The 144,179-nt window shown below is 37.3% G+C and overlaps 3 protein-coding genes across 4 annotated transcripts in view; 1 reads left to right on the top strand and 2 right to left on the bottom strand.

Annotated features, from left to right (window-relative positions):
• LOC139127598 (uncharacterized) overlaps window positions 1-1,800 on the bottom strand; it is a 3,985-nt gene extending 2,185 nt beyond the window's left edge. The window contains exons 1-4 of the mRNA XM_070693510.1: window positions 1,618-1,800; window positions 1,346-1,395; window positions 980-1,083; window positions 710-807 (exon numbers count right to left, since the gene is read on the bottom strand). Of these exons, the coding sequence (XP_070549611.1) occupies window positions 710-807; window positions 980-1,052 (171 nt within the window). The 5' untranslated portion in view covers window positions 1,053-1,083; window positions 1,346-1,395; window positions 1,618-1,800. The remainder of the gene's footprint in view (window positions 1-709; window positions 808-979; window positions 1,084-1,345; window positions 1,396-1,617) is intronic.
• A 4,989-nt stretch (window positions 1,801-6,789) lies between these two features.
• On the top strand, window positions 6,790-18,600 carry LOC139127570 (uncharacterized). Its single transcript, XM_070693476.1, has 4 exons — window positions 6,790-7,410; window positions 10,780-10,968; window positions 11,716-11,927; window positions 18,124-18,600. Exons 1-2 carry the CDS (start codon window positions 6,799-6,801, stop codon window positions 10,819-10,821), a joined length of 654 nt encoding a protein of 217 aa, XP_070549577.1. The 5' UTR covers window positions 6,790-6,798; the 3' UTR covers window positions 10,822-10,968; window positions 11,716-11,927; window positions 18,124-18,600.
• Window positions 18,601-44,630: 26,030 nt separating this feature from the next.
• LOC139127569 (uncharacterized) lies at window positions 44,631-143,655 on the bottom strand. Of its 2 annotated transcripts, XM_070693474.1 has the most exons (7): window positions 143,515-143,655; window positions 130,666-130,845; window positions 88,382-88,574; window positions 81,351-81,648; window positions 80,802-80,958; window positions 49,412-49,864; window positions 44,631-47,013 (listed from the first exon to the last, which is right to left on the bottom strand). In XM_070693474.1, the coding sequence occupies exons 2-6, from the start codon at window positions 130,672-130,674 to the stop codon at window positions 49,730-49,732; spliced, it is 792 nt and encodes a 263-aa protein (XP_070549575.1). In that variant the 5' UTR covers window positions 130,675-130,845; window positions 143,515-143,655; the 3' UTR covers window positions 44,631-47,013; window positions 49,412-49,729. The 2 variants fall into 2 exon arrangements, with proteins under 2 accessions (XP_070549575.1, XP_070549576.1); XM_070693475.1 differs by lacking the exon at window positions 88,382-88,574 and having other exon boundaries at window positions 46,336-47,013.
• Window positions 143,656-144,179: the final 524 nt, after the last annotated feature.

The following is a 144,179-nucleotide window of genomic DNA, read 5'->3' as shown; positions in this document are numbered from 1 at the left end:
TTTCGCCCAGTTAGGAGATATATTCATTGCTGATAAAGTTTGCGTGCGATGTGCTATATTGAGTAAATGAGTGGCGAGTGCTTCATGAATTCTACAGCGTGTTTGGAGGGATCGCAGTCTGAAAAATTATAACAGCTTGTCTCCGTTATTAAACCACTCTTTTGAGGGGGGGGGGGGGCGATCGGTTTTGAGTGCGATGTCTTATCAAGGTTGACGGTGCCATGCCTGCCGTGCGTTGTGGTTCGAATCCGATCGGAAATCTACTGAATTTTACCGTGAGCATGCAAGCTGATGGTATCTTGTTATTACCATCACATTGGCATTGTAAACGTCAATGATAGACCCAGAAGTGAAGAGCTATGCCAAGAATTGCCGTCGCCAGCAACGACATCTAAGCTTAAATGTTTAAATCTAGCGAAGTCTGTCAAACAATTTTTTATTGATGATGACAACAAATTCGGTTTCAGATTTCGAGTTTTGAAGACGGAAGGGTTGTCGACAATGTATGTAATAGCTAATACTCCTGTGGAAAGATAAATGAGTACGCCATCAGAAATGCCGGGATGGACATAGCAAAGAGGATACGGCCGACGGTAGCATGGCGTGTTTTGCTTCACGAAGGAGGCTCTTGTCCCTCGTTGCTTGAACAGGGTCTCTCGCGTTCAATGACCTTGTTGCGATTTCAAAGATCAGTGGCCTAGCAACTTACCCTGTCCTTTCTCGAATACACTCGCTGTCTCTTTATAGTTTTCTTGCTTAGCCCATCTTTTGTTTTCTTTTTGGATCGAAAATGACTCTTAACAGCTCCTGCAATAAATTTAGAGAAATTGTTTACACAAATGTATGCCTTGAATTATATGTTGATTATATTCAGTACTCATAGTTATATGTTCTCGATTGATATTTTCTGCACTATTGGTTAAGAATGTCACAATTAATGATGTTATGTATGAAATAATGAAATGCCAGTCCTACTTACGCAGAGCTGTCCTTCTGTCGCAATTTATTCCCCTTGCTTGACACGAAGATAGAACCTCATCAGTCGCAAGCATTATGTTCCTTCAATTTCTGTCACCGTCGACCCTTCGGTGAGGAAAAATGTCATGAAATTACTGATTGTGCTTTCAATAGTAGCTTTCACTTGTTGGTTTTCGACCAAATGTGAGTGCGATGGGTGACTGACTCAATTTTAGGTGTTCATGTTGCCCGTGTACAAGCTCCAAGCTAGTCGCTGGAGGGTGTCTTTGTCGGAATAACGAAACATATGCAAACACACAAGGGCAGACAGTCTAAAAAACACGGGTGCATAATGTAAAAAGTGTCAAACGAACTATTGTATGCTTACCGTTCATCAAAGTCGAACTGAATCTCTTCAAAAACGTTTCTTGTGGATTCCTGTGAAAAATTACATAGCCATTTTACTCATACATGTAATGGAATGCCATCTGATAAACGTGTAACATGTTGTCCTATCCCTTGAGAGAATTTCCAGGTGGATAGATGGATGGATCGATGCCATTGAAGAGTAGGTAAATGGGGAAAAGGAATATAGTCAATGCAATAATAAACGAACGCTGGTAAGCTTCTATCAGAGTTGTGATGGCAATATATTCATACCAAAACTTCCCGGGGTATTTTTCCAAGAACCGTCCGTTCTCCTGTGTTTTCCAGAGACTGTTCTCTTGAGTTGATCGACGACAACGTTACTTCCATTCGTTTCACTACATCGGTCAACGAAGTGATGGCCTGGAAAAGCGAATGTGAGATGGATCTTACATAACAAATGTCATTGACCGATATAGTAACATTTAATGACACTTTGTAAATATTCCATATAGTAATAGAGGCAGCATTTGTTGAGACAAAACGCAGTGACAGTATTCAAATCTCTATTACTACCGCACATTTTAACTTCTACTCTTTGTGACACTGTTTGAGCTATTTTACCCTGTTTTCAAAGAAATGTTATGATGTAACAATCGCAGCATTCAAGACAAGTTAGCCATGTTTTATCATAAACACGATTGGAACCAATTTGGCATAATTGGATTTTCATATTTTTCAAATTTCTCAAAAGTGTTAGGTGCCCTATAGCTGAATGTTGCAATATTACAAATTACTCATAAAAACAAGTGTGCAATGTAAAAAGAAAAGCAGATGAGATTACATTTGTAGATTAAATCGGCATTACTTCACCATCCAATTATCCCAATTTAGTTCCAATCGTGTTCATACTGATTGTAATTTTTAGTTTCTTGACTGCCAAAATGACCTGCCCCCTATTCAGCACAATACATGCTGTGTGTACTCTACTTCAATTTATCACAGAGATCTTAGAATCAGAAGGTGTGACACTACATTTTCAGAGAAGACCTGCAGTAACATTCAAGCAAAATCCTAAATGAAAAACAACAAAACATTTAAATGAAATTAAGAAAATTCTAGTTCAACGTGTGTTAACTGAGAATGGGGACAGTTCGTATTATATCGTTCCATGTTTTTTTATATTCATTTTGTTTTTGCTTGCTCATTGTAACTGTTCTCCATCGATCCTCCAGTAATTCTATGAATATGCCTGCAAAACGCTGTGTACAATCTTCTTCACGTTCACATTACATAAATCTAGTAACGTAGCTGAACTTACCTCTCTATTCGCTTTGACATCAAGTGATATTTGGCGCAAAAGGGTACTCAATAGTGAGTTTTGATGTTGTTGTTGCGCCATATCTAGTGATAGATTTCTCAGACGAAAAAATAAGAGAACTTTTTGTCTGCGTGATTTTCTATGGGTTTGGCGCGCAAATTCTGAAGAAATTGGAGCACCTAAGTTTGAGTATTGAGCTTATTTAGTATGGCAGTCTGCTCTACAGTTTTCCCGTCACGCTATACTCTCTGTAAAGTAATTCGAGTTGGTTTTTTTCACTTACCTGGGGGAACCTTTCTATTTCAGGAGAATTTGGCGGGCATTTTTTAAGCAATCTTAAACCTGTCATGAATCCGAGTTGTTCATGAACATGGCGTTTACTTTTAAAGATTACTTTATCAATGCCAATCGTGTATAAGTTACGGTTAGGTCATTATAAATAGAGTAATATTAAACATCTACAATAACATAGCCGACTTGTGGTGGGGTATGTGTTTAGATTTCTTCTTTTGAATATTAAAATTGAGTGGCCATGTCTATATACGTCACATTCCAGGATTTATAATTGTTCAGTTTCGTGTCAGTCAGTCACCCATTTTGCACTGCTCTTCTCATCTGATAGAAACCATGTCTTCCATAAATAAGACAACTCCTCTTCACCACAGAAAAAGTCGTCGAAGAGTTCGGAATTCAAGATGGTGTGGTCATTGCCTAAACTTTGTGCCGTACTCGACTTTTATCTACCACAAGTCGAGATACTTTGATGTTCGGTCGAAAAAGTGGAAACGAGAGAATTGTCATGTAGACACGAACATGCAACAAGAACGTATTGCTCCCCGTTATACTGAAAGAGAATGGCAGAGTTTTCTCTCAACTCTCGATGACGCCGACCTCATGTATTTTGATAGAGAAGTTGACGACGTGGACGATGAGAATGGTGGTATCAGTGATAGCGACGTTGAAGTTTGGAATGAAAATGGTAACGACCTTGATAAATCAACAACTTCCGCATCGGCAGAACAGTTGCGTGATTGTGATATGTCAAATTTCTTTAAGTGTTGTGCCTTGTTTGTAATGACTTGGAAAGTCGTATTTAATATCACGGACATAGCTGTCGTGAGCGTGCTCAAGTTCCTGAAATCTCTGATTGCGGTACTGGGGCACTTGACAAACAACACGAAGCTGAAGACTTTTTCGATTGAATTTCCAGACTCTCTTCATTCTCTATCAAAAGTATTAGGCAAGAAACAGGAGTATATAGTGTACGCGATGTGCCCTGCTTGTGGAAAATTGTATTCGAAAGACAAGTGGTCTCTACAATCTGTGATTTTGTCCCATGGCCCAATCACTGTCAGAGAAGAGGGCGTCAACCGTGTGGAGCAACGCTGATGAAACAAGTTCGCGCGAAAAATGGGAACACGTTCTGGTATCCACGGAAAGTTTACAGCTACTTTAGTGTCACTAGGGCCATAGTGAAACTATTGAGTGTCGATTCAGTAACGAGTTTGTGTGAAAAATGGCGTTCTCGTGCCATACCAAATGAGTATTTAGCAGACATTTACGATGGAAAGGTGTGGAAGAATTTCACGGATAATTATGGACGTCGACGGTCATTTTTTTCCGAGCAGGGTAACTACGGTCTAATACTGAACGTAGACTGGTTTAGACCTCACAAATATTCTCCTAAAAGTGTCGGAGCTATATATTGCGTTATGGCAAATTTACCGAGACAGGAGCGATACAAACGCGAAAACGTTCTTTTACTCGGGTTGATGGATGGGGAACCACGTCATGACCTTAATTTTGTCATTGAACCTATTGTAAACGAACTTCTTGACCTTTGGAAAGGGCAATGGTTAAGGATTAGAGGGTCATATCAATTCATCAGAGCGGCATTAATTTGTGTAGCCTGTGATATTCCCGCTGCAAGGAAGATAGGGGGCTTTTTAGGACATTCGGCGAAAAAAGGGTGTTCTAAATGCCTGAAAGAATTTAAAAGCGGGCAATTTGGAGAAGGATTAGATTATTCTGGATTTGATCGAGAGCCATTACGAACTGATTCTTTCCACAGAGAGTGTGCCAGAAAAACAACATTCGCTATCTCTGAATCAGAACGAACACGTCTAGAAAAAGAGTTCGGGGCTAAGTGGTCTGTTTTATATAATTTACCCTATTACAACGCAGTCGACTTTTTAGTGGTAGACCCAATGCATAACATATGTTTGGGCACAGCAAAACATTGCTACAAAATATGGCGGAAATTCAATCTCTTAAACGATGAACATCTAGTAAATATACAGAAGATAATAGATGAGATGATTGTCCCGCCTGACATTGGGAAAATACCACGAAAAGTTGAGTGTGGCTTTTCAGATTTAACGGCCGAACAATGGCTCATATGGGTTGTTGTCTATTCCTCCGTAGCTTTGCATGACATTTTACCAAAGGTACACATGGATTGCTGGTTGATGTTCGTTGAGGCGAGCAGAATTCTTTGCTGCAAATGTGTAAAACATGACGATATCGATAGAGCCGATAATTTATTGATGGAGTTTTGCAAACGGTTTGAAACTCTATACGGAAAATATTCTTGCACTCCAAATATTCACATGCACTTACACTTAGCTGACTGTGTGAGACATTACGGTCCAGTTTACGCATTTTGGTGTTTCAGTTTTGAAAGATATAATGGTATATTAGGCAATTGTCACACCAATAATCGTAATCTTCCAACGCAGCTGATGGAAGAATTTCTATGTCACAGCAGTACGGGCGCAAATACATTTCCAGCTTTCGACGATTTCTTTCACGATTGCATGCCAACCTCTCCGGTAGAGTTTCTCACAGCACGTGGTAGGCAAAATCATGAGACGCTAGATACTGGAGAAAAGTTGCTTCTTATGATCGGTGCAACAACATGTGATCCCAGAAAAAGTCTGTGGTCTGATACAGGTATGATAAACTTGCTACCACCTTTAAAATCAAAAATGCTGGATGCTGATGATCACAAGGATTTAACAGATATGTATCAGAGTCTGTACGGATCACGTTTTCGAGCAATACACGTACCAAAAGCTTATCTTCAAATTCAAAGCATAGAAACGTGTGGTTTATTGTTTGAGGGAACACTTTCAAAACAGTTTAATCAAAGATGCTGCTACATACTCGCGAGGTGGCATACTCATATCGGGGGCAGTATAGATATGTCATCTTCTGATGAACGACCAGGTGTGATAAGATACTTTTTGCGACATGTAATCAAAGTAATTGACGACAACAACAAAAGTATCCATCTTCCTCACATATTGGCATGTGTGTCTTGGTACCAGCCCCATCCAAATAGGAATCATTTTGGTGCAAAATGGCTGGAAGTTTGCTGCAGAAATGTATTTGAACTAGATTCACAGTCGTCATATATTCCAGTCAGCAGGATAAATGGAAGATTTGCGGCCATGGAAAAGAAGGTTGATTTCGGACGAAATTTCGCTGAAACTGTCCTTGTTGTAAACAAACTTGACAGGCAGTTTACTGTGTAACCAGTACTTAGAACTATCTATTTACGAAATAAATCATCACCTGCGGATGATTAATGATGCAAAACTTGTTGGAGTTCAAAAGCTACATTAGAGCCCTAAATTGTAACACTCTATCTTTTCCTCATTTCAAGAAAAAACATACACCACACTAAATACATATGTTTATTCCTTGGAATTTATCAAGTACTGCAAACAATCACAGTCCCTGTGGAAGGACTTTGTGTTTCAAAATGTCTTATTTTACCAAAACTTGACCATTTAGCCTGGTTGCCCACAAAGACAAGTATAACATTTTCACAATAGTTTTCAAAAATGTACCCCATTAAAAATCCTGAAGATCATATATTTATGAGAGTAAACTTTCCTGAATATGATTTCATCAATTTACATACTGCCACACAAGTGTTTTGATAGAGGTTGTGGCAGGAGTTGTGCCAACCCTTAGTTTTGCAAGGTTGTATTGTTGTGGGTACTGTACTTAAAGGTTGCATTGGTCCATACTGGCTCACTTGCTCTTGATGTAAGATACACAAGGCAGGGTTTGTTGTGAGATGGCAGTTTTAGGAGAACTCTCTTTGTAATAATATTTCTGTTGATCTGTTGCAGAATGATACTGATATGGATACAATTTTACATCTAGCGAAGCAACCTGAGACTGTCGCAGTGAAACTCGATGAAATCTTTGAAAACAAGGAGAGAGGAGTACTGGCTGGTCAAAAAGTGACAAAGAAAAATTTGATGGCAAAGCCAGACATCCCAGTGTATTTGTTCAGCAACCTGGTCCATTTAAATGAAGACTCCATCTGTGAATATCTTCAGGAGGTCCTTGATGGTGACAACAGTTTGCAAAAAATGAACAGTGAGGCCAAGGAGGTGCGGAAAATGAGAGTTGTTCAGGAAAGCTTCGTGAAGGAATTGGGAATGCCTTGGAATGTCTTAGAAGAGAAGTTACCATCTTATGCAGACAGGGAATACCTATGCAGGTTTAAAGATCTTAAGTTCAGCAGAGGAACGCCACTAGAGCTTAAGCAAGAGTGTAAAAAGATTCGAGACATGTTGGACTCAGGTGAACTTCCATTAGAATCAACCACACTGAACATTTTCACAGCAGAAAACAACACAAGAGGATGTGTGCTTGATGTAAATATCACTTCCCTAACATTGGAAACAATAAGGGACACCTGTCCAGAATTCAACGGTGCCGAACTCAGCCTTATAAGTATTCCTGAGGTGAGTGTCTATATATGTGGCATATAAAGTAATTTAGCAGGTAACACAAGCGATAGTGGTAAAATGTGGTCCAAGTGATGCTCTCTTCATTTTGTGTTCAAAGCTTAAAAAAAAATTACTGACTAAGCTGATCTCATCATGTTTTTGGAAACGGGTTAGCCAATAGAAATAATTTTCACCAAGCTTAGTGGTGTGATTTTTTACCTTCTCGTGTCTATTTAATAGACAGAGAAGGTATTAGAGTTGAAAACCAGTATGCTGCTGTCAATTACTTCCGTCTGTCAAGACTTCCGTCTGTCAAGATCCGTTGACGTCATGCCATTGTGGGTCATATCATAAACTGGTGGGGGTGTTCATGGCTCAGGTTGAGGTGTGGGAGAACGATTTTGAGCTGTAACAAAAATCAAAGGGACTTAGTGGTATAGCCACAGTGTTAAGCCTTTCTCCAAGGTTTCTTAGTTGACTACAATCTATTACAGACTACTGAGCTGAAGTTAGGGTAGGGTACTCACTTTGTGTTTGCTCACTCTGTAAGCACTAGTGTTTGGTACTGAGTTGCGTGGATATCCCCTTATGGCCTCACGTGATATGGGCCTGTTGCATAATCTGCAGAGATGATCGTATGCCTCTGAGTCTGAAAACGGTCATTGTGTAAGCCTGTCGGCATTTTCCTTGCATTTTTTCTCATTTAATTTTGCAAAATATCGGCGAGTACCTCAATATTTCAAGATAACCCTTTCTTCCCAATCGTTTCCTGGAGTTTCAGAGTCATATGAACGAAAATGAGTGAAAATTTTAGACAGGGAAATCGGACGTCGGCCATGTTTAATGTTTACAGTACAATGAGAAGTTTATGTGGAGGAATTAACCAACAAACACTGTTCATGATGCCCGCCCTCTAGAGGCAGACTTCCTATATGAAGTACCACATTTGATGCTTGTGGAAAGCTTGACCACACCATAGACCGTTTTTAAAGTCTATGACCACACAATGGAGCATTTAAACTTTTAGAAAATGACAAACTGAATAAGAAGGTATTCTGAAAATGTCAAATACTGAGAAGAAATGCGCAAATATTCAAAATAAGCAGGTTAACTGACTGGTCAGCTATAAAAAACAATGAAAATGTTTATGATCAAAAGTTTTTGAGATGCGCACATTTTAACAAATACAGAAATTATTAACATCATAAATATAAGACCAAACTATTTTTTCAGGGATGGGACAGGTTGGAAATGAGGGGTGAGAGACAAAGGCACTCCTATTGCTGCATGTGGATGCAGCCACACCATTTCATTTACAGCATACTTATTCACTGTGTTGTGTTCAAGTTCCATATTGTACTGACTGTCATACAAGGATAACATAAGCAAATCAAATCAAATTAGAAAAGGATCAATGCTGTTGTGTGGATTTTGCTGAACATGGCTGATTTTAATATTTCGCCCTGTATATTTGGTATCCAGCAAAGGCATATTTTGATGTAAAGTCAAAATTAACACTACATTGCTGACAATATATGTTACCGTGAACTTTTTTTTATAAATTATAGTATAGTAGTACTTCGAACAGATTAACATTATCGTAATGTCAACCCATAATTTTACATCACAAAGACTGTAATTCTGCCAATTTTTTTTTTGTTTTTCAGTCATTTTATAAATTTTGCACTGCACAAGATGATTGAACAAATTGCAATGTTTGAATTTGTAAACTCAAAGAATAAAAATCCTTTGGTCACAGATCAAATTATTTTTGAAAAGAAATTTACTCTTAAACACTTTTAGCATATATTCTTTACGTGGTCATGTATTTCAAGGAAAATATGCCTATTAAAAACAGTAATTTCTTCACTTTCAATTTTTTCAATACTATGACAATTATCAGCCATGAGGTTATACAAACACAAGACCAGATAAGCGTTTTTCATCATTTCCACATGACTCTTTGGAAAATCCATTAAAAACAGTTAAAAGTGACTTAAAATGATCACTTGGTTACAGATGCCAGGTTGTGTATTTCACATGCACTCAGGTCAGTAGGGAAGTGCGTCATTACTATTTTGGACTGTTAATTCTTATTTCTGAATTATTTAACTTTTTTCCACATTGAACTATCTTTAGGCAGTTTATACTGTAGCTTAGAATGTTTTTGATTGATGTATTTAATCATCTTTTGGGTTCTTTGGGTCCATATCCCACCTCATGCCCCTACATTGTCAACTATTTACCAACAACTCCATGCCAACAACCAATTACCTGACCTGGCCACACATTAGAGAAGGTACAGCGTCATTGACGGTATTTTCAAAAACAAGTGTGTTGCATAGCCTCTGAAGTCCAAACCAGGAGATACAACCGATGTGGCATTGAAATGATGTATATTGACACCTTTGCCTTACAAAACTCTCTTTTGTTTTACACACTGTGGTTACATGTATGGGTTATGATCAAAATAGCTTTGGTGACCCAATTTGATCAGTACCGGTATACACATATTTGAGAGTGACTAGCACACAAATACATGGTTCACTCAGTCCATGTTTTAGGATTCTATCTCTACACACAGTATAGAAAGGTGTTTGATTTGGAGAATACTGAGATCAGATTCAATAGTCTTTACACTTAACAATATAACATGCACAGATTTATTGAAAAAAGAGCCTGTTCATGTCACAAACAGATCACATTTGTGCCAGCACGTCAATGAAAAACAACAATCCAATCACTGAAACAAGCCCATTGTTTCCAGACTGTTTAGAACTTCATATTTTGGGCCTTTGTTAAAACTTGAAAATGAACAAGTAGGAGGAAATGGCCACAAGAAATGAACGTGTACGCATGAGAAACTTAAAGCCCCAGTGCTGCTAACTTTCGATGGTTTTTTTCATTATTTTTATTTTATAAATCAATTGCAACTTCTTATTCTATTCCCCAAAGAATGTTGAAACACCCACTATTTAGCTTGTCAACTTAGCATCTGAATGTGTAAAATGCATGGTTATTAATTACATGTGAATTCTAGTCCGGACCAGAAGTCAGTTTTTAACAATAACAATGCACTTTACAACCATAGGGGCTGAGTTGACAAGCTGGATACTGTGTATATCAACATTCTTTGGAGAAGAACAAGGAATTATGGTTCACATTAAAAATAAAAATGGTGAAATTATCATCAAAAGTTAGCAGCACTGGGGCTTTAATTTGTTTGTGTTTAAAAATTTTCCTGATGATTTTAGAAAGAAACAATTTAAGTGCCTGCATTGTTGATTGATTAGATATAGTTGACTGCTTTTTTGGTCTCCAGATTTGTTGTTCAGTGTAACCATGTGAATGAAAAAACTGATGTTCTATGTTATCTGTTAACAGGACTGGAGTGAAGACTGTTTCACTGAACAAGTCAACAAGTAAAGTCACTGAACCTGGACTGCAACATTCCATATTTCAATATTGTTGCCCTATGTGATGTAGAATCCATTAGCAGTGTGAAGAAGATTCTGGGACAAACATGTTGCAGGGTGGAAGAAGGCTATTATTTCCTGCAGTTTAACAAATCTTGTAAGTGCTGGTATTTTATGTGATTTTTTATCCTTTTAATCTATTTTACATACAGAATCAACCAAATACTATAATATTTGAAGTTATTTTCACATGAGGTTGTTTCTACTGAAATGACACATGTATAGCAGGTGATTAGAGCCATTCTTCTCTGACCCTGGGATTCATTATTCACTGCCTATTCAGTACATTAAACCTTTAATTTCGAATCCCATGGACAGCTTTGGGTCACATGGTCTACATATGTCTATTGCCAAAGGTTTGATTATTTTGTCCGTATACTACAACTGAATTTGCATGTATGTTACTGAACAGCATTCGACTGATATTCATGGGTTCATAACACATGGAAACTTGTCGTACATATTTCTTTGTCAGTGCTGCTGGTGCAGTTTTCAAAAGCTCTTCCAGGATGTTAACCTTTTCTATCTAAATAAGATATCAGCTGTGATTCACCTTTTATAATCAAGGCCCAGGTTTGACAAAGAAATGATCAAAAACAAATTGAGTTTTCTGCCACGGTCAGTGCACTCACTGTCACTCACATGGTCAATTCTGTTGTTTCTTACAAAGAATTGCAGTATCTTATTCGTTTCAGATCATGTTGTTGTTTGGTTTCCTGGCTATCTTTTGCCATCCATTGAATCTATATAAACTGGAAGTCAGATATCACTCTTAGAAATACAGATACATATAGATACATATACATTTTTAAGATTGTTTGTGTCTCATTTTCTTAACTTACAGCTTCAAAGACTTTGTGGAAGTCTGTGAAGGGTCTGGTTGTAGGCTACTGGTCTGAGACTGCGGTCAATGCAGTCCAAGTGAATTTTGGAAATGCCCCCATCACAATCTGTGGATTGTGGAAGATGTGGAACAGATAAGTGATTTTTTGTCGAAAACCATAACCATGTTCTGTGCTGAGGGAAGATGGATACTAGATGCAACAAGGAAGCAAGGTAATTTTATACCGTAAAAACCCGATCAATTCGACCACCCTATTAATTCGACCACCCTATTTTTTTCACAAAACATAATTTTATTGGGCCCTTTCAAATCGACCACCGACTAAAATTGGGACTTTCTCGATCTCTATTAATTCGACCGAATTACATACCCTTCAAAAACTTCCTTCATTTGGTGAATGAACGATATTTCAAGACATCGAAAACCACCGTTACGAATACGATGAACAACGGGTCAGACAAAAAGGCAGAAATGAGAACAACAAAGGGCTTTGTAAACGGCTTTCAGATTGGTTTTCATTGGGTCACATGATTATTTTCGCTGAGTGGGAAACCTCAGTGATTTAGTGAGCTGGATCTCAGTTGCGCGCTTTCGAAACATGCGTGAAGTTTCAGCGTGTGTGAAGTACCAACCCTCTGGTCTCTGGTTTTGTAACTATTTTCTCACCTTAATATCGAAGAAAGTAAGAATAAATTTACCTACTTTCTCCCTTTCTCATCGTCTTTTCCGAATTCTTACCATCCCGTGTCGATTGAAATTTACAGACTCTTTCTGTGTGTGAATCAATATCCCTTCCTAATTTGACAGATAATTTGTTCTGAACCACATGTTGCTTGTTCCTAAAACACATAGACAGATGTGCCCCGTGCACTAAAAGTACGAGTTTGCGAAATCTTTTGCGAACGCTGAAAAAATTGCTGAGGAAAAATCGATGTTACATGTCGGTAAATACAGCCGCCGTCGCCGCGCCGTGTGCGTTCTTCAAGTTACCGACTGGGAACAGACTAATATTTTCAAACGCAAATGTCAAGGAAAGAGTAAGACGACGACTTATTTTTTCAAGCTGAAGAAAATGTTCTTTCTGGCTGTTTTAATGACTCAATCGAATATTTTTGTACCCAATTAATAAATCATTGACAATCTCAATTCTCTGTTTTGTGGCAAGTTTTGTCGACCAATAAAAGTCTTTTCATCTTCAATATTCCATTCTAATTTCACCTATATAATATCCTAACCTCCTGTGACTTTCCTTCTAAACGTTGATTTGCCTTGTGCACCAAAAGAGATGCTGTATTTTATGCCAAACGATATAAAGATAGCTGAAGAAATAACCATGTATCAGTCAGTACGCCGACGGCAGGCGAAACCCGGACGGCCATTTCGATTGGGGACAGAGCAAAGTAGATCAAAACGCAAACGGTGTGTTATTATAGGAAAGGCGGTGACTTATTTTAAAGCTGAATAAAATGCTGTCTCTGGTTGTGTAAGTCTGTCGATCGAAATATATATTTGTTCCCAGTTGATTAATCATGGGGGATGGCAGTCTCGATCTCCCCTTTATGGTTCGATATTTACTGACTCGTTCCTTCTCATATTTGTCAATCGATGAAAGCATTTTCGTCTGGCTTCCTTATTCAATCTTACTTTGACCGATGTTATATCCTGACCTACAGTGTCATTAGTTTTGACCATAGACTCTCTCGAGAGTCTATGTTTTGACCAACGTACAAAGACGTTGCCCATGCGCCCGGTTGACGAGATATTTTGCAAAAAGGTGAAGAAATATTATTTATTTATAAGCCGTGTTCACAATAATGACACTGGCTCAGAAAGAAAGAGAAGGACAGAAAATGTATAACACTGAAATATTTGAACACGTACGGCCATACTGTATGCATGGGGGCCCGGGAGACATCGATGTTAGTCTTTCCGGACTGTTTACATGTAGCTTAGGGGATATCAAAGGAGATGAATCAGTTGGTTGAAGAAAACAAAGTTTTGGGACATATTTTATGTCAATGTTGTCAATGTCGGACTTTTGATTCGATTGAGAAACCAGAATCACATACAGAGATGTCTGTATTAAACAAGGACGCACAATTCGGAATAGTTAATTGTTGTGCTACTGCCGGTCTCCAGTCGTGGTGTCTCTCCCATAAAATTTCGAAGCTATCGGCCTACACTTGTCGTTTCGATTCACAGGTAGCGGTACACCGATGACCAGATATTGTATGTTCTTAAAACTAGTCTAAGCAATTTTACGACACTGCACTCTTTGCCATCGTGTCTCCCCGTGAACGTCCTTGAACCTATGGACGTGACCATTGTTTTACAGCGCTCATTAGCGTGTAAACCCCTGCTCGTTCCCAGCAGAGTACTTTTTTAAAGTTCTGTACATCAGTGTACACTGTGTGTATAAGCCCTAAACCTAGTTTAATTCAATTATGGAAAGGTATTAATAAAGAATAAAGGGTCGTATTGCGAGAAAAACGGCACGTTTTTCCAGTACTTTTACAGTTCTGTGCTTTCCATTCCCGTTACTCAAATAGAATAGTCCTATTCACAAGCGCTATTGTTTTAAATCACGTCAAGGATGTGCTGTAGATTTTCATTCTTTCATGCAATTTCATTCGTTTGAAGCAATTATCCTTTCATTTGACTGCTCTGTGGACTCTTCTGGATATGTGTTTGGATAAAAAGAACTCTACAGTGAAAGACATAAACTTCGACGGTGATAGGTATACAATATCGGCTCGATGTGCGAAGATATACAGATTACAAGTTATTTTAGAAGTTCTCAAAACCAGTAAAAATAACGTAGACGTACATCGCCTGCTTTCTTACAACGAACGAGCCGTCGGTTTCCATAGCTACTACGTTAAATCCGGCCTCACCGATGTCCCTGTCCTGATTCGGAGAACAACTTTCAAGCTGCGAGTTGAGGTTCAGATGTCCGATTTTTTCATATTCAAAGACTTATTGATTCACAGAGAACGCTCGTCTTGTATTTAGCACATGAGGGCAATTGAAAATTCAAAGCAAAATAGCCAGTGGGAAAAAATTCGACTGGACGACTCGCTCTCACCAGCGATCGCAATGAAAAAAATCGAAGTCTCTGAAGTTGGTATCATTGTCCGTCATCGATGGTGATAAACTTTCTCCAGGCCGCGACATGTCACCAGTTACGAACTTTTCCGGTTTTCTTATCAGCATTGTTCACGTTGTGTTTTGAGTCTGATATCGAATATAACAGGAAAAAACTAACGATTTGAGTGACGATATAGACCATGCCCGATACGGAAAATTGACATCAACTACTTGCATTGAGCAGTGACCTGAAACTTCAGACTTATATATAAATGTCGACAATATAAAATATCGAAATGCCGGAGAGAGAGAGAGAGAGAGAGAGAGAGAGGTTTACGCTGTCGCGATCTGATTATACTGTTTCGGATATGACTTCGGTATAGACGATACACAGACATCGAAAATGTACACCTACTTTCCAGAAATTCGACTAATCTTATTAGTCCCCACGGACACCGTCCGGGGGGACTTATAGGTTTGGTCATGTCCGTGCGTCCGTGCGTCCGTCCGTGCGTCCGTCCGTCCGTCCGTCCGTCCGTTCACGCAGATATCTCAGAGACACCTGGAGTGATTTCGTTCAAACTTGGTACAAGGATAGTACCATACCTCATACAGATGCACGTCGATTTGTTTCACAATGCGATCAAATTTGGCCGTGTTAGAGGACTTTTTAGTTTTCACCTCCATAGACTCCCATGTATAAGGCAGACCATAGACTCTCATGTATAAGGCAGACCATAGACTCCATGTATAAGGCAGACCATAGACTCCCATGTATAAGGCAGACCATAGACTCCCATGTATAAGGCAGTCCATAGACTCCCATGTATAAGGCAGACCATAGACTCCCATGTATAAGGCAGTCCATAGACTCCCATGTATAAGGCAGTCCATAGACTCCCATGTATAAGGAAGTCCAAAGACTCCCATGTATAAGGCAGTCCATAGACTCCCATGTATAAGGCAGTACATAGGCTCCCAAGATAATTAAAAATTTAGTTTCTCATCGTATTCATATTGCAAAAAGGATGCAGTGACACAGTTTTTAGTCCCCACAGATAAAGTCCAGGGGGCTCATAGATTGGGTCATGTCAGTCCGTGAGTCCATCCGTTCACGCAGATATCTCAGACACTTTGACAAAATGTCATGTGACCTTGTGACCTTTGACCTCGAATATACATATTTGTCCACAACTCAGTAACCACAAGTGGTAAACCTTTCATATATGGTATGATGGGACACCCTATGACGCCACATATTGTACTTCATTAATTATGTGCATATCTAATTTTGAGCGAGCCAATAGAGCTAGAGGTCAGATTTTTGGTATATATGGATAACTTAGCAATACAATTTTTTTGACAAAATGTCACGTGACCTTGGTGACCTTTAACCTCAAATATACATATTTGTCCATAACTCAGTAATCACTAATGCTACACCCTTCATATTTGGTATGATGGGACACCTTATGACGCCACATATTGTACCTCATTAATTATGTGCATATCTAATTTTGAGCGAGCCAATAGAGCTAGAGGTCTGATTTTTGGTATATAGGGATAACTTAGCAATACAATTTTTTTGACAAAATGTCAAGTGATGTCAATGACCTTTGACCTCAAATATACATATTTGTGCATAACTCAGGAACCACAAGTGCTACACCCTTCATATTCGTATGATGGGACACCTTATGACGCCACATATTGTACCTCATTAATTATGCACATATCTAATTTTGAGTGAGCGAATAGAGCTAGAGGTCTGATTTTTGGTATATAGGGATACCTTAGCAATACAATTTTTTGACAAAATGTCACGTGACCTTGGCTCGTTAATTATGCCCATATATAATTGTGGGCAAGCCAATAGAGCTAGAGGTCTGAATTTTGGCATATATAGATTAATTAGCAATACAATGTTTTTTTCAAAATGTCACGTGACCTTGATGACCTTTGACCTTGAATATGCATATATATGCATAACTCAGTAATCACAAGTTCTTTACGCTTCAATTTTGATAGGATAATAGACCTTAAGATGTCACATCTTGTACCTCATTATTATGTATTTCTTGGCTGGCCAATACAGCTAGAGGTTTGATCTTTTTTCCCGATTTAGAACCATAACTTAGACAGCCTCTTGTTTCAAATTGGGAACAATGACATAGACCTATGTGTCCATAGATCTGAAGATATACACTTTAGTGATACTTCTTAATGACCTCATTTCCCTGCCCCCTCAAGACTAATACTCCTATTACAAGTGGGGACTATGTCATTGTCAATGACTTGTAATAAGAGTAGAATAAATATAAAGTGTCGGTTGAAGTAAATCTTCAGATGTTGTTTTTCCAAAGTTAGATAATACTTACAGAAATATGGTCGTCATAGTCTTCTCTTAAAAAATATTATCTTCAACACCACGTTTCTTATGATCGGTGATGTCATTTTTTATTATTTTTACAAACTTTCAATGCATCAAACGCCATTAGACTATCTCATCTGCCTGTCAGGGAGCTACAATATATTTCCAAGGGCTGGCACACGATGTCAACTTACGCGTCGTCCGTCGAGCGGCCGGTGGCAGTGTCACAGATCGCTCCGTCTGTAATCGCGGCCACTTTGATTTTGATGTGACACCCAGGTGCGTTTGAGGTTTTTTGTTACCTAATTTGTCGACCTCACAACATTTCACAGTCCATGCTTTGAATCAGTCTCAACATGGCAAACATGTCTCGCGAAAATTTCATCCTCGTCGTTCCAATTAATGCGACCACTAAATTATTTCGGCAGTTTTAATTTCCTATTAAATCGACGATTTTGAAATCGTAATTATTTTTTTCTGGTCGAATTGATCGGGTTTTTACGGTAGCTCACATTTGGTTATGCCAATGTGAGTTTATTTAAATATTGTTTTTTGTAATGTTTAATTTTTTTGTAGAGCTTCAAAATTGATTGCAAGGAAATATATCTTGTTATAGCATAATTGTCTTGCCATGTATGTGTATTATGTCTCTGAAGGGTTTTAACAAAAAAGGTCTGAAAAAACCACTTATAAAGAGACATTTTTCTCTGTGATTAAATTGCATAGAAAATCTTTTTAACACAGGAAATGCTCTGATTGTTCACTAGCAACATTGTAAAGCTAGAAACGCTTTGTAATTAAAATCTTATATGAGCAATGACTAAAAGTCATGTAATGTAAGGTAAAGATTAACATCCTCTTTAATTTAAAGAGAATATACTTTTCTATGTGTAGTGTGTTTAACACAGTTCACAGCATTGTTCACTCAGTATTTTCATTTGTGTTTGCAGGTAGCGTTTTCACCACAGCTCTGCAGTTGGGACGACCCTGTGTTTGCCTGGAGGCAGAAGCGGACCAACTGGAATGTATATATTCATCAGCAACACAAAAATTAAGTTGGAGTGGGGCTTCTGAAATGGAAGAGTTATCAGTTCCCGCCCAGGACTAAGTTAGGTGGGGACTGATAGATTAGGTCCCATCCATCCAACCATGCATCCATCACCAGCCTTTTCTAAGACACCTGCGAAGCAGCTTTAAAAACTTTGTATAGGTATAGTGACCTATAGTCCCTTGATACACAACAATATCTTTCACAAAGCAATCAAAATTGGCCCCAAGGATTCACCTTTTTTTTGATATCAGAGCTGCTTCCCCCGAATCTGAATCCAAAATTATCCCTGGTGTCTGGTATTCAGACTCGTATTGTCTGAATCTGAACCTTAATTCGTGTCCATCCATGCATCTGTCACCACCAATTTTATCAGTCATTTTAGGCAATTTGTAAAAAACTTTGCTTAAGTACAGTATCCTATGGCCTCCTGATGTATGCCATTTGATTTCACAAAACAATCAAAGTTGGCCCCCACAGATTCTCTTTATTTTGGATATTAAGAGGTACATGCCATGAAGCTTAATCCAAAATTACCTGGGTGTCTGGTATCCAGACTCTTATTGTCTGAATCTGAATCCTATATTATCTTTGTATTTTCCCAGTGTAAATGTTTGGGACAATTGAATCATTTGTGATTTCTCGTCGAGTACTCACTCAAATCTCATGATACTTGGTAGAATGTTGATATATCAGAGCTGTAATAGTGTGCAGAGACATTTAGCTGTATCATTTCACTTATTGATGATTTGCATTTTTAATGAAATTTTATAATTAAGGTGATATGTCTAAAAATGATGCAGCAAAGTCAACAAAACTTGGTACAAATTTTAAACACTCAGTACTTTGATAGTGTGCAAAGCCATTGAGTAGTAGTACCATGTCAATCAAATGAAAATTTGTATGTTTGATATGTCTAGAAAGACTGCATAAACTTTTGTGAAACATGGTACAAATGTCGATTTCGCAGTATTGTAACTGCATGCAAAGACATTTAGCAATTTGAAGTCAATTGACTGCTGACTACATGTTTTTAATGAACTTTCTTCTTTAGTGATCTATCCAGAATTATATAATACCAGAATATTGATGGCGCAAATCAGCAATCTGATTGGTAAATTGTGAAAAGAATCTTGGTATATTGGCAATATGGCTGGCATACGCATAAGTTCTCAGCTAGGGCAAAAATCCGTTTTTGACGTTTCACGCCAGAATTTCAATATACTGTTATGATATAATAGCAATAAATCACACCCAGCAAACAGCATACCACTCAATTTTGACCAGTTCACCTCATATATGCACTCACTATCGCTCGTGCATATATGTCATGAACTGGTCAAAATCTCATGGTGTACTGTGGTTGAGTCTGCCCTATTACTTAAATAGTGCCTCAAATTTGATGAAAATTGGTAAATATGTTAATCTGACAGTGTTGTAATTGAATGCAATAATATAACTCTATGAAATAACCTAATGCCATTCATACCAATGTCTGATTGTTTACAGTTCAATCCAATATGTGCATCAGTTGCAGATAGGTCAACTGTACTCTCATTCATGCTCGGATCATATTATTTGGCTGTGATACAATGTAACTCAAAGCAGCGGTATAGAAGGAATGTAATATGAGTCTGTGTCATGTGAAGAGCAGTTCAAAGTGTACTCCCAGGTGTGTGTTTATTACGGGTCCATAAAAGCACTTTGGTTTTCACACAGTTACAAGTCAGTGCAATTTTTAGAACATGCATCACAGTGACCCTTCTATTTTTTAACCAAGTGTAACTCTCATCTGTTAAGTTTGTACGACAGCAATTTTGTACTTTTCTGTTTTGCAATTTCAAAATAAAGTCTTTTTGAAAAGGAAAATTTAGTGTTCATTTTTATTTCTACAACATTTCCCAGGTTGGCGTGAATTTCACTTTGCATTTTAATCCTTGTAGATGCAAAATTGCATATTGCAGGATATAGATTTCCTAGCTGCATTTGTTATATAACCATAAAGGAATAAAGAAATATTTTCCCACACTTCTTGCCTCCTTTTTTCTCCCTTCCTAAGAATGCCGGCAACAAATTCTGTGCTCCAATTTTCTCCCCTCCTAAGAATGCAGGTAAAACATTTTTTGCCCTCATTTATCCCATCCGATAAATGATGGCAACAAATTCTTTGCCCCATTTCTCTTTTCAAAAGAAGGCGGCAAATTCTTTGCCCTCATTTCTCCCCTTCAACAAATGACGGAAACAAATTCTTTGCCCCCATTTCTCTTTTCAAAAGAAGGCAACAAATTCTTTGCTCTCATTTCTCCCCTTCAACAAATGACGGCAACAAATTCTTTGCCCCCATTTCTCTTTTCAAAAGAAGGCAACAAATTCTTTGCCCTCATTTCTCCCTTCAACAAATGACAGCAACAATTCTTTGCCCCCATTTCTCTTTTCAAAAGAAGGCAACAAATTCTTTGCCCTTATTTCTCCCCTTCAACAAATGACGGCAACAAATTCTTTGGCCCAATTTCTCTTTTAAAAAGAAGGCAACAAATTCTTCGCCCTCATTTCTCCCTTCAACGAATGACGGCAACGTATTCTTTGCCTCCATTTCTCTTTTCAAAAGAATGCAGGCAACAAATTCTTTGCCCTCATTTCTCCCCTTCAACAAATGACGGCAACAAATTCTTTGCCCCCATTTTTCTTTTCAAAAGAAGGCAACAAATTCTTTGCCCTCATTTCTCCCCTTCAACAAATGACTGCAACAAATTCTTTGCCCCATTTCTCTTTTCAAAAAAATTTAGGCAACAAATTCTTTGTCTTCATTTCTTCCCTTCTAAAGATGGTGGTAATAAAGTCTTTCCCCTTGTTTCTCCCAAATTCAGTATGCTGGTATTTCAAAACTTTGGGCAAAGAAAAGCTGAATGTACGAGACCGTACAGGAATATGCTAAATTCAAGAATAAAAATTGTAGCATTTTGATTTCTATGACTAGTTGGTGGAGACAACAGATATTTTGTGGAATAAAATTGGCAAATTAAGATATCCCATTGATTTTTGCTCTTTCTTATGGACATAATTAAAAAATCAGTAATCTCATTTTACAAAAATACATCTCACGGTGTTTAGATATATATATAAACCTGAACCTGAAGACACCCATCTACCGCTGTACATTATTTGTTTTCTTGCTACTGTGAGATTTTAAGTCATTTCTTATTATAGCTTGGGTGTGCTAAAGGCTGTTTATAATTAATTCTTTTCATATTTGATAAAAAAAAAATTGGCAGGGTAATGCTATCTGTCACGTGGATGTCTTTAAATATCATTTTCAGTCATGTTGAAACTCACAACCATTGAAGAACTATGAATGTTTCTTGCATCTCTTACTCCCTTATAGTTTCGCATTTTATACTTTCTGTCATATGGATGTCCTTAGGGAGGTGATTTTTGTCATGTTTAGACTTTCAAGTTGAAAAATTGTTTATTTGCAGTTTTTCCCTCTAAGTCAGAAGTTTCTGATATTTCGGAAAAAATAAATATGGCCACTCAAACTTACAATGCTGTTCACAAATACCTCATGACTGAAAACGTATCAGTCATTAAAGAATCGACATTCATGGTTTGAGTTAATCTAACTCTAGCCAGGTTCGCACGGCACCTGCTGTAGATTATACTAAATGACAATCATTAAAGAATATGCTAATTATGAATTCCTTAAGTGTCAAATAGTAAAAAACTCCCCATAGGGACCAACTGAACATACGTATATAACAGATGCTACTAAAATGTTTAACAAAGTCGACAATACTGGGAGGTTAAAATGATAATAAAAATAAACACTTTAATCTCTGGGTTTTGGGTGTTGTACTTGCCAATTTATTCAAATAAATAATTCCATTTAGTCACTCTTTCTTTTTTTAGATTGGAGTCTTTAATGTTAAGAGTTTTACTTGTGTCTAATTGTACACGAGAATGTGAAATTTTCATTCACGGCATGAACTTGAAATTAATGGTTTTATGTAATGACTTTAAGTGATTTTCGTGAAAACAGTAATTTTTCATTGTTTGAATCGAAGAAAATTAAGCACAATGACCCGACCGTTTTTCCTTAATATTTGCTAGTGTTAATATGCAAGATTTCAAAAATCAGTGATAACTGCCAAGTCTTCCTGTCTTCCATGTGTTGATCTGTGACTTTTTCTGTGTACAAGTATAATTCACTGTAATGAGCGTCATTTGACCAAAACTCTTCTTCAACTACATCAGGGTCAGAGCTATCACTGTCACTGCCGGTATGCAGTGACAGAGACACTGCCAGTAGGCAACAGCAGGGCAGTAGCTGCAGTAACTTTGACAATTGTGACAATATTTTGTTCAGCTAATGGCACCGCGTTCTTGCTGTTCTTCTCAATACCGCATGTTGTAGAGAGAGAGCAAGAAACTGCATTTGATAAATATCGCATAGAAATATTTCAAAAACAACAAACAGTTGCAGCTTTTGCCCTGTTACCAAGCCTACTTGGTTTTATTTCCCTAAAATTTGTGGCATTCGTTAGAACCGTTGGATAACTTAAAAGGTATTTATTTTTTATTAAATTGCCAAGCTATCAGGCCTTTGATTCAATAAATGTAAAATGTGAAAGGGACCAACACATTTTCAGCTCCTCCTGCACATATAACAGAGCAATACCTTCATGATTCGCTTCTACTATCACCCCCCCCCCCCGAATTTTGGAAAATTCCCCTCCCCCACTGTTGTTGCAAACGCAGCCAAGTGAACCGAATCGAAAGCTATAGTTTAGGATATAATCCCAACGGAATATGGGCGAGGAATAGATCAACAGGGGATACAAACTAAACTGCACCAGCAATGAATCTACTTGAGGCATTGCCGATTATAATCAACACTATCCCGAGTGCCACGCTGAGCTAATATGTCACACTAAGCTAGTGTAGGACTTGCTTATAGCCTGGCTGCGCGCCAGCTACGCATTGTGACTGGTGTAGCCTTCTTCTCTACGAAATTGTGCAGACTGCTATGCTTGCTTCAGAAACGCGAGGCATCATCAACTCAGCTAACCAGACCATACAAACGCCAAGGCAGTTAGGTGCTTTGAAAGAATCTCAGCTGCTGTGTTGGCAATACAAGCGGCAACACTATATAACAGACACTGAGGTCGCAAGACCCATGTATATTGCAGTAGCGGCAAACAGGTCATCTCTGCCAAAAAAACAAGCCTAGTTGTGTTCACTATTTTGAGTGTAACGTTCTGTATGTTAATCCAATTGCGACTATGAGTACATTTAGAAAGTTACTATACATTTTCAAAAAGGAGGATATATACCAAATTTCCGAGTCCATATAATATATATATATATATATATATATATATATATATATATATATATATAATATCTATATATCATTATGTAAATTATTTAACAAGTTGTTACCCTGTATCAAGAATGAGTGTACATTTAAAATTTTCAAGCTGTATCAAAATTGAGGCTATAAATGAAAGTTCCTCGGTGTATCGAGATCGAGGCTGTATGCTAAATATTCCAGCTGTATCCAAACTGAGTTAGTATGTAAAATGTTCAGCTGTATCTAAATTAAAGCTGTATATGACATTTTCCAGCTGTACCACAACTGATTTTGTATGTTAAAGTTCTAATTTGTATCGAAAACGATTGTACAATGTATATTTTCCGACCCTGTTTTATCGCAATCGAGTCCATATCTTGAACGTCGTGACTCTGCACATATGTATGTATGTATGTATGTATGGATGGATGGATGTATGGATGTATGGATGTATGTATGTATGTATGTATGTATGTATGTATGTATGTATGCGTGCGTGCGTGCGTGCGTGCATGCATGCATGTATGTATGTATGTATGTATGTATGTATGTATGTATGTATGTATGTATGTATGTATGTATGTATGTATGTATGTATGTATGTATGTATGCGTGCGTGCGTGCGTGCGTGCATGCATGCTTGCATGTATGTATGTATGTATGTATGTAGTATGTATTTACGTATGTATGTATGTATGTATGTATGTATGTATGTATTTATGTATGTATGTATGTATGTATGTATGTATGTATGTATGTATGTATGTATGTATGTATGTACGTATTTACGTACGTACATATGTACGTACGTGTACGTACGCGCTCTGTACGTACGCGTGTAGTACGCATGTAGTAGGCGTGTACGTACGTATTTACATGGATACAATGAGGTAATTACTTACGTACGTACGTATGTATTTGACTGACCACCGGGAGGTAAGCACTCAAAACACAGCAGTTTAAAATGGAGAGAATAAAATACTGTGACTATGTATAGTGTTTTATACTTTATTATACATCTACCATCGAGAACAATAGAATAGAACAATATAATTTTGCGTGCACTGAAAAGCCCTACGGAATGCCCGTTCCGTAGCACGTACAGTTCCAACCAACCATCCATCCATCCATCCATCTACCTATCTAACAAGCTATCTATGTATAACGTTTATAAAAAAGAAAATTTCTTTACTGATTTACAGATTTGTCGAAGTTACCATAAAAGCCATTGATGGGAAGCATCTTACGGACTTCAACTAAAAGGTGGTGATCCATAATGAAAGTCTCACAACGTTTCTTTTTCTACCTGCTTGCATGCTCATCGTTAACACTGCTGTGCATGTTCACGGTTTGCAGGGGCGTGACAAGCGGGCAACCTGCATGTAACGGTGGTGCTTCAACCCGAGAAATGACATCAAAGCCAACAGAAATCCTAGGAAATAGCCAGAAAACAGAAGTTCTCAGCCTTGCTCCAGATATCTCGATTTGTATGTTCAAGCAGCGAAGCCTAAAAACTGTTCTATTCTCATGGATTATTTATATGGATGTCTGAATTTTTCAAATCGCGGAAGAGAACCTCTACCAAATTTTTCTTGACTCATAACAAGACCTCAGCTGATGCTCTGAGTGATTACAGAAAGGCTAATGTGGCGTTTGTTCATCTGCCTAAAGTCGGCGGAACATCAGTTGAAAGAGTTTTGTCCAAGATACCCGCTATCAGAAAAACACCTGTATCTCACTGCTCATCCCTTTATCAACAGGCAATAGATTTAAGAAAGAACAAAAACCAAAATCTTTTCTATTCCAAACGTACTTTCGGTCTCCATAAGTTCGCATATCCGCATCGGCCCTTTGCTTATGTCACGTGGTTTAGGGAGCCTATCGCCAGGATGATATCAACTTACTATTACGCAAAGAAAAAGAAGTGCGCCGGCTTTCACAAAGTATGTATTCGGTACGTTGTTGAGTCTACAAATTGACTAATTACTTGCTAAAAACCCAAGACGTACATTTCCAAGATATGGATAATTTCTACATCAGACTCTTACAGTTTGACGATTTTCCAGAGATTGACACAACATTTGAAGATGGCGCTGGAGGAGTGGATCTCAAGAGGCTAAAATGATTCCAAAAATAGAAGAAAAACACTACTTAGTCGCGCGGAACAACTTTCTCACGAAGATGGCGTTCGTCGGCCTGACAGAAGACTTTAAGATTTCACAAGACATGTTGAGCTTTATATTTGGAATACCAGCATCTAAAAATGCGACGCATGTGAATGCCAATCCTCACAGTAACAATATAACTGAGTATGAGCTGGAAGAGCTGACTCGGAGAAATATTTGGGATTTAAAACTGTATGAAGAGTCTAAGCAGATATACTATCGACAGAAAGAAAAGTACCATGGGATGAAAAGAACATTTAGAGAGACATAGATTTTTCATCAACTTTGCAATCAGTTGCCGTACCACGTCAGGATTGACTCATATTAATATTGTTTTAAATATGACTAAACTTTGACCCCAATTGTACTTTTGTGAAGGTCAGATTTTAAGCAATAGCAGGGCCACAATCGCTGTCCGTTCTCTTTCGTAAAACTGATCCACACACAAGCATGAAGCTTTTATATAAGTATTTCGCATCTTTGAACGATGACTAACCTATTTTCTTTTCGTTTGTTTTGATTTATCACTGGTGCAACATATAAGAGGTAATGATGAATTTTTCAATGAACTCATGAATGAATATCGTAAAATAGGATATATGCTAGTACGGAGTATTATTTTCAAATTTATAATTTTTGTGGTCTGCTACTTTAAATAAAAAAATATCCAATTGCAGAAAAGTTGCAAACCTATGCTAACACTTTCATACTGAAACTTTTCGGCATTCATAAATCCAGAATACAAACCGGGAATTCCTTGTAATTTTATGTTAGAGAAACGAACTCGTGAATATACCAACATCTTCTATTCAAATTTGTGGCTAAGCTTGTATATCGGTTTTCATATACCGAAACTTCATCATTGAACTAGTGAAAACAAGTATCACACTGGAAAACGTATTGTGAAATTTTAACGAGCCTGAAAATCTTACGCCAATACACGTCCCTTTAATAAAGATATAGATGAGGATTTAATCGGTGAAATGTATCAACTTAGCATTCGTCAAGAAGAATGAAAAGAAATGGTGTAACATGTAGTTGGTAAATTAAAAACGCCACTTCATTTGCAAAGTGTACAAGAATTCATGTCAATACCTGATATATTTAAAGTGTCGCCATTCTATTCAGAGTTCTCACACGGCAAACGATAGAATAATATATTCTGCATACAAAATGATCGTAGTTCTCGCGGTAAAACCAAGCATCGTGGACGTAATTAGGTCAATTATGCCACATCAGAGGCTCAAGTAATCACTCTCGTGAAATATAGATATCATACTGGTTCATGACCTCGAGTAGCATAAACCCTTCATAGGGTCAATTTATATATAGTTATATAAGTTATCTTTAACCTAACCCTTGTGTTTTAGAGGTCAGACATGAGCTTCGTGATGTTTCAAAAGAGTGTTTGAACACGGTCTTCTGTAGACACAACGGTTATTACACCAACTAATCTATACTGCTTTTATCAGGCTGTTTAGGCTGCGTTCATAAACACTTTTGGAGGGGGTGGGGAATCTTAAAAAATATTGTAAAGTTTTTAGTATTCCCCTAGCACAACTACTACTGGCATTGTGTTTCCTACTGGTACGAAAATGCTTTCTAATTCGAACGTATCTCTGGTAGGTTGACACACTGCAAATTTTTGCTAGAAGCCTGTTCACACTCCATGTTGCATGAAATGTGGTGCGATAACAGTATCTTGAGTAAGCAATATCACTTGGATACAGCTACTCTGTTGAGTAAAGTAAGCGACTGGAAAGAAATTACAGTGGGAGCGAGCCGGTATTTTTGGGGTTGGTCGCTATTTTTCGCAAAAGCATTTTTGAATGAAGGGTCATGAAAGTCCACACATACCTTTTGGGGAGGGTCATCAGTTTTTGCGTAACTATCGCAACTGTAAGAAGGCAAGATATGGCCAATACAGTGTTTCACCGAAAATAAAAAAAACTATTAAGAATTTTCCTGCAAGACAAGGTGTATCTGTGATTTTACATATGATTGATGTGAATGTACTTTGCTTGAAGTGGTAGGTTAAAAATGCAAGTATGAACATGAAATTTGACTTTTTTGTTCCATCAATTATTGATTCACTATACATTGTAGTCTACAAACTACTACGATTTTCTTCCGATATAAATCTGGCAATAACTGTGCATTCATAAACGTTTGATAATATAAATAACTGTACTTGATTTGACAAGGTCGCTTTAAGTGCATATTTTTAAGGGCATATGTGTACTGAATTGGAAATTTTCAACGGGATGTTGATTCACTGTATATTGTAGTGTGTAAGGAAACTAAATAATTAGCTCATTATGTGTACGTATAGACGTTTTATAACTTATATTTATGTAAATATAAGTATAGTGGGGGTTATATTTTTCTGTTGTTCAGTGTAGCCACTGTGCGTTTGTAGAGTGCATGGTTACAATATACGTGTGTTCAATGTACACCTACCGGAGTGCTAGAGAGGCCTTTCCTACCCGCTGCGTGGTTTTTAAATTGCCAAAACCTGATATTTATTTATTATTTATTTATTTATTTATTTATTTATTATTTATTTATTCGGAGACCAACAGGAATAAAATCCCAATTACAGGCTCCGCTCGACATAAAAAGAAATACAAAGCACAATCACACAAAATAAACAATAAAAACAATATATACAATAAAAACAGACAATTGCGATTCACAAACGAGATCATGTATAAAAATAATTCTTTACACTATTTTTAAAAAGGCTAAATTTGTCAAAAATATCAATATTTGGATTATATTTTGCAATTTCGTTAAAAGTGGACAGAGCACGTGGAATGAAAGAGTACTTGCGAACATTAATTCTGGTTGCTGGTACCCGAAACGGACAGTTAAACCTTAAAGTTCGTTGAACATTCAGTGGGATTTGTGTTAAATAAGAACTGTTAACCACAGAATGAATACATTTGTATAAAAAACAGAGATCAGAAACTTTTCTACGATTAAAAAGGGAGGTAGTTTGAAAAATGTGCACAATTTTCTATACTCTGAAGAACAGTAAGGTATGTTTTGTTTAAAGCATAAGTATCTGATAAATTTCTTTTGAACACGTTCAACTTTATCAACTGGGTTCTTTGCCATGGATTCCATATAACAGAACAGAAATCAAGGCAGCTCCGTACCAAAGAAATGTACAAGGCCTTCACCGACTTTACATTATGGAAATCTTGACAATTGCGTTTTAAGAAACCTAGATTGAGCATTGCTTTCTTGACGACAGTATCAATGTGCTGGGAAAAATCCATGGAGCCACAAAGTATGACACCAAGGTCCTTGATTGACGTAAAACGTGTGATTGGAGTTGTATTAATTGAGTAATTAAAAAGAATCATCTTAGTCTTATTAGTGAAACTAATGAAGGGCATGTGTATGCAAGACATTTAATTTTATAGTTTCACTAAAATGTTGATATATTATAAACATTTAGTCTATGAGGAAACAATGACAGTAAAACGAAACTCGCTAAATCTGTGTATTTATAAACATTTGACAATTGATATTAATGTCCTTGATTAGGCTAGGGTAGTTACAAGTGCATATGTGGACAAAAATTGATTTTGGAATTTTACTGAAATGTTGATTCGCTGTTCGTTGTTGTCTATAAGGAAGCTAAATCATCTTTTAAAAAAGCGAAAATAGCTTAATGTGTGTGCATAGACGTTGATAATTGATGTAAGTGTACTTAATTGAATTTGAATAGAGTTGTTATAACTGAATATGCATGCAAGAAATGTGATTTTGGAATTTACCAAAATGTTGATACATTATACATATTAATCTATGAGAAAATTATGACCACTATTTTATAATACAAAACTCGCAAAATATGTTTATTTATAGACATTTGATAATAGATATCAATTTACTTAATTAGGCTAGGGTGGTTACAAGTGCATATGCAAGCAAGAATAACTTTTGCAGTCTAAGGAAACTATAAATATTTACGATGCAAATTAGCTATGTCTCCGATTTAATTACGTTTGACAATTGATATGAATGTACTTGGTTAGACTAGCGTTGTTACAACTGCATGTGTGTGCAAGAAATTAATTTGATTTTGGAACTTCACTGAAAATGTTAATTAACTATAAATTGTGGTCTGTGAGGAAACTACAAATATTTTTGTGATAAAGCTGTCGAAATCTATGCCTTTATAAATGTTTGATTAGTATTCGTGTTGAGAACAACTTGTTTTAAAGAATAGAAGAATAGATTTGATTAACAAATATGATATTGGAATTTCACCCAAGCAATTATTTTTGTAGATTAAAAGTACCTGATTAAACTTCAAAGTCAAATGAGAAATTGTATGTCAATTATGACGTCAATGTCATCCGTGAAAATATCAACGACAGCTTGCCCAAACAGAACTCCCGTGTCGTTAGTGAAGCCAGAAAAATTGTCAAAGCGAACAAATGGTTCCGAGCATACTCCAGAAATAGGATCGCGTGCGTCATGAAAATACGGCTAGTTTTCGATCGGGTTCGAACCCACAACATACGGCATCAGTCGCCTAGCGGAGAGGCCACAGAGAGAACCGCTCGGCTAAATCTCCACTCCCAAAAAGAGTGGTTCAATAGCCGGCTAAGTTGTTACATTTTTCTGACTGAGACCGCTCCACACGTTGTAGAGTTCGTGAAGCACTCACGCACGCACGCTCACTATCACACATCGCACATACAAACTTTATCGAACCGAAGCAACGAATACATCGCTTTAACTGGGCGAACGATAACCTCTGGAGCAATTCTGTCCACCAGAGGAGCTACCAACCCAAGGTAGAAAATACAAGCAAGGAAACCAAAAATATTCTGTATACAGACTGTGCATCACCCTCATTCCCATGGCCAGTCGACATGTCTCAAAGATGCTCTGGTGTTTCTCTTCCTTTACTAGCTTTTTGAAGTCTTTTTCTCTTTTTTTTGTAGAACGTCAGTCGGTGGTTTATTCTTTTTCCTGCTGTTATGCGCTATTCGATGTTTTGGGTCTGCTGCCCTTGCCAACCGCTTGAAATAGTTTTACTAAGTATTGTAAGTAGGGATCAAAGGGGATTCTTGAAAGGCTCTTTCATCTGTTAAACACTAATACACGATATGCTGGTCCATACTAAATCTCACAAAATGTTATTTGAACTTGAACATCACGAAAACAAAAGAACTGGTCATTGATTTCAGGAGATGTGGACACAGGAGGGAGAAGACCATTATACTTAACGAAGAAGTGGAAATTGTATCAACTTACGCTTATGTAGGTTCTGTTATTCTTCTCATCCTTCAGTCACTCCCATCATTTCTGTTGCCGTTTCCCCTTGCCCTCAGAATAGACACTGCCTATTCAAATCTTAACCTATGACCTTTAATCTAATATTAATGAGTACTCCCTATGTATACCATATACAAAGCCAGTTCACCATCTTTTCTGTTTGGCTTTAGCCAGAGTAGACGTGGTGATTTGGCTCCATTTATCAACTGGAGTGTCGGTAAGTTTGTTTGCAAGGTGAGTGCCAAAGGAACATTTTCTGTACTTCCGCCTTTTGCTTGTTCGCCTTTTTATAGTTTTCTACTTTCATGAGTCTGTTTTTTATGGAGCACTAGTGCTTTCGATGGTATGTATTTTTTTAACCCATGTGTTTGAATTTTTCAACCAGCAGTTACCCTTGTTAGCTAGCATGACTGTGCATATTTTTGAGGGTGTGCATTGGTTCCTGGAGTATATTGTGTTTCTGTTTCCTTAATTTTTCACAGGAAAATGGCAGATACAGGTTGTACAATTGAAGGAAGTGGCAATGCTTCAAATATGCCCGCAGGTCAACATGATGTTGTACCTTCTCAGCAGACTCCATCATCACAAGTCCTCATGGAAATGGTTACAGTACTTGCACAGTCGGTTCAACGTTTAATTGAGAACCAGGCGAGGTGGTTAGCTGGTACTGGTAGTGATAATCGGTCTGGTGAAGCTAATGAAGTCCATCGAGATAATGGCATTCACGTTGACAATGTGGAAGCAGGTCCCTCAAGTACACACGAGGTGTGTCTTCTGTTGAGTGACCGTACCATTGGCCATGGCCCTTATGTGGCCTCTCAGTCTATTGAAGACTCAAGTGTCCGATGTCAAGGATTCCTCTGATAACATGTCTGAGTCTGGTCGTCGGTCACCCAAACACAAGTGTAAGAAGTTGAGTGACCGGGAAGGTAAGAAGAAAAGCCGAAAGCCAAAATCTTCTTCAGTATCTTCTAAAGAGTTTTCTATTTCTGATGAGTCAAATTGTGGGTTTGATAACACACGTAACAAGAATACAGGAGTATATTTCTCCAGGTCTGTTCATGTATGGTTTAAGCAACAGCGTACTAACATCGTGTTGGCAGAAGATAAAAAGGAATTCAAGGAGCGTCATGAAGTATGTAAAAGCCATGAGAACTTTTTTAACTTCCTGAACATTTAGCCATTCATTGGAGAAGCAAGCCTTTACCAGCCCTTGGTTTGCAGGATCAGATAATTCGTAAAAGCCTCTGAGCAATTGTAGAGTTCAACACAATGTGCTAGGCTGCGTTTTTCAGATTAATACAAAGCTCGCATTTCTCTCTCAGTGCCAGAGGACCATTTCGCGTCCACCATTGTGAATCTCGGTCGATAGCAAGTAACACGGCCTAGAATGGGATGTGCAGTAGTGAAATGAAATTCAGAATCGAATGTGGACTTGCCAAATGAAATTCAGAATAGCATACAGAATCATGGAATAGAAAACGGAATAGCATACAGAGTTGTGGAATAGAACATGGAATAGCATACAGAGTTGTGAAATGAAATTCATATTCGAATAGTTGTGGAATAGAAAACGGACTGGCATACAGAGTTATGAATAAAAAAACGGAATAGCATACAGAGTTGTGGAATAGGATACGGAGTAGTGGAATAGCATGTGGGTAGTTGACTTGAAAATGGAGTTGCATGTCAAGTTGTAAACTCAAAGTAGTAATGTTGGCATAGATTTAACACCATACATACAACGCTCATTCACTGAGGTTGCTGCAGTCAGCTGCGCAACCAACATTTACGGTCTACAGAATTAAGAGAATAAAGACAAAAATTCAATACTGACATCTTGGTGCAATAAACCCGTGCACAATGATCGATCAAGGTCAATTTGTGTAAAATACATCAACTCTTGGTATAGGTTTTCCTCGGTGCATTCGGGGCACGGGGCATGGAGGTACACAATTTCAATTTCTTATCGAGCTAATTATTAACAAACAAAGTATCAAACAATTTGCTTAGCAACACATCAACTATAATGGTTTTGTTACTAACAATAACTGACACCTCCGCTACTTTGGTATTCAAGTAACCGAACAGCTGATGTTGCATATCACTAAATTGTCGATAAAATTATTGTAAAAGATGTTGAAAATTGGCTTATAAATTGCATCAAGCAACCTTTTTGGAACTTTGCAAACTACTTCTTTTATACCCTACCCTTACAAGGTCGTACTGTTAAAACACGCACCAGACTGAGGTTTACTCCTAGTTAGCACCTGTGTACAATCAATGATTTCCGCTGTCTCTCTTACCTCACTCAAGAGATACTCGATGGCTGAAAGTTCGAATATTGTACTTTGTAAACCTCGATTTTTGTCCTTTCCGAGGTTCATCCGATCTTTAAATATGTATACAAATGAATTGTTCTTCACACCTTCGTAAAGTTCCCGGATATTAACAGTACTTTCGTTTGTGATAGGATTGTAAGCAGGTTAAGAGTGAAAACATGCCAGTTTCCCAAACGGAGAGACGTTTTGAACTCGATGGTTTCCTAAACACGGACTGTGCAGCCACAAAGTTTCACCATTCGATCTACTGTGTTACGAATCAATCATAGGTCAAGAAGCTTTTCCTTTGACACAGCTCGTTTAGAAGCTGCCAAAAAGCGTCAAACCACATAGAACAATATTTTTATTGTTATTCAGACGATGTTTGTTTCCACAGTTGATAGCCTGCTAACAAAGAGATGTTTGCAAGGATTGCACTTCGACTCGGAAAAGTATGAGTAAAACCTTGTCTTCCTTCAAAGAAAGAACGTGGCTTTAGAATTTTTATAAAGTTGTACTCCTCTCTTTTATCACTATATCAATTAGGAAGTTTTCAACGCCAGATACAGAAGTGACATTGCACGATTAATGAGCAAGGTTTTTTGGTATTTCAGTCGTATCATATTTCCCCTACAAGTACTCTGACCCAAAATTTATCCATATAAATCTCGCCAACTTCGAATAATTGAAATAGCATGAATCTCGAAATTGAATGACTTAAAATTTTATTAAAAAGATCTGAGCCGTTCCAGGGGTCACAGTGAAACATGACAGCCCTGCGCCCACACTGAACTTGACGGGGTACAAATCGTCGATTTGGCCTGAAACGACATTGTGCATCCCGTCTATTAGTTATGCATAGTTACTTTACTAATTTAATGGAAGATGCGCTTGGCAACTTTCGATCGTCTGAGAAAGCGATCGGCCTTTCCAATTATATGCTTTCTACCAGACTAGAATTTATCAACAGCACCTTGAAGCAAAGAAACAAAACACATTAGTGAAGGTAAAATTTGACAAACAATCGAACAAAAACGACGCTTATCAGCGTCTTCTACACAACATGACAGCCCTGCGCCCACACAGACTTTGACGGGGTGCAAACCATCGATCTGGCGCGAGACGACGTTCTGTACCCAGTCTTTTAGTAATGCATAGTTTCCTTTACTAATTTAATAGAAGATACGCTTAGCTTGGCACCTTTTCAATGTTTTAGCAACCGATCGGCTGTTCCAATTATACGGTTTCCAACCGACTAGAATTTACCAAGCGCATGACGCAAAGAAACAAATCACATTAGTGAAGGAAAGACCTGACAAACAACCGAAGAGAAACGACGTTTTATCAGCGTCTTCCACTCAAGATTGAATCATAAACGGGGCTGGAATGAAGAAGATCCACGGACAACTCCACAGTAAGTGAGGCTACCCACAATTCTCCATGATCTGTACACACGGAGATCACTCATTGAACTGAAACAAATTCCTTCTGTACACAGAACAACTCGGTCCATATTTCAAAATTCTGGCAACATCATGATTTTCTGATTTGTGATAATATGAAGATAAACCCATTTTCCGCGGAGGAGATAGCAATTTTATAATTTTGTCGACATAGATTCTTGACAGCCATACACAATATTTTCAAGGAAACTAGGGCAATAAAGTTGCATTTGTGTTGGCAGAAGAAAGAGTATTGATCTTTTTTAATGTTCGTAACAAAGGAAATTTGCATGTCTCAAACGTGGTATGATGAGATCATCTTGGCTGCTGATAACTTTATCTTGACAAGTGTGCAATTTTTACCACCTCCAAATATCAACTTCTCATTCAATTTACTCTTGAATTTAAACATAATCAAAAATTTTGGAACATAGTTAAACAAATAATCCTGAACTTAAATTATAAGTTAATAATTGTTAAGAAATTGATAAAATTGAAAAAGCCTTTAGCAAAAAATGCCTGAGTGAACAAATCGAGGGGAATTGTGGGTAGCCTCACTTACTGTGAACTCCAATGATGCAGTGACAATGTCTTAAACACATTTTAATCTTAACACAACATGTTAGAAGAGCACAGCATCTAACATTAAGCTAGAACCACATAAAGTCAAGCTATTGATAGCCAACATATCTTGATGAAAAAAACACGGATTCTAAGATTACAAAAGTCAATCAATGAGAAGAAACAGCAACATAAAAGGTACCCTGGTGAAGGCAAGATTTCACAAAGAAACAAAAGAACACAGAGGACGCGATGACAGAGTCTTCAACACAAGCAACAAAAATTTGAAACAAAAAAAGACATTTGATTTTTATTTTTCAAATAAACGTTTATTACTAAAAATAGTCTCCTGTACAGACAAGTACATATCAAAACAATTCAAATTTTGAGACAAAAAGCAAAAATGAAATCTGACAAATGCTTTATAGCAAATGATGGTCAATTACTGAAAACACTAAACAAAATTGGACTGTAAAAAAAAATCAGCAAAACTGCAAAATGGCTATGATACTGAAGCTGGAGCGAGACGGAGAGAACTGGTGAAAAGGCAAACAGGTAGCTATATCACTTGCAACATGGGGAGGAAACCAATTAAATCTGAAAAAAAGCACAATTTTGTTAATGACAAAAGGCAAGATGCGAGGTGCATGAAAAATCTCCACTGAATAGGAGAAAGCGAAACAAACATCCGAAACAAGAAAAAGTGACAGAAATTTGCGAGGAAATAGGACAGGAACACCTTACATCTTGCAGAAAAAAGCCACCTAACCGCCAATGAGAAGGGGTATATTGAGAAAACTTTTCGTTGGCATGTACATGCTTACGAAGAATCCTCCCAACTGACCACCCCCTTCCATTCCGTGAGGAGTACGGTGCCCAGGACGAGATAGGATATGGCAAAAGGGAAAGTGTGCTTAGAGGTGAAAGCATTTTCTTTACAACAAAACTGAATCAATAGTAAAAGTTCCATCAATGTCTACAGAAGCAATGACGTTTTTGAAAGCACTTATGTTTGAATTGAGCGTGAAGTAATTATATTCTTCTAAAATGCGAGCACAAACTCGCCTTTTAAAAACAGAAACAAGCATATTACTGATTGAGGGATCATGACCATTAATTGCATTTCGTCTTGTTACATGAATTGCAATTTTAGCTGTCGTAAAAAGAAAATTTAAAAGCGCAAAAGTTTTCTTGTCCATGTATGATTTATCAAAGGGTGGGCCTAAAACAAACCACCAGAAACACGATTGGAACTATTTTGGGGAAAATTGGATGAGAGTCATTATTAGGAAAATGTAACGAAATCGAAATTTTACAGCCGAAATTTTACAAAATGATAGAATAGTGTAAAATTTGAAATATTGTTCTCATCTAAAAAACAACGAAAACACAATGATTATTGCATACCTCTTTCATCGGATTCATTTTTATGAAAACATGTTGATTTTTGTGTAAATGTACCGAAGAAACGAGACAAAATGCTTAAACTTCCTCTCATTGACGACCTTTGAGACAGGGCACTTTTGAAATGCCCCTGACTTTTTCGTGAATTTAAGGCTTCATAAACATTAAATTGAGTCAGGGCACATTTTAAATGACCCTGACTGACTTAACTGTAAATCAATCAAAAACTTCATTTTGGTCGAGGAAAAGTGACAAACTGAGATTAGTACTAGTATTTCAGTAATGAAGAAACCATAGACAAGCTCACACATTTTCATTCAAATATAAATATTGTTCCTATGTTTTGAACAATATTGCATTAGATACTATCATGCGCTGATTCTTACCAATAACATTTCAACATCATCATAAATTTTGAATAAAATTTAAAGATGATAAGCAAATATGGGGTAATATTAGACAAATTTCTAAAATTCTTGAGAAATTGCGCCCATCCAATTATCCCAAATTAGTTCCAATCGTGTTCAGAATAAAATCTTGCATTCCTGACCAAGAAAAAGGTGACAGAGTTTACGAAGGAGAATGAACAAGGGAGAAAGACGAGGGCATTCTAAAAATATGTGTAAAAGGTCATCTCTGGCACTACAGAAAATACAATCAGAGGATGAGCTATAGCCAGAATGGAACATAAACGAGCCAGTTGCGTACGCACCGTGGAGAAGACGCCATTGAAGATCTCCTTCTTTTTGGGAATTGGACTGAGATAACAAGAAGTGAAAAAAGGTTTGATATTTTCCGTAAGTGAAAGCAGATCTCTCCAAACTGTATCTTGACGTTTATTGTTCCTATGAAAATTTGACATAATCAAGAATTTATAAATGCTACCCTATTCAAATTTATACAAGGGACAATTCAAAATAATATGGTCATCAGTGCCTTTACAAATAAGTTCGAAAGAGCACGAAGGACGATGACAAGAATGAACGTCATCCAAATCAACTTCCTCTTCAAAATAACTGTGGATTTTGTTTTTCCAATCACAGGGAATAGAATCAACCAACGTCTTGACAGCATTTGTTAAAATTTTATCCGAATGAATAAAAACAATGTTTGAAAATTGCTTGGGGAGCACCACATTATTGGAAATGTTCAAAGAATCTCCAAATTTTGTAATGCCAGCACTAATTACGTGATTAACAAGAGTACTATCAAGAGGATTTGTAAAACTAACACAATCGTTGAAAAAAAGGGGCTTCATGGAAGATATCTTTGATTGAAAGGGGTCCACCTTTCTCAGGAAAATACATGACTTCCAGACTCTCAAAAGTTCAAGATAAAAATTAGGAAGATAATCTGGAACAGACTGATAATTCACTGTAAAAAGTTGAGAGGTGTACTTGAGATTACCAACATTCCGAAAATAAAAATCAGCAAACAAAAATGAAGGATGATCCAGACCTGAATACAAGTATCTTTGAAGATAATTTAATCTGAAAGCTTTCACACGTGAAGAGAGATCGATGAGATTTTGCCCTCCTAACTTCAATGGAGCAAAAATTGTACGACTTGGCAACCAATGTTTTCCTTGCCAGAAGAAATCAAGAAATTTGTGCTGAATTTCATCAATGATAAAAGCAGGAGGACAGAGGCAAATTAAACGGTGAAAGAGTTTAGTAGCAGCAAGTTGATTAATAACGATAACACGGCCTTGGAATGACATAGCAGGAGCATATCTATTCCACCAAGATAACTTATTGTCAATCTTTGTAACACACTCACTCCAGTTTTTTGAAAAATACTCGTTACTGTTACCTAAATAAGTACCAAGGACTTTGAGACCTATACTATTCCAAAGAATTTCAAGCGGATGATCAGCACGCCCACGCCATGAGCCAACCAAAGACCCTGGGACTTACGATAGTTAATTTTTGCATTACTGGCATGCTCATAGACAGAAAACCAATATTTAAACCTCAAAAATCAGTATCACAAGTTACAAGAGTATTAACGTCATCAGCATAAGCTGAAAGTTTACATTTACGATCACTTGAATTTGGAATCATAACACCTTGAATACTGTCGTCTTGTCTTATTCTGTGTAAAAGAGGTTCAATAACAATTGCATACAGCTGCCCCGATAATGAGCAACCTTGCCTTATACCACGTGAAAACTGAACTGGAGCAGTAAGGGAACTGTTAACACGAACAAGACTATCAGTTTGAGTATACAGAAGTTTAATAAAATTGATGAAATTTTCACCAAACCCGAACGCATGCAGAGTTTGAAAAAGATAATGATGACTAACACGATCAAAAGCTTTTTCCTGATCTAAAGAAAGAATACCAAGAGGAAGATTCATGTCATTATGAAAATGAATGCAATCCCTAATTAAATGAATATTGTCAAAAATCTGTCTGCCTGGAACAGTATAACTTTGATCTACATGAATGATATCTGACAAAACCTGCTTTAAGCGAAGCGATAAAGCTTTAGTGAAAATTTTATAATCAGAGCAAAGCAAACTGATAGGTCTCCAGTTCTTAAGAAGGGAGTTATCACCTTGTTTCGGAAGGAGTGTGATAACAGCTCTACGACAGGACGTTGGAAGAAGGCCATCGGAAATTGACTTTTGAAAAACCTGGTGAAAATCGTTCCCCAATAGAGACCAGAATTTTTTATAAAATTCACAAGGAATGCCATCAACACCAGGTGTTTTACCATTCGCAATGTTCTTGAGTGCAAAGGTGTACTCGTCAAGACTAATGGGTTCATCAAGTTGCGTAACTTTGTCAGCAGGTAATTGAGGGAGATCATGAAGCAAAGTATTTTGTGCTTCGGGCGAAACAGGCTCAGCAGTAAACAGGTTTTGATAAAACTGACGAGTAACTTGACGAATTTCTCTCTGATTTTCAGTTATTGTATGATCTTCACGTTGGAGATGAGTAATTGATTTACGACAGCCTTTGTATTTTTCAAGAGAAAAGAAAAACTGTGAATTAGTATCAGAATCATTGAGCTGTTGAAAACGAGAACGAATAACTGCACCTCTGGTGTCAAGTTTCTGAAAACTGTCTAACAGGTCTTTTTGCTGATGATATCTTGTTTCCAGAGAAGGCTGAGTATGAATCAATGTTTCCAAAGTACGAATTTCCTCAATAAGCTTTTGTTTTGAACGTTTAAAGTGATGAACTCGTTCAGCGCTGTACTGCTGACTCAATTCTTTAATCTTTTGTTTTCCTATATCCCACCAAGACTGAAGAGAAGAAAACCTATCCTTCTCATTACGCCAACCTTCCCAGAATTCCTTAATTAAAGTACAGTAATTTTCATCGTTAAGGAGACTAGTATTGAGACACCAAACTGGATTTTTGTTGACACTCGAATTCATAGTTAAAACAAGAGAAACAAGAGAGTGATCAGATAAATCAGTAGGAGAGTCAATAGACACAGATTTAATTTTCGAAGTCAACCTCTTGTTGATGAAGAAAGTATCAATGCGACTTTTTTGCTCTCCTCTCTGCCACGTAAAATTTTGAGCCTGCTTATGAAAATAACGCCAGGCATCAGAAAGCTTACAGCGATGAACAAGAGAAGAAAAAACTTGCGAAAGACTTTAAATGTGGTTCAATATGAGACGACCTATCTAAATCAGGAACAAGAGTACAATTAAAGTCGCCCCCTATGACAATATTTTCATTATCAAGATCAAAATCAAGGAGAAATTTACGAAGACTTTCAAAGAAAATACAACGATCATCTCCACTTGAAGGAGCATAAATATTAAGCAAATGAAAGGAAGTGTCATCCATTTTAATATGCAAATGAAGTAGACGACCCTGGACGACACTTTTACAGAAACAACATCAATATTTTTGTTGCGTGGAAACAGCACTGCAACCCCAGCAGAATTACTAGTACCATGTGAGAAATAAATAGGCGCGCGCCAAACTACTTGCCACTGCGCCTGATTAGCCACTGTAGAATGGGTTTCTTGTAAAAAATAAAAATCAGCAAAATGATTGGACTTCAACGAAGACAAAATGTTATACCGTTTCAAAGAATCACGGCAACCATTTACGTTCCAAGAAATGAAACTTGCCATCACTAGACAAGCAAAAACAAGAACGATTTTACTTCCCATGTTTCGTAATAGCCAAGCTTTTACATTGTCTAACATGTTGTTGTAACTTTGCCACAAGTTTATGGATACGAACTTTTTGTTGACTAGTGACAATATCTGACCTGCGTAAGTTAGCAAATGACTTTATGAGAACCTTAAAATCTGAGCAGTAATCTTTACATTTTTCTATCATATTTTTAGAGCCTTTAATGTCTTCTAAAAACTCAAGCAAATTAGACGGCTTGATTTGTAGCTTTCTTGAAATTCTGATAAGTCAGACATTTCAGACGCAACAGACTCATTGTCATGATCAGACATTTCGCTGAGAACATCAAAGGAGTTTGATGTTTTCACTCCTGACCAAATAAGCTGATTTTGAGAAGCTTTTCTTGGAGACTGTGACTGAGAAATAAACAAATCCTGAGACTCATTAACATTGATATCTGAAAAAGGAGTCTCGGGAAACTCAAGTGATTGAGACTCAATAAGTGAAGATGATGACGAAGAAGGGGGGTCGAATGATAAAACGGGAGTAGAGGGGAGCGGAGAATACGAAGGCGAAGCAGGGGTTCGTACCCTGTCTTCATCGGCATGGACGTTAACATTTTTGTCTTTCTTTTGAGCGTCAGTGGGTTGACTGTTTTTACTGGTGAGAGGTCTTTGATCAACAGAATTTTCATCAACAGATGTGACTTTGTGAGCGGACTCTGATTGTGCCTCATTGTTTTCGACAAAGCGAGTTGACGTTGAGGCGTTACTTGAAGTTGAGGTGTTAATTTCTGTAGTATTGATATGCTGATTGACACCTTCATTTGCATTTGCTTCACTTTCGACAACATCCATTAAACCTGAGTTTTCATCCACACCATTATTGTCTTTTTGAACATTTTCAGTGTCATTATCGTTGTTTTCTGAAGATCTATAGTTTGGACAACGTTTACGGATATGACCTTTTAGTCCACAATGAAAACAACGCAGTTCATCAATAGAAACGTAAACGGAATAAAAACGATCATCATATTTGATTTGAATTACACCACTGATGTTCTCATTGTGTAACAAAACATGAACTTGTCGTCTAAACGACTTCACATGCTTCAGCGAAGCATTTTTACAACCAAGAGGGATTGCTCTTAGGTGACCAACAACTCTACCAAGTTTCCATAAATGTTCCTCCAAAACTTCATCAGGAATGAACGGAGGAACATTTGACAGAATTAATTTTGAGGCCGGTTTCACCATGTGTTCCACATCGACTAATTCATCAAACAAAGCAAACTTGGACTCAACAATACTTTCAACATTACCGAGTGTTGCTAAGAACACAACCACGGACTTATTCATTCTAGATGCAGCAATAACATTTTCACTTCCGACTTTCTTTGCAATCTCTTCAACATAGCTTTCAACAGGGACACCTTCAATATTAGTACACCTGACAGCATGCTTGCGTGTCAGATTCCGAAATGGCTTGTCCTCCCGGGCGGCCATATTGCCGACCACGGGTTAACAAATGACAAAAAATAAAATCGAAGGAAATCCACCTAATCGAAGATGAAACCGGACCGGAGACAAGACCCAAAAGAACTTAACACTACTCACAACATAAACTGATGACAATTGACGAAGGATGGCACTTCTCACAGGTAGAAAAACAAAACAAGTAGGAGCCCTTCTTCTGTACGTCTATCCAATATGGCGGAAGACATTTGAACAATGCTGTTACAAATGTAAAAAATTAAACACGAACAAAAACTCCAAGTATAGTCAAGCAACTGATGAGAAACACTGTAGGGGCCGAAACGAAAGCATCAAAGGATCACCTTCTCACAGACATAAACGATCCGGTTTCGCCTCGCAGTGCTACACTCTTTACATTAACTGCCAAACACTATATACAATATAACACATATAAACAAGCAATCAATCAACATGAAATAGCACAGAAAAGGATAAACGTCAAACACTCAACAACAAACCAAACACACTATGCACTGAACACAATCTAGTAGTTTATGTGTTTAGCCACTTTCCCTTTATTTCGCTTTTCCCATCATTTTACTAAGCTGAGACTTTATTACAAGGAAAATGAAGATTTAACACCATCCATACATCCATACAAAATCATCGGAAGAGCCCTTTATACCAACCAAGTACAAGTTTCCTGAAATGTGTCAAGTACATCGAACTAACCAAATATTTGCGGAAAAAACATAGGGAACAATAAAATTAGTTGACGGGCCAAAATCCCACATTGGTCAATTACGTGTGGGCGCAGGGTTTGAATGAGGAAAAGATCTGTTAAAATTTGAGTATAAATCAGTCCAAGAGGCTCATTCTACCTTAAGGCTATTGTCTGGGCTATTTTAAAACACTAACCGTGTAGTACCTTGTTTTCAGAGTTTGTCATCTTTTTGTTGCAGTAGATGGTAAAATGCAGTGCAGGGGGAAAACCGGATATTCGGTTGCCGTGGTGACAATTTCAGGGTTAAAAATATGAGGAAATTTGTGGCAAAGATATCTATTGAACGAAAAGTCATACAACAACCGAATTTTTTCTGTAGCATTCAGATGTATATGTATTACAATGTGAACCTAAATCTATGACTGTTTAAGATGTCAATATAAATTAAATCATAGTCATCTCGGTAAGATTGAAAAATTAATAAATTTCACAACTTTCCGTCAAGTTTCTACTATGACATGATTGGATGACCTTGTTTTTTGAAGTTATTTTGTAAAGTATTTAATTTCACATATGTTGGCTGATTTTCATTGCATTCCAACCATTCTTTCAAGAGTTATTACTGCCACAAGAAACGAATGCAGTACAAAACACAATTGTTAGGAGTATTGGATTGAAATGTTTACAACATAAAGGTGATACTCATACTTCATGCAAAGTTACGACCTCAAAATAGGGTATTGGACAAGTTTAAATTTCAGTTAGAATTCTATTTACAAAAGCCTGGTTGTAATTGCTTTCTAAGTGAAAAATGAACTGTTAATTATCAAAAAAACATTGATTTTATAATCAGCATGATAATGAAATTCATGTTAGATTCTTTACTTGTTATGTATATGGACACCATAACGTCTAATATGGTTTGTTTTCTGGTTTAATTGCTATACCGAATGAAAATCTTCATATGCCTTACAGTATAATATCCACACAAAATATAAAACAGAATCATTTGTTGCAAATTTCTTCCCGATTACTCATTGATCTGGCTTTTTTAGACTGCAATTAGTCTCAAACTCGCAATTTCCACAACGCCATATTTTTACCTCTGAAAAAGCTGCTTCAATAAGCAAGCAAATGGTCACTACTTCATACATGATGCCATAACTCAACAAAGTTTTTAGGCAACCAAAAATAGCGATTTACCTGTTTTGAATATATAATTAGACTAAATAAAATTTGACCAGGGGTAACTTGGAAAAAAACGCGATTTTTCTCGATTTTAGTTAACATTTTTTGAAGAATGATATAGCTTATTTGAAAGTATACATGTCGAGGGTGACAATGAAGGAAAAAAATAAAATTAGATTTTTTGAGCATTTTGACCGACATTAGCCCGACGATGGCCTTAAAGTGTATCATTTCAGCGTGTTTTGGTGTATTTTAAACAAATACAGACATACGCATCCACACTAAACTTGTCAATATGGTTGAAATTATTGTGAATATCAAAGTTATATTTCGACAAGCAAATAAAAAGGAAGATAGCGGGAAAATTATTTGACCAATTGGAATCACACATTTATTTCTGAACAAACAATTACATATCGAAATGTCAATAGCAAAAGACAAAAGTAAAACATAATTATTTGAAAGTATAATGTGTTATCGATCTTGCTCTATATACTGATTCTAAATTATCCTTATTGTAATATTCGTATTTGAATCGCTATTTACAGCATCAGCAAAGGTTATACCAACGTTAAGATTATTAGTGCCGTATTATGAATATGGGGCGCCTTGTAAATTTGGTTTAAGACAATCAAGTGGTGGACAGAAAATGCCGCCAATAAAAACACAAACCATATTTAAGAACAACAATTACGAATATTTCAGAATATTTATATTGAAGGCAAGTAATGTTATAAACACTGCATAGTATAGTACGTAGAGAAATCAATAGTACATCTATCAGCTTGATCTGGACCTGTGAATGCTTGGTTACAGCCTGAAGCTTATTTCAAAGTAACGGCCACCGCGGCGACCACCTGTAAAATTCATGTCACACGAAAAACGACGTAACATAAATGACTTTTTTTACGGTTTACAATGACAAACAAGGTAACAGTGCAGGATTAATTCATAAAATAATGAATCGTTGTCTTTTCAATAACAATAAATTCACATTGTGACATGTTGCATGAAGACAGTTATTTCCAAGAGATATCCTAAAATCCATTCCGTGTAAGCTGCAGTGAACGCACAATACATCAACCTTCCTGCTAATATCACTATTTAGTAGACCAAATAATCCCCCGCTTTTGAAAGTAAGCTCGCTCCTTGGCAAATTATTATGCTATATCGAACGGCATAATTGAACATCGTCGAAAATTACAAAATACAGTCCACTACCGTTGGAGTGACATTATTAGTTGAATATATATTTAAGGCTAACACTCCAAGCAATGGCATTGCTCTTAGCAATACTCACAACATCGGTGCCTCATCACGATACATTGTTTTCGATCAGGTGAGGTGTTCTCATGTCAGAGGAAAGTTGACACTTTTTTGCCTTGAATAATATATCAAGTGAAGGGACGATAGCTAACAGCAAGTTTTGATACCATTTATATTACATTTGATTTTCAAAATAGATGTACTTTGCCCTGTCAGTTTATTTGAAATTTAAAAACGAAGTAGCATTGTGAACAGTCTGCATTTTGTAAAATATGTGATGTTGTGCTTTGTAGTTGAACGAAGGAATATGTACACCATAGTTACAACAAGAATGCCTATTAAGGTGGAGCTGTGTGTTGCCAACACAGATTTTTTCAAAGCAATATTTCTCATCAAAGATGACAAGGAAACCCCCTCATACTATATATTTTCAAAAGCAGAGACTCTAAGGTAGCAGTAGTTTACTCAAACGATGAGTGGGTGTATATTTGGGGTAAAAAAACCTTAATTTTGGTATTAATGGTAAAAATTAATTAAGTAAAAAACTTGACGTTATTTTCTGAAATGTACTATTTCACTTGAATGAAGAGTACATGTAGAAAAAAACGACTATTTTATTTGGCATTATCTATCTCATTCTAAAATGGCATGGGTTTAAAGACTTTCACTCAAAAATTGATTAAAATACGAAAAATTATAATGCCTCTTATTCAAAATGAAAGAACTTTATTGCCAAACAAAATGGTCGTTTTGTTAAATAGCATTTAAAGAACATAATGTGAAAATTTCAGAAAATTTGGTCCAGCCCGAGTGGAGTTAAATTCTTTGGAAATTTCAAAATTGGGAGGAAAAGAAGCCAGGAAATCGGGTGATTTGCATACATTTACATAAATTAACACTTCTTTATCACGCAACTTTCGACTGCTTAACAAGCTACAAGGTGAACCCAACCAATATTTTAACCTTCCGTTAAAAAATTAATTAAAATTGAATAAATATTTGCAAAACAGTGATTTTCGAGCAAAATATGCTGTGTTGGATGCAGCGCCCCCTTAAGCAAGGAGAAACACATACAGGAAAGTAAAACAAATGTCCAAATTGCCAAATATACCATAAAAAGGGCTACTGATTACGTTAGAATGAAAGGCAAAACACTCAAAAACATAATTCATGAGAGACGCAAAGTATCAAGCTCAATAAAGTTCATTAACACATTAAGCATGTAAGATAAAACTCCTCGTAGCCTGTGAATAAACACTGCCGCGCTATCGAATACAATTAGATACATCAACAATTTTATGTCCCGGTGTCTGGTAAAGATAATCTAACAAGAATACTGATATCATGTAATTGTCGGCGAAATCAGAGTCTAAACTTAAAATTCCCCTGACATGGCTAATCCATCGTGGATCATTTTCAAAGCCTCTGGAGTTTTCTCGTCATCTCGGAACTTGTAGTAGTTTTCTAATGAAAGATTGTTCCTTTTACCTGGAAAAACGAAAAATATAGAGAGTCAGTATTAGTTGTCGGATGTAATGATTCTAAACGTATCGATGAAAATTTATTAATTAAGTTATGCAAATGTATTTATTAATAATGTAATAATATGAAAATATACACATATTAATGTGTGTGTGTTTGTATATATATATATATATATATATATATATATATATATATGTGTGTGTGTGTGTGTGTGTGTGTGTGTGTGTGTGTGTGTATTTATTGCAGTTAAATTACTCAAAGATCAGGTATTTTTCAGAGATCCCTGGGTAAAACATGAGCGGTTCTGTCTGTGGCCTCTCAGCTAAGCGACTGATGCCGTATGTTGTGGGTTCGAATCCGATTGAAAACTAGCCGTATGATCTGGTGCCTGTGGTAAAGATATTCCGAGGAATAACTGGACAACATTGACAGTAACCCTGAATGGTTTGACTTTACTATCAAAATTCTCACATGCATTTTAATTTTAATTTAATTTTATGCGTGTTTTTTAAGAGGATTGTTCATTTAGAGTGCCTAAGGTTTAAGGAACGCGACGGTAAATAACCTAAGGGGACACAGTCAGTTAAAAATACCGCAATTATACGGTGTCGCTCAAACTTGATCAGAAGTGGTACATAACAAAGATCAACAATAAGTGTTGTTTCTATCTGTTCAGTGCAGGAAAATTCTACGTTGATGTTATGACAATTTTTGCACAGTACAACAAGAAAAAACAACAAGAAATATTTAAACCAGAAAAACAAGAATGACAAAAGTAAATAAGGTCTGAAACTTTAGGTACTGAAGGTCAACTTTAGCAACATGCATAGCAGAGAATCTTTCAACAATGGATGTACAAAAATAGACATCCATGGTTTCAGCAGGTCTGTTAATATGTCACAGTTCATAAACAATGACAGGAAATGACCAATTAGCTGTTTCGGTTTCTGCTACCACTCCCAAACATAATAGGTACCCTACAAATACAAATATGTTAAAGGTCAAAATCCTCTTATTCAGATGTGTGGGCTGATTCAGTTACTGCAACCACTCATGCACATTTGCAGGATTCCCTTTTCTTACCTCATTTGCACATTTTTGACACTAATGTGTTCATTTAAACAAATTCACATCTCAACCCCTGCATCTACCTTTACACTAAATACTGAGATGGTACCTTTGGCGGTATGGGAGCCTTTGTGTGTGACGGACATACATCCGCACATACATACGTACATAAATACATACAGACATATAGACGCCATCGACTCACCATATAAGCTCTTTTTGGTATTTATACACATACCAAATATGAGCTAAAAATACAAATTTGTATATTTCAGGACAACTTCCACATATCTATCTATTGTCATCCCTGGACGTCTATACACCAAATATATAAGCTGTCTGTCCAGGGGCTTTTAAAAGAAAATATTTTTTATGATTTTTTGACCAAAAATGACAAAAATTGTCCCAAAACAGTAATTTTTCCAATTTTGTCATAATTCCTACAATGAGACGGGTAACACCCTTGCAAACATCCAATCCAAATTTGAGAGCAATTGGGCTAGCAGTTTCAGAGAGAAGACATTTTACTTAAAATGAGAAAAATAACCAAAAAAACTCAGCAAAATTACAAAATTCGAGATATCTTCACAATATTCATAAAACTCATTTCGATCAACCTGAGGAACCTGTATACGAAATATCAAAGCTATCAGATTAGTAGTTTTAAAATAAAAACAATTTTTGACCAAAAATTCGGAAAATTGCCCCAAAATTGCAAATATAAAAATTTTAATTCAATTTGTATAAACTTGACTTAGGTCATCCTTAGGACCATGTATACAACTTTCAAAGCAATCAGATGAGTGGTTTCAGAGAAAAACATTTTCTGACTAAAAACTGAAAAAAATTACCCCAAAATAGAAAGATGCAAATTTCATCCAAATTTTAAAGACCTTATTTAGAATACCTTAAGAAACCTGCACACAAAGTTTTAACCTAATCTAACCAACGGTTGCAGAGTTTGAGCAATTTGCAGTATTGTTTCTTTTTTACCCTCATTTGCATATTTTTGACACTGGCAAGTTCATTTGAACAAATTCACATCTCCATCCCTAGGTGCACCTGTACACCAAATACTAAGACAGTAGGTGCTGCGGTTTAGGTGTTTTTGATGTGGACGGACATACATACATACATACATACATACATACATACATACATACATACATACATACATACATACATACATACATACATACATACATACAGACATGCAAATCCAATGCAAATAAACTGATTCAGCTTATGCGATAACCTCACATTGGTATACCAAATGTGAGCTAAAATGGGCGTTCTTGTCATTATCAGCTGAGTTTTACGATTAACAATTTACCTTGTGGCGGGAATGTAGTCATGGGTTGTATCAATCGCAATTTTCTCTTCGTAACAACGTCAGAAACCACTTCGTTGACACCCGGTGGAAGAATAAAGCGAGCTTGGAGACCAATGTCAGACAATCTCCTCTCGGCGTTGACGATTGAAAGTCTTATGGCATTTGAGTTCTGTATTTCCCAGTGACCAGGCGACATCGGTCCATCACATCGAATTCCGATTTCATATTTTGTACTCCACTTTTTAACAAGATCCGGGAATTCCTCTGCAAAGTCACCGTATACAAACAAAGTCAATGGCACATCAATAGTGTATGTTTTTATTTCGCGATTAGTTTTCGAGCTCTTTTTGCATTCATTCCAACTTCTATAACGAGGGAAACGACAGTTTTCTCATCGATGACGTCACAGCTGTTGATCGTTTGCCCTTCTGAACCAGGCGTATCATCGGAAATCTGTGAAAAAGACAATCCACAAGAGCTGTTACTCACACACCAGGACATGAAATATTTTTGTTTTTTCTTGACTCAACGACTTGAAATGGAACAAACCATTTAGTGTAGGTTCTTACCTTGCAGAGATAGTCCAGTCAAATAGGGTTAGACCCACCATAAATCGCAACAGAATTTTTTTCTTCAGAATGCATTTCAGAGAGGTACCCAGAACAACATATTAAAAGTTTAGTCGAATCCATCTTGGGGAAATATGTCTAATTTGCATAAATCAAATATGGCGGCCAACCATCCAACAAATAACATGATTTGCCATATATCATATGTTAAACAAGCTATTTCAGTGATTTCAAAGTCTGACACTAGTTTATAGGCTCAGGGAATCATTTTGGAAGTATAATGTTTCATATAGGCACTTCATTAATTTGCATAATTCCAATATGGCGGCCAACATTCCTACAAAAGACATTTTCGGTCATATACCACGTATTAAACAAGCTATTTCAGTGATTTTAAAGTTAAAAAGTATATTTCTTTGGCATGGACAAACGATTTTCGAGATGCAATGATTTGCATAGGTAATTTGTTAATTTGCATAAATCCAATATGGTGGCCAACATTCCTAAAAAGGACATTGTTGTCCGTATACCACGCATTATACAAGCTATTTCAGTGATTTTAAACTTTTAATATTTTTCTTGGGTATGAAGAAACACTTTTAGTGGTTCAATTTTTACAAAGAACCTTTGATAATTTGCATAAATTAAATATGGCTGCCATATTAATGCCCCATGGCTTAATAGCTTCTAATATAAATAAGGGTTTGGTATAGTGTTTAGCACTAGGAAACTATCAAGAAGAAACTGTTAAGTCCTTCGACATTCATTTTTAGCTCATATTTGGTATTGATATAAATACCAAAAAGAGCTATATGGCGAGTGTATGGCGTCTGTATGTCTGTATGTATGTATGTATGTAGGTATATATGTGTGAATGTATGTCCGTCACACGCGAAGGCTCCCATACCGCCAAAGCTACCATCTCAGTATTTGTGTATAGGTAGATGCAGGGGTTGAGATGTGACGTTGTTTCAGTGTCAAAAATATGCAAATGAGGTAAGAAAAAGGGGAAATCCTGCAAATGTGTAGAAGTGGTGGCAATAACTGAAACAGCGCACACATCTGAGTAAGAGGTTTTTGACCTTTAACCTATTTGTATGCAGGGTACCTATTATGTGCGGGAGTGGTGGCAGTAACTGAAACAGCTCATTATTCATTTCTGTGATTGTTTATGAACTGTGACATATTAACAGACCTGCTGAAACCATGGATGTCTATTTTTGTACATCCATGGTTGAAACATTCTCTGCTATGCATGTTGCTACAGTTGACCTCCAGTACCTAAAGTTTCAGACCTTATTTACTTTTGTCATTATGTTTTTCTGGTTTAAATATTTCTTGTTGTTTTTCTGGTTGTGCAGAAATCATTGTCATAACATCAACGTAGAATTTTCCTGTACTGAACAGATAGAAACAACACTTATTGTTGATATTTGGTATGTACCAATTCTGATCAAATTTGAGCGACACCGTATAATTGTGGTATTTTTAAAATTTTAATTTTTCCATAAATGACGTCTGTTAATGTTTGTTAGTCTTCTGAATAATATATTCCCTTTCTGAATATAACATTGATTCATCTGTGTACGGCATTTTCGTAATTTGTATGGGTGTTTAACACTGTACAGTGTCAAAACATGTAATCTGTAATGTTTACTGTTAAAAAAGACGTGTTCAAAATCTTTAGTTTTTAATTTAGACTGAACCCCATTCTTATGGATGGTGCATCTTTATAAGATCCCCTAGATGACAGGCAAGAAGTCATCACACATAACAGCAAAAATACAATAAACACAACAAAGCTAAAAAACAGAAAAAAATGATATGACCAAAATAAAAAATGCCATAATACACACAAATTGAAACTTAGCACTATTGCAAACAGTGTCAGATTCATAAAAACTTTATGGTCACACAGACTCAAAAATCTGAAAACTGCATGCTTTAGCAAAGGCTTACAATTAATCCTAAAACAGAATCCAACTATTACACAATACAAACAAGTACATCTTGAGTCATTTTTCCAAGTTACATTTTTCAAGATGTACATGCTTGTATCGTGTAACAGTTGGATTCTGTTGGGCTGATGAGTTGTTTGAATTAATTTTAAGCCTTCTTTAAGCATGCTATTTTCAATTTTTTGTGAGTTTATGTGTTGATCAAGTTTTTAAGAGTCTGACATTTTTTGCATCAGAATTTTATTGCAAAACAAAATAGTTGTTTTGTTATATAGCATTTAAAAAACAATGTGAAAATTTCAGAAAATTCGACCAAACCAGACTAGAGTTATATTCTTTGCAAATCTTGAAATTCGGATAAAAGGGAAGCAGAAAATCGGGTGATTTGCATACATTTGCATAAATACCCCTTCTTTATCATGCAACTTACGACTGCTTGCCAAGCTAAAAGGTGAGTCTAACCAATTTTTTAATCGTGGGTTAACAAATTAATCAAATTGGATGAATATTTGCAAAAACAATTATTTTGAGCAAAATACGCTGCATTGGGTGCAGTGCCCTCTTAACAGTTTTTTCTTGATATTCCGGATGGTAAAATCTTTACAGACTGAACCTTATTTATATAAGAAGCTATTTGGTCATTAATTTGGCAGCCATATTTAATTTCTGAAACTTAACAAAGTGTCTTTTAAAAACATTGAACCGCAAAAGGTGTTTCTTCATGCTCAAGATTGCATACAGAGTGACTGTACAGGAATTGGTACTTGTATTCTGCTGCTGCACTCCCCGACTTCACTATGTCATAAATGCTGTGCTGCCAGAATTAAAATAAGCGTTAGAATGTTTGTCAAGTCTACAAAAGAGATTGAAATTAATAAAGCTGCAAGCAGCGTTGGCAGGGCTCAAGCGGTTACATGGTTCTTGCATTGATGATATATGTGCAAAATTTGAGCTTTGAAAAGTCTTGTGGTTCCTGTAAAGAAGCAATATGAACATGATCTCATAGTTACTGTAGGTTTCGCTAGTAGTATAAGTTTTACGCAAAATCCAATAGGGCGACCAAACAACTTGACCGATCTAAATGCCTTTCAATAATTTTAAAGTGCTCACATTTAGGAAGATATGAGTAAAATTTCAGTTTAATTGGTGAGTTGGTTCTGTAGAGAAAGATTTGTAAAGATAGCAAAATCAAATATGGCCGTCAAACTTCATGACCGATCAAAATGCCTTTTGTAAACTTGAAAGTTCTCACTCTAAGGATAATACAAGTAAAATTTCAGCTCATTTGTTGTTTTGGATCTGGAGAAGACGATTTTTAGTGATTAAATTGCGATTGTCGCAAAATCCGATATGGCGGCCAAATTACGTAACAGATTCAAATGCCTATTGCAAACTGGAAAGAGATCACTCAAAGGATTACAGGAGTAGGGTTTCAGCTAAATCGATGTGTTGGTTCTGGAGAAGAAGATTTTTAATGATTAAGTTATGATTATTGCAGAATCCAATATGGCTGCCAAATCACGTGACCAATCCAAGTGCTGTTTGCAAACTTGTAAGAGATCACATAAGAGATGACATGAGGAAAATTTATGCTCAATCGGTGTGTTAGTTCTGGAGGAGAAGATTTTTAAGATTAAATTGTGATATCTGCAAAATCCAATATGGCGGCCAAATCACGTGACCGATCCAATTGCCGTTTGCAAACTTGAAAGAGATCACTTTAGAGATGAATTGACCGATGACATGAGTAAAATGTCAGCTGACCCTAACCGTATGTTGGTTCTGGGGAATAAGAATTTAGGAGATTAAATTTGAATTTTTGGTAAGTCCAAGATAGTGGCCAACCCCCGTGAATGATCCAAATGCATTTGGCAAACTTGGAAGAGATCACATTAAGGATGATATGAGTAAAATTTCAGCTAAATCAGAGCGTTGGTTCTTGAGAAGAAGATTTTAAAGATTAAATTGGTATTTTTCGAAAATCCAATATTGCGGCCAAAGTCATGTGACCCCACGCGATTTCATTTCTAAAATCTGAAGACTTTAGGTCATGCTTACCTATAAAAATGTAAAATCTACTAGACCCTAGGTTTCTGGAGAAGCCATTTTTTAGGTTTTCGGAGAATCCAATATGGCCACCAGGTTACGTGACCAATCTAAATTTGTATACTCATATGCACGAGTACTCATTGGTACCTATAACCCCTGCAAGTCTGAGAACTTTACGGTGAGCGGTGTTTGAGTTCTAGGTCTACAAAGAAGTGGCGGAAGACAAATAATATTGAAACCCTGTAAAGAAAATAGGGGCCAAAGCCTTGCGGCTTGGGCCAATAATAAATAAATCTCATTATGAAGGGATATTTTATTACTTTATTAATAGATATATGTCTCTTAAAGTTTATCATTTTGTCTTCAGTCGCATTTGTCGACATTGCCTTGGAAGTGTACTTTCAAAAATGATTTGAAATGTCGATGATAGTATTTGTATATTTCCGATAGGATCAAAATAAACGACATTTTATGTTACTGTATTAAGGTTAAGCCTAATTCACGTGCCACGTGCCGCGTGCCGCGCGCCGCGTGCCAGGGACTCATGAGAAATTATAGGGAGGAAGGGCCTAATTAAAAAGACTATACAGAATCTAGGAATTGCGTTAGTTTATACATGCCCAGAGTATATGAGGCAACACCACAATACCCATCTCAACACTACCTTTGTTTCGCCAAACTGACATGAGTCGGGGATTGAAATTAATTAGATGGAATAAAACCTTTAGGGTTTAACCAATTTCGACACCTATACATACAGAGAGGCCAACTTTGTCTCGGAGCCGAGTTAAGTGTGAGCGGAGAAGTTTGCCTAGGGCCGTGTTCTCATTGTATTCAAACTTATTGACATGTAAAGACTGGTACTATTGTGCATTTTGTCGCAAGACCTTTACGATCTTTGTGACAAACTGATGGTGAATCACAGTGATATTTAGGAAAGGGTGTCAGTAATTGTTTTCATTACCAGAAAGTAAATGAAGTAATGCGGAACAACAAATGTTACTGTAATAACACAGCGTTTAGGTAGAAAAGTTGGCTACAGATTGAGACATACGGGATACGCTATCCGTTCACGTGATCGCTAGGTCGAAAGCAATTCACACTCAAAGACGATGCCGAAAAGACAAAGTAAAATACTATTGGTTGATAATTTTATTTTTTCTCTATTTTCTCGCCTTTGACGCAATGTTGCGAGTTGCGTCACAAAACGCTGCATATTCTGTGGAACCATCAGCATGGCTTTTTTGAAGCCATGGATTTTCTGTCAGAAACACTAATCTTACCAGCCATGCTAAAATTTAAAACACAAAATAGTCTACTCGAGACAAAAGTAGAGTAGAAATATTTCCAGCCTCACAAACTAGAGATACTGAAAATCGTATTCCATAGCGTGCAATGGACTGAAAGGGAAGAGAGCAGCAAGTAGTATATATAATGTGTATGACTGAGATAATTTTTTTTTATTTATTCGAAAATAACTACAGGGAGGGGGAATTTCCTTCCCTCTTACGCGTTTGCCTATTGTGCATGCGTGTAAGAGGGAATTCCCCACTGAGTCAGATATAGGTCACTCACGTTCCGAATGGGACTTGCGCAATGCGCTAGCTATGACTCACTGGGTAATCCACTATCAGAACGTGACTGTCGGAACGGCATTCTATTATTGGATGGAAGGGAGATCATTTGTTAGATAGATTCTGACTGTGATGTAAGTAAAAAATTCTGCTCTTCCGCTCCGATGGCAACAGGGGACCGTTCCAATAGGGCTGTTGCGCAATACCTTTCCAGCAGGGGCTTTCCGGTAGGACTTTCCCATTCCGATAGGCTTCGAGTGTTGCTTAGCAGCCTGTGATGTCATAACTGAGATGTGACATTCTACAGTTTTCATGAAAATTTTCTGCGGAACCGTTCCGGTAGGATTTTTTGAACTCGGGAGTTAACTTGCTCACGCGATAGATAAAATTTTAGAAATTTCCTCTGAACTTAAAATGTGTCGGAAGACCATTACTTCAAATAAAATGAGACGTTTTAGATAAATGGTACTGATATCTAAAGTGTAAGTAGTTGTATCTTTTTTAACAAATGAAATGAGGCCGGAATGACTTTCTTCCGGAGTACGAGTAAAAATATCTAAATCTTTTTTATCTTTATCAATAGTTATGATAATAGTGCAAGGTGTTCTTGAATCTGTTTTTATAGCAATATTTCCAACTAAATCATCAAACTCGTCTCCTGTACCTAATTTTATACATTTGATAATAACTGTACCATGCTCAATTATTTTCATATTATCAGTCATCTGTTGATTTGTTGTCTGTAAAGTTAATTCAGCTGCCTCCTCACCGTCACTTTTTAAGCCCAGTTTCTGCAAAGTTGTGTCCCAAAATAATCTTACTACCCCTCTAGCATTGTATGAGCAATAATTCTCCCCCTCGTTTATCCACCTTCGCAGTGTATTATCTGATGACATTATTGTTGAAAGAGGTTTGATCTTGAGGTGAATCGGTATACCGAGTAGTGTAATGTATGGATTCTTAGGAGTAAGCCAACGACGAAAATCTAGCAACTTGTACTTGTTAACATTACTATCGAAATAAATAACATTTGGAGTCCCCGGTGGTTCATCAACCCCACCTGCAATTTCACTATCTAATATATCTAAGATGTTACGCGGTACATTATAAGGCCTGAATTTCTGACTATCCCCATCCCATGTCAGAGCAAAAGGAGTAGGATCATTTGCAGCCTTTGTAGCGTCTATTGTGATTTCATCGACATCTTTCAGTTCGGAAAACTCTACAGCGTGTTCGTGGCTTTGTACAGCGGCAGAGGCTAAAACGAAATATTTTTTCACGGTCCTTGTATCGAAGGACGTAATCCTTATTATGATTACCAGCTATCTTAGTATTATTGTTAATTTTAACATCACTCAGATCTTCGAGCTCGAGATTTTGTCCGTGAATTGCACCTAGACCGTAGTTACTTGGGCCAGACATAATTATCGTATATACAGTGAAAATTAAAATAATACCTAGTAATAATATACAACCATGGCTTCAGCTATAGGAATGACAGTTCTCGGTGCTGTATTAAATGCAACGGCATTCACAGGAGGAAATATTATTGGTCAAAAGCTTAGCGGGAATAGTGGGGCTCTGCAAGCAGAGAAAGTCCGACATGATAAGGCATTAGAAAAATTTGAACATGATCGTGCCGTCTGGTCAGAAAAACGATTACTCCAGGCTGATGGGAAAGAGAAAATCAGGCTAAAGATATTCATGCTGCGGCTGAATTAAGAGATACAGATGCAGAAATAGTTGAAGAGGCAGTGGCAACTAAGCCAGAGCAACAGCGCAAGCATCAGCACAATTCTCAGATTATTATCAGCCTAGTCCTGAGCAAAAGAAATATGAAATGATTTATATTGCTGGAGGATTAGTCGTGGGATGGTTTATGCTGCGTTAGCTATAGCATTCAATACAAAAATTAGTCGGCCAGTTATTGAAATTGACTGTTTCCATCCTGATCTGTTATCCAAATATGCATTGAATTCATATAATCTGAACCCTTTCTCAATGGCATGGCAATTGAGCCCCCTTTTTAAGTCATAGTGACCTTTTCACTTATTTGTTTTGTATCCCGGATGGGAAGTATTGTAAACAATCCGATACTTTCCCCTGTATGTATCCTCCAGCACTGGAGTCAAATGAAACATAATTTCCAGTAACATCAACGACATCTGAATGAACTATGTATTTAGTGACTGTTAAAAAATCTGCTCGACCTGGACTCATAGTATTTTTTGTTACGGGGTTGTCATCTGGCCTATCTGAAAAGCCTACGAGGTTAGCAAAGCTACCTGTGGCATTAAAATAAACTTTAACATTTTTAGCCAAAGTTAGATAAACTTTGCTTGTGGGTAGATGTTTTTCGAAATTAATTTTCTGCTGCAACCCGATTGCTTTGTTGAGTGTATCGATATTGTAGTGACCTGGACGTATTGATTTTGTCGTCTTATTTTTTGGGTCGTTGCCTTCTTGATATTTTATTACATTATTCGTCGATGTTATGTTATGCCATGAATTATATAGTCCACACTCTAGCAGTCTTATTTTAGTAAACTGTGATATGTCAATGCAAGGGTTAAAATTAACAGTAACAGGTTCACCCATTTTGCTTTCAATCCAAATGATCATCTCTGCGTTGTATATACATTACAAAGTATAAGGTTCTGCAGGAATAATATTTTTCTGTTCAAGGAGATCTTTAGTCGCAACCGCGGCAGCAGTCGCACCGCCTAATTTTGCCAATCGAGTTAAATTTGGTCGACTTGGATCGCCAATATCCATTTTCAGAAATTTGCTGGAGATCATTAGATATCCCATCGTAAGTCCAGCGATTACAATACCATCGTACATTGTGTTTACAACTGTTTTAGTATCCATGATTGCTGACAAGTATATAAAATAGAAAAATAAAATAATTATGGAATTCCTTACGGAGTTAATCCATCTCATACAATGTAGAGGGACCGGGACTTGGTTGCGTTCCGGAGGGGGAAAACTTCCTTTCCGTCACATTCTCTGTTTTTGTCGCTTTCTGAAGCGGCTCATCTTTCCGGAGGGGACAATTATGCCAAGCACGCCCAAAATATAGCCCTAATGCAGTCAATGAAACTCCTATAACACCTAAAACAAGATAACATTTATTATACCAGCTATCACACTGTTTTGGCGGAAGGCTTATACAGTTTTTCACGCTTTGTCTCTATTATGGATTGAGCGTCCGACGCTGCGGTTGGTAGCGCCCCTTCGGAATGCGCTGTCGTATTTGCTGCTGCCAATGACTTTATTAAATTCTCCATTGTTTGCAGTATGTTATCTATTCTTAGTAAAAAAAATAAAAAATCCTTCGGAAAATATGATCAAATGTATATAATATATTATCTACTCTTAGTAAAAAAATAAATACACGTTTAAACCTGAATCCGAAATATAGTATTAACATAGTCTGGAATATGACAAGAAAATATGGTAGTAGATTATGAATATGAAAATTCTCCTCCATTAAAATCTATCTGTATATAGAAACACGTATTGTAATCATGAGTACAGAAGCATTCCCAGTTGCTTTTCAATTGAATAAACGCTTGCTCGATAGCGACATTACCGACAGTACAGCATGCTGATATTCCCCCTAAACCGAACGACATAAAACATGTTCTCATGGACTTAGAAATATATGTAACGCCGACAGATAAATTTACTTTTCATCCGCGGGATGTGTTCAAAGATAACGTAATCACTCATCGATCAGCTAAAGAAAGTAATATGTGGTAATATAGTATATGAAATACTGGGACCAGCAATTAAATTTTGCTGTATGGTGCAGCACTACTGGTTGTGGTATATCATTCGCCCATCTCTTTGATAAGAAATTTCCGCCGCAAATACAATCATTCTGCCGTTTTCATGTATATTTTACAATACGTCGTATCCTTCATGAAATGGGCGTTGCACTTCCAGACGATACTGTCTTCAAAGCCGGCGACAATCCATACAATCTCATCGAATACGAACTTCTATGTACAGGTCTTGGTTATGGTTATGAATACTATAGTAATCGTGGGCCCGTCTGTCAGCCAAAAGCAATATACAATGGACATGACTTTTTCCTCTCCGCCGACGGAGGCGTTTTCTATACACATATAATTTTTGGAAAGAAAAAAAACATGTACTGCCCAACAAAGACCGACCACACTATATTTCTTCCGAAATGATGGCACGGATGGGCAATACAATAGTTTCATCCTCTGAAGGGAGACTCGGGACTAACAAAGGCCGGTCTCGCCCGCCTCAATGAAAGCCTTGAAGCCTATGTATATTGCATACTTGGTGCACAAGCGAATATTCGCAGTACCATTGTGGGCGATACTGGTAGCCAAAGCAAGTCCGAAAAGAATTCGGCGTTCTCCTCGAAGATGAAATTCGTAATACCGACAAAGTAATCAGTTATAGGCGATATCAAGACACAATAACGAATACTGGTGTCAAACTTGATATGGCCGTTTCACCCAATTTACTTCTCTTGCCGTCTGAGATGGTTATTCTTTCGGGCCCGTATGGTATTGTTCATTCTTTCGGGCCCGCAATCTCAGGTTATAATAATGAATTGCAATACGCAACAGAATCTATGGTCTTCGGGGTGAATTCGATATAAACACGGAAATTCGAGAAAGCGCTAACATGAGATGGATGGGGACAAGGATGCTGTGAAGTAGCAGGATGAGCCTCCCGAGGGCCATCTAATACGGCAGACGCTGCTAACACGAGTCGGATTCCCCTATCGGAACAGAAGGCAGCAGATACAGTCGCCGCTGGCGAGGATCCTATTCATGAATACGGCAAAATTGGTTTGTTATCTTTAGCCATGTTCATTACGTTTATGTACAGTATATAGATCAGATGTATGCAACCCGCCATTCAACATGATTATAACTGGACCGACAAATTCTCGCAAGACGGAATACGTGATGGATCTCCTCACCGGTCCGTACCAAGGAAAATTTTAATATATAGTTTTCATTTGTCCGAAATTCATGAACAATAAAACGTATAATAAAGATTCATTTTCACCGATGATAATGTGTTTATATTTCCTGACGGACTCGATGCTGTGGATGATACACTGGCCTACGTACATGAGGAATGGGCCGGCACGAACACTTTAATAATCATAACCTGCGCCTCATCCAAAGATATGAAGAAGGGCAGTGACTTTTTAGTCAAACTTGGTTTCAGCGCAAGACACGATGGATTATCTGTCTGGGTTCTGACTCGACAATATACTAGTATTAGTAAACCATTTAGGGAAAACATACAGATGTTAGTACTTTTTTACACACCGAGCAAGACAGACAACAAGACTATTATAAAAGAATATGGAATGGAGGTGTCAGAAGTGAAGCCACTTCCCTAGTCAGACAATTTCATTTACGGCATCCGTACGACATACAATTTTTCGTATAATATAGCTAATCATGGCTTCGCATGAAGGCTCTACCGATAGGAATCCCGAAGGTTCTACTGAAGGTACTCTGAGAGAATTATATTACAACCCAAAAACTGGTTTTGGAGGTGTACAAAAATTATATGACTCAGCACGCGCCAGCGGACTAAAAGTTACTAAGAAAGAGGTGCAGGAGTGGTTAAAAACTCAGCTAACTTATAATTTACATATACACTGTGGGCAAAATGGCCTCTATATTGTTCACTCAAAGTGTGACAATTTTTTGCCGCACATACGCTGAATGAGCGTAAAGAGAGCCAAATCAAGCTTCCGCGTAATGTTGAAAACTTCGCCGAATTTCCTAGCCGCACAGCTAAATATTCAGGAAAGAGATGCAGATTCCATTTCCTCATATGTTCCTCTGTCCATTATGATATTTCGGCAATAATTTCATGAAGGAATTCTTAAAATACCGAAGGGAAAATACTCTATGTAAAAATAGGCGAAAACACGGCCAACAGCACAAACGATCGTAAACTCGTCATTTCAGAAAAATAAGAGGGAAATTCAAAAATCGAAAACCAAAGAGTTTTAGTGAACCTTCATGAGATGCTCAATCTCAAATATTGTGAGAAATAACAGCGAAATGAAAAAGTTGCTCCGGCGGGTTTTTTCAGATGTATTTTTCATTTTACGATGTGCCGAATTATCTCGATTCCCATAGAAAACAATGGCGTTTATGCGCGTCCGATCGACCGAACACATTGCAAACTTCTCGCCGGTTCAAATTTTTCAATTCTGAACCAATGATAACGAAATTGGTACAATGACCCTCTGACTAATAAGCAAAAATCGTATCGTTTTAGATTTTTGAATTTCTTCGTTAATTTTTTTTTATTGCCATTCTATTTATTCTGATCACTGAAATATACTGTTGCCGTCAACAATATGGCGATCTGACGGCGATTACATGTGCAGAACAAGGGTCTGAAATTGACGCAAAATAATCAGCAAGTGTGTCCTAAATTGTACAGATCAAATACCTGTCAGGTTGTTGTCTTTTATACAAAATTTGGGTGAATATGAACCATGAATATCGCAGTAAATTGGTAAAAATAACACGAAACGAAAGCGAACTGGTGTAGAGTCTCCACTGTGAACGTGTAGTGAACGTTATCGATCGATATTCTTTTGTTGCGAATTGTTACAATGTCGTGTTGCATATCCGCGGGTCGCATGGCGCCAAACTTGTCCAAAGAGCGCCAAAATATGCTGAGACATAAAAGTATCACCAAAACTAAACAAATTGTCTTCGATTCAATTTGAGTGGAAGAAAACAACCGATACGTTGATTTTATGGTACATAAGTCAATGTATACGGCTGTCATGGAAAAAGTCATGGCGTAACCTGAAAATACGAGCGACAGGCGAGCAAATTTCGATCGATATTTTATTGAAATGAAATTGATACAATGTTCGCTGTCGTCACTAGCAACCAGCCCAAAGCGTTGTCCGGCGGGGGCGCTGTACCCCGCTGTACTGAACAATTTAGGGTCCTTTTTGCCCATAGTGATACCGGTACCTCGTACTCGAGGTGTTACGGGTGGGAGGCGCGTTTTTGTAACATCGATAGGAATTCCCTTCACCATTCGCAAAGGGAATAAAAACATTCGATACATGCTAACAGTAATCGATGTGCTCAGTAAATATGCATGGGCCAGGCCGATACAGTCAAAAACGGCTGATGATACTCTGAAGGCGCTACAAGACATAATTAAGAAATCCGGGAGGCAACCCGACAAACTTCAGACAGATGAGGGGCGGGAATTTACTAACAGAAAAATGCAGAAATGGTTGGAGGAGTCGGGAATTCACTGGTTTCACACCTACAGTGACAAAAAAGCTAGTGTCGTGGAACATTTTAATCGGTCTCTTAAAACGATGATGTGGAAATACTTCACATACAGACAGACACATGAATGGCTCCCCATTCTACCACAACTTCTCGAGAATTACAATAACACCGTACACACAAGTATCAAAATGAAACCCGTCGACGTAACAGAGGACAACGATTGGCAGGCATTTTATACACTTTACAGTCCTGAGTTGGCGGCTGGAGCTACCCCTGAATTCAAGCCAGGAGAACGGGTCCGAATTACAAAATACAAGACCACTTTCAGGAAAGGATATTTACCAAATTGGACAGAGGAGATTTTCATAGTTTCAAAAGTGGTGTACGCAGCTGGACTGGGAACGCCGCCAGTTTATAAGATAAAAGATCTGAATGGAGAGGAAATACTCGGCACTTTCTATTCCAATGAACTTCAGAGTGCCCTTTCGGAACGTGCTGGCACCGACGAGCTGTACAGAGTAGAACGAATTTTGAAGACGAAAAAAATTAGAGGAAAGAAATATTATCTGATAAAATGGAAAGGTTATCCAGAAAGTTTCAATAGTTGGGAGCCAGAGGAAAATGTTATTAGAACTTCGTAGCCCTACGGAACGGTTCCAAAGGAGTGTACTTATGTAGTTCCTGTGGCTGGTACTTGTCAAGTACTAACGTAAATAATTACGAAAGTTATTCAATAAGTACCATGGAGCAAGCCCGAATTTCTTGAAAGCCGAAAGCCAACCACCTGGCCAAGTATTTATCATGTATTGTCGTAAGTAATGTTCACTTATTGCATCTTTGCAGGCTGTATGTGGATGAGGTGGTACTCCAGATGTACATATTAAGTTTGCAAGATCTTCAAAGCGACTTCTCATATTGTTATGAGCTGTTCTTTCGAGTCCCCCTTTTTCAGCTTTATCTATAAGTTCTGGCTGAAGTATAATGTACACAACTGACATGAGCCATAGACAAGTAACTTCAAAGTCTTGTCTCCCTTCGGAACCGTAGGGCTCCTTCGGCATCATATCAAGTGCCTGTAAGTCAAACGGAGCATTGTAAGCATGCACAGATTCACAAGCATTAAGAAGTTTGTGTAGGTTCTTGAGTGAGACTCGAGGTTGTTCTAGTTGTTCTTGATTAGGTGGATAATAAGCTTTTTCAAGTTCCTCCTCGCCGAAACCCTCTATTAAAAATCCCTGGCTGCCGCTATCGCGTGAGCCCCATGCAATTCCAAAGTCAAAAGCTCGTGGAAAATCTACTGGCCCGACTGTCTCGGTATCAATTGTTGGATTAAGTATATTCTTGAGAACTTCAGGCGTAAGAGGTTGACTAATTAACAAACATGGAAGTCTGTAGTCGTTGCAAATTTCTAAGAAAGTCTGTTTGAACTGCTTATGAATGTTTTCTAATTCTTTTAAGGTAGCTATTTCATAGTCTTAGTCTTCATATGTCTGGCTCGAGTCAGAATATTCCGCCTGCAATAATCAAAAGGCATATCTTTGAATATGATAATGAAACTGTGTAAATCGTCAAATGCCTTTGAAACAATCTTTTTTTCTTCTGACGCCACAGAAACGCCTCGGATTCGAGAAAAAGTCAGATGTTGAATTATACTTGAGTCACAAATAATGTGGTCGGTGGCGCCCACCAAATTTACTGCATCGTAACTCTTACCACTTCCAGTTGGCCCATTTATGAATATGTATGACATTTTTGTGATCTATATCATAGAAAAAATTTTTTAAATTATTTTTCGTAAAGATATATTACGATAAGACAATGGCAATCCTTTCTATTTCAGATGCAATAAAAATACTTGAAAGTGGAGAAAACAATACCCAAATCAGTGACGGCAAACTCATATTTGGTGAATATGTAGATCCTATTATATATGTAGACAGCGAGCTAGAAATGGTTTTCCCCATCAGGCCTAAATATGGTTCAAAAGATCCTGCTACATGCGATGAAATGTGTGTCAGTTGGCAACAAAGTCTTAAAAAGTTTACCGATTTAATAGTATCCCTTACTTTAGGTGAAAGTTTTGATGCAAGCACTGCTAAAAGCTATGCTGCAAGCCCTGCCGCTCACTCCAAGAATCCTATCGGAACGGCTCCGCAGGTATTATTTTACAATCCATCTAAAGTGTATCAGAAGTGAGGGAGCGACAAACAGACAAAGTATTTTAAATTTTGGTTTAAAGAGGAGACGATTTTGCTACATGTATTGATATAGTTCAAGAAACCGACTGTGGTTTTAAAGCAGTGAGCCGAGTGCCAGCCAGAGAAAACCCTGCTCTTGTGCCTCGTAATATCCGAAAAGGTAGTAAGATAGAATTCTGGCATTTAAACCGCGCTTATTTAAGCGTAATCACTTTCTTTCACTATAGAGAGGTTATTTTGTGTCATGCCTTATAAACCAGAAATTCAAGACGTGGAAGAACTAGTCGACTTAGTAAGATTAGGTGAGATATATAAACAAATAAATGCTGACAAAAATATTATAGTGGATTTTGATGACCTATCATAGAATAATTATTTTTTCTTTTTTAAAAATTGTTAGGATAGTATATATTATAAAGATTATTATGGAAGAGAATATTGACGTTAGGCGCCGCTACGAAAAGCATTCGACGGGGCAGTTTTACGAAAAGAATTTCCTGAAGTCAAGCGAGTCGAGGATATCGAAACGATCGATATCGAAGGTATGACCAAAATAAGAAAGATGTACTCTGTTTATGAAGTAATTCTAGTAGAAGTTTTACTCGGGGCCGGCGCCCCTACGGGAACGGAACGAGTCCAACTTCCCGGATGGTTAAAAAATAAGCATTGTGTGAGCGATCTTATTCTTCCTTTCGGCAGCGAGAATTGTTTTCAGTATGCCGTCATTTCAAGTTTAAAGTTGGGCGACGAAGCGTTTTGCAAAAAGAAATGTGGTCAGGTAAGGAGGAACTGGAAGACGTATGACAAATTTATGGCCGATTACTCTTTTGATGGAATACCATTTCCTACGCCCGCCGATGAGACTGTATTCAAGCACTTCGAGCTGCAAAATCCAGAGGTTAGACTTCAAGTATTTCAGATCTACGAAAATGATCCCGATCCGTCCGGCATAACTGTGTTATATAGTGGCTATGGAGCTCGTTCCGAAGGCGATAGGGATCAAATAGCAAATATCTTACTGATAGTCGGCAAAGACGGCAGCCACTATGTACCAATTACTAAATTAAATCGCCTTCTTAATTCTAACAGTAATCGAAAGAATGAGCGCAGACGGAAGTGTATTTGTATGGTTTGTAAGCGGGGTTTTAAGTCAACAAAAGAATTAGAAATACATCAGGTGTACTGTGGGACAGACACTGCTCAGCCAGTTTTTCCTAAGGAAGTGTGTCAATTCGAAGGCCATCGGAAAAAGGTTCCCTGTCCCTACATCGTGTATGCAGATACTGAGGCAATTATTGAGCGGGGCACCGGCCGACACATTCCAATTTGTATTTCGTATGTTATGATTGAACGATGGCCAGGCCGTTCCGATAGGGGGCCGAAAGTTTTTAGTAAAAGAATATTCACAGGTACAGATTGTGTTACAGAATTTCTAAAGGATATGAAGAAAAGGGCTGAGAATTATTCGAAATCGTATTATTGGAAAATAAAACCGATGAAAGATAGATCTAATTACAACAATCCAGACTGTATTGCATGTGGAGATCAAGCCGGATACCGAATAGTGAAGGATAAAGATACTTTTTATTGTGAAAAGTGCCACCCATCAAGAACCATTCCTATATACTTTCACAACCTCAAGGGATACGATGGTTCTTTTATTTTACAAAAAATACATGAAATCAGGGATGTTGACGAACCAGAGCCAAATATCATAGCTAAGACGGGCAATGGTGGAAATATGTGTCTTATGAAAACATTTATTTTTAGTGCCTCAATTGTTGTCGATGGGGAGAGGGAGAAAAAGAAATGTTTCTTTTCTATAAAGTTTATGGACAGTGCTCAGTTGATGTCTGGGTCGCTCGCGAAGTTGGCAAAGACTGTGCCAGAGGATGGATGGACGGCAGTACCACTTTTGTACCGGACATTCAGCGGGCGAAAGGTTTCTTCCCGTATGAATATTTAGATTCTCCCGAGCGATTGGAAGAAGTGGATCTCCCACCGAGACACAAATTTTATAGCGAATTAACGGAAGAGGGGATTTCTGAGTCTGATCACGAACATGCATTGCGAGTATGGGACGAAGTTGAATGTCGGACGATTCGTGATTATATGGAATTCTATTGCCAGACTGATGTTCTCCTTCTTGCGAATATATTCGAAAATTTCCGTGACACATGTTTAGAAGCATATAAGTTAGACCCAGCTCACTATATGTCAGCGCCCGGCTTGACATGGGATGCTATGTTACTTTACACAGGTAATAAATTTAAACTCATTCAAGATGCTGAGCAGATGAATTTCATTCAGAGGGGAATTCGAGGTGGTATCAGTCAGTGTAATATTCATTATTTACAGACAAATCATCCGGCTTATGCCACAGAAGAGCCTGGCGGAGCTGGCGGGAATTATGATCCGGAGAAACCGTTAACCGAAATAAAATATCTCGATGCTAACAATCTTTACGGATGGGCAATGAGTCAACCAATGCCAATGGGGGGACTTCATTGGATGACGATGGAAGAATTGTTAGAATGGTCTGCTCAGAATGGTGGAGCAGGCTTGGATTGGGGACCCCGCGCTAGACGCTAGATTTCCACCAAGTTTTCTAGAAGTAGACTTAGAATACCCTACCGAATTACATGAAGAACATTCTGATCTACCTCTCGCGCCCCATCACTACGAATTTCCGAGGCAGGGCAGTCGACTGATTACAAGTCTAATGGACAGAGAGAGATACGTCTTACATTATAAGTTGCTTGAATTCTATCTTCGGATGGGAATGCGACTGAAAAAGATTCATCGGGCGCTTGCCTTCGAAGAGGCACCGTGTCTCGCGGAATATATTGACTTTAACACTAAAATGAGGGCAAAGGGAAAGACAGATTTTGAAAAGAATTTCTATAAGCTGATGAATAATGCAATGTTCGGCAAGACAATAGAAGACGTTCGAAAGTACAGAGACTTTAAATTTGTTTCGGGCCGTAGTACCGAGAGTGGTCGTAAAAAGGTTCAGAAGTATAATCCAAAGATGAAACATATAACTAACGTAACTAGTAAAGAGTATGGCGATTCCTGCGACAGTGCCCTACTGGAACTGAAAAGGGATCAATATGAATATAAAAAGCCAGTTTTCATTGGCGCGGCAGTGCTTGAACTTTCTAAGCTGCTTATGTATGAGACGCATTACAATTACTTTCGAAAGCAGTTCCCTGGAATACGATTAGCCTACATAGATACTGATAGTTTTATTTACAGTGTACCTCTTCCTTCTCCTGATATAACTTTCAATGACATTGTTCGGAAAGATGTAGAACAGAATGGTGAGAAGTTGATATATGATACTAGTGGTATGAAAGACGGGATGGGAGTTCCAAAGATTAATAAAAAGGTGATAGGTAAATTTAAAGATGAGTTGAATGGTGAACCTATTCTTGATTTTGTCGGCATATGCTCGAAAGTGTATGCTTTTCGGACTCCAACTTCGGAGACGAAAAAAAAATAAAGGGATAAAAGATGTTTGTGTTAGAAAACATTTGAACTTTGAAGACTATAAGGATCTGTTTGAAACTGGGAAATTCCGAAGGAAGGAGACCGAGTCGGCACATTTTGTACAGTTTGTACGGAAATGCCCCGGAGAAATCCATAGTATAAAGCGTAGTAAAATCATGATGGCGCCAAATGATATCAAACGTGTACAGTTATACAATCCAGACACGGGCGAATGGCTGGCAGAAACATGGCCGATAGGACGGAGTTCCCCTTCGGAACCGTTCCGATAGGGCTAACGGAGTCAACTTTCATATCCATTTAATCTGTAATATCGCATGTATCTTTCTAGCGGTGGACTAAATCCTTCTTGTTTTTGTATTTCTAGTGCCTGATGAAATATGTTTTGAATAAGTTCTGAGGCCACAGTTTTCTTTGTTGCGCCTTTTTCTTGTATTTGTGTAAGCAGCTGTTTATATTGAACGTAATAATGTTTATATTTCTCTCGCCTTTTTGATACTCCTGTTTTTCCTTGTATTACATCAATAATAACACCTGGTATAGGAGTTAAAGCTAAAAGAACTGGAACTGTCGGAATTGCTGCTATGACAGCTGAACTTACAAGAATTCCCTTAGTCACATTAAGAGCCATATCAATTCGGCCCATTAATTTATAACTGCGACGATATGCAGCGCTAGTTCTTTCTATATAGTCAGCTAACTGTTCAACACTTTCAACAACTGAGATGTGCATTTTTTTTACTGTATATGTAAGGAATGATAAAAAATAATTGTAGTAATATAGAGAGACAATATGGCAACAGGAGAAGAAAATATAGAACTCCAGGATTTCGATGATGCAAATTTGAATGATGATGATGCTGATATTACTGAAACATCCTTTATAGACGATGATAATGCCCTTGCAGAAGCTGATCCTTTCCAGGCCAGCTCAAGCGATAGCCCGCAGGTGAGTCGTTTGACTGAACTTAGAGTAGATAAAAAATTAAGTATGGTTAATCAATTCTTAGACTATAATGAAATTACTGATCCGGATGCACTAAATGTATTGGCTACGGAATCTGAGATTAGGGATGGAAAGCTGTATTATAAAAACCTCAAGCTGTCTAAAGATAGAGGAGGTGGATTTTATAAGCTCACCACATTAATGAGAGTAAAAGGAGGACATGAATTTATGAGAGAAATATTCGGGGGTCGCTCTAGCGCAGAGCCTGAATATGTGAGACGTACATTGCATTCTGAAGATGTGAAAAACAATAAAATACCGGCTGAGAAGATGACACCAGACGACATGGGTATATACAAAGATGAACTGACATTCTTACGGCAAGATGCTAGCGGCAATGCACATAAAATACAAGCTTTTGAAAATAAAATCGAAAAATGGAATGATCTAAACCCTGAATATAGAGCTATTAATGATGAATTAAGGATTGCGAATATGCGTCTTGGCGAGCTTAACAATGAAAAAGTTAAAATAAGGCTAGAGAAAAGAGAAGTTGAAAAACAGTTAAAGGAAATTCCTGTAGAACACACCCAAGCAAAAGAAAAAGCCGAAAAACTACTAGCTGAACTCATAACAAGAGAAGCTAAAATTGTTGATCGAATTGAATATGAACATGGTAAGATCAGTGAGGCACGTGAAAGTCTGGCTACGACTAGGTCTCTTCGTGATGTAATTTCCGATCCAGAATTGTCACTCAGGCTGAAGCTGACAGAATTATTTAAACGAAATGGTATTACAATCGCTGCAATACTGACTGCCCTTGGAATGACAATATCAACAATTGCCCTAGCTGTGACTAAAGGAGGACGGGCAGCAGGAACTGGAGCAAACAATGGTTCAGGTCCGCCCAAAGTATACACAAAAGCGAAAGAAATTGTAAAGCAATTTGGTGAATGGTTAAAAACCTTGGCCGCAAAAAGTGCTGCTGCAATACCAGGTTTAATCGGTTCCTTGTTAGTTTTCTATTAAAAACAGCAGGATCAGTTGTCGGATTTGTTGGAGAACAGCTATGGATATTTTTGACAGGTTTAACATTAGTCATAATAAATAAAATTATGTATTAATATATGACCAAGCATGTTTGGTGAAAAGAATATTACAAAGTTTCTTTCTAAAAATAAAGACCTGTTTGGTTTCTCTGTTGAATTGGAATGGTGTAAACTCCGACGAGTAAATCGACATATCCTTCGAGCAAATCCAGGTGTCCGCCTCAAAGATGATAATCTATATCATAACATATTAGCTTTCGTGAAGGAATGTCAAAAGACTAACTTCTTTAAGCGACTAGAATTCATAAACGTATTCCAAGAGATTGATAATGATGACCAGGAGGTTACGTATATACAAGAATATTAGGTTCTGCGATTGATTCGCGACACAGGTAATCGATTTATCTTTCAGTCAGATGAAATATTTATGTGAAGATGTGATTTTTTCTTCTGAGTTACTATATACAATACATGAAGTGAAGATGTGATTTATTTTTGAATTTTTCTTCTGAGTTACTATATACATTACACAAAGTGAAAAGATGTGATTCATTTTCTTTTTAACTGTAATTTTTTTCTTCTTAGTTACTATATACATTACACGAAAATGGGATACGATAGATCATTATTACCGAATTTCAGCAACCGAATACCGCAGGGAACGAAGTCAGAAAGAACTCATCATGTGGTTGCTCATAATCCAAGTGAGGCAGATCCAGGCCAGACACTTATCATACGATGTCCGAAGTTAGAAAGCGGAGTAGTACTAGTTCCATATACCTTCGACCTGGTTTTTGATGAGTGTTAATGCAACTCCAAACATAGTGAAAAGGGACACAACACAGCCAGAAGATATTGATAAAATTCACATCTATACTTACATCCAGAAGACGAGAATCGCCTTTGGAACGGTCCCCTGTTGCCATCGGAGCGGAAGAGCAGAATTTTTTACTTACATCACAGTCAGAATCTATCTAACAAATGATCTCCCTTCCATCCAATAATAGAATGCCGTTCCGACAGTCACGTTCTGATAGTGGATTACCCAGTGAGTCATAGCTAGCGCATTGCGCAAGTCCCATTCGGAACGTGAGTGACCTATATCTGACTCAGTGGGGAATTCCCTCTTACACGCATGCACAATAGGCAAACGCGTAAGAGGGAAGGAAATTCCCCCTCCCTGTAGTTATTTTCGAATAAATAAAAAAATTATCTCAGTCATACACATTATATATACTACTGCAGCATTCATGTAGGAAGACCGCTTTGGTTGTTATCAACATTCCCCTGTAATTACCGTGATCACACTGAGAGCTGGGTACCTAATTTGCATGCAATATGAGGATTTTGCTTCAAACCAACACGCACACCCAGCGCTCACAAGTGACTGTTGGTCGGTTTTCTCCGTAGTGGGAAAATACAGATTTTCGTTAAAGCGCTCCATCGATTTTCAAGTTATCCGTTCTATGCATTCCTAACAAGTGTTATCATAGTCTGGAGGGAAAAAATTAACTTCTGTGGAGTAGTTTTGCGTGAATCCGCGATGTTATTTTGACCGCGGCCAGTGCAAGGTCCTGTTAAAAATTGCGTCGTTTTCGTTAACAAGTCTTTGACGATCCCAATTGGGTATTTTCTCCAAGACGAGACCTGTATTTCTTTGTGTAACCAATTATTTTTGGTGTCCAAGGTCTAGTTACTGAAAAATCGCCGTCGAAACTTTGCTCTAAATCTGACTTCACCACTCCCTATCATACTTAGATGGCCGCCAATTTACAAGCACGTACATACTGACTGTGGACGTACCACTTCAGTAACAGGGTACGTGGGTATCTGTACGTAATGTCCCTCCATGCACAGTATCACGCGTGTCTGTGCAGCATCTGTGGCTTCGCCGACACACGTGGACCGTGTAGTTATGTATATGGCAAAACAACGTCCGGGTTTACACGTCATTTTTAATCGACAATTAACCCTAACAATTTCAAAATAAATGTATACAGAATCTTTATACACGAGATAATTAACAGTAACTTTATGAAAGCATTAAACATCTTACACCAGGTATCAAATACGTGGAGATAGCGAACGCTGGGGTGAGGTCATCGCATAGTTACAAGTGCGTCGTTCGCGTTAACATGGTCCTGCACTCTTCCCATTCATATAGAACGCGGGAAAACCAATCATGGATATGTATACAGAGTTTGAATTGGGTTCACAGCCTTTTACCCTTGTTTCTTAGCCAATCCATCTACAGATGCGTATCCCCCTATGTTTACGACGTTGCTATGGACCAGGCAACAAAGCTACAGGGAAAATAAAATGTCCGTTTCGCTCACTTCATTGCTATAAAACTGCACAAACAAGTAGTCCAGTCAATTTAGGGTTTAACCTAGGACTAATTGCAACAGAAATTATTTCTTCACCATGACCTTTGGAAAGGTCTCACTAATGAGATACTAAAAGTATAGGAAAATCTAAGGGGTGCAAATTGGTTAAATTTGCATATATTCAAATTAGCTATATATTGCCTGTAAAATGACTGCTATACTCACATTTTGGGCATGTAAACTGAATTCAAGTGACTTTTTTCATTGCAACACAATTTAGTAAGGTTCAACAAATTATTTTCTAAATGTCCCTAACAATAAATATCATGCAAATTACCTAATTTGCATATATTCGCAGTTTTTCCATTAAATTTTCCATTAAAATTAATGTTTAGGCTCATATATAAACTAATTTTTTCTCTATGAAATTGTTAAGGTTTTGCAAGAATTATCAATTCCATACCAAAAAAATATGAGATTGACCTTATTTGCATGCTAATTATTTTAATACAAAATGCCTAATTTGCATAATTGAATACAATATGACTACAATAGCTTCCATTGACATTTTCTGGTCTTTCTAAAATGCAATGAATAAAGAAGAGTTTCAGAGCATTACTGTTTAAATAAAGGTAATCAGAATATTTTCTTTGGATATTCTTCTTTCTTTTAGGACGTTAAGGTTATTCATGAAAAATCATTGGACGTGTTCAATTTTTTTGACATCCATTGTCAATAGTTCAGTCATTTTCTCCTACAACATGTTCGATTGCAGTAAAATTTTTGATGGAATTTGTCATGCTTTTGGTCACTATTTTCAATGACGATGGAAATATTCAGTTACTAATAAATGGTTCGCCACACTTAAAAGTTGTGCCTGTGAATCATCTTTCTCATTATTGAATATTGATTAGTATAAATACGAACATCATTTGAATCACCATGATGGTGATGGTGATGACAATTGTTATGATGGTCATTATCATATCATAAATTTCTTCCTTTTTCTCCCTGTTCACATCTTCCTGTAGGTTTGTTCCTTTGTTTACAGCCTGAATCCTTTCGTTGACAACAGAAAGTCTAGATTTTGTTTTCTTCCGGGGTTATTGAGGCTACTGCAGTTCATTGTAGCACCCATAAAATGGGGGAAGGGCAACTCAATGAAAAGATGTGAAGCCAGGGATGATATAATTGTACAGTGTATCATATCAGATCTTAGATGTGCAAGTATCACTCATGGGGCTGTTTATGTAATGCACTTTCCATTTGCAGATTATTAGACTTTTGTATCATTACCAATAAGATCGATCATTGAAGGAATTGACAGTCTGGCCAATCTGAGGTGAGACTTCCAAAAGTTTGAAAATACAGGATGACCAATTATATGATATTTTGATGTAAAAAATTTGATATTTTAATTGATAAACTCGTAACGGCAGCTTCTGTGATGCAAATCCCTTCCATTTTGGTTTTCTTGTTTCACGGTTATAAAAATTACAATAAGCAGCTAGACCATGTAAAATTATGAAAGGTATCTAGATTTGCTTTTACAAGACTGATTTAGATTATCATGTTTCAGTTAACAGATTTTTTTTGGTTTTTCCTTTAATGCTTTGGCTGTTTACTGTAAGAACAGACGGGAAATCTCGCTCTATAGTCCATTATATGACTTTATACTGTTTTCAATTGTCGTCTTCAAGAATTTAAAATTTTGAGAAATGCAGTGTCTTTTGATTATCGTAATGTCTTTCAGTTGTTTAAGGAACAGCTTTGCTCATTACATATTTCATAATTGGCAGTATAGTATAATAATTGTACCTCTATATCATCATGATCATTATAATTGTATTTCTATATCATTATTATCCTAAATTTCTGTACGTGGCATTAACAGGCAAGTTGCACACAGTCAAACTAATATCTGATTTACCAGTGACCACATAACCTGGTCTTTAATTACATTTTCCCAACATTTAAAGTAATACCGGTAAGGGTGAACATAGAAGAAACATTAGAGCTGAAACACAAATTTTCTTCAGCCCCCCATAGTACAAAGCTTTTGCATTTGGACTAGCATTTTGGTATGTATTAAGATAATCAAAATCCGCCAGAAAGTTCCACATATCATTGAAACGAACTATACGAATCAATCATCGTTTAGTTTCACAGGGCTTTTCATTCTGTATGCCCTATTAGTATATAATCATTACAATGAGTTAAAATACACAGAAAATAGATAATTATGTCAATTTTTTGTAATGAGCAAAATGTTCATTCAAGTTGTAAAATGATCATCTTTCGACAGGAAGTACTTAAAGTAATTATAACTTAAATAAGTAGTGTCTCTTAATGTTACTTCTTATTTTACTGATAATATAATTAATTAAAATAAGTTGACGTCAATTTGAAAAATTAGAGCAAATTATTTTAATCATCATATAGAATTTATGCATACGAGGAATCGTTCAAAACTAGGTAAAAAATATTAAGCAATTTTAGTAAAAAATTCCAATCTCTCTTTACGATATTGTATAACATTTCAAGTTTCAAGTATTACATGTAGAAGAATGTAGGCATTTCCTATAAAATATTTTACAATTAGCCCTGTTGCACAATGTAGATTGTATTAAATTTTGAATATACCTTTCCTTGGACTTTTTAATGTTCCAATTAGAAAAAGGAAATGACATGGTTGATTTAATAGGCTAATGCAAATAAGAACTTTTTTATTGCTGTAAGATATATTTGAAAACATTGCCTAAACTAAAAACACATAAATGATCTTACATAGCCTCTTAAATCACTTTCGTAAATATATTATCAACAACAGATTTGTATAGCATCTATGACCCATTTACCATTTGGGTAAATTAGCTGTCTTATGCACAACTTCATTAAACTTGGGATATGTAATTTCCATGACCCTACTAAAATTTACAATAAAGAAATAGTTTTAATGATCTTGCTTGTTTTTTAACATTATATATAGTCATTTATAGGTCAAAGAAAGGGAAACGTAAAGTGGTAGAAGGGGCACATTGCAGTTATGTAATATGAGGAATCTTAAATGATATGATTCATTGCCTACACACAAAAAATACATTAAGTCATCCAATTGCTTGAATAAAATGTCATTTTGCTCAATATATTTTTAAGAAATCCATTAATAGCAACGATTTTGTTCTCATGACTGAGTGTAACATTTATTCAGATAATGCACTCTCTCACCTCTTTCTCTTAGAATTTACTAGTCATTTTGTTTGTCGTTCTGGGACACTCCTGAAATACACAGTGAAAACATACGGTTTACTACTTTTTGTGTAGATTAAATTTAATTTTTTAAGTGAAATCCAGTGAAAAGTGAAACACAGTTGCAGCCATACTTGATTTATGCAAATTAGAAATATTTCTCGGGCGATAAACATATTCAAAAATATTGCGTGGACAAAAATAAGATAAATGCATACATTACTCGAACATAATGTCGCGGTTTTTTTTTCAATTCAATATGCATATTTCTTTTATCAGTGAATGTATTGCACCCATTATCCGTTTATATCTATACAAATTAGGTAATGTTATACCTCTTAGATTGTATTGGACTTTTAGTATGTCATTCTAGGACCTCTCTAAAATACACAGAGAAAAAATAATTCTATTGCTGTCAGAAGTAGCTTAAAATAGTTATTAATTAGGGATATGCAAAGAAAAGCTAAGTGTTGTGGCGGCCATATTGGATTTTTGCAAATGAGGAATGTATTTCTATGGCGACAAAATATTTGCATCAACATTGCCTAAACCAAAAACAAGGCAAATAAGCCAAAAACCTGCATAAATCATGTTTAGCCAAATATTTAAGTAGAAAAATTCTTTCAGCACCAAGTTGTAACCATAATCTTTTTACATTTATGCAAATTAGGCATTGTTTACATTTCTAGATTTTACTAGGCTTTTAGTATACCTTTGTAGGACCTCTTTGAAATACATAGTGAATAAATTATTCTATAGCTGTCAGAAGTAGCTTAAAAATAGTTATTAATTAGAGAAAAACAAAGAAAAGTGAAGTGTTGTGGCGGCCATATTGGATTTATGCAAATGAGGAATATTTCTATGGCGACGAAATATTATATCAACATTGCCTAGACCAATAACAAGGCAAATAAGCCAAAAACCTGCATAACATATCATGTTTAGCCAATTATTTTTAGCAGAAATATTCTATCAGCACCAAGTTTGTAACCATAATCTTTTTACATCTATTCAAATTAGGCACTGTTTACAATTCTAGATTGTACTAGGCTCTCAGTATGTTATTCTAGGACTTCTCTACAATACAAATTGAAAACATTTTTCTATTGCTATCAGTAGTAGCTTAAAAATAGTTATTAATTAGAGAAAAACAAAGAAAAGTGAAGTGTTGTGGCGGCCATATTGGATTTATGCAAATGAGGAATATTTCTATGGCGACAAAATATTTCCATCAACATTGCCTAGACCGAAAACGAGGCAAATAAGCCAAAAAACCTGTATCAAAACCATGTTTAGCCACATATTCATCTATCAGCGACAATTTTATACCCATGAGCCCCCTTTACATTTATGCAAATTAGGCACTGTTGCACCCCTTAGATTTTATTATACTTTTAGTATGTTATTTCTAGGACCTTTCCAAAATGCATGGTGAAGAAATAATTTCTGTTGCAATTAGTCCTAGGTTGACCCCTTTTTTGGCTTAGATTGACTGGACTAAAGGAGCATGGTGGTTCATTACTCTTCAAAATGCTTATACATGATTTTTGTTTGTTTGAAAAGGAACGATTACAGATTAATAGAGCAAGAAATTTCAGGTGATCCTGATCCTATGGGCGGCAGGGCTGCCATGATGCTTCTCAAGGCTGCATCTCAAAGAGAGGCTGTCCCTCATTATAATACCATTTGCATGCCTTGAATTTATGCAAATCTGGTACCCAGCTCTCAGCATGTGATAACTGAAGTTAACGGTACGCACTCTATCTTTGTTTACTTAATCCAGTTGGAATTGCAACAACAGTATTCCCCCGAGATCTGATAAGTGACATGTCTGGAGTGGGGAAAAGTCACTACGGGAATGTCCATATGACATTTCTAATTTTAGTGGCTTTTTATTGCAACACGTGCTGATTTCTGCCCTTAACGAATAGTATCGCCCTATGCGTTGAAACGCCACTGCACTGAAAATCGGCTGAGGCAGAGTCCTGATCCTGCAAAATGCATCTAATCGACAGGCTGTTATCACTGTTATGCAAAAGTAGGCCCTTAGGCACATGTACGTTTGTGCACGGACGGTGGTTCCAGCCTGAAATTCGTTGAACAAGAAAGGAAAGTCTCTGGTTAGCTTCACAGTGGTTAACTGGAATGCATTTTTTTACGCATGGAGGTATAAAGAGAGAGTCGTCTTTTGCCCGTGATTAGGACACCAAGACTTGCCAAGACTGTATTGTGTTTCGAAATCAATGTTGACCTGGCCTGACACGAGTATGCCTATCGCTTTCATGGTAGGCCTGCCCGCAGCCTATGTGTTATGGTGGGACTGTGGTTTACTCGCACGCGTGCCAAATACAGCGTTTTGGTAACATTTTGATTGATACAAGTTGGCAGGATTGTGGACTTGCCTACAAAATAAACCTGTTTGCAACATTTTGATTGATACCTGTCGATAGGCTTACGTCCATACCAGTAACAGTTTGATAGTCACGATAGACCTAGATATTTGCAATATAGCAATCTTAACATTTTGGTACAAAATCAATGTACAGAATTTTGATTGATTAATTTTTAATGTTACAAATTTACGTGCAGTGTGATTTTGAAAAATACTGGCCCTCCCTCCCCATAATTTCTCTAGAGTCCCTTTCTGCATATGCACAGAATTCGCTGGTCATTCGCTGGTCCCAGTTCATGCATTTACAAGGCGGCGTTGAAGCCTGGATGTTGATCTATTCATGAAAATGAATCAATGAATCAAATTGGAGTGAAAATGCACCTACATCTTGCTCGCGGCACGTGGCACGTGAATAAGGCTTACCCTTATATTAAAATAAATGCTCCGTAAAAAGTATCAAAGATAATTAAGGGTTTTACACGATTGTGATTCAATGATTTTGTATTATGAAAAAAAATTGTTTTGACTCTACTAGTGAAAAAATTGCTTTGAAGCAACCTCTTAGGAAAAAGTTGCTACCAGGATGGATAAAAATTGTCACCATGCCCATTTCCTCCAGCCCACCGACATTAAATGGGTCATCCCTACAATCTATAGCACATTCAGCGTGAATACGCTAGGACAACAGTTCAGACATTATCATTGGCTCACGGAAAAATGGTTGACAACACAGATTTTTACAGTCTAATCTGCCTATGTAGTTTGCGAGATTGGCCGCAGATAGTCATTGATAAAGGGCACAGAGGTGAATTTATTCATACATTGACATACATATATTTGATGAAAGTGAGAGCTTGACAAGGGTTGGTGTCGTAAAAAACTGAAAAGAATGCCTATGGGTTGGCTCGAAGCGAGTCTATGGCGTTGACCCTCACTGGCTGGGGCGCGATCGATGTGCGGCCGCACAGCAATCGAGTTTCAAATCGTACATAGAATTTAGTTGTACGGAAAATCGAGAGAAATGTTGAGCCGTAAAATGGAATGGATTCATGAAAGACTCCGTATACAACAGCCGATAGAGGCCGCTGTAATAGTGAAAATTCCAATTTTCAAGAACATTTCATTTTCTATTTAGAACGGAATGTTGAGTTGAAAAATTGAAATTTAAATTGAATTCAGAACAGTAACTAAGAAAGCTGTAATTTTGGCATGGATTAGAAACAATAATCAGTATTCCTGATTCCATCGGTACAAAACGGTCTGGTCAGTTTCTTCGGCGGGGGGTGGGGGGGGTGGGGGTGGATTATCTTTAGCCCCCTATTCCAAATTTTGAAAACAGGGTGACCCCCCCGCGCGCGACAACGGTAAAACAAATGGTGGACATAAATTTCATATATATGTATATATATATATATATATATATATATATATATATATATATATATATATATATATATATATATATATATACAAAATGTATACAATGTGCCCTCCCGGTTATCACCATCATGGCTTTATGGCAACCTCTGAACTTGGGCACAGAGAGTATGGTATATATATATATATATATATACATATTTTACATATATTTATATTCTAAGCAGTCATTCTGTGTTTTAATGAAATTTTTGACATGTCAGTTGTAAGATAGGAATTTCAAAGTGTCAATCTTAAAGTTGGAATACAGTACATTTTGAATGAGCTGTGAACGTATTTCACACTTTCTGTTCACAACCAGATACCCAGACCTGTTGTGTATAAATTGATGTCAATCATTATTATCAAAGAAGAAAAAGCGGTAAATCTAAAACTTTAATGGGTGTTAAGACTCGCTAGCCATCACATTAAATCTCCTGAGAAGCCATAGAGAGGCATTTTACCAAATCTGATGTGTGCAGTGTCTGAGTCTGATGTGAGCAGTGTCTGAGAGGACCTTTTCTTTTAACACTGAAACCATAAAAGCAAAGCTAATAACGATAAAAACTGCCCTTTTTTAACTGTTATTTTGTTCATAAAAAGCATGGCCTTCTTTTCTGAAAAATTGACAGGAATGGCGATGAATTTGTGATATAACACACATTTTTGTCACCAAAACGATGCTGAATGTTATCATTTTATAAGGTATATTATATGGCATTTTCGGCCCTGATAAGGCTTTTGCGTACGGCATACGGGCGTCGCACGCTCGGACCCTTCCGCCGTACGACCTTAGTCCGCAAAATCCATGGAAGTATTGTATAGATTACTTTGAAATGAAAATAGAGAACTTCTACTACTTACCGTTGGTAAGTTAACCACGTCAAAGTCTTCGAATTGCTTTGTCTCTCCTGACCATGTGAAAATGTCTGTTAATTCCTTTGCTAAAGCGTTCATGATTTTTTTCTTTTCTTCAGAAATTTCACCTAATGGCTGCCAAGCATGATGTTTCCAATAAAATCTGACACAGGATAAAGATATGTACACAATGTTACGATATCAATTATTTAGCGAAAGACGCCTGGCATTTTTAACTTTAATTGCTTTCAAAAATGGCAGCCGTTAGACTGGTCGTTATTACAAATTTCTTGTTACTTTGGTCGGCTCAAAGTACAGTTTGATATACATTAGCATACTATAAGTTTGTTACATTTTACTACTCTGTCTGAGAGAAAGACTGGAAGGCAGAGAGAGCGAGAAAGGCAGGTATAACGGAGACAGACCGACATACAGCTACAGGGCCACAGACAGACTAATTTACAGTGACACAAAGACAGGCAGACAATTGATATAGGCAATAAAATACTGTGTGCCGATGACACAGGCAATGGACTTTGATAAAACAATGCCTACTTATCAATCCGTGCAAATGTACCATCTCTTAGCATTTTCCGCACAATGCCATAATCTGCGCCCTCAACGTCCAGTTTTAAAATCACATAGTCTTCTTTGTTGGTGTTTCGTTGAATCCACTCTGACAGGTCAACTGTAGGAATGACGTCATGTCTAGACAATGTCCCTCCACTGCCGTCTTGTTTATCAACGCCTTCTTTTCCACTCACTAATAGATTTCCACCTACCCACTCCATATCCCGTCCGACGTTTACTTTCCCTGGAAACCACACTCCCGCGTTATACGCAGTCATATTTCCTGTAATGAATTATATAATAAATATATTTAGATAAATATAACTGCAAGCAGCAATGTCGGGGCTCAAGCAATCTAAGTGTGTGAAAGAAATCTGACATTATTAGATAGAGCGTGCGACTTTAAAGGTCATCCTAATTCCTTTGACATTATAACAAAATAATTTGCTTCCATACTTACCCCTGGGTACCAAAACTCAGACCTCTAGCTCAATTTGCAAGTGCAGAATAAGATATATGAAAATTATTGAGGCATATGATGTGGCATCATAAGCTGTACTAACGAATCCATTATGAAGGGCATACCACTTGTGGTTACTGATTTACAATCTTATTTGTGAAATCAATGTCAAAGGTTACCCTGGTCACTGGACATTTTGTCAAAAAACTTTGCTTCAATACTTGTCCCTATGAACTCTAGCTCTGATGGCTAGCCCAGAATGAGATATTCACATAATTAACGAGGCACAGGATGTTACACCATAAGGTCTACCATACTACCAAATATGATGATATAGCCCTTCCGGGTACCTATAAATGCGCATACAAGTATAGCTGAGGTCAAAGGCTATTGAGGTCAAGTAACATTTTGTAAAAATAATTACTCCCACTATTATCTCTGTGTATCTAAAATCAGACGTGTAGCTCTATATGCCAGCCCAAAATTAGATATGTACATAATCAATGAGGCATATTATTTGCTACCAGAAAGTCAACCATCCTACCAAATATGAACGGTATGGCCCTTCTGGTTATCGATAAATAGGCATATAAGTATATTTGAGGTCAAAGCCTATTCAGGTCACTTCATATTTTTTGCAAAACATTGGGTCCCGTAGTTATATCTGTATATCAACAATCATACATCTAGCAGTATTGGCTATCTTAGAATGAGATGTGGAGAAATGTTTGCAATTTTAATCATGAAATCCAAAATGGCTGACAGGTCATGTGACACATTATTATAATCACGTCATCAGAAGGTTCTGGTGAATCAGATACATTTCATTTATGTGCCAAATTGTAAGCCATTCGGTGCGAATATATTAAAATAGTTGCTGAAAAACATAAAAGAAGGTCAAAACTCAGTTAGGTCACCCAAATTTTGAGGAAAAATTTTAGTTCGTATGTACCACTATCCAAAAGGAACGAAACCTATCGTTGCTGAAATATATTGATTGTGCATAATTAATGAGGTATACAAAAAAATCAATTAATTCACTTAAGGAATATTCTCAAAATGACAAGGTCAGTGACATTGAAATTTGGTATGTGACATCTACAAAGTATGGCCTGAAAAGTTTGTGAAAACATTTCTGATTGGTCAAGTGTAATGCGCATGAGATGGAATACAATATTTGAATACAAAATGGCAGCCAGCTCACATGACCCACTGAAATTTCAAGGATTGTGTGCACTAAAACTCTATAGTCCCAAGAAGCCTTGCAAGTTTGAAAACGCTGCGCGCATTGGTTTTGGAGATCTGCCTCGGCAAAAAAATGACGGATGAAGAAGAAAGAAGAAGCAGAAGAAAGTTTAACTCCAGTACATACTACAAAAGCAAATAAGGTCTGCAACTTAGGTACTGGAGGTCGTCTTTGGGAACATGCATATCAACTTCTATAGCAATGGGACAAGCAGATCCTACATACATAAAGCAAATGTCAACAAAAAAATTAGCCAGAGAAGCTTGACAAAAAGAAAAGGTGGGAGAGTGGGGAAAAAATAAGGAGTGGGAAAAATGTACAAGGGATCTGGTAAAAAGTAATGCTACCTCATCAATCTTCTAGCCCCTACCCCCTCCTGAATATCAAATGTTCCACCCCTTACATAAAACCAGCTGGCAGGAAATGTATTTACAACCTTGGGGATGTTTTAATTAATGCTATGAGTGCTATCATTCGAATGTAAACAACACTTAAATCAGTTACAGATAGTGAAATGCCTTCCACTGTTGGGAGGGGGGATTACAACATCTGGAATTATCCTGGATCCTAATTTCTCATCAGTTCTTATGTGTCTTACATGCAAAAGTTTGCAAAAATTGGTTCGCAATGAAAAAATTTACCTCAACTTTGTTTTCTGGATCAAATTTTACTACAAATTTGTATTAAATATGACAAAATTATGTTCACAGCCTCCGAAACTCTCTCACAACATATCCTGGGTTGGTGTAGGTCATTTAAGGTCACAAACTGAGAAAATTTCCTAAAATATAATAATTGGGGGTTTCCAAACACTTTGAGCAGAAAATTTGTCTAATAACATCCTCGGGACTTTTGTACCAAATTACAAAGCTATCACACAAGTAATCTTGGAACAAGTTGTCTGTCCAGGAGCTTTAAAAACTTTTTAAAAGATTTTTTGACCATAAATGACAAAAATTCCCCAAAACAGTAATATTTCCAAATTTGTCGTAATTTCAACAATTAGAAGGGTAACACCCTGGTAAACATCCAATCCAAATTTGAAAGCAATTGGGCTAGCGGTTTCTGAAAAGAAGAATTTTACTTAAAATGAGAAAAATAACCAAAACATTCAAGCAAAAATAGAAAATTGGAGATATCTTCAAAATATTCATAAAACTGATTTTCATCAACCTGTATATCAAATATCAAAGCTATTAGATTAGTAGTTTTTGAATTAAAAAAAAATGACCAAAAATTCGGAATATTGCCCCAAAATTACAAATATGCAAATTTCAATTCAATTTGTATAAACTTGACTAAGGTCATCCTCAGCAACATGTATACCAACTTTCAAATAATCAGATGATTTGTTTCAGAAAGAACATTTTTTTGACTAAAAACTGAAAAAATTACCCCAAAAATAGAAACATGCAAATTTCATCGCAAATTTTGAAGACCTAATTTAGAATACCTGAAGGAAACTGCACACCAAGTTTCAACCCAATCTAACCTATGGTTACAGAGTTTTAGCAATTTGCAGTGGTTTTTTTTCTCCATCCTAGGTGCACCTGTACACTAAATACTAAGACAGTTGGTGCTGTGGTTTAGATGTGTTTGATGTGTACGTACGTACGTACATACGTACGTACGTACGTACATACATACATACATACATACATACATACATACATACATACATACATACATACATACATACAGACAGACAGACAGACAGACAGACAGACATACATACATACATACATACATACATACATACATACATACATACATACATACATACATACATACATACATACAAATCGGATGCAAATGAACTGATTTAGCTTAAACGATAACCTTACATTGGTATACCAAATGTGAGCAAAAAGAAATATTGGGACCATGTCGATAACGTTGAGTCAGGATCTAGGACGCTTAGTACCAAAATGTATTGTTTCTTGGACAATTAATGAAGTAACTCATCTGCCATGATGAGGCGTTAGATCCCTCTTAAGTTGACATAAATGATCTTCCAACGATATCAAAAATTGGGCAAAAAGTAAAGACATTTGCCCCATCTTTCAAAATTAACACTCTCATTATTTTTCTTGTTTGTCCTTTTTACCCAAATGATGTTTTTCTTGCAACAAATTCTACAGAAGGCCAGGAGCCAGTACGTCAACTGTTTGTGGCTGAGCCAGCCAACAAATGGTATAAGTGATCGTTGGAAGATTCATTACGCAAACTGGTATGGTGTCCAAATTCATGCCAAAATTACAACATTCTATTTTACTGTTCTGAATTCAATTTTGCAATTTAACTTTCTATATTACTTTTTTATAAAAATGTATGATTTGAAAGAGACAGAGATGTTGAGTTGTAAAAATAGAATCCTGAACTGAATGTTGAGTAATATTTCACCCTTTATTTTTCACACTTGGTAGCTTTTAGATGTGAAGGTTACGCACATAGTTCAGTACGGTCGAGATGCTGATCGCCACAACTGGTTAGTACATCGCAAATTACTTCATTGGATGGTTTTCCTGGATAGGTAACACCCCTAAAAATATGGATTTGACCCTTGCAAATTTACAGGAAGTTATCTGTCGCCAATGATTGCCTATTTTGGCCAAAGTTTAATTTGACCTTACCACCTCTAGTATGGAGAATTTTTCAGCTTTGCAACGATGAGTCAGCTGTTTTTGTCGGCCATCGGATCACGATGGAGCATCTTTTTCCAATCACCATGCATTTCCTGGTACGATTGATCCTTCGCGCGCAAAAAAAAACAAAAAACAAAAAAACAAAAAAAAAACACACACTGGATCAAATCGCAGAAAAGTTAACCAAAAGCAGGAAAAGAGAACCACAAGCGTCAACTAACTCTTTGTTGAACATGGTCAAGGGGAAAGAAACTCACGAAACTATTCCCGAAGAAGTCATTAAAAACACGGTAGAACGTCACAAAACAACTCTGGCTGAAACACTTCCAGTAAGCTAACAGTGGCGCTTGATTGCTGGATCTGTCAGCTCAGAACGCGATCTAAGCTTAACATGATTTCAAAGCGTATCAACATAAGCTTTAACCCCAATTACATATTCAGTACACGATTGGTTCTTATGTTAACCCTCATTACACACACGGTACACTTTTGGCTCTTCCCTTCTACCCTCTATTTAGACAGAACCCGGACTGATAATAATGGGTTCATAGTACAGCAGTCATGCACTACTGCTTGTCACTCACATTACCCCCCTGGTCGTTTTGGCTATATCACAAAGCTATGACCTGAAAGATTTCTCGGAGTAGATGCCTTCACAAATCTTTGCTTTTCCATAACATCGCCATTTCAAACCACCTGCACATTATGTACGTGTCGCACACTCAATGACGGTATTACAGACCTGAAATTCGTATACCGTCAAACAAGTAATCCGTCTACATAGATATCATTGACATTAGGAAAGCGGTCATATTAAAGGTACAATTTACATCGGGTGGAACGAGTAATCGAGGTGGACAGTTTATCAGGGAAAGCTTGGACACTGACTTGCAAACATACTGATTAAAGAAATGGGTGTCTAGATTTCACTTGCAGGGCGCGGGAAGGGTTAAGGGGCATCAATTTACTAAAGGAGAGATTAGAAGGGGTCACAAGGGACATAACGGTCTCTAAGGGGCGAAGAAAACGCAAATTATTTTAAAACTAAACGACCTGTGATACTGCCACTTCATATTGAAATTGTCTTCGTAAAGTTTCTGTCATTATTACCGCATTAACATTTGCTTTCTGGGTACAGTAATTACTTTTAATGCTGCTATCATTTTAAAAATTCCTAACACACCCTCATCAGGGTAACCACTGTCCATTTCTTACATGACTATGATTTCAGTGGAGAAACCAGATCAGCAACAAGCGGATTTACCCACCTTGACAGTGAATCTGTAGATGAGTGGCGCTGTTGTCTTTACACTAAAGGAAAATTATTGCCAATTGAAAATACTACAAGCTTGACACGGAAGCCCCCTTTGATGAAAATGGTTAGGGTATTGTGGAAAACGGAATTACGGTTTGACTGCCTTGTGTCCATTACCAGAAAATACTGGTAATTAGATTTCATTCTGTCATAAAAAATACCAATCGCGGACTGGTAGAATAACAGTTTTCATTATGAGTTATATTACACATCTGCCTATCAAAGGGCAAAATATACAGTTTCAAAGTCCAAAATGAATGCCAAGTCATCAAATTGTATAGAACGCATTCATAATTATGCACGGAAGGCTCAACCACTGAACAAGATTTATAGGAACACAAGTTGAGACAAATATGCTTCGAAAGCGTAACCACTGAACCGAGACCCTAGCCAGATTAAAAGACGAAAACTGCGCGTCTTTGAAAACGATGACCCCAGCCCTTTGTAAGCTTCAGTCTCTAAGGCTACCTACTTAAGTCAAAGGTTATTTGCTGTTGTAACTCGAGACGACCAGTGATCCACTGAAAAATAGCCATTTTCCCTATCCCATCAACAATTTGTACAAAAAAGGCTAGATTGGCCACTATAACCGGTCATTTGCCCACTACCACTTGAAGAAAATAACCCTGAACATCTGAGAAACAATATGAGATTAGTACCCCTAATTTTGACTGTTGGAATTGAAAATTGCCATTTTAGCTGCACAGGCACGAACTCTGTATAACCGCTTGACTGAATGAGATTGGTCGTTTAGAATGTAGATTGCTGTTTATTAGGTTTTTACTCAAATACTACGCGACAGGTCAAGGCCAGGTAGCTATGGCACTTAATAATATACTCCCAGTACCTTTATTTTACATGTCGACATCGCCTAACACCTTCCCTAAAAACCTATAAGTTAAGTCATAACAAACCTCGTACACGCCCATGGTTCGCTGTAATTGATCACATTTAAATTATTACTTTCCTGACCTGTATTCAACTCATAGCACTATAAATTCAGTCAACAAACTTATAGGCCGTTTTTACAAGCTGAATACTGTGTATGTAAATATGCTCTGGGGAGTAAAAATACTATACTTAAGTCGAAATCATAATTGTCAAAGAAGCATAAAAGTACAGCTACTGCCCCGAACAGTGCGACTTTAAGACAATATGCTTTCCTACAGTACGTCGACTTTATACATTAATCAAAAGGGGATTATGTCAAGGTATCTATTAGTGCCTATGTAGTTTAAAACCGTCATAGAGAACTTTTTAATCATTTCTTGAAATCTGTTGGAAATGTTTGGGCATGTAATCCTAAGTTGAGTAAAAGCATGCACGTGCAAGAAAAGTGTATAGCCTTACCGTCCATGTCAGCAACACCGACAGGGCAGTGGAGTGTGTGACCTTTGTCCTGATAATATGCAAAATATGGTCTCAGTCCTGCATCAATCTCAAATGAGTGAATGATGTAATCTTTTGCATCGGGGTACGTTTCCCTGAAAAGATTTACTGTTGAGGCTACGTTGGCACCGCAGTTTAAAAAAATTTCCTTGGTCTAAATCAATGAGAGAGAGAGAGAGAGAGAGAGAGAGAGAGAGAAGAGAGAGAGAGAGAGAGAGAGAGAGAGAGAGAGAGAGAGAGGAATATAATTTCATTATGTAAAATATCATTAAATACTTTTAATCGTATTTTGTCGTTCGTCAAGCCATATTGTAGTTATAGCGTGCTGTGTACAGTATTTTTACGTTGTTATAGGACCCCTTTGAAGATGACGGTCCTACTGGCAAGGTTTTACACAGTATGTTTTTGTAAATAAGTTATAATTAATTGCTTATAAATTTTATATATATATATATATATATATTATATATATATATATATATATATATATATATATATATATATATATATATGTATATATATATTAAAAATTCCTCTCTATATATATTTTCCATCTGTTCAATTTCTAAAATAAGCGTGATTGTGTTAATTATTTTTTTTTTACATTTGGCGCCTCTTAATTTTCAATTTCAATCATTGGTAAATGTTAAGACATTTATTTTGTACCAATCGTTGCACAGGAACCCCTATTTTTTTATGTGTGTCTGGTAAGACAATGGTTGAAGATTTCCTTGAGTGTAGTTTGAGCAAAATACTAAATCTTCACTTCCGAGGCACAGACAACCTTAATCGCACCAAACCAAGCCCTTTGTTAACAGAATTACGCGGCAACACCACCTACTGTTTATCATAGATTCCGGTCAGTGTCGCTTTTTATGTTGGAAAAACGTACGAAGGCAAAATATCTGAAACACGGGACAATCCAAGTCTATGTTTCCGAGCTATGCATTCACATAATATTGAGCACGTTAGAGCGGTACGTGAACATTCAAGTCGCATACATACATACATACATACATACATACATACATACATACATACATACATATATACATACATACTTGGATAAAGGTCGAAATGTTACACTGAGCCTCGCTTTCGAGATTTACATTCAACCTCGTTTTCATGCAGCTGCAAAATTTTATATGTATACATATATGTCATATATATATATATATATATATATATATATATATATATATATATATAATATATATATATATATATATAATATATATATATATATATATATATATATATATATATATATATGTATATGTATATAGGGGGCCCAGTGGATTATTGTTTGCCCATGTCAAAAAGTAGCTGACCCCCCCCCCCCCATTCCAAATGTTGAAAACAGGCTGACGTCACTCATTCCAAATATCGAAAACACGGTGACCCCCCAAGCGCACGACAACTGTAAAACAAAAGGTTGACATAAATTATATATATATATATATATATATATATATATATATATATATATATATATATATATATATATATATATATATATACACACAAAATGTATAAATCCGTGGCAAAACGCGTCCAACAATAATTCCTTTTTGATACAAAGAAAGAAAAACAAGAAAACGGCTATCATATACTGTTTTTAAGCTTGTGTTGAAGAAGTGAAAAGTACATGTAAGTTCCTTTTTCATGTTTTTGCTTTTCTCTCCTGTATACGTATAAACGAAACAGGGAGCCCTACTTTCTACAGAGTGGTCTAAGTGCGTCCATTCATTTTACGAATTTTACAACAAAACGCAAAATTGACAGATGCAGGGATATTTTAGCTTCTTTTTTATAACGCGCGTTCTCATGGGGGCGTATTTATCAACTCAAGAGTTCGTTGTATAACATGGACCAGTTTGTTATTTTTTATAGTTGGAAGGTTTGTGCATAATTATTTATAGTTTCGATGAATTTCTTTTATAATCATGTCGAATTGCTATGGCAACCTTTCTTGGAAGCTCTGATTCAGTTATCGTATACGGCTACCTTCGCAGCAAATGCTTATACCACGTTGTCACACTCGACAGTAGTGCAAACAATGAAATGTAGCTACTTTAAGTATCAATCAGTAAAATACAAATGAAATATCGTTTCCTTGCTCTAGAATCATATTCTATTGGCCGTAATTCCTGTAACTCAGAGCGAATTGCTTTCTGTACAATATTTCGACTGAATCAGTGGACCTGTTAAATCATCGCACTTTTCACAATGACACAACAGCTGATGAAGGCTGACTTATTCAGTCGAAATATTCGTCCTAAACCAATACACCCTTCCTGAGATACAATAAAGCGAGCGGTTGCGTCGTCTGAGGGCGCTTTGTGACGTCACAATCTGGTCAACGCATCTGCTTGGGTGGGATCAAAGCCACGCCAAAACTGTAGCCCTTCCGCTCGCGAAGCAAGACGTACCGCTATAAGATTTCCTTCGTTTTGGCTAAGTTTTGCATTATTTTTGAAAGCTGTTTAGTGCAAGACGGGCTTAAAATGGTTAATTGGTTTTGTGCGGCGCCTGAGTGCACAAATAGTCTGCGTAAAAAGAAAAACGTCGCCAAATACCCAGGCTTGAGCGACGTGACCTTTCATGCCTTTCCTACCAGGAAACACCCTCGACTTCGCCAGCAGTGGATTGCTATGCTTCGCCGTCAGGACGATTGGACTCCCAATAATTACTCTCGCGTTTGTTCAAGACATTTCCCCAGTAACAAAGGACCAACCGAAGAGTATCCTGTACCCATTCTTTTTCGCCTATAATAACTGGAGACGGCCAACCACCCCTCGCTCCTCAAGTGCTATACGGAAGCTGGCACAACGTCGTGATGCCGTGCGGGACGAGCTTCCTGTGTCCGAAGATGTCCAGATCGTTGAGTACCAGAGCGATGACCAAGTTGTGCAAGTAGACATGATCGCCGAAAATCGCTACGCTGGTGTTGGATTGGAAGTTGAGTTAGGTGTGGAAGAACCACCTTCTAGTAAGTTTAGATAAATCTGTACTTACTGTGTATGTGTACTGGAAAAATGGCCATTCACTTTTTGTTCGTTCTATAAATGTGAAAGCTGTAAATTTTTCAAGTTAGAAAAATATTTTTCGGCGTACACGGGAAAGCACAAGTGCAAGTACATTTTATTTTCTTATACTAAGCCTACATGCAACGAATCAGAGGCAGACCATTGCATGACATTACAAAGAAAGTTCATGTAAGGACAGTATCTTGTTTTTGGTTTTTAAATTGCCTTGCACTATTTTTGTAATTACAGAAATGTATAGATCATTGAAGAGTGGTACTGTGAGCAAGTCCCCACACGACCATGACTACATTTGTATTGGGACCAAGGTGAAGAAGCATGTGAAGTCGACTCTAACAGGATTGCAAAGATTCGTGTGACGACCTTATCCAAGGCCGGAGAAGCCAACAAACGAAATGTTCCACACCGTACTAATGTTTCACAAGCAGAAATGCCCAATCATAAAATGACTTCAACCCGTGAAATTGCAACGCAGACAGACCTAACAGGCGAAGAAATCACTAGGAAGTTCAAAGTTGCGAGCAAATTTGATGATAAGGACGTATTACGTCGCGAGTTACTACTTGAGAAAGTACTTGAATCTGACAAATCGGTTCAACAGTATACCGGCTTTCCTAGCCTCGATTCATTGAACTGTTTCTTTGATTGCGTATGTGATGCTGAAACATTATTGAAGTACTGGAGCGGCAGTGGCAGCTTGAGTGACAAAAGGTATCAAAAACGGGGCAAAAAACCAGGACCGAAACGCAAGTTGACAAAATATCAAGAATACTTGCTTACTTTAATTCGATTTCGCCTTGGACTGTTGTCTTTTTTTGTCGGCGATCTATTTGGTGTCTCCACAACTCGTGTGTCTCAAATATTCATAACTTGGATAAATTTGATTGGGAATTTTTTTTCACGCACACTCTGGCTAAGTAAACAGCAAGTTGACGAGGGAACACCTACATCTTTCAAGAAACATTTCCCTCGAACCAGAGTCGTCATAGATTGTACGGAATTTTTCATCGAGAAACCAAGAACACCCACCGCCCAAAGTACAACTTACAGTTCGTATAAATCACACAATACGTACAAGTGCCTTGTTGGGGTAGCTCCTGATGGAACTTTCAATTTTATATCCAAGCTGTGGGGTGGGAATGTTTCTGATAAATTTATAACGGCACAGAGTGGTCTTATAGACTTACTTGAACCAGGTGATAGAGTGATGGCTGACAGGGGTTTTAATATTCAGGACCTGCTTCTACCTAAACGAGTGAAATTAAGCATACCTGCATTTACTCGTAAGGGTCCAGGAGGAAAGGGAAAGCGTCTGAATGCAAAAGAGCTTGTTGAATCAAGGAGAATAGCTAGATTAAGAATTCATGTGGAGAGGGCAATAGGTAGAATGAAAAACTTCCGTATGCTCTCACAAGTACTGCCAATAGCTATGAAAAAATATCAGTCATCAAATGGTTGTAGTTGCTGCCGGCATATGTAATTTTCAGGATCCACTTTTGCAAAAAAAAAGTGAACAAATACGCAGAATGTACGCATGAACACACTATCATTCACCAGCACACTATCACTAGTAGCAATTAAAGTTAAAAGCAGTGTACATGCACAATATTGATGTCAGCTTTGTCTAAGTTCTAAATAAAGGTATATTTATTCAATAACAGTAGTCGCCTCTGTACTTTATGAAGCCATGTGAAATAAAGAAGTGATTACAATAACTGTAATTAAACAACCCCGGTATTACATTTTATTTAATCTTCTTGAGATTTCTCAGCAACAACTTTTGGTACGATGAACCTTCATAAAACAAATCAAGTTTGCCTTCAATGTTTTTCCAGAATTCTTCATCAAAATAGATACGCTCTACTGATGTGTCTTTTCTCGTGAATAGTACAAAATCGCACCACTGTAGTTGACACGTAGCAAGTTGCATTTGTATTTGGGTGTACCATTTTGATGTTTTTTTCAGGCAGAGTGTACCTGTTTCATCCATGTACACGTGGTATGTGGGATCTACAGTAGGTATTTCACAGGGATTACATCGCGATGTTTACTTGAACACTTTATTTCACAAAGGCCAACACCACAGCTGGCACATGACACTCTACCATCAGGGCTAGAGGCAAGGTACGGTTTATCCATACTGATCATCAAACCAACATCTTCAAACTTAAATTTCTTATGTGCTTTTTTTGTCTTCTGACAATAAAGATGTTTGGCTACTGGTTCATTTTTTACACCGAATTGTACATGCGCAGATTGAATTTCTAGTGGTTTACCATCCATTATTTTTCTGACAATATAGTTATTATCATCACTGGTTTCTCTCATATGAGCTATGTCATGTGCGATGCTAGCAGTGATTCGACCTTGCCTATACTTAAACCAATCCTCACTATCACGTTGCTCACATGTCATTAATGCTACTTTATCTGCATCCTGTGTTGTTATGGCTCCCTTAATAAAGCTAATGAAATCACCATCACTTTGAGAACTATACGATTGGCCCAGTTCAATGATCGTTTTGGGATTTTCTTCTTCATCACTTCGCGATGGTGGACCAAGTGCTATATTCCAACACGACCCCTTGGGAGCCGCTTTATATATTCCCTGTCGAATAAAATCTGTTAAACGTTTGTCTGCTTCTTCATCACGGATGGCACCTGGATAATATGCTGACATGATCGGCCGAGGTTTAGCTGGTTTAGACTTGTCCTTTCTCATATCAATATCATCAATGTCCATCGGAGTTGAAACCTTGCGGGGTTTATCCCATTTACAGGTAACGTCTGTCGCCACTTCTGTACTTCTGTCTTTGTGACGTCCATCGAAGTCGTGCAAGCTGAATAACAGTGCAACACAATGTTTACAAGTTCCATGTTCACTGTTAAGAATAAATGTTGGTATCGTCAAATATTTCACAAAATAATAGGTTCAACATAGCATACAATACGGACTAGTGTTTGGGGGGCCCGGGGGTTGATGGTAGTTTCAACCAGATCAAGCGAGCTCCGTTACTCAGCAAAAATAGCAAAATAAATGACATGACAATAACATAAAAATACTGAAATTCACTTACGCAACACAATTGCAGCCTCCCGATATGATTTCAGAATTCGTTTTCAGAAGAAACCATGTACGGTATGGTTTTCCCGCTGTGAGGTCTCCCGGACACACTCAGACATGACGTACATGTAATCAGAGTTTGGAGCTCGGTGGAGCTTGACATCGATGATATGTCCATCAGCGAAGAGAAGATGACCATTATCCTTACGATATTGAGCCATTCTTTCTCTTGTCCACTGACAAACATCCCATAGGTATATCATTACATCAGTGATGACTATCGGTGGGAGGGAACAAAGGTTACTATCCCAGTTTCTTATCTGGGCTGGGTCTGGCAAAGTTATCGGACGATTTCGAGCGTCGACCACAGTGCGTCTCTTTTACTGGAAATCTCACGATCGTCCGGCTCGATCGGTCGAATGTCCAACTCGATCGCCAACTCCACTAACTGTACAAGCTTGTCCTTCCTTGCATTGTTACATGTAATCCCTCTCGATGCCAAAAAGTCTCGCAGTTCAGGAACTCGCATTGTTCTTATATTGTCCATTGTGCTCGCCATTGTCCGGAATGCAGTAGATGGGCCCCACCCCATAACCGGAAGTGCGTTATCCCATGCATACGCCCTCGCGCGGCAAAATTGCTTAACCTTTTGTTACATGTTGGAATCTCAGGAAGGGTGTATTCGCCAAGAGTTACAGGAATTATGGCAAATAGAATCAGTAAAATGATTTACGTTTGTGTTGATACCTCCCCGTTTATGTTGACTGCGGCCCTTTCCTTTATCTGACTTAAACTAAGTTACATGTTGCTAGATGGAAGAACTCGCGCAAACTTTCCTACCAACAGCGATGCAGACAATCATAGGAAGTAGTGATTTTATTCAACAATGAACTTAGATTCGGTTTCAGATTCGGTTGTGAGTTCGAGGGACTGATCGTAACTTTAAAGTTCCTCTTACATTTTCTACTATTTCGAGTCAATTAATGCCATTTTTGTCATTATAGGTAACATTTGGAATGGTCATGAGAAATATTACATAATTAGGTACCAGTCTGAGAGCGCCCTCTTCTGGCCATGCTCTGTACATTGTAGTGTTCAATCTATATGCTTGGGGCCTGCATGTAACCTCTTGCTCTATCTCCGCTGTAACTTTCCCTCCCACCTACCCCAACTTAGCTTAGTTAACTTTATTTTACAAGTTTCTAAGCCTTGTATTTATCACTTACTTGACAATGACTGTATTACAGTTCAATTTTGCAATATTCATTGTAGTGTTTGATTGGACTCACTTAGAGCAGTTTACTTGTTCAAGTTGAGCTGGGCAAGCAAGAGCCTCGCTATCACTTTATTAAACACGGGCTCTTGCCCTAAAACTGCCAAACATCGTCCTTGTGTGTTTTGTCATGTGTTCAGTGAGTTTAGACTAATTAAATATGATTAAACTTTACAGGGTGGCTATATATTAAGTATGTATTATAAAGTTTAAATATTGCCCGTATATCTTCATGAAAATGAAATTTTTCGGACAAATTAGAAAAAAGGGCATTTTCCTATAATTTCTTTAAGAGGGCGCTTTGCTTCGGCATAACATAATCAGAGCTTCCAAGAAAGGTTGCCATGGCAATTCGACATAATTATAAAATTCTTTGAAACTATAAAAAATTATGTACAAACCTTCCAACCATGAACAATAACAATAACTGGTCCACGTTATACAACAAACTCTTGAGTTGATAAATACGCCGCCATGAGAACGCGCGTTATAAAAAGAAGCTAAAATTTCCTGCAACTGTCATTTTTTCGTTTTGTTGTAAAATTCGTAAAATTAATGGACGCACTTAGACCACTCTGTGGAAAGTAGGGCTCCCTGTTTCGTTTATACGTATACAGGAGAGAAAAGCAAAAACATGAAAAAGGAACTTACATGTACTTTTCACTTCTTCAACAAAAGCTTAAAAACAGTATATGCTAGCCGTTTTCTTGTTTTTCTTTCTTTGTATCAAAAAGGAATAACTGTTGGACGCGTTTTGCCACGGATTCCTCCCGGTTATCACCATAATATATATGTATTATATTTTTTATATATTTATATTTTAAACAGTCATTCTGGTTTTTAATGAAATTGTTGACATGTCAGGTGTAAGATAGGAATTTCAAGTGTCAATCTTAAAGTTTGAATACAGTACATTTTGAATAAGCTGTGAATCCATTTCCTACTTTCTATGCATAACCAGATGTCCTGAACTGTTGTACAGAAATGGATGTTAATCATTAATATCAAAGAGGAAAAAGCAGTAAATCAAAAATTTTGGGTGTTAAGACTTGCAAGCCATCCAATTACATTTCCTGAGGAGCCATAGAGAGGCAGTTTAGCCAAATTTGATTCGTGCAGTGTCTGAGAGGACCTTTTCTTTCAACACTGAAATCATAAAAGCACAGTTTATGATGACAAAATCTGCCTTTTAACTGTTTTTTTTTTGTTATAAAAAGCATCATTCTACAGAAAACCTGAGACACAAAAGAAAACAGTTGCATCAATGAGAACGAAAGATATCTTGCCATTTTTTCTATCTCTTAAATAAGTCACTGTATCAAATATATAGTGATATATAAATATTTTGTGCATGTTGCTTTCTTACACTGAATGCTCATCGAGAGAACAGAAAAGTATCAGGAATTTGTCATGCCTTCCACATAAAATGCAGATTTCATAACAGTACACTTTCACTTAGCAAACATCAAAATATGTCTGGCATATATCGCTGATTTATTAAATTATGGCGCCCGAAGGGCGCGGAGAAAAATATGGAATATCCTGATATCCCTGATATACATGTCTTGTATAGTAAAGTCATGCACCGGAAGGGCGTGCTGAAAAATGTTGATATATTAAAGTTATGTGCTCGAAGAGCACACTGAAAAATATTGAACATACAGATATCTGTGACATATGTATGCCTGATATGTTAAAGTTGGGGCTGCTGAAAAATATATCTGATTACAGTTACGCGCCCGAAGGGTGCGCCGAAAAATGCAACTGAATGATGAAATTTGTGGCTGACACTATGCATTTTAGGCAATGATGAGCCTGTGTCGAAATTCGAAAATACACTGACACCCCCCCCCCCATTCGGCATTTCAAAAACATGGTGACCCTCCCCATGAATCCACCGCCCCCAGGCCGAAGAAACTGACCAGTCCCTAAGAATGACCCAGGCTAGGTGCAATTATTTTAGCAAACGGGCCGTGCGCCGGCTTTTCTGACGTGTTTGTTTTTCAGCGCCCGGCTGCGCACAACACGTTAGAAAAAGACCGCGCACGACCGACGGTGAGCTGCCATTTTTGTAGCTAGACCCTGGCAAGACTAACGCTAACACACGCATAGTGCTGGCGCTTATGGTATTCAAGTCCATTTGAACTTTCCAGTTTATTTTGTGCTATTAAGCTAGCCACAACAATGATTGTGGTATTGCTATCAGGTGAGATCACCACTGATCAGGGCTGCTCGTAGCCTGGCAGGCGTCTACCATACAACGCTCGTTCACTGACGCCGCTGCAGTCAGTCAGCTGTACAACCAACTTTCGTTTGTGGTCTACAGAGTTAAAAGAATAAAGACAAAAATTTAATACTGAAATCTTGGTGCAATAAACCCATGCACAATGATGGATGAAAGAAAATTGAGTAAAAAGACAGCAATTCTTGATCTTGGACTTTCCTCGGGGCATTCGGCCACAGGCGCTCCACAGCTGGGTAGTCTGCTAGGTAGATCGATTTTCGGCTCGATATATCGATCCCGTAGTCGATATGCCCACCACTGCAACCAAATACTAACGCAGTGGCGGGCATATCGACTACGGGATCGATAAATCGAGCCGAAAATCGATCTACTAAGCAGACTACCCAGCTAAGGCACTCCTTTGCATTCGGCGCAAGGAGCATGGAGGTACACGAGAGGATGAAGCTAATTGTGTTTACGAGAATTAGAATTGATCAGACATTCAAATTCACCGGTAAATCAGCGACACTCAACCGACAAATTATGAGATTCATTGATGATGGCAAGGAATACCTTGCGCCAAATGTAAAAAAATTAATTTACACAATTAAGCTTTTTTTAGAGATAGAAAAGATGGAATATGTATATATAGAGAGGAATTATATATATATATATATATATATATATATATATATATAATATATATATATATATATATATATATATATATATATATATCATTGGATTATATATTTATCACATGAACAGTCTTCTTATTTTTCTTTTGACGTAGATGGGTCAAAATTATCGTAACAGATTGCATGAATTTCGTCGCGATTTGTGTTTTACTTACGCGGATTACTTTCATTTAAAGAGTAAAGCGGCCCGTCACCCAGGAGATACTTTCATTCATAAATCCCATCAAGCTGAAATTTGCTACATGAAATAGTATCTCCACCAACCAGACATACGGATTCGGTCACGTGAACCTGTCAATCATTGTCTCGCGCTGTACCGATGCCAAGGCAAGTCGGCCATCGGTACGGTGGACATAACTTTCATCGTGCTAGCGACGGATAGCCATAGTATTCAGAGTTATTCAGAATATTTACAAATAGATTTATGAAGTAAATGCAACGACACGATCGAAACAGTAATTCTCATTCTCAGAGATTCCGTGGCTTTTCAAAATATCACACAAGTTTACGACCGTGGCGAGCGCGAAAGATTCCATTCGATGACACACAGAGTGTACCTCATTGCATGTACTTTATGCCCACAACGCTGCCGTCACCGGTCTCTGCCATGCCGGTGTCAACTCGTTAATCCCGATCTCGGTCTTCAATGTTTTCGTCTTAAGGATTTTGATGTTTGCAGTGACATATATCTTACCCGTAGATACATCCTAATTTTACTTGACGGAAACTCTGTTTTGAGTGTTGTCTGAGTCAACTTTCGAAGTACATCGGATTCCACAGCGCTGCAATGCATAAGCTTATAGCCTACAGCTCAACAGTTGATGTCTTCGCTAGCGCTACAACCTTACGCCGCTACAGGTTTGATTCCGAGCAAGAATTTACGGAATTTTTTGTATGATGAAGGAAATTTATCGTTGTTAGTCGAATGACTTTATGCTTGTGCCTGTATGTCGCTTTCCCGAAGATTATACTGTACTCATTTATTCAGTTGAACTTCCGTTGAGGTGAAGATTTCAGGTTTATCGCCAACCGGGATCGCCAGGTACGACGTCCACATTGAGCCTTACGAGGCGACTCGACTGGATCGGCGGTATCCCCATTCGATTCTCGGGAACAGCTATAGTTTTAGCGACTCGAAATTTCGCTGGACATGCCTTCTATGTTTCCATGTGTGAATTTATCGGGTCACCTTTTTTGAAAAAGTGTCTTGAGAGCATGGCACATGGCATCGATCACGACAAATCGGTCTATGTTCACGTCGCGACCCGCATGAAGGGTACCATTGTTACAGAGATATTTTATCTCAGGCAGAGGTTAATGAACCTAGCGGTCATCGACACCAGTAAAATTGTTATTAAAACAACAAGATCTCAATTATAAGTCGATATGCATACAAACCATATTTTTAGACAAACGCACAATAACGCTAATTCCGTTTTACGAGGGTGTTTACGGAAGTCAGGACGAAAAGAACATGTGTCACAGTGAGGTTTATGATTGGATGTATCATTTTATCTTTAATTCATGTCTATCGTATGATCCTAGCCACGCCTTAAAGATAACGTTTAAAATCCTATCCGTAAACATACAACGAGCAGAGAGTTGCTCGAGGAGATTGGAACATTGAGAGAGGAACACAGCGGACCCAAGACATTTAGACTATGGGAGAAGCGTATCTTGGGCGATGGCAACTGTCAAGCTTGTCTACAGAGAAATAAAGTCTATGTAGTACCAACGAACTCTGAACGTCTCGTGTAGTCAATACACTGAAGATCCCCAGGTACCTCTCAGCAGCCAAGGCGAGTTAAACATACAAACTCCCCATGAAAGAACGAATAGTAAAAGGGTAAACGGGAGTTACTACTTTGAAGAAAAAACTAATAGTAATACCATGCAAGAAAAAAGTTCCGGTTGATGACGTACAACAGGGGTAATTCGGATTTCTTATCCGTCCTGTTCTACGTCACACAGTGGGAATTCGGGCCAGTTCATGTGATAAATATATATATATATATATATATATATATATATATATATATATATATATATATATATATATATATATATATATATATATATATATATAAGGGATGCTGGAGAATTGATTTTACAATGTCATCTCTACAACGTTGTTTCGTGAGTCGCGAAACTCACTCATCAGGAGACTAGACTGGAGTGAATCTACACGGGCTAAACATCGCTGGTTACACAGGTGGTGGAATTTTGGTTGAGATTGACAGTTGTTGCATAACAATATATTGCTGCTGCTATGAATATTCATGTTTACGGAGAGGACTGATTTACTTCGATGGATATACCGGGAGTTACTAGTTATTGCATAACAATGTCTTGCTTCTGTGACGGCATGATGACACAAGTTCATTTCTTTTATTGAGTGTGGAACATTCTGGATGGCGGATGATAATAAATTTTTCTGTTAAACAAAGGTTGCACCACTTGTTAGTACTGTCATATGGCTTGGCTTTGGCTAGGACCTTCCATGAGATAGTGTGCGTGATATTGTTGTTCTTTAGCGTCCAAATGTGTTTACTGAGTTCGGTGGAGTTTCTGGAGCGTTCATGTCGGAATGATGTGATGTGGTTTCTGTATCTTGTCTTGAAGTTGTTCTCTGTAAGCCCAACGTACGTTTCGGAGGTGTTGTTGTCTGACCGTGTGACTGTGGCTTGGTAGACGATGGAGGCTTGAAGGCAGTTACCGTCGAGTGGGCATGTGTCTTTTTGCCGGCAGTTGCATGTCTTGCTGTTATTGGTCTCAGTGGTATTGTTGTTGCTTTGAGGCCTCAAAATGCGTTTGTTGTGGCTGTCGATAATCTGCTTCGTGTTGTTCATGGTGCTGTAGCTGATCTTTATGGTGTTTCTGTTGAATATTTTTCTGAGCTTGTGATTTACCGGAAAACATTTGTCTACTAAGGAAAGGAATCTCTGTCCGATGTTGGTGCTTACATTTTTGCTAAATGGTGGGTTGTACCAGATGATGTTGTTTCTTTGCCTGTTTCTTCTTTTGTTTGTGGTTGTCGGTTCGTATCGTAGAGTGTATTGGTATCCACTCTCGTCAAGTGCTTTTTGATATGGTGGGGTAGATTGGTCGAAGGAGGCTTGGTCGGATGATAGGTTGGAGAGGCGTTTGTTGATTCCGGCTGGTATATTCCTTATAGTGTAACCAGCGATGTTTAGCCCGTGTAGATTCACTCCAGTCTAGTCTCCTGATGAGTGAGTTTCGCGACTCACGAAACAACGTTGTAGAGATGACATTGTAAAATCAATTCTCCAGCATCCCTTATATATCTCGCTCTACTTTTGTATTGAGCACTTTGTATCGGACAAGTCGAACCGCATACTTCGTTTTTACAATGTCATCTCTACAACGTTGTTTCGTGAGTCGCGAAACTCATCATCATCAGGAGACTAGACTGGAGTGAATCTACACAGGCTAAACATCGCTGGTTACACTATAAGGAATATACCAGCCGGAATCAACAAACGCCTCTCCAACCTATCATCCGACCAAGCCTCCTTCGACCAATCTACCCCACCATATCAAAAAGCACTTGACGAGAGTGGATACCAATACACTCTACGATACGAACCGACAACCACAAACAAAAGAAGAAACAGGCAAAGAAACAACATCATCTGGTACAACCCACCATTTAGCAAAAATGTAAGCACCAACATCGGACAGAGATTCCTTTCCTTAGTAGACAAATGTTTTCCGGTAAATCACAAGCTCAGAAAAATATTCAACAGAAACACCATAAAGATCAGCTACAGCACCATGAACAACACGAAGCAGATTATCGACAGCCACAACAAACGCATTTTGAGGCCTCAAAGCAACAACAATACCACTGAGACCAATAACAGCAAGACATGCAACTGCCGGCAAAAAGACACATGCCCACTCGACGGTAACTGCCTTCAAGCCTCCATCGTCTACCAAGCCACAGTCACACGGTCAGACAACAACACCTCCGAAACGTACGTTGGGCTTACAGAGAACAACTTCAAGACAAGATACAGAAACCACATCACATCATTCCGACATGAACGCTCCAGAAACTCCACCGAACTCAGTAAACACATTTGGACGCTAAAGAACAACAATATCACGCACACTATCTCATGGAAGGTCCTAGCCAAAGCCAAGCCATATGACAGTACTAACAAGTGGTGCAACCTTTGTTTAACAGAAAAATTTATTATCATCCGCCATCCAGAATGTTCCACACTCAATAAAAGAAATGAACTTGTGTCATCATGCCGTCACAGAAGCAAGACATTGTTATGCAATAACTAGTAACTCCCGGTATATCCATCGAAGTAAATCAGTCCTCTCCGTAAACATGAATATTCATAGCAGCAGCAATATATTGTTATGCAACAACTGTCAATCTCAACCAAAATTCCGCCACCTGTGTAACCAGCGATGTTTAGCCCGTGTAGATTCACTCCAGTCTAGTCTCCTGATGAGTGAGTTTCGCGACTCACGAAACAACGTTGTAGAGATGACATTGTAAAATCAATTCTCCAGCATCCCTTATATATCTCGCTCTACTTTTGTATTGAGCACTTTGTATCGGACAAGTCGAACCGCATACTTCGTTATATATATATATATATATATATATATATATATAATATATATATATATATATATATATATATATATGTGTGTGTGTGTGTGTCTGTGTGTCTGTGTGTCTGTGTGTGCGTGTGTATACACTCAGATATATTGCCCAACGCATATGTTTGCGTATGTATACATATACATACATATAGAAAAAAACACGCGAACGCATATAGCGTATTCATTCATACATACAATACACAGCATACATATATCACATACACAAATACACACATACACACATACATACATACATACATACATACATACATACTATACACATACATACATACATACGTACATACGTACGATACAGCTCGAAGATTTTTCATTAAGCCTCGTTTTCGAGGCAGCTGCTGACGTTTACAGTATCTGACAGTGCTGCAATATCTTATATATACAGCCTCGTTCTGATGAAGTATCGCTGTATCAGAATGAGGTTTTATATGTAAGAAACTTACTCAGCTCAGCACAGCTGCAAAAAGTTTATATATATCGGCCTCGTTCTGATGATACAACTACACACAGCAAAATTTTACATACAGTCTCGTTCTGAGGGCACAGCTATAGCTGGGAAGTTTTATACACAGACTCGGTGGGAAAATTTTACACATACAGACTCTGAAGAGAGCTATAGCTGAAAAGTTTTATACAAAGACTGGGTGGGAAAATTTTACATACAAACTCGTTCTGAAGACACAGCATGCTGGGAAGGTTTATACACAGACTCGATTGGAAACTTTAACATACAGACTCGTCTTGGATTAAGTGTAATACCTAGTGATGCTTGTGCTAAGAAAGTGTGATTGAACTCTGCCCGGTATTGTACGCGGCTAGACCCTGGCAAGATGAAAGCTAATACACGCATAGTGCTGGCGCTTGTGCTATTCAAGTGCATTTGAACTTTCTGGTTTATTTTGATCTAGTAAGCTAGTAAGTTGTATTGCTATCAGGAGAGATCACCACTGATCTGGGCTGTTCGTAGAAGAAAGGACTTTCCTCGGGCTATTGAATACAAGGAGCATGAGGTACACGCGAGCAAGTGGCTAAGGGACTGGTTAGTTGCTTCAGCCAGGGGGTGCGATGGATTCATGGGGGTCACCCTATTTTTAGCTCACGTGTGTAAACACTTTGGCTATTGTCATAGCGATGTCTGTCTGTCTGTCCGTGTGTGTGTGTGTGTGTGTGTGTGTCTGTCTGTCTGTCTGTCTGTCTGTCTGTCTGTCTGTTTACACGATAACTCAAAAACACCTGAACGAATTCAAGTCAGATTTGGTACACAGGTACCATGTGCTACTTGCAAGAACTGATTAGATTTTGGTTAGTGTGGCTTGCATATTAATGAAGTTATGCAATATTGTTTTTTTCCATACAATGGTTTCCCTATGGAGACGGTAATGACAGTGTAGACATATATCAAGAAATACTGCACAGAATTTCATGAAACTTTTCACAGATGACAATCTAAGAACATTATGATGATACTGTGAGTGTCATGTCAATTATCTTCTCATTTGCATATTTAATGAACTTTTGTTATTAGTGAGATAACTCTGAAATTCCTGCACCAAACTTGATGATACTTGCAACAAATATTGATCTGATATATATCTAATTATATTTAGAAGCATTAGGCAGTGTCAAGTTAATAAATAGCTCATTTGCATATTTTATGAAGGTTTGTAATTTGGTCATATAAGTCCGATATAACTTTACCAATGTGATGCAATCTGCTGCAGATACTGATCCGACTGATATCTAACTGTAGTGTAAAGCATTAAGTAGTGTGAAATTAATTAAGGGTTGATTTGCATATTTAATGAACTTTGTAATTAGGTATATAACTCTGAAATTACGGCACCCAAGTCAGTGAAATTGGGTACAGATATTGTTTTGATAAATATCTAATTGTACTGAGAAGCATTGGCAGTGTCAAGTTAACAAATAGGTCATTTGCATATTTTATGAAGTTTAGTAATTAGTGATATAACTGGAAAATAACTGCACCAAATGTGATGAAATCTGCTGCAGATACTGATCCGACAGATATCTAATTGTTGTGTAGAGCATTTAGTTGTGAGAAGTTAATGAACTTTGTAATTAGTGATATTACTCCAAAATTACAGCGTTAAATTTGATGAAACTTGCTACAGATGTTGATCTGATAAATATCCAATTGTACTGAGAAGCATTGAGCAGTGCCAAGTTAATAATTAGCTCATTTGCATATTCCATGAAGTCTTATAATTAGTCATATAACTCCGAAAAAACTGCATCAAATGTGATGAAAACTGCTGCACTTACTGATACGACAGATATCTTACTGTGTTGTAAAGCATTTAGTAGTGTAAAGTTAATTAATGGTTCATTTGCATATTTAATAAACTTTGTAATTAGATATATAACTCTGAAATTTCGGCACTAAATTTTGGTGAAACGTGCTACAGATATTGATTTGATAAATATTTAATTGTGTTATGAATCATTGAACAGTGTCAAGTTAATGTAGGATTTATTTGCATATTTAATGAACTTAGTAATAAGTGACATTACTCTAAAATTACAGCATTAAATAAAATAACACGTGCTACATATATTGATCTGATGGATATCTAATTGTCCAATAAAGCATTGAGCAGTGTCAAGTTATTGACAGCTCATTTGCATATTAAATAAAGTTTTGTAATTAGTGATTAAACTCTGAGCGTACTTTGCGAAGTTTAAAAAAGCCTGCTACATATAGTGATGACATATATCTCATTGTTCTGTGAAGCGTACTACTATTAATGAACCTGTGTAAAACACGTGAGCATATTCAGTTCATATCTGGTTGACTTTGTGATGGGGTCAACATGTTTTTGAAATGCCCAATAGGGGGGTCGGTGTGTTTTTTCAAGTTCAACAAGGGCTCATACTTGCATAAAATGCATTGTGCCAACCACAAATTTCAGCATTGAGTTCCATATGATTTTTCAGTGCGCCCTTCGGGCGTGTTGCTTTAATAATAATAAGACATATTTTTAGAGCCCTGTCCTAGTGCAAAATTTATATATTTGACATATATATATTTGACATATCTGTATGTTTAAAATTTTCAGCGCCCTTCGGCACATTTCTTTAAAAATATATAACGTATTTTTCAGCATGCCCTTCATATGAAAAGCATTGCAAATTCCTGATACTTTTCTGTTTTCTCTATGAGAATTTAGTATCAGAAAGCAACATGAACTAATATTTCCATCACATATTCCTTACAACAGATCTGGACATCTGCTTATGCATAAAGAGAGTTGGAATATATAGAGGTCATTCAAAATATTGTACTCAAACTTTAGAATTGACACTTTTAAGTTCCTATCTTACAACTGACATGACACCAATTTTATTAAAACACAGAATATATATATATATATATATATATATATATATATATATATATATATATATATATATATATATATATATATATATATAATTATTCAATTTATATTTCACCTTTTGTTTTACCTTTGTTTCACACAGGGCGGATCACCCTGTTTTCGAAAGTTGGAATGTGGGGTCACCATGTTTTCTAAAGTTGGAATGAGGGATTCGGCACTTTTTCACAGTCGGCAAATATAATTCAATCCCCAGGCCGAAAAAAACTGACCAGTCACTAATACAACGGTTGTGTTACGAGAATTAGAAATGATCAGACACTCGAAACACCAGTAAATCAGCGACGCTCAACCGACAGAGTATATGAGATTAATTGAAGACAGCATGGAGGTCGCAAGAGATCTCTTTCTACCTCCATGCCATTTTGAATGAATCTCATATACTCTACCAGCTGAGTGTCGCTGATTGACTGGTGAATTGGAATGTCTGATCATTTCTAATTCTCGTAAACACACCAAAGCACCATGCTCTGTGTACCGCCATTCTCCTTGCGTTGAATGCCCCGAGGAAAGCCCAAGACCAATAATTGCTGTCTTGTTACCCAAGTTTGCCTTCATCCATCACAGTGCATGGGTTTATTGCACCAAACGTTCCAAATTAAATTTTTGTCTTTATTCTCATAACTGTGTAGACCGAGAAATTAGGTTGCACAGTTGACTGCATTGAACGAGCACTGTGTGGTCGACGCCTAGTGCATGTCCATTCTTCTACGAACAGCCCAGATCAGTGGTGATCTCTCCTAATAGCAATACAACGATCATTGTTGTGGCTAGCTTACTAGATCAAAATAAACTGGAAAGTTCAAATGCACTTGAATAGCACAAGCGCCAGCACTATGCGTGTATTAGCTTTCCTCTTGCCAGGGTCTAGCCACGTACAATACCGGGCAGAGTTCCATCATGCTTTCTGAGCACAAGCATCACTAGGTATTACACTTAATCCAAGACGAGTCTGTATGTAAAGGTTTCCCGTCGAGTCTGTGTATAAACATTTCTCAGCTAGCTGTATGTAAAATTTTCACATCAAGTCTGTGTATAAAACTTCCCAGCGTGCTGTTTCTTCAGAACGGGTTTGTATGTAAAATTTTCCCATTGAGTCTTTGTATAAAACTTTTCAGCTATAGTTCTTCAGAACGAGTCTGTATGTGTAAAATTTTCCCATGGAGTCTATGTATTAAACTTCTCAGCTATAGGTGTGCCCTCAGAACGACACAGTATGTAAAATTTTGCTGTGTGTAGTTGTATCATCAGAACGAGGCCGATATATATATATGAACTTTTTGCAGCTGTGCTGAGCTGAGTAAGTTTCTTACATAAAGAACCTCGTTCTGATACAGCGATACTTCATCAGAATGAGGCTGTATATATAAGATATTGCAGCACTGTCACATATTGTAAACGTCACAGCTGCCTCGAAAACGAGGCTCAATGTAAAGTCTTCGAGCCATATCAGTCCGATGTATGTATGTATGTATGTATGTATGTATGTATGTATGTATGTATGAACGCATGTACGTACGTACGTACGTACGTGCGTACGTATGTACGTGTGTATGTGTGTATGTTTAGGGTTATTACACGAAGTTTGGGCGATACCGCGTCGTATTCGAGTGATGTGTCCGTATTTTGACGAGTTGCGCAGCAACGAGTCAAAATACGGACACATCACGAGAATACGATGCGGTATCGCCCAAACTTCGTGTAATAACCCCTTTATCATACATGCATGCTTTGGTTATGACTGTTTTCCTACAGACGCTCCGAAATTAGCAACGAAATCAACTTGAAATCGACCTTGCTTCCTCCAGGCTGTGATACTTATAAAAAGTTGGTTGCTAAGGAGTGATGACAACCGTATCACTTCTTGATATTATTCCGCTATTGGGCCATTCCACTGCAAAGGAGGGTTTATGGAGCACTTTTACAGCAAACAATTTAAATATTACGATGTCGACACAGGTTTTCACAATTTGAAGAAGATTTATTTTCTGTTTAATATGACGGTGGATGTAAAACATAGGCGGGAGTCCACAAAATGGGTGTGTTTTCGTGTTTTAATACATAACCTCATCCCTGCGTGAAAGTTATGAGGCCGCCAAAATCAGGTCAAAATACTCGCGCCACGCTCAAACTCTTATCGAGTATGAACAGCTGAGAGCACAGAGCAAGCAGCTCTGCGACATCTATGAATGCACATACAGTGGATATAATACCCGTACCAGTCAGTTTATCTCGAAGAATTACACATGTTCCCAGACGTCAAATATGCCGAATTTACCATCTCAGTAAGCGGATTAGTGAAAACATGAAGTGAGTACATTGTAAGCTGTAGTGTCGTAACTCGTTTGTGATTTTGTTGCTGTACGAATAAAAGTACATTTCAAAGGTATTTCCGTCGTCTGCTCGTATATTTTCCTTCCCGGCTTGCCAAAATAGAACTAAACTTCCTTTAACAACCGAAGCGAAAGTTTGACTTTCCCTAGATGGCACATTGTATCTGAAACCCGCACCGCATCGGTGCCACCTGACACGATCATGACCTGTGAACTGACAGGTACAAATCGGAAATATCATGTGCACCTTCAACCTTGTCTGTCGCGAGTATTTTCAATGCGGTTGGATTTTCGTGGCTCATTTACGACTGTAAACGATGTAATTCACCGCCCAGATACTTTAAGCTCATCAACAGGAAAGTTGTCGTAAACCAATTCTATCATGATGCTCTGTGTGTCAACCGATATCTTTACGTGTAATGATACTTCCATGGTGTAAATATTCAGCAGCGTAGACGACACGAAATTACTGCACCGTGCACCGCCACGGGACCGGCCGTGAATTGACAGGTGTCGGCAAATTATACAAATTTTCAATACGTTTGTTTGTATGTTTTTGGTACAACTGTACTTGTGCCTAAGGGCAATGCCCATGAAGTGACTGCAAACAACAGAATTTTGACCATAATCATAATGACGTTTCGGATTGTCATTTGTCTTATTCGCTCAGCTGTTTATACCAACGAAGGTCATGCATACAGCGAAGGTCACGCGTCCGCGTCGCTGTAAGTAGTTCGGTTACAGTGAAAATATAATTCGTATTTTCACTAGTTAAAATATGGGCTCATATCAGTGCCGTCTGAACAATAGAAGAATGGCAATACAGGCATAGCATGTATGATAAATATATATATCAGATCCACATGTGTGAATGAATATATGCTATATGCGTGCGCGTATTTTTTTCTTTATGTATGTAGAAACTATATGTATGCATAAGCAAACATATGGTGGGGCAATGTATGTATCTGTATGTGTGTGTATACACACGTACACACATATATGTGTATATATATATATATATATATATATATATATATATATATATATATATATATATATATTATATATATATATATATATATATATATATATAGGCCTATATACACACAAAATGTATACAATGTGCCCTCCCGGTTATCACCATAATGGCTTTATGGCAACCTCTGAACTTGATATATATTTATATATAATCCCACCGTATTCCGAACGAGTGTGGCTGCGTCGCGGACGAGTGATTCCCCGTGTAGCGGCCGTATCCCTCCGAGCCGTAGGCGAGGGGGGATACGGCCGCTACACGGGGAATCACTCGTCCACGACACAGCCACAGGAGTGAGGAATACGGAGGGATTATATATTTATCACATGCATAGACCCAGTTTGCCGTGAATAAACCTTCCAGGAATGATAATTACTGGGAAAAAACGAGAGGGAGTATTTTCAAGAATTCATACGCTTGTGTTATGCGGTCGTGGCTGGGTCACAGCTGACTTGACTGCGGTCAGTTCAACATGTCGGGGCTGCTCCTATGGATAATTAGCGTCTCTCGTAGGGCTTTTTCTGTGCGAATCAAGCAGAATAGGAAAGACTATGGATTTTTAATGCAAGGTATTTATTTGGTACTTAACATAACATCAATTTTAGTGAAAATTCATTCATAAAATTATTGGACGTACAAGCGGGACGTCGCGACACTCAGCCGCGGCTGGCGAGAACGGGTTATTTTTGTCAATATTCGAACATCATTCAAAGAATTCTGCTTTGCAAAGTTTGTATGAAATTTTCAAAATTAACAATTATTATGTTTTACGAAATTGTCAATTGTATGTTTAATATTTTACGAATAAAATGAGCTTGTTTAAATATAATGAAGAACAGTGTTCGGCTCTGACTCAATCGGTAAGACAACATACAAGCAACGAGTCTTTCTTAGCTCAGACGCGAGACGACGGAAGTTCAACAACAAGGTACAATACAGGAAACGTGATGCACAATATGCATGGACAAAACAATAGCTTGCACCTTTAAATGCACTGATAACATTGTGAACTCGTCGCTCTTGAAAAATATAATAGCGTTTCTTCTGATGAGTCTCAAGTCCGGAGTATCGTCATTGCTGTCAGAAATAATGTACGCTCTTTGCTTCATCGGCTCGCCCCGGGGGCTCGACTGGTGGACTGCCGCGACAGCATTGATCTTGATGTTGAAATTGAAACCCGTCCATGTTGATTCAGAAAACATTCTTACTGCTGTAGGGATGATTGGTACGTGTCTTGGGTTATCGGCTATGCTTATTTATGTTGTTTGATGGACATCGAGAAGGGCAATTTTGACGAGGTAGACAACACAAAATGCCGGTAACATACCGTTAAAATGTCAGCGGTGTACAAATCAAATGTTTCAATCGAAATCAACGACGAAGAAACACAAATTCATAAAAATTCTAGTATCGACGGTATTTTGTGTTCTACACATATATTTTAATACTCCATATTTCCTTATGTTTCATTACCCTCCCACTTTTGCATTTCAGGGATTTGAAAATAAGTTCTGAACTGAACAGCTGATTTTTTGTTTACGTTTTAAAAGTAGTCCGGGTCCCATATCCACCACATGTGGAATATGGATTCATCGTAGTCATATACCTATAGTGTGACGTCATACTATAGGGATAACTGGGTCTATGTATGTGATAAATATACATATATATGTGTGTGTATGTGTGTGTGTGTGTGTGTGTGTGTGTGTGTGTGTGTGTGTGTGTAATTCCTCTCTATATATACCTTTTCCATCTTTCTATCTCTAAAATAAGCTTGATTGTGTAAATTATTTTTTTTACATTTCGCGCCTGGTAAAGAAAGTTGCAAGAGATCTCTTTCTACCTCCATGCCATGTTCAATGAATCTCATATACTCTGTCGGCTGAGTGTCGCTGATTGACTGGTGAATTGGAATGTCTGATCATTTCTAATTCTCATAACACAACCTAGCACGATGCTCTTCTGTACCGCCATGGTCTCCTAGCTTGCGTCGAATGCCCCGAGGAAAGCCCAAGACCAAGAATTGTTGTCTTTTTACTCAAATTTACCTTCATCCATCATTATGCATCGGTTTATTGCGCCAAAATTTCAGTATTAATTTTTATCTTTATTCTCTTAATTCTGTAGACCGCAAAATAGGTTGCACAGCTGACTGCAGTAACCTCAGTGAACGAGCGTTGTAACTTGTATGGTCGACGCCTAGCGCCTGTCTTTTTTTCTACGAACAGCCCTGATCAGCAGTGATCTTACCTGCCACGATCATTGTTGTGGCTATACAAACACAAAATAAACCGGAATGTTCGAAATGCACTTGAATAGCGACAAGCGCCAGCACTATGCGTGTATTAGCTTTAGTCTTGCTAAGGTCTAGCCACAAAAATGGCAGTTCACGGGCGGCCGTGTGCGGTCTTTTTCTAACGTGTTGCTGTGCAGCGACAGCCGCTACAGGCCGGCGCTGCAAAGCAAACACGTCAGAAAAGCCGGCGCACGGCCCGTGGGCTACAATAATTGCACCTAGCCTGGGTCATTCTTAGCCCTGCCATGGTACCTTCTTAGCTCCATGGCCCTGCGTACGATACTGTGTTTTCCCAGCGCGGCGCGAGAGGCCTACTGCCTCCCGTCCTGCACCGTATAATGCCGGGAATGCACAGCATCGTACGCTGGGCTACTAGGGTCCTTCTATGGTCTTGTGAAACACACAAGCCCTGCTGTGTGCAGCAGTGTGAACGCAACGTCTTTTATGTAAATCCACTTGCGACCGACATTATATGAACATTTGGAAGTCACTATCATGTTTGAAAACGAGGATGTATATATTTATGAGTCCAAGCTGTGTGAAACCGAGACTGTATATAAAATTTTGCAGTTGTATTACGAAACGAGGTCATATATATATATATATATATATATATATATATATATATATATATATATATATATAAATATATATATTATATATAATATATAATATATATATATATATATATATATATATATATATATATATATATATATATATATATATATATATATATATATATATATATATATATATAAGTTTGCAGCTGCATGAAAACAAGGTCCTATATATTGCAGCTGCATGAAAACGAGGTTGAATGTAAATGTTTTCAACTGTATGTCTCGAAAGCGAGGGTCAATGTAAATTTTCGACCTTTATCCAAAGCCAGGCTCAATTTTCTGCCTGTTTACCATTCGGTTCTGCTTTAAACCTGATTGAAAATTAAGACAGACTTGTTTATGATTGTTTGTTTATTTACTGAAATTGTGTTCGTTCCGAACATCCCTCCATGAAACATGCTGGAAAGCAGAGAGCACAAGCTGCTTAGTTAAAATATGAAATGCTGAAAGACAGCTTGTCCGAAAAACAGCGTCCCTGAATTATCAGAACTCTATGTTGCTGATCTTATTTATATCAAGCCGGACAACCAACTCCCTGTTGCATATCTATCACCATGATACATGCAGTGCTAGATGAGACTGACCATTCACTGCATGTACTAAATACATGTACCACCGACACAGTGAAAAGCTGAATAAAGTGCAGGTTGTGAGAATCAATTCATTTGATTCTTTTCAATTAACTTTTCTAAATGATATTTGGCATTCACTTAACCTCAAAGACTTATTTGATGGACTTCCCAGGGAATTTGATTTTCACTGTGTATGATTATGTGATAGCTGCTTAGTCTGACTGCATGGTGCACTCGTTGCGCGGCCTTAGGGGTGTGTGGAAACCTGAGCAAGCATTTGGTCATACATTCCATTGCAGTTAATGTAGAGTGTCTGTCATCGGAACAGGAGAAAGTTTGCAGAGTAACAGAAAGCAAAATCTAAATTGACGATCACAGCAAAAAAGGGAGGTTACCCTAAAACTACAGAGAGTTAGCTCACAGCAAATATTCAGGAAAATCTTTATCAACAAATTTTCTTCAAACGCTTCTAGCTCTGCTCAGAATATTCAGAGGACAACTACATCCCATGTTACAAATAACTACGTAAATAAATCAAACAACTTTAATTTTGTAATTCTACAAATCTATTCATGACTAATGAAAATTATCCCTTCTCTTGTTGTTGTTTTTTTCAGAGCGCCCACTATCATGTGAAGATAGACTTTCTGAGAGAGACCACATAACTTTACGACATTTGTAATATATATTGATATATTCATGTGGTGACGTATTATTGTAGTGCGCATGTGCAGAATAAAGTATACTCTCCTCCACCGTCCCTCCACCCACCATGCTTGAGACTAGTGAACAAACGGCCTCCGTGTCTCTCTATACAATACATAGTACATATATTACAAGTGGCGACGAGGTGAAAACGTCAGTGACCTTAGAGTGCAAAGTGCATTTTTCGCGCAACGTGTAAGTTGTTTCTAACAAAAACAAGGTCGGACAAGGGAGAAAAAGCTGCAGATTCAATTCGGACTATCAAGCAGTTGGCGAGGAAGAGTGCCACGCCGTCGAGCGGAACTTGGGGCAGAGGATCGGAACAGTGGAAGCGATCCAGTAGCGAGAAGTAACTTCAAAGTAACTCAAAGAACTTTGAACAGTTGTTCTACGCAGTGCAGTCGGGGAAAATCTCAGCGAATCTGAAGATTTAAGACTGTGTCACCCGAAGTTCAAGTTTTCAAGTAAATTCCTTTGTCTTAACCATTACGTTAATCTAAAGTAAATTAGCGATAATGGCCAACGCCCGAATAAAACGTGCAAAGACCACGGTCCCTCCTATGGAGGGACCGTGAACGACCGAAGCTTTCGACAAGACAAAAAGTACTTTCAAGTCTTACTACAATAGGATGGAGAGGTTTTACCGTGTCAACGGCATCACGGAGGAAGCAGACCAGAAAGATGCTCTTTTATATTGTATTGGTCAAACGGCTTTCTCCGAGTTGAGGATATACTCCTGCCAGCAAAACCAGCAGACAAGTCGCTAGAGATTGTGTAGTGCTTAGAAAAGTACTTCGATCCAGCGCGGATTGAACTTGCTGGGGCCTTCCATTTCCTGAAGCGGGACCAGAAGCCAGGCGAATCGGTGCAAGACTACATAACCGCGTTGAAGCAGAAGCCGCATTTGACTATTGTATTTTAGATATCATTATTAATAGACAGCAAAAAGTTAAAATTTAGGAGTTAGTTTAACCTCAAACTTGAGTTTTTCAGATCATATTTCTTTTACTGTAAATAAATCTTTTAGAATGCTGGGTTTTATTAAACGAAACTCTCAAAATTTTACTCAGGTTCAAACATTTAAATCTCTTTATACTTCTCTTGTAAGGAGCTGTCTCGAGTATGGGTTCTGTTGTCTGGAACCCTTGGCAAAAATCAGATATGGAATTACTTGAAAATGTTCAACGTAAATTGATAAAATATTTGTGTTTCAAAACACATATTTCATATCATGCTGACCAGTATGAAGCTCTCTGTATACCAGGCGCCAAATGTAAAAAAATTAATTTACACAATCAAGCTTTTTTTAGAGATAGAAAAGATGGAAAAATGTATATATAGAGAGGAATTATATATATATATATATATATATATATATATATATATATATATATATATATATATATATATATACATATATATGTGTGCGTGTGTATACACACACATACAGATACATTGCCCACACGTTTGCGTATGCATACATATACATAGTAAAAAATACGCGCACGCATATAGCGTATTCATTCATACATGTAGAATACATACATACATACCGAATCTGTGTATAAAACTTCTCAGCTATAGCTCTCTTCAGAACGAGTCTGTATGTAAAATTTACCCACCGAGTATGGTATAAAACTTCCCAGCTATAGCTGTGCCCTCAGATCGAGACTGTATGTAAAATTTTGCTGTGTGTAGTTGTATCATCAGATCGAGGCTGATATATATATAAACTTTTTACAGCTGTGCCGAGCTGAGTAAATTTCTCACATATAGAACCTCGATCTGATACAGCGATACTTCCTCAGATCGAGGCTGTGTATATAAGATTTTGCAGCGCTGTCAGATACTGTAAACGTCAGCAGCTGCTTCTAAAACGAGGTTTGATGTAAAATCTTCGAGTGGTATCAAAGTCCGATGTATGTATGTATGTATGTATGTATGTATGTATGTATGTATGTATGTATGTATGTATGTATGTATGTGTGTGTGGTGTGTGTGTGTGTGTGTATGTATGTATGTATGTATGTATGTATGTATGTATGTATGTATGTATGTATGTGTGTATGTATGTATGAGTGTATGTATGTATGTATGTATGTATGTATGTATGTATGTATGTATGTATGTATGTATTCTACATGTATGAATGAATACGCTATATGCGTGCGCGTATTTTTTACTATGTATATGTATGCATACGCAAACGTGTGGGGCAATGTATCTGTATGTGTGTGTATACACACGCACACATATATATGTATATATATATACCTCTCTATATATACATTTTCCATCTTTTCTATCTCTAAAAAAAGTTTGATTGTGTTAATTTTTTTACATTTGGCGCCTGGTATCTGTACCTTGTTTAACTTACCAACTTTGGAGAAACGTCGCGGTTATCTTGATATGATGGTTTTACACAAGTGTGCAACTGGATTTTATAATTTACCAGATATTTTATCAAAGCTATGCTTTAATGCACCTGGCAAACTTTTGCGCATCTGTCCCACATTCAGACCACCTTGTAGCCGTATCAATGTTTTTAAATTTTCTCCTCTTAACAGATGTATGAGTAATTTTAATGAATTGTTTCGTAATAATCATGATATTGATATTTTTAATGACTCATTTAAGTCTGACATTAGACATGTTATTTTTAATGGCTGTTCTTGTTGATTTGTTTGCTTTGTTTTTGTCTGTGTGTGTCCTACATTTGATTTTAGTTTTGTAAATACTTCTTGTTTGGTGCTGTCTTGTTCAGTGTTTATCATTAACCGTTTCTTTTGGATTTTTTGAGGAACCTGTAAATGGGACATGATCCTGTACGATTTCTGAATGAATCAACAAATAAATGTCAGTGGAGAAATATCTGGTTATGGATGTTAATGGGAAATCAGTGTCCATGCAAGTAGACACGGTAGGTGACTAGAGTATCATGTCAAAGTCAGAGTATGACAAGAAGTTTCGTAAATTTTCTCTGAGACAGTCGAAAATTAAATTAAAAGCTACACTGGCGATACAATTTCCGTTAGTGGAGAAATTTCGGTCGAAGTGAGCTATGAAAGTCAGCGTGTCAACTAGTTGCCACTGATAATAGTAGATCACCCTGTTAAACCAACTTTACTTGGGCGAAACTGGTTGCAAAAGTTGAAATTAAATTGGGGTAAGATTTTTACATGTGTAGCTTAAAAAGCTAACAAAGAAAGCGGTGATTGTATGACCGGTAATACGAAAGACAAACTTGATTCAGTCTTACGTAAGTACAGTAATGTGTTTTCTGATAGCAACGATGGTATGCATGGGCACAAAGCTCACCTCCGTGTGAAAGAAGGCGCCAAGCCTGTGTTTCATAAACCTCGTAGAGTTCCATATGCGCTCAGGGAAGCGGTGGAAACAGAGTTACAAAAGCTAGAGGAAAACGGTGTAATTGTGAAAGCAGACCGCTCTGATTGGGCGATTCTTATTGTTGTTGTTCCCAAATCGAATAAGTCTGTAAGAATATGCGGAGACTATAAGGTCAGTATTAATCCGGTAGTTGAGGATGAGCAATGTACTCTGCCAACTATTCAAGATTTGTACGTTCAATTGTCAGGGTTAAAGGTATTTTCACGGTTAGATTTGACGCATGCGTATGCACAATTGTCAGTTGATGATGAAAGTTGGAAGTACTTAACCATCAATACTCGCAAAGGCCTGTATGCCTATACTAAGTTACCTTATGGTGTGAAGTCAGCACCAAAGATTTTCCAAAGTAAGACGGATTGTATTTTACAAGGTATTCAGAAATGTGTATGTGAACAAGATGATATTCTCATTGGAGGTAATGATGTTCATGAGAATCTTGATATTTTAGAGGAAGTCCTCAAAAGATGAGTGATAACAATCTTCATGTCAATTTGTCGAAATGTGAATTTGTCATAGCAAGTACTGTATATCTTGGTTTACAATACATACAGTGTTGAAGGATTGAGACCTGTAGAATCGTCATTGCACGCAATTAAGTAGGCTCCAATCCCAAAGAATGTCGCGCAGTTGCGATCATTTCTAGGTATGGTACAATATTACCATTAGTTTTTGCCGAATTAAGCCACAACTTTGCAGCCACTCCCCGAATTGTTAAAGAAAGGAGTTGACTGGAAGTAGTCTGAAAAATGTCAAACAGCATACGAGAAATGTAAAGCAAAGTTAAGTAGTGAAACCTTACTTGTACACTATGATCCAAATAAGAAGCTAAAATTAGATTGTGATGCTTCAAGTTATGGTGTGGGAGCTGTTCTCTCACATGTGTTTCAAAATGGTGACGAAAGACTAATAGCGAATGCCTCTAGAACTCTAAGCCCGAGTGAATGTAACTATGCCCAAATTGAGAGGGAAGCACTTTCACTGATATTTGGAGTTAGGAAATTCCATTGTTAGCAATCTTAGGTCCGAAATCAGGTATTCCTACCATAACAGCTACAAGAATGCCACGATGGGCACTGACTCTGCCGGCATATGACTATGATATAGAGTATCACACACGAGCACACGCAAATTGTGATGCGTTGTCTAGACTACCAAGTTCAAGCACACAAGGTGCTGAGGACAGTGTATTTGCTGTTAGTGTAATAGATGAGAGTTTCCCAGTTGTAGCTGATGATATTGCTAAGGAAACCAAAGTTAATCCACTTCTTAGCAAAGTGTATGATCTTGTATAAAATGGTTGGCCCAGTTATTCAAAGATATGTCTGAGGCACTTAAGCCATTTTATCGTAGAAGAGATCAATTGTCAACGGAACAAGGTTGTATTTTATGGGGTACTCGAGTGGTGATTCCAAAGAAGTTTCGTGAAAGATTGTTAGACAAGCTTCATTGGGAACATCCTGGAGTATGTGCCATCAAAGTACTTGCCCGTAGTCATGTATGATGGCCAGGTATTGATGCGGATATTGAGAGTAAAGTGAAAGCATGTTCAGTTTGTCAACGAGTAAGACAAATGCCAGCTAAATTACCTTTACATCCGTGGGTATGGCCTGTTCCAAAAGTTTACATTGATTTTCGAGAAGATAAGAAATACTATTTCTTAGTTCGTGTTGATTGTCATTCTAAATGGGTAGATGTAAAACCTATGAAGAGGATCACAGCTGATCGTAGTATTGATGAGCTGAGATTAATCTTTGCAGAACATGGTATACCGAGCAGTTCGTTTCGGACAACGGTCCACAGTTCACATCTGATGAATTTGGATTTTTTATGAAAAAGAATGGCATTCAGCATGTTAAAGTAGCTCAATATCACCTGCATCTAACGGCGCTGCTGAGAGAGCAGTGAGGCTGGTAAAAGGAGCCTTCACTTAACAAGTCTTAGCAGGAGATGCGTCTTTATCTCTGAAATGTAGAATTGGTCGATTTCTGTTTTGATAGAGGATACACCTCACAGTACAAAAGGTGTAAGTCCAGCTGAGTTGATGTATAAACGTCAGTTTCGTACTAGATTGCAATTGGTGAAACCCAGTCTTGCAAAGCGAGTAGAAAAGAAACAAAAAGCACAAAAAGAGCAGTTTGATCGTCATAAAAAAGATTACTCCGGATATTTTCATCTTTTCGAAAATCTTGAAACCACATATTTTGCCTAAAGTGTTTAGTATCTTGTGGTTTCAAATCCTGTTTTAAAATTTAAATAGCAGAACCGTCCCCTTTATTCTACACGTGTTTTACAATTTCTGTTAGCTTATAGTTTAGGGACGGTTCAGAATTTACTTCCGCGGGGGAGGGCTGGATGATTTTCATGGGGGCCACCCATTTTTCCCAAGAAAAATTAGGGGGGGGGGGACAGACAAAAATACCACAATCTTCTTAGGGGGAGGCCAAGGAAAAAACGTCAATTCAATATTTGCCCAGAATTTCTGATCTCTACAAAAGAGAACAATAGACGCTACCTGGGTGACAGATAACTCAACATGCGCAGTTAAACTCCTTTGCCTCCAAATTTGGTAATATTCACAGTGGTTTGTTTTATGAATCTACTGCAGTATCTTGCTCTACTCCCTGAAGCGTCATAAAATGTCCAGTATTTAGCATATCAACACAAACCATGCATATAGTGAACAGTCAGGGTTGTTTTTGTTGAAAAGAGATCTCGGATCAAGTCAAGACTAGAATTCATTTGTCAACAATAACAATGGTCATTTATGTTCAAACTGGAATGTTGCTAAATACAGCATTGCGTGTTCTACGTAGTGGTAGAATAACAAGCAAATGCTGATACACAGAGATGAACAATGAACAAATGCTAAAAATTACAGCAAATGTCTTTTTAAGGTTGGGTTTACCTTGTAGCTTGTAAAGCAGTTGAAAGTTGCGTGATAAAGAAGTGTTAATTTATGCAAATGTATGTAAATCATCTAATTTCAAATTTTCCAAAGAATTCAATCCCAGTCCGGCTGGGTCAAATTTTCTGAAATTTTCACATTATGTTTTTAAATGCTATATAAACAAAAACGACTATCAATTGATTTTGTTTGGCAATAAAGCTCTTACATTTTTAATATGAGGCATTTTGAATAAGGGCATTTTAATTTTGCTTATCATGATTTTAATTAATTATTAGAGTGTCAGTCTTTAAACCCCTAAAATTTTAAAATGAGGATAGATGATGCCAAATAAAATAGTTGTTTTTTTTTCTACATATACTCTCCTTTCAAGAGATATATTACATTTCAGAAAATACTGTCTAGTTTTTGACTTAAATTAATTTTTATCATTAATACCAAATTGATTTTTTTTACCCCAAATATACACCCACTTCATCCTTTGAGTAAACTACTGCTACCATACTAAACTTTAGAGTCTCTGCTTTTTGAAATATATGGGATTTTGTCAGCGTCTGTGTCACTATCATATTCAGAACCATCACCATCATCATCACTCTCAATGACTCCAATGACAGAGGTTTCCAATTCAGAGTCATTGCTATCTGACTCTGACTCATCTGTGACATAAGTTGCTACAATATTTTTCCCTGACAGTTTTCTGAAATTGAATGAAGGTCGTGCATGTATATGTGCGGTAATAATTTGAACTTTTTCAGCTTTCTATTTTTTTGTTTTGGTAATTTATGTTTATCGAGGTATTTATCTAATTTTTTTACGTTTGAATTTTGAATGTTCCCACTCAAGAGCAACTTTAACCAGTCATAGTCCTCGTATTTTTTATCCTCTCTTATTTTCTGCTCCTTTTTTCTCTGTTTCATTCTCTTTAGTTTTACCCTTTCTAAATTTTTTAAATGTTCAACATAACTTTTTACGGTGTTTACATCTACTATAAACTTATTTGAAAATAAAATTATGGCCGTCTCATCTTCAAGTTGCTTTTCAGCGAATAGTTTTTTAATGTTGAAAATAAAAATATTATGTATTACTGTCAAAAATACATGGTGAAAAATTTACAAAAGGGTTGATTTTCCAATAATTCTGTATGTGCATCCAGAAGATTATGTGGCACTGCATCAATGCTATGGTGTCGGATGGTTGAAATATTGTGTACACAAGAAATTTCCTGTAGTCCAAGAAGTGATCTCAGTGTGTATGAGGCTAGGAGAAAATTGATAGGCGTACACATTGTGTATTGATGCTAATACTTTTGTGTCCCATTCATTCTGATAAGTATAATCAAAGATTTCTCAGTGGCGACTGGCAGAAAAGGCAAAAAGAAGCCCAAATTAACATGTATTGTTTCGTATCATCTGAAAACGTGCGCATCATGACTAATTTAAAATTAAGTTTGTTAAAAAATTTGAAATATGAATGCTCTGTCAATGTTGAAAAATACTGCTGACAAAATGTGAATTTGACTTACACAGAGTTATCTGCATTTTAATACGAACATTGGATTGTGAATGGAATGAGCATAATAACATGTGAATTCTTGTTTTGGATAAGGTGTTTTGTTCAAGAAATGTTGTAAAATATTCTTCAGCATTGTTGCTTTCAGTGGCAGCTACTTGGTTTTATGACAACCAAATTAGAAAAAAAGGGAAAAGTAAAAACAAGTTGGCTTTCACCAATTTTAATTCCTAATGTTTGAAACTTTCACCGTGAGTCTGCAAATATTCAGCAGCATCACATGAAAATGTATGCTGAACTTGTGCATGTACATGTGCATCTCACTTTCCAGAAATATATGGATATCTGCAAATGATGTACCATTAAACTTCAAGATATATATCACTTTGCGAATTATCTGCTCCTGTGATTTTCTGTACACCATTTCTAACTAACATCTTTGCTTGTCTTTGTGTGCATCATATCTATCAGTGAGACATAACGAAAAAAGTATTCATATCTAGTAATTAACTTTTCTTCAGAAATTTACAACCAGATATGTTTATTGCTACCCTTTCAAAAAGTGTGACTTGCAGTCCCTGCAAATCATTCTTTTATATAGTCACATAACCCTGAAATGATTTTTTATATAATCGATTAAATGTCCACTACAGTTCCTGCAACTTGTTAGACTGGATATGTCAATCTTAGTGTGTAAGCATGCACGTATATATTATGGGGGCATGGAAAAAACAGGAAAGATGAGGGGGCCATAGATATTTTCTATGATTTACTAGGGGGGGGGGGGCGTGGAAAAACATCACCCAGAAAATAGAAAATCCTCCACCCTCCCCCTGGAAGTAAATTCTGAATCATCCCTTAACAGTGAGCATGTAAACGAATGCGCACTTAGTACAATAAATTTAGTCAAAAAAGAATGAATGCATTTAGGGGACAGATATTTTTGACTCTGAAACTGTTATAATCTTTTCTGAATTACTCACTTGTGGGGGCTCATTTTGTAACCCTTGGATTAAAAAAATTTTTCTCACCTGAAGTCTCATTTTTATTCTATATGTTGTAATAGGATAGGCGAAGCTTTAAAATGAGTAAAGTTTGAGAAAAGTTGGAGTTTTTCACTTCCGAGGCATTTGCTACCTTAACGTACACGCTGATATCAATTTCACAATGGCCTCGCTACCCCTGGGGCGGTAGTGTATAAGGTCACGCAATTGTCAAAGAAACACCCGTTTTGCATGCCAATGGGAACCTTTTCATCAGAAGCAGTCATGTCATTCCATCGCCTACAGCTTTTGTTAATGTAAATAAGACTGTATTCACAAACATGGGACAGAATTGACCGGGATATTTGAAAAGATCAAGGATGTGTATGTATCATGGTATTTGAAGGGATAAGTGCACTTAAAGGGGGACTCGAAACGAAAATTTCTCTTAATAATATAAATATATGTTGGCTTGTCTCTTAAAGCCCCAGTATTTGTAACTTTTAACCTTTTTATGTTCGAAATTACATATTATTCTCATACATCCATCGTGAAATGTTGTTCAGTAAAGAAATAAGCCAAATTTGTGCTCCTGTAGTGACATACAAACGCTAAATATTGCCCGATCGAGTTGGATTGCCGTGCGGGTTTGTTGACAATTTGTAGGCTGTGCACGTGATCGAGAACGCCGATACTGATGACATCATCCGGAACCTGCAACATTCCTGGGGCCTTGCCATGCCACGCCACACTGCCCGGGTAATCGCCCATGGTCGCCGGCTGAATATGACCTGCGAATGGATTTATTTTGTTCTTCTCCGTTCAAATACGTACTGCTACTGTGTTTCAGAGGATACAGAACTTTGGCAGAGGAGGCTAACATTCTATTCTGTACCGTGTGCGTTATATACGGATTATTTAAACTGCAGTCGGCAGTGCACCGATGCGCACCCTGCAGTTGGTCAGTCAGGGTACCGATGTAAAATCAAGACGACACAATACACTTGGCTCACTTCTGTAGGCAAATAGCTATCAAAATTGAGTAACTTTAAGTAATAAATTTCAGCTGATTGTCGCTTTAGCGGCAAGGTGATTGCGAATCGCAGCAACATAGTTTGGCAATGTATGGTAGGCTGTCGAATGCAGTGAACGCGATGGCCTTTGGTAGCAAGTAAGGGAACCGTCAGTATTTACGACCTGGGGGTCATTCAAAAATTGACAGTTATAAGGGGGGTGCTCATAATGTTTTTTTCTTTGTCTTACTCTGTCCTCAGTGACATAATGATTAGTTGATTATATATTTTTACTCTGATACATATTAAATTAAAGAAAATAATACTCTAACGGTACAAATAAATATCAACTAGATGAAGCAAGGCCAAAAACTGCAAGTAGGTGCTACTACTAGCAATACTTATTGGGAAAGAGAAGATAGTGACGATGAGAATGATATCTTTGTTCATGTACGCAATGGCACCAGCGACATTAAAGATGAGGATCAACAGTGGTGATGATGATGTCACACAGTAGTTTTCTGCAGTCGTTACCAGGGTTGGAAGGAGAGGCTGGGTCATGGAGAAATGTTGTCGACAGATATCACTATGAGTGCACAGGATCTAGGACAAAACTGAACTGTTGTGAATTCATCCTTTGTATTATCATAGAAATGTATATTTTATTTGACTTGAGTTCAACAACCATTTGGACATTTAACCATACCATAATGACATGCTACCCATCCAAATTTAACAATACTATATGGTCGGAGACTGCTTATTAGATGAGTTTTCATATCTACATATTATTACATGGGCTCAGGTAAGCCACACTTTCTGTTAGAGAGGGGGTTACTGAAAGTCATCATGGTTGGCTGGGGTGCTACTCAAAGTCATCAATTTCGGAGTTTCTAATGTAATTCCTCCGACCCCCAGATCGTAAATAATGACGGCTCCCTAAACGGCTGTGAACGCCTGAGTAAGAACGATCGGGACCAGTATACGCACTGCTGTATCTCAGCGAAAATTTAGAAAAAAAAAACAATGGAGCTACTGCTAAGAAATTTACAGACCCTTGGCTCTTGATGCATCAGTTACTGAGCTTTTATACCGGTAAAAAGGCATTCTGAATACAGCGGTAAATTTCCTCCCAAACGACAAAGGATAACACGCGGGCATTCTGCAATGGACGCTGTCAATTTTACCTTGCTGCAGGCCCCACACCAAATCTCGGCCCGGCCCCGCTGCACTTGTACAGTCTACCACCTACATGTAGTACAGCCTTACAGGTCTAGTAGCTGGCCAAACACACAAAAAACAACGTCGCAGTGTAAATTCCGTAGGTCAGAACCATTGATCATAAATTTTCAGAACCAGTGATGTTTTAAAGTTTTGTATTGATCACTTCATTTAGGTTTATGTGAATGACTTTCTCATCGAACTGGGTCTATAATTGTCCCGGGCATTGTCCACGCAAATTTTGGGCCTGCCTTAAGCTCCCTCCGATCGTCTGTAGACTACAGCCTGAGCAAATTGTACAGTTGTGAAAGTCAGATATGTATCATGAATTTTATACAAAAATGTAAACAACAGAATCAAACCAAGAGGTTAGTTTGCTGTCGGGCTGGGTGCGCAGGGGACGACTTTGCATTGAGGCCGGGATCTCTCTTGTGTTCGAATTTCCATCGCATCGCAGCTAGCTGATACTTGTTGCACTGCTGTAGTCCTTGTGAGGATTAGATACCCGTTACGTTCGATATTATTTTGAAATGCTGTTAAATTTAATAAGTAAGACTTTTGTACTGCATTCAAGATATAATTTTTCCTTTCTGAGCGTTTTCAATTACGCCGTACGGCAACGATATGCGAATTGATAGGCTGTGTTGCCTGCAACGTAGCCTGGCCGTACACAAAACTTCGTTTGAGTAGACGGACCAGAATCAGTCCCGTCATTTATTTTCAACGAAATTTTCATTATACTCCATAATGAAGAAACGACTAGTTCATGATTACAATGGTGAAGTGTTGAATTTTTATTCATATATGTTTTTCTCTCTCAATTCATTCAGCAAACTTGATCTCCGTACCATCGGTCACAACGTGCAGTGCCTTGCATGAAGCTTACAATCGACTGCCTCCGTCGTTAGTTTAGCTGTTCAAGACGTTTGTTTGCACGGCTCATTATAGTCGGAACAAACTGTAAACACTTACATATTTATATCTTTCCGGTATTTCACCCAACTTTCGCGCGTTTTTTGCTGAGTCTCCAGTTTCGATGGACCAGAACCTTTTCGAAGAGCGTATGGTTTCTACGGACGCAACAGTAAAACTTGCGTAGATGTGGTTGAGCATGCGCGGTGGTGTGATTACGTTTCGTTTCGTGTGTCAACAAAGCTGACTTCTGGTCCGGACAAGAAGTCATTTTTCACTCCTTTTACTGTTAATCGTGAGGCGGGCTGGGCATGCAAACCATGCGAGTCAGTATTAATTATGGTCTACTTTCACATACAGAGGATGTCATTTTAATCAAAAATATGAAAAAAATTGTTAAAAGTTACAAATACTGGGGCTTTAAATAAAAAGTCACACAAACTAAACTGTTTAACCTCATTCTCTGTTATGTCTTTAGGGACTGGACAGAAATTACTGGGGGAAGCTGGTGATTTCGTAAAATAGTGACCCTTCAAAGCATTTGCCAGAAAAAATAACCCTCCCCATTTCAAAGGGCAAAAGCAGTTATCCTCCCTACATATTGTATCACAGGTCATATCAGTGTTATCTTAAGGGTGATTTATTTCTCATTTGACCTTTGAACTTTCAAAGAATACTTTTTAACCTTTACAAAAACTTACTTTCATGCAAGAATTGAAGTCAAAGAAAAATAAATCATGTTTTCATAAGAAATACTTCTATCAACGGCCTGAACTATAATTTGCTCATATCAAAAGGGAAAATAGCTGAAATCCTCGCCTTCATATGCATAGTTGCTTGTAACTGTACGGGGAGCACTATATTTTGTCAAGAAACGTTTCACAGCCTACAAGTCAATATTTAACATCATGTCAATATAAATGTATACATATTGTAAGTTTGGTCAGAGAAATGTTTGTAATATACCTTAAGACCGTCATTAGACGTGGATTAATATTTTGGGTGAAGTATTAATGTCATATTGGTTGTTCACATCTGCACTTTGAAATAACATTATCTAATCAAATAAATCTAAATCAATTGTAATACAACCATAACAACACACGCTTCGCTACTCTTGTATTGGAAAAAATCATAACTTTGTCAACGACTATCATGTATAGTGAATAAACATATCCAGTTTAATTCAAAAATAAACATTTTAGGTGAGATATCAAGTAAAATTTCTTGTACATGCATGTACGTTTTACCTCCCACTCTCATCAAAGTACATTTCCATTAATTATGAAATATATATAACTTTACAAATACAACCAGGCTTAAAGCTATATAATAGTGTGCCCAATAGACTCCCATGCATTGTGATTTTATATTTTTCAAATGAAACACTATATCGGCCACATATGCTTTATTATAGTTGAGCAAAAAATAGTGACCCCTCCCCTAGCGGCATGCTTAAAATTTCATTAACCTTCCAAAATGCTTGTGCGAAAAATAGTGACTACTATAATAAAAAAGCAAAACAAAATACAACAAACAAAAACAATTTCTACCCAGTCCAATATTTTTTAGTGCATAGGCATGAACCAATATAAAACGAAATTTTTCCAGTCTTTTTGTATTTTGTGTAAACAGAAAAAATTTGTTTTTACAGAGCAGTACAAAGATTATAGTGAGCAACTCGTTCAAATGCACATATTATATGAAAATGTCTCTCCATTCTAAAATCTGTTTTTTGTTTGTTTGTTTGTTTGTTTGTTTTTGAGGGGATTTCAAAATTATAGCAATTGAGAAGGGGAGGCATTTAATCACGTTTTTAGCGTCTTGCGGAGATATTGGAAAATATGAGGTTGAACTGAACCAATGATCGTTATCATTTAACTTTTGTGGATTCTCCAGCCATCCCGTCCCGAGGTATTTGAGAATGCAACCTCAAGTACCAAAATCGTTTCAATTCCGAATAATGTGAGACTGCAAATACCATTGGCCATCGCCGTAGTCGCCTCGCCATATCCAATACCTCCATTTGTTCGCTAATACTCATGTCTCTTGATGGATAAGCAGCAACACGGGGGACACCATCTCTTGGCATGTGAACGGTTAAGCGTAAAGATTGTTAAACGTCTATGTCTTCTAGCATGAGTGTCATTTGTGCTGTCTCGAACATGAGACCTGTGTTAACATGTATTGTTTCGTATCATCTGAAAACATGCGCATTATGACTATTTTAAAATTAAAGTTTGTTAAAATTTTGAAATATGAATGCTCTGTCAATTTTGAAAAATACTGCTAACAAAATGGGAACTTTGACTTACACAGAGTTATCTGCATTTTAATATGAACATTGGATTGTGAATGGAATGAGCAGAATAACATGTGAATTCATGTTTTGGATAAGGTGCAGTTTTGTTCAAGAAATGTTGTAAAATATTCCTCAGCATTGTTGCTTTCAGTGGCAGCTACTTGGTTTTATGACAACCAAATTAGAAAAAAAGAGAAAAGTCATTTCACAATGTCACCTTAGCACAGAATGTCACCTTAGCACAGAATGCAAAGGATGCAATAAAACACGAGGAAATGTGGTATTTGGCAGTTTTTACCCAATAAATGTCTATTGTTTTAACATGCCTGGAAATTTAGAATTAGTACGATACAGCTGACTTTCTGACTCACAATTAAAAAAAAATAATAGTAGAGAGGTTAAGGCGGGATTAAAGAAATTGTTCGTATTGTGATTGTGTAGTGCATCAGCAAAATGTTGTTTCAACTGTCGAATATGAATTGTTCATTCTCAATTATAAAATTGAGACGCAACTTCGTCTCGCACAACGGTTGATTTTCGTTTTGACGTTGGAGCAGAAATACGAAAGACCTTGAGACAAGAATGAAATGGTCATCATGCGGTCATTTTGCTCCAATTTTCATATCAGACGTTTGTCGTTTCCATACACCTTAAGGTGAACTACGACAAATTCATACTAAAATGAAGACAAGAGTAATGCCATTTCCATGAAATTTGGAATGGAAATTCTTCAGACTTGTGTCATTTATGACGTGAAAAGTGGTTGTGACTGCAGGTCAGTTTACATGGAAACTGCAGGTGAATAGGGCTCACTAAGATGTCAAAAATTCTTTCGTTGTAATATTATAAAGTATGTATAATCGTTTGTTACTATGGATATTTCGGTCAATTCCATTGCATGTTTTGAAATAATTGTTTTGTTTTCTCAGATATTTGACTGCTGATTTCATTGTGAAAAAAAAATGATATGAGATCAGGGTGTCAGTATAATTGTAAGGCAGAGATTGCATTTGTACCATCCCGTACATTCAAATGATGTCAAATTCATAAAAACGTTAAAAATTGAATCGTGACTGTAAATATTTCATTGAGCTAAATTCACAAAAGGATGTCACTATGCTAATTTTCTAAACATTTACTGATTTATCTATTTGAGTGACTGACTGAATGAATCATGGCATGTTTAATTTAAATGGGGCTAATGTGCAGCACTGAATAAGATCTGAACCAATTGGGTAGCTGAATCTGACCAATGTAATGAAAACAATATAATAGACTCCATAAGTAGCTGTGGATAGTGAAAATAGACCAATCAGAGAAAGAGCTTATTCAAGCGGGACATCAGCAGTTTAAATGCCTTTTTAAATAAAATTGGTAACCTAGGGGGTCCTATCAGTGAGTATGTTAACTGCCAATAAAGCCTCTTCAAAGAGACAGGCATGTCAATGGATGCTGAATAACACCAAATTAGACCCATCTGTCGATAATATTACGGTCAGCCTCAGTGCAAGTACAGTGCGCTCTGCAATTAGGCGTTCTTAACAGTATAACAGGTAGTATGTATCTAGGAAAAGAAAGACTGGAACTTTTCCTCAAAATTTCCTTAAATAAACTTTCAGCCATTCTCTTATAAAATGAAGAAGAAAAATCGGGGTTGTCCGTGCAAAGTTCGATTTTAGGAAACACATTACCAAAGATTTACCAATATTTGCAATTCAAAATTGTATTGAGAGTAGAAAGTTTCTGAAAGCAAGTAAACGTGGATGGGAATTTAAAATGTCAAATGAAAATCATAACCTTTATCGAGTATCAATAAACATTGACGGTGCAATTTTTTCTTATTCCGTGAGTATCAAAATAAGCGTAGATCAGAAAAGTATTTAAAATATCTAAAAGCCCGAATTCCTCTCCTCGAAGCGCATTCCATCTTTAACTGAAGCAGTAGCATTTAAATGATAGAAAACATAGAGATTTGTCGCTAGTTCAACTATGGTTATTTGTTACACACTTCATTGAAGAATCTATGACGCACCTTTCGCATGTTTCAGCCTCTGTCAAAATATCACCACACATTCGAGCACTGCCGATGAGATTTTCATACATTCCTAGGTAAGCCAGCATATATCCGATAACAAAGCTGAATAAAGTAGTCAGTGACAGGAATAAAACCTGTCTTCGTGCCATCACCATCTTACTTAGAGATATAGCGTCCCTGAAAACAAGAAAGTAGTGAATGGATAAACGGGAAACCAAACACAGTTATACAAACATGAACGTGATTTTGGTTTAAGACAGAAAAATTCAACCAATGTGTATTCTATATATGCAATTTATGCAGATTTGGTCGATATACGTTTGTTTGTTTGTTTGTTTGTTTGTTTGTTTCTTTGTTTCTTTGTTTGTTTCCGGTTTTTTACTTCTCATTTGTCTAACATTTCCTTCTCCTACAGGTCATGTCACATTACTTACATACGTGAAATTTTATAAAACATGAGTGCATGACAATTACTAACAGTCTACATAGTATATAAATGAAAACAACATGCAGTTGTCACATTATAACCAGCGGTCTTTTCAAATGAAGAATAGTAATTTACATGATAATATTATTATAATAATATCATACCAGTATATTGATGGCGCAAATACAGTGATCTTATTGGTCGAGTCGCGAAAGAACCGTGAACACAATTGGAACTATTTCGTGATTATAAGATGAACGTAAAAGTCACAGAATATGCTCTCTAAGAGAGGGTTTACACAAAGCATTTAGTAATTATCAATTTTCCCAGTGTAAATATCAAAACTGTAATTATCGAATTAAATGTTAAAGTAGTATTAAAATTGTACTATTTAAAGCCATCTGCTTTTTAAAACTTGTTAGTTTATCCTTTTTGACAATTTTTTTAAGGATAATTCATCTCATTGATACACATTTTTGAACATGTCAAGATTAAAGGTCAAAACTTGATGATTGCTGTAAGTTTAGACGACCTGGATGCATTTGAAGGTTTCGGGATCATATCTGATCGGTTCTTTACTATTTCAAAGTGCCTCTCTAGGCCAGTCCGTAAAAAATATTTAGGGGTCATATCTAAGTGGTCTCTTAAAATGATAAAGGGACACATCAGGGTCGTTCCCAAAAGTTTCAAGGACTCATCTGGGTGGTCCCTGAAAGTTTCAAATTCACATTAGTATATGTTGTCCCTTAAAAAGATTCAGGGACACCTCAGGTTGGTCCCTGAAAGTTTCAAGGACTCATCCGGGTGGTCCCTGAAAGTTTCAAAGACTCATCCGGGTGGTCCCTGAAAGTTTCAAGGTCACATCAGAGTGGTCTCTAAAAGATCCAGGTACATATCGGGGTGGTCCCTGAATTTTTCAAATACTCGTCTTGCAATTGCGGTCTTTGAAAGTTTCAAGGTCACATTAGGATAGTCCTTGAAAGTTCAGGGACACGTCAGGCTGGTCCCTGAAAGTTTCAAGGACTCGCTACGATCACAGTTACTGACATCATTGTCGAGATCGGGAACAGCACTGTCACTCAAAAAACAAAGGACCATTGTAACAGACATCAAATTCATCGGCAATATCCAGTATTCCGTTGCTTTCCATGTAGTCCTGTCATTACATAATTGGAGTAATGGACGTCCTACATTCAGAATCGGTAACCTTTCCCGACGAAGGAATTAGTGCAGTGGACAAAATTCATTCGAACGTCGCGCCGTTTACACACTCGATGTGAAACAATGCAGAGTCTCACAACAATGTGACCCGTTGACCTTTACTATGTTAATTAGCAAGGACCATATTAGTTGGTGTACGATTCGGTGTCTCGCTTAACGAGAAAAGTATCATTGACTACATCTCCAAATTAATCATGGAGACTCTAACGTACAACCACAGTATTTTAAATGGTGGGAACACTTGACAGCATAAAAGAGCAACATGTACCTTACCCTTGGAATATGCCATCATGAAATGATTGTTTGCGAATTGTTTACTGTTCAGACCAGCGGCGCTTCAGCTAGCGACAGCATACTATAACAAGCGAGTACATTGCCATTATTCGTCAAGACTGATCGTCTAAATCGACTGAAGGTTCACCCACTAACTATTTTATCACATTTATGCCACGGAGAACATGCCTTGTAGATCTTGTCGCGTGATAAATACGCAAAGACGTGTTTTGGCGTTGATCGACCAGTCACACGTCGGAGCGATGAGGATGCCGGGTTAAGCCATTACATAACGACCGTCATGAATATTGACGCTGTATGTGCAGGAAGTTGGATCAAATCTTTCAGTGATTCCTCTGCCTGTCAGCTTTACCAAGTAATGCTTGTGAATGCACAAGCTGACGAGCGAAGGTCACATCAGGATAGTCCTTGAAAGATTCAGGGTCTCATCTGGGTGGTCCCTGAAAGTTTCAAGGACTCATCCGGGTGGTCCCTGAAAGTTTCAAGGTCACACCAGAATAGTCCTTGAAAGATTCAGGGTCACATCTGGGTGGTCCCTGAAAGTTTCAAGGACTCATCTGGGTGGTCCCTGAAAGTTTCAAGGACTCATCTGGGTGGTCCCTGAAAGTTTCAAGGTCACATCAGGATAGTCCTTGAAAGATTCAGGGTCACATCTGGGTGGTCCCTAAAAGTTTCAAGGACTCATCTGGGTGGTCCCTGAAAGTTTCAAGGTCAAGTCAGTGTGGTCTCTAAAATATTTAGGGTCTCCTCGGAGTGGTCCCTGAAAGCTGCAAAGACATCTCTGTACAGTCCCTAAAAATTCCAGACAAAAACTGTTGGTTCCTGCCGTTAATATTTTAAGGTTTCAACAGACAGATGATATTGATTACATTTCTTTGCATCTACCAAAAATAGTTCATTTTTAATAGAAGGGCTGAAATAGTTCAGTGATTTTTTAAAATTTTCCAGCATTAATTAGCACACTCACAAGAAAGGGGTAGTTTAATCAAATTTACCAGGTCTCATTTCCTTGTATATGAAATAAGTAAATGTACAAGACATTTTCTTAACATCTACCAAATCATTTGAAAGAGAGATCAACGAATAAACATACACTACAGCAGAACTGATTTGGGTAGAGGTAGAAGGCCATTTTCCCATCGAAAATTTAAAATTTTATCATGCATCGTTTGGTGAGAATAGCAAATGCCTACAAATCAACTACAAATCAACCTTGGAAAGGGAATTTGTATTTTGACTTAAACCTAAACAAAATTGACAAATCAGTTACATTTAATAGGTTTTTCTTTCCTGAGAGTGCGAAAAGCTAGACAAAGATGTAAAATTTGTTAGAGATGTATTTGATTATCAATAATTTATGAAATTTGCCGTCGTCTTCACACAAAAACACTGTTAGATTGATGATTTTTAAATAGATTATAACAAAATGCTCAAGATCTTATAATCACAAAATGGTGGCATATTGGCGATATACCACGACTGGCATATGCGCGTGCTCTCAGCTTGATGAAAAATCCATTTTTGACGTTCCACGCTAGAATTTCAATATACTGTTATGATATAACAGCAATAAATCACACCCAGCAACGGTATACCACTCGAGTTTGACCAGTTCACTCCATATATGCACTCGCTATCGTTTGTGCATATATGTCTTGACCAGGTCATAATCTGGGGGTATACCGTCGCAGGATGTGCTTTATTGATTAAATATACCCATTGTAAAGACTGGGTATTTTTCTAGATATTAGATATTGCTTAGCAGAGTTATTGAAGTAAGTGTTTTATCATATATTGAGGACCTATGCGCCTCAGGGACAGATATTCGGACTCCTAAACGTTTAAAATACTATTTGTCTACCACTTGTTCATTTTAAAGCTCTTTGACACAGATAATTTTTACTGTTTTGTTTTTAGAATATATTTTAGAATATAATTTCATTATTCTCCATTGAGTTAACATAGAGATGGCAGCTATACTAAAATTAAAACATAGAGATGGCATCTATATTAAAATTAAAATATTCAAAAAGGTTAGGTAATATTTTTGTGTAGTGCTAAACTTTGCACTGTGGTCCCAGATTTTTAATTTTTGTGAGAGAACATTTGAAAGCTTCATTGTAGAAACTTTGATCAAAAGTTTCCGTCGTTCATTTTCCTTAATTATAGTGTTGTGACTCTGACTTAACAATTCTAGGCGAGCATCATACACCTGCTGTATAGGAATCGATTCCGGATGGCCATAGCTTTTGACGTGTACACTAATATGGATTTTCCCCATTGGGCTCTAGCTTTGTATTATATTGGTAATCCTGACAACTCCCCAGCTTAATTACTTAATAACTTAATTGATGCAAAACAAGCTATACCAGTCTCCATAGTAATCAATTCTTTGGACAGAGTCAACCTTAAAGGTGCAGGTTCAGCTGACCGATTCGGTAACCTTGCTATCTTTATTCTCTTCACCGAGAGATGAAACCCTTCTGTACTTGAGTGATGTGTAAAAGCGCACAGCCAATGTCGATACAGTGAAAACAACGTTGGTGACAAATTGTCAAAGATTATTCACAAGCTCACATGGCAATAAGTTATTTCTGCTTTTCCAGATACTAAAATGAAGGCGAAAATTGTCAACGTTGTTCATGTTAGTCTTCATAGCATCGTTAGCTTTAATGGATGACACTAGTATTGTGAATGGTTGTTTCAACGATATGTACAAGCGCATTGGAGTATGAAGTGAAAATTACACTAAAACTGCATTATGGTTTTATGTTTCCGCACTCAAACAATAAAAAGTGAAAACCGTGCATGCGAACCACTCTGACCGGAGGAGTAGAGTAAAAGGTAGTTTAGAAATATTCACTTATCTTAACGAATTTACGGTTTTTAACGACAAAAATTATGGCTCTAAATAAACTTACAGATATTGTTGTGACTGACCACCATCTGTCCGTGCAAAAAAAACAGTTAACCTGGCGGTTTGTACTGATGTATTGTGAAAACAAGATGGCGCTTTATGGCCACCGCTTTAGTTTCTGAGCCCAGTGATCGTGGTACACTCGCATGAGCCTCGCCGTTTCAGATCATTCCATATGTAACTCGCGAGGTGTACTTTCAAAAGCGCTAGGATGTTTTGAAATTTACATGCACAATTATGACCAAAGTTCTACTTTTGCACGTGAAATAGTCTATTATTATTTTACGACCAAGGGTGACAAACTCTTATAGGCTATGCGTCAGGCCCGCCTCCCTAGGCGAAGAAACAATTGCGACCTCGATAGCAGATGATAAAAACATGACCTCCTCGCCTACTATCGGAAATATTTTGAGTAACGTTTGAAGACTTCGGTGATATTTGTGCTCCCTCTGTAATTTGATTATTTATATCGAAACGAGCAGTGTTTATCCTTGCATTATTGTCTGTCAATAATCGCTGTAAAAATATATATGGAACGGAACTTGATAATCAAAGATACCGGAGGTACCGTGGGGCAGTGGTTTGGAGACCAGAATCGCCATTACACGATCGTGAGTTTGAGATTCCAGCATGGTGTTGTGTCCTAAGGCAAGACATTTACGTCCCATTGTTCAATTGCGTAGTGGGTTGTTAGTATCTCATCCTGTTATTGGCTTTGCCCGTTGGACGAGTAGTAAAAAAATATAACTCTCTCTCTTGAAAATACATTTAAACTGTCGAGACTATATATTGTGATATGGTAGTAGTATTATATAAAGGGTTAACCCATTGTTTTCATTATATGTAAAACGATGTTACACAAAAATCAATAATTTTCTTGTTTATTATCCCAATTTCAGAAATTTGATAGTGTTTCCCTTTATTCCTACTGGTGTACTCATCTACACACTGGCATTAACACATGCTGCTATTTCTGCCCACTGAGTAGTTTAAAATAAAGTCCTTCAGCGGTCAGTCTCCCCACTACTCTATTCTCATAAACATTATTGAAAGCAACGTGTAGACTATAGCTAGTGCAAGCTTCTTTATTGGCACATTTTCATCGAGTTTCTTTCTAGACAAAGTTTCAAAAGACCGTAAACGTATTTTCACAAAAGAAGAATTGATTCTGTGGTTTCACAGGTTGCTGCAAACAGGTAAGGACGCCATGGTACGTTAGAATACGAAGATCCCTATCTTGTTATGAAGTAGGACTCAGATAATTGTAATCGTAGGTCAAGGTTAGTCATTGGTTCATTTTGAAAACAAAGTACAATGTGCTTACACTGTGACCTATTAGGGAACCCAACAAATTTACATTAGAACACTGAGATCTACAAAACAAAGTGATTAAATTTCCAAAGTAAAGTATACTTCTATGAATACATGCTTGGCAAAATTTCAATGCAAAAAGGAATGCAATTTTTCTTATCAACATGCCAAAGGTCTATTTACGTATCAATTGACAAGAATAGCTGAGACTCAAATGAGGATGAGTTGAAGTTAACATCGTGTTAATATGTCTTTCCCCTGTGACATATGTAAAATGATGATATGTTCCCCAACATTAGCCCGGAATATTTTTCAGGAAATGAAATTCAAGCTCATCTAAATAACCTACTACTAAACAGTTACACATAGAGCGCACGCTGTGAGTCTCTCTAACTAGGTCGCGAGATTGCCACACATAGCAATAGCCAAGCCTTTGCCGTCCCAATCGACTGACTATTAATTCAAAAAAGTTCTTTAGACCCGGTCTAACAAATATTTACTTCTCGGGTGTTTGCTCATTTGTAGAACTCATCGACACTTGATTGGAAGAACTATGTTTACATTTACAAATCTGTGTTCATTGGATGCCTTCTTACCGAAAAGGCGCTAACGGTAGTATCGCAAATTTATTCCACAAAGTCAGTTAGAAGTCTGGCAACAATCAACCGATTATAAACAAGGAATGTAACATGCGCAATTGGTCTTGGAAGGAACTGATCGTCTGAAAAGAAAAAGTGCTCATGTTTTCTGTTTGCATGTTTGTTTGTTTCTCAAAAGTTATATCTGATGTCTAATTGGCCCTCTGTGTCTTCCAGACGCTTACGCATTCAGTGGTTGACGATATTTGTGTGTTTAAGAGTCCTAGCAAGAAATATGACCCTCAACGAAACAAGATTCAGCCTAAAATACTTTTTTAATTTGGTTTGAACTCACTCATCTAAGCTTTGAATAACGACTTCTATATCATCAATCAACAATTACATTCCATTGAGAACTCCAACAAAAGAATGACCTTGCATGAATCTAATGAAAGGCGTGTGTTGACCTATTTTGCGATCAAGGGCGACAAACTCTTATAGGCTGTGCGTCAGTCCCACCTCCCAAGGCTAAGAAACAATTGCGACCTCCTCGGTAGCAGACGATAAAAACATCATGACCTCCTCGCCTACTATCGGCAATATTTTTCGACTTCTCACTCGTCTCTCAGCTATTGAAATGTAAAAGTTTGGTACAACAATACCTTCCTTGAAGAGAGGTCTTTTTCTAATATGACATACCAGATGACCAGATATGAACTGAATATGCTCACGTGTTTTACAACAGGTTCATTAATAGTAGTACGCTTCACAGAACAATAAGATATATGTTATCACTATATGAAGCAGGTTTTTTAGCCATCGCATAGTACTCTTAGATTTTAATCACTAATTACAAACCTTATTTAATACAAAAATGAGCTGTTAATTAACTTGACACTGCTCAATGCTTCACGGGACAATTAGATATCCATCAGATCAACATTTGTAGCACGTTTCTTTAATTTAATGCTGTAATTTTAGAGTAATGTCACTAATACAAAAATTCATTAAATATGCAAATAATCCTTAAATTAACTTGACACTGATCAATGATTCATAGCAAAATTAAATATTTATCAAATCAATTTCTGTAGCACGTTTCACAAAATTTGGTGCCGTAATTTCAGAGTTATATACCTAATTACAAAGTTTATTAAATATGCAAATGAACCCTTCATTAATTTTACACTACTAACTGCTTTACAACACCGTTAGATAGCTGTCGGATCAGTATATGCAGCAGTTTTCATGACGTTTCCTGCAGTTATTTCGGAAATATATGACAAATTATCAAACTTCATGAAATATGCAAATGAGTTAATTATTAACTTGACACTGCTCAATGCTTCTCAGTACAATAGGATATTTCATAGTATCAGCTCAACATCTGTAGCAAGTTTCATCAAATTTGATGCTGTAATTTTGTAGCAATATCACTAATTACAAAGATCATTAAATATGCACATGAACCCTCAATTAATTTCACACTACTAAATGCTTTACAGTATAGTTAGATATCAGTAAGATCAGTATCTTAAGCAGATTTCATCACATTTGGTGAAGTTTTATCGGGGTTATGACTAATTACAAAACTTCATAAAATATGCAAATGAGCTATTTTTTAACTTGACACAGCCAAATGCTTCTAAGTATAATTAGATATATCAGATCAATATTTATTGCAAGTATCATCAAGTTTCGTGCAGCAATTTCAGAGTTATCTCACTAATAACAAAAGTTCATTAAATATGCAAATGAGAAGATAATTGACATAACACTCACAGTATCATCATAATGTTCTGCGACTGTCATCTGTGAAAAGTTTCATGAAATTTGGTGCAGTATTTCTTGATTTATATCTACACTGTCATTACCGTCTCCATAGGGGAACCATTGTACGGAATAAAAAACAATATTGCAAAATTTCATTAATATGCAATCCAAACTGACTAAAATCTAATCAGTTCTTGCAAGTAGCATATGGGACCCGTGTACCAAATCTGACTTGAATCCGTTCAGGCGTTTTTGAGTTATCGTGTAAACAGGCACACACACACACACACACACACACACACACACACACACATACACACACGGACAGACAGACAGACATCGCTATTACATTAGCCCGCGTGTTTACACACGTTAGCTAAAACTAACGCTTCTTCCTGCCTAGAGACTATGTTGAGGGATTTGTAAATTGCAACGCACAAACGTCTCTCACAAGAGTTGACCTCAGCTTATCGCATACAATAACTGCCGGGTTGTTTCAGACAGCATTAGTTGAGTTCAACCAGACAAGGTCACGGCTAATCACTTAGAAACGAAATAGTAAAGCCTTGAAATGAATCACTCTTTTGAAAGCTCAAAGAAAGCTGCTTTCACAACGTGGAAAAACCAATACGTGACATGAATTCATTGGTCGGACGTCGCCGATTGGTTTGAGAAAGATCAAATGCATTAGGCAATAAGAAAATGATAAAAGTGAATGCATTTGTGAAAAATGGCTCAAACAACAGATCGGTACTGTGGACGTTACATAGTTCTAGAACTTCATACCAAGATTTCAATAAACACTTCAATAGACTGCAAAGAAATCAAGTTCAACTAAACTTAAGGGGAAACCTGTAAGTTCAGGGACACCGTAGAGATCTTAACAGATTTCTGCACAGCTTATATGTCGCTCTCCTCCAACTGTCTCCTGCTTTCCGTTTTGTTAAGTGTGAATTGTAATTTGATTTAAAAAATCTTGAGCTTATGAGACCAACTGACCTGATTCTATCGCGTTTGAAATTTTCACTATTTTACATGATTATCTTCCGTTGTTACAGTCTTGATGTATGCACATACAACCAAGATCACAATAACATGTCGGGCGAACAACCATTCTCATAGATAATTGTCGATGTGCGTACTTTACTGATTCTATATCTTCGTCCTTTCATATGCCATCACCTCTGAAGAGTTGAATGAAATAAAACTAATATAACCGTGCCAAGTTTTTGTGAGCTGAATTACGGCGATTAGAATATCAAACGCTTGTCCCTGGCGATAGACGATGTTATTGGGTATGTAAACAGCAACGCTTTATGCTCTAAAAGAGTTGAACTAAGCCGACCATATACAATAACTGCCGGGATGTTTCAGCCAACATGAGTTGAGTTCGACCAGACAAGGTCACGGCTAATCACTGAGAAAAGAAATAGTAAAGCCTTGTAATGAATCATTCTTTTGAAAGCTCAAACAAAGCTGCTTTAACAACGTGACCAAACCAATATGTGACATGAATTCATTTGTCGGACGTCGCGGATTGGTTTGAGGAAGATCAAATGCGTCAGGCAATAAGAACATGATAACTGTGAACTGAACATGCTCACCTGTTTAACAACAGGTTCATTAATAGTAGTGCGCTTCACAGTACAATCAGATATATGTTATATCGTTATATGCAGCAGATTTCATCAAATTTACGAATGTAATTTTGGAGTAATATCACTAATTACATATTTCATTCAATATGCAAATAAACCCTTAATTAGCTTGACACTACTCTGTGATTCATTGCACAATTAGATATTTAACAGATAAATATCCGTAGCAGGTTTCACGAAATTTGGTGCCGTAATTTTAGAGTAATATGCCTAACTACAAAGTTCATTAAATATGTAAATGGAGCCTTAATTAACCTCACACTACCAAATGCTTTTAACCACTTTTAGATATCTGTCGGATCAGTATCTGCAGCAGACTTCATCATAATTGGTGCATTTATTTTGGATCTATATGACTAATTAAAAAACTTCATAAAATAAGCAAATGAGTTATTTATTAGTTTGACACTGCCCAATGCGTCTAAGTACAATTAGATACATATTAGATCAATATCTTTAGCAGGTTTCACCAAATTTGGAGCCGTAATTTAAGAGTTCAATACTTAATCACAAAGTCATTACATATGCAAATGAACCCTTAATTAACTTCACACTACAAAATGCTTTTTACCACTGTTAGTTATCTGTCGGATTAGTGTCTGCAGTAGATTTCATCAAATTTGGTGCTTTTATATCGGAGTTATATGACTAATTACAAAACTTCATAAATTATGCAAATGAGCTATTTATTAACTTGACACTGTCCAATGCGTCTAAGTACAATTAGATATATATCAGTCAATGTTTGTTGCACAAATCGTCAAATTTGGGGCAGGAATTTTAGAGTTATATCACTATTAACAAAAGTTAATTAAATATGGAAATAAGCAGAGAATTAACAAGAAACTCACAGTATCATCATAATGTTCTGAGATTGTCATCCGTCAAAAGTTTCATGAAATTTTGTGCAGACTTTCTCGAATATGACGACACTGTCATTAGTGTCTCCCTAGGAGACCATTATATGAAAAAAAAAGATATTTCATAATTTCATTAATATGTTCAGTTCTTACCCGTGTACAAAATTTGACATGAATCCGTTCAGCCGTTTTTGAGTTATCGTGTACATGCATTAGGCAATAAGAACATGATAAAAGTGAATGCATTTGTGAAAAATGGCTCAAACAACAGATCGGTACTGTTGACGTTACAAAGTTCTAAAACTTCATATCAAGATATCAATAAACACTTCAATAGACTGCAAAGAAATCAAGTTCAACTTAACTTATGGGGATACCTGTAAGTTTAGGGACATGTTAGAGATCTTAACAGATGTCTGCACAGTTTATAGGTCGTTTTCCTCCAACTGTCTCCTGCTTTTCGTTCTGTTATGTGTGAATTGTAATTTGATTAAAAAATTGAGCTTATGAGGCCAACTGACCTGATTCTATCAAATTAGAAATTTTCACTATTGCACATGATTATCTTCCGTTGTAACAGGCTTGATTGACAACCATCTGTCCTTGCAAAAAAAGTTGAGCTGGCAGTTTGTACTGATGTATTGTGAAACAAGATGGCGCTTTACGGCCACCGCTCTTGTTTCTTAGCCACGTTATCGTGTTACACTCGCATGAGCCTCGCCGTTTCAGATCATTCCATATGTAACTCGTGAGGTGTACTTTCAAAAGCGCTAGGATCTGTTTTGAAATTTACATGCGCAATTATGACCAAAGTTCTACTTTTGCAAGTGAAATAGTCTATTATTATTTTACGACCAAGGGCGACAAACTCTTACAGGCTATGCGTCAGTCCCGCCTCCCAAGGCTAAGAAACAATTGTGACCTCCTCGGTAGCAGATGATAAAACATCATGACCTCCTCGCCTACTATCGGCAATATTTTGAGTAACGTTTGAAGACTTCGGTGATATTTGTGCTCCCTCTGTAATTTGAACATTTATATCGAAACGAGAAGTGTTTATCCTTGCATTATAGTCTGTTAATAATCGCTGTAAAAATATATATGGAATTAAACTTGATAATCAATTTCTGCCCACTGAGTAGTTTTAAAATAAAGTCCTTCAGCGGTCAGTCTCCCCACTACTCTATTCCCATAAACATTATTGAAAGAAACGTGTAGACTATAGCTGGTGCAAGCTTTTTTATTGGCACATTTTCATCGAGTTTCTTTCTAGACAAAGTTTCAAAAGACCGTAAACGTATTTTCACAAAAGAAGAATTGATTCTGTGGTTTCACAGGTTGCTGCAAACAGGTTAGGACGCCATGGTACGTTAGAATAAAAGGATGCCTATCTTGTTAAGAAGTAGGACTCAGATTATACTAAACGTAGGTCAAGTTTAGCCATTGGTTCATTTTGAAAACAAAGTACAATATGCTTACACTGTGACCTATTAAGGAACCCAAACAAATTTGCTTACATAATAACACTGAGATCTACAAAACAAAGTGATTACATTTTCAAAGTAAAGTATACTTCTATGAATACATGCTTGACAAAACTTCAGTGCAAAAAGGAATGCTATTTTTCTTATCAACATGCCAAAGGTCTATTTACGCATCAATTGACAAGATTAGCTGAGACTCAAATGAGGATGAGGTGAAGTTAACATCTTATTAATATGTCTTTTCCCTCTGAAATATGTAACACTATGAGATGTTCCCCAACATTAGCCCGGAATATTTTTCAGGAAATGAAATTGACGCTCACCTGAAATTTCCTACTACTGAGCAGTTGCACATAGAGCGCACGCGGTGAGTGTTTCACTTTAAACACAAACTAGGTCGCGAGATGGCCACACATAGCAATGGCCAAGCCGTTTGCCGTCCCCAACACCTTTTTAATTTTGGTTTGAACTCACTCATCTAAGCTTTGAAGGGCGACTTCTATATCATGTATCAACAATTTACATTCCATTTAGAACTCGAACAAAAGAATGACCTAGCATGAATCTAATGAAAGGCGTGTGTTGACCTGTTCACCGACTTTTGTAAGGTTTAGTACGACTCTATTTTATTACCCTACGGCTTCAAAAATTACTGAAAGGAAATGTCTGCAGATTTAGCATAATTTCCGTCATTCGACTTCTCACTCGTCTCTCAGCTATTGAAATGTAAAAAGTTTGGTACAACAATACCTTCCTTGAAGAGAGGTCTTTTTCTAATATGACATACAGATGAAAATGGCTACTGCTAACTGGAATGGCGAATTTTAATTTGATTAACGAAAACTCGAGATAATGATTCTACTCACTGACCTTATTCAATCGACTTATGAATTAACACCATTTTACATGAGCATGATCCGTTGTAGGGGCTGGATGTATACACATACAACCAAGGTCACAGTAACATGTCTGTCAAAGACCCATCATC

Source organism: Ptychodera flava, unplaced genomic scaffold (assembly GCF_041260155.1).
Source record: "Ptychodera flava strain L36383 unplaced genomic scaffold, AS_Pfla_20210202 Scaffold_33__1_contigs__length_2856901_pilon, whole genome shotgun sequence".
In the NCBI taxonomy this organism is placed as follows: Eukaryota; Metazoa; Hemichordata; class Enteropneusta; family Ptychoderidae; genus Ptychodera; species Ptychodera flava.
This window is presented reverse-complemented; position numbering and strand designations above follow the sequence as displayed.

Coding starts and splice junctions, on each gene's coding strand:
- LOC139127570 (XM_070693476.1), top strand. CDS start 6,799: ATGGATACAATTTTACATCTAGCGAAGCAACCTGAGACTGTCGCAGTG. Junction 7,411..10,779: donor GCCTTATAAGTATTCCTGAG/GTGAGTGTCTAT, acceptor ATCTGTTAACAG/GACTGGAGTGAAGACTGTTT.
- LOC139127569 (XM_070693474.1), bottom strand. Junction 80,959..81,350: donor ACATTTGCACGGATTGATAA/GTAGGCATTGTT, acceptor ATCCTGTGTCAG/ATTTTATTGGAAACATCATG. Junction 49,865..80,801: donor ACGTGGTTAACTTACCAACG/GTAAGTAGTAGA, acceptor TCTTTTTCACAG/ATTTCCGATGATACGCCTGG.